We start from the raw sequence: 134,971 nt of genomic DNA, 5'->3' as shown, positions 1-134,971 counted from the left end.
TTGGTCGGGCCTCGAATCCCACTCCCAGACACCAATTGTTACCGATCGCGGTTAGATGTTGTAGACCGAGCGGTTGGTGACCGCGACCTAACAAACTTACCCGATTCCACCCGAACTTTGGCCGTATCGCACCACAGCTGCTCAATCAGGGAAAAGACAAAGGCGACGAATGCAAAGAGGAAAAAGGAATAAAACGAGAAGACGTACAGACGAGTAATGGGGTTTATTATTTACACACACAAGCAAAGAGGAGCAATCAAGTTTATTTACAACACATAAGACACAGGTGACACAGTGCAAATACTAGCTTATCTACAGGCTTAACTTATCCCAGGACAGAACAAACAAAAGACACTGACTCACGCGGGGAATTGCAGGAATCGCAGGATGTGGATGGCTGGAGGGAGAGGGAGGTCCAAGGGGGGTCCCGCAGCACAACTGGCGCGTTTAGCAGCCGCCGTTCAGGCCAGGCCCCACGCTGCTGTTTTGGCTGCTGTTTTGGCTGCCGTGTACGTCGCGTGCTTTGCCAGGCCTTGTCCCACTCGTCTGGTCCAAACCCTCAACTCTTTCTTCTTTCTCTCACTCCTCACCACCGCAACCACTGACCCTCCTCTGGCAACCGACTCAGACCAACTCACTGTGACCAACTCCCTGTGACCAACTCCCTGCGACCAACTCCAGGGCTTTCTGTCTTCTCCTCTCCTCTGTAAAAACGCATCTCTTTTTGACACGCCCCTGCCTTGGGTTATATAGCCCCCCGCCCCTCAACCTTTTCAAACCTCCCCGATCGCTCTTCCTCCGCCCTCTCTAGCCAAACCCCTGGCTCATGGTTGGTCGAGTGGGGCTGGCTCACTCCTCCCCTCTATGACGAGGTGGAGACACGCCTTTCTTCCCCGACTCGAGCCTCGTGGTCAATGGCGGTTATTGGAGGGGAGGTAATATGGGCAATCGAGGGCTCAGCAGTGACGAGAGGGGATGTAATATGGAAATGGAGGTTTTGGGGATGGGAAGGAAAGGGAGATTTTGGGGATGGGAAGGAAAGGGAGATTTTGGGGATGGGAAGGAAAGGGGATCTATTTCTTTCACTGGTGCAATGGAGTATTTCAATTAATGGAAGACACAGCCTTACACTAATACACATAATAAGGATATAACTGTCAAAAAAAGATATATCGTGTCCTGCATGTATGTTTTATGGACTAACTACGGGAACGCCCTTTTGACCTTTATACAACCACAAACGGAGGGAGGAGGGGTGATATTTTTCAACAACCTTTTACAACAACATTTTACCACAACAATAAAATAAAAAAACATTCTCATATCCACAACAATATATATATATATATATATATATATATATATATATATATATATATATATATATATACATGCATATATATATATATACATATATATATATATATATATATATATATTTATATATATATATATATATATATATATATATATATATATATATATATATATATATCTTATATATAATTATAAAATTGAAATCTTGCGTGTTTGTATGTAACATTCGATCGGTCCGGGGGCGTGGCTTACCCCTTTGAGAGAGTCGTAATATCCACCATTTTATTAACTCGCATAGCTTTGAGGCCTGTTTTGTCGGCCCGTGGTGTCTTGCTCTCTCTCTCAGTTTTATTTCAAATCAAATTCGATATATCATTTCATTTTTCACAGTCGCTAACATAGTTTTAGACTCGGTTGAAAAAAAACGGGAAGAAAATCCGATGAAAGTTTCCGTTTATAGAACGAAATGAATTCTGAAAGGCTTGTATCTTCAAGGCCATTGAGTCTGTTTCACGCCTTTATCTTCAATCTAAGTCGCCATCTGATTTCATTTTTATCGATGGTTTTAGACTCGGTAAAAGAAATAATTGAGAACATTCACGCACACACGGGAAATTGCAGAGATATATTTTAAAAATCGCGCCACGTTGATATATGAAAATACACCGCCTAAAATAACAGGCATACAGTATATATCTTCGTCATTTCATTTAACATTATTACCCGGAAGTAAAATATGTTTCAGGAAATTACCGAGAGATATTTCTTCGATTTTTAAAAATTATTTATATGCGCATACACTTTAAATAGGTTTATTTGAAATCTCTAATTTTCACAATGTAATTTATTTGTCATTTGATGATCGGCAAAACGAGAGCACAAACACAATACTATTTGCAGGAAGAATGTCGTATCAACCCTCCGACGGCGCTACGGACGCGGACAACGAATCACACCTCACGTCTATGGACGCGAATAGCAACATCTGCACGAATCAGTCATCAATGATTTTCATTGACGTGCCTGGAGGCACAGGGAAGACGTTTCTTATTAACCTGATTCTCTCTAAAGTGAGAGCGAGTGGAGAAGTTGCCCTTGCGGTGGCCTCATCTGGCATAGCTGCTACCCTCATGCCTGGTGGAAGAACAGCGCACTCAAGGTTCCAAATCCCTCTGACACTGAGGGAAGATGGCGTATGCAACATCGATAAAAATTCCACTATCGCAGACCTCTTTCGAAGTACAAAACTCATCGTGTGGGATGAGTGTCCTATGATCAGGAGAGAGAGTTTCGAGGCTGTGGATCGCACGTTGCGTGATGTATGTGACAAAGACGAGCCTTTTGGAGGGATCTTGACGATATGCTGTGGTGATTTCCGTCAACGTGATCGGAGATAAGGGCCGAAATCACGTGTCACAGGTAAGTGATTTAGAACGCTGGAGAGGTGAGCCTTATGGCTTGCTGGCCCAAATAATCTCCCTGATGATGTCCAGCGTTCGCTTTAGTTCTATTCTCATATCTATTCAAACTGACATTGACCCAACGGGTCATGGGTCGTCTAGGGGTAGCATCATCATCATCATTGGCTGAGGGGTAGCATCATTGGCTGAGGCATAGCATCATTGGCTGAGGGGTAGCATCATTGGCTGAGGGGTAGCATCATTGGCTGAGGGGTAGCATCATTGGCTGAGGGGTAGCATCATTGGCTGAGGGGTAGCATCATTGGCTGAGGGGTAGCATCATTGGCTGAGGGGTAGCATCATTGGCTGAGGTGTAGTATCATTGGGTGAGGGGTAGCATCATTGGCTGAGGGGTAGCATCATTGGCTGAGGGGTAGCATCATTGGCTGAGGGGTAGCATCATTGGCTGAGGGGTAGCATCATTGGCTGAGGGGTGGCATCATTGGCTGAGGGGTAGCATCATTGGCTGAGGGGTAGCATCATTGGCTGAGGGGTGGCATCATTGGCTGAGGGGTAGCATCATTGGCTGAGGGGTAGCATCATTGGCTGAGGGGTAGCATCATTGGCTGAGGGGTAGCATCATTGGCTGAGGGGTGGCATCATTGGCTGAGGGGCGACATCATTGGCTGAGGGGCGACATCATTGGCTGAGGAGTGGCATCATTGGCTGAGGGGCGACATCATTGGCTGAGGGGCGACATCATTGGCTGAGGGGTAGCATCATTGGCTGAGGGGCGACATCATTGGCTGAGGGGCGGCATCATTGGCTGAGGGGCGACATCATTGGCTGAGGGGCGACATCATTGGCTGAGGGGCGACATCATTGGCTGAGGGGCGACATCATTGGCTGAGGGGCGACATCATTGGCTGAGGGGCGACATCATTGGCTGAGGGGCGACATAATTGGCTGAGGGGCGACATAATTGGCTGAGGGGTGGCATCATTGGCTGAGGGGCGACATCATTGGCTGAGGGGCGGCATCATTGGCTGAGGGGCGACATCATTGGCTGAGGGGTGACATCATTGGCTGAGGAGCGACATCATTGGCTGAGGGGCGACATCATTGGCTGAGGGGCGGCATCATTGGCTGAGGGGCGACATCATTGGCTGAGGGGCGACATCATTGGCTGAGGGGCGACATCATTGGCTGAGGGGCGGCATCATTGGCTGAGGGGCGGCATCATTGGCTGAGGGGCGACATCATTGGCTGAGGGGCGGCATCATTGGCTGAGGGGCGACATCATTGGCTGAAGGGTGACATCATTGGCTGAGGGGCGACATCATTGGCTGAGGGGCGACATCATTGGCTGAGGGGTGACATCATTGGCTGAGGGGCGACATCATTGGCTGAGGGGCGGCATCATTGGCTGAGGGGCGACATCATTGGCTGAGGGGCGACATCATTGGCTGAGGGGCGACATCATTGGCTGAGGGGCGGCATCATTGGATGCGGGGTGGCATCATTGGATGCGGGGCGGCATCATTGGCTGAGGGGCGACATCATTGGCTGAGGGGCGACATCATTGGCTGAGGGGCGACATCATTGGCTGAGGGGCGACATCATTGGCTGAGGGGCGACATCATTGGCTGAGGGGCGGCATCATTGGCTGAGGGGCGACATCATTGGCTGAGGGGCGGCATCATTGGCTGAGGGGCGGCATCATTGGCTGAGGGGCGACATCATTGGCTGAGGGGCGACATCATTGGCTGAGGGGCGACATCATTGGCTGAGGGGCGACATCATTGGCTGAGGGGCGACATCATTAGCTGAGGGGCGACATCATTGGCTAAGGGTCGACATCATTGGCTGAGGGGTGACATCATTGGCTGAGGGGTGACATCATTGGCTGAGGGGTGACATCATTGGCTGAGGGGTGGCATCATTGGCTGAGGGGTGGCATCATTGGATGCGGGGTGGCATCATTGGATGCGGGGTGGCATCATTGGATGCGGGGCGGCATCATTGGCTGAGGGGCGACATCATTGGCTGAGGGGCGACATCATTGGCTGAGGGGCGACATCATTGGCTGAGGGGCGGCATCATTGGATGCGGGGTGGCATCATTGGATGCGGGGTGGCATCATTGGCTGAGGGGCGACATCATTGGCTGAGGGGCGACATCATTGGATGCGGGGTGGCATCATTGGATGCGGGGTGGCATCATTGGCTGAGGGGTAGCATCATTGGCTGAGGGGTAACATCATTGGCTGAGGGGCGGCATCATTGGATGCGGGGTGGCATCATTGGATGCGGGGTGGCATCATTGGATGCGGGGTGGCATCATTGGCTGAGGGGCGACATCATTGGCTGAGGGGTGGCATCATTGGATGCGGGGTGGCATCATTGGATGCGGGGTGGCATCATTGGCTGAGGGGTAGCATCATTGGCTGAGGGGTAACATCATTGGCGGAGGGGTAGCATCATTGGCTGAGGGGTCACATCATTGGCTGAGGGGTAGCATAATTGGCTGAGGGGTGGCATCATTGGCTGAGGTGTAGCATCATTGGCTGAGGGGTCACATCATTGGCTGAGGGGTAGCATAATTGGCTGAGGGGTCACATCATTGGCTGCGGGGTGGCATCATTGGCTGAGGGGTCTTCTCCTCACTGCTCATTACTAAAAACTGCTCTTCTATGTGAGGATTGATAAATAAAAGCAATTAGAACCAGTAAATTTAGTTTTATATGGCTTCTTTTTTTTTTTTTTTTTCTATACTGAATCGAGGCTCGTGAAAGAGCTGACAACCGCGAGGGAAAGACAGCACATGGGGACCACGAGGGAAAGACAAAGACAGCACAGGGGGACCACGAGGGAAAGACAAAGACAGCACAGGGGGACCACGAGGGAAAGACAAAGACAGTACAGTGGGACCACGAGGGAAAGACAAAGACAGCACATGGGGACCACGAGGGAAAGACAAAGACAGCACATGGGGACCACGAGGGAAAGACAAAGACAGCACATGGGGACCGCGAGGGAAAGACAAAGACAGTACAGGGGGACCGTGAGGGAAAGACAAAGACAGCACATGGGGACCACGAGGGAAAGACAAAGACAGTACAGTGGGACCACGAGGGAAAGACAAAGACAGCACATGGGGACCGCGAGGGAAAGACAAAGACAGCACAGGGGGACCGCGAGGGAAAGACAAAGACAGCACATGGGGACCACGAGGGAAAGACAAAGACAGCACATGGGGACCGCGAGGGAAAGACAAAGACAGTACAGGGGGACTGCGAGGGAAAGACAAAGACAGCACATGGGGACCACGAGGGAAAGACAAAGACAGTACAGTGGGACCACGAGGGAAAGACAAAGACAGCACATGGGGACCACGAGGGAAAGACAAAGACAGCACATGGGGACCACGAGGGAAAGACAAAGACAGCACATGGGGACCACGAGGGAAAGACAAAGACAGCACATGGGGACCGCGAGGGAAAGACAAAGACAGTACAGGGGGACCGCGAGGTTTTGCCTCTCTATTAGAAAGTGTGAGAAAATTATATATCTTCGCCATAGGTTGACCTTTGACCCCCACTGTAACCATGGTAACCCCTTAATTATATATAATAACATTGACCCAACGGGTCATGGGTCGTCTAGTATATATATATATATATATATATATATATATATATATATATATAATCGTTAGATTAAATAAGACGCGGACGTAGCTTCAGGACGTCGATCTTTAATTGTCGACAAGCTTTCGACCAACAAAGGTCTTCTTCTGAGTCAGCCCCAAGTTCAACGGAAGAAGTTCAAAGTTCAAGTTCAACCCTAACTTGTGACTTGGGGCTGACTCAGAAGAAGACCTTTGTTGGTCGAAAGCTTGTTGACAATTAAAGATTGACGTCCTGAAGCTACGTCCGCGTCTTATTTAATCTAACGATTATTTATTCAATACAAATGAGACGCTCTGCTCGTACTTTGGAGTTTCTACTATTTCTTACAGTTATATATATATATATATATATATATATATATATATATATATATATACGTATATATATATATATATATATATATATATATATATATATATATATATATATATATATTGCTACGGTTTTGAGATATGTACATATGACATCATTAAAGGCTAAAGGTTTGCCCCCCCATAGTTAGTCCACGAGCAACACGTAGGCCACCTTAGGGTATTAGTTATGTCATAGTATGTGTAAGTATAGGCCATTTCCACTAGTAATACCTCTATGGGCGTCCTCCCTGTGGGGGGTATAATAACTGCGTTGTGTAAAGACATTAGTTTAGGTCCTTTCATTTTTGCGCCACCCTTCAATTCCATCTATGGGCATAATTGATCCCGTGCCCCATTTGGCTAATCCCTCAATTTGTTACGCTTTGGCTGCCAGCAGCATTCGCTGCCCTTTGTTCGCTCGCTAGTCGAGTAACACGAGGTAGGCCTAAGAGGGAGGAGCGCGGGGTCGGGGTGGGGCGGCGTCAAGGAGCGCGTCAGAGGCGATGACGGTAAGGGCCACCAACCAACCAGGGCTCTAAGGACATGGCGCGATAGGGCATGGTAAGGCACGTCTGGCAAGTGTTAGTAGGTTCGTGGGGCGTGCCTATAAAAGCCAGTGCACAAAGCCCTTAAGGAGGACTGCCCGTGATAAGAGGACTTATGAGAGAGTACTTATGAGAGAGGACTCGTGCGAGAGGACTTACCAGGAGGACTGCCCGTGATAAGAGGACTTATGCAAGAGAGCACGAGAGAGAACTTCGTTGTACAAGAGGACTTGCTTGAACTTGCTTGGACGGTATTCGCCTATTACATATGCAGCCACGCGAGTGAACGCGGCAATAGCCACCAGTGTTAACTGCCAGAGCCCAGACTCTGCCGTTCGCCCCATATTATCCCGTGTGCGCCAACGACACACGGAGAGCTCCTGCCTGCTACGGGATCCATCTTTGAGGTATGAGCTGGGGACCGGAGAGAGCTGACCACCCGTGGACGTGCCCTCCATCCTGGGACGTGCTGACCTTCATCTGCAATCCCCGTGTGAGTGTCTGTGTGTCAGTCGGGCCCGTTTGTCTGGGGTATTAAGTTATGACTGTTCTTAAGGATTGCCCTGTGTCTCTTATTCTGCTCATCATTGTGAATAGTGTAAATAAACCTTGTTCTTTCTTCCAATTCGACCGCCTTCACGTTTTCTATCATTGGGTAAGTGTGGCACGAATGAGAACCACTTGGATCAGGGTCTAGTAATTGATAACGGCTCGGATCACGTGTTCGCTACCGCTCGGTGTATCCACCAACACATATGATTTGTGCGGGGCTTATCTCCTCGTTTCAGGGCAGCGCTAGTACTTAGGTAATAGCGAATCTGGTCCTACAACCCTATTTAGTGCTGTCCGGAAAGGACGTGATAGGTCCCGGGTCCCGTCGGCCAGTCAAAGACGAGGGGACTAATCCCCCCTTGGTAAGGGGAGAAAGCCGGTGCTGAGATCCGCAACAATTGGTGTCAGGAGTGGGATTGGACCCGAAGTGTGCTTAACGCACTCAATATTACGAGCGGCCGAAATTTAGTTAACAACCAAATTGTATTGGTGCCATGGATAGCCAAGACGGTCGAATGCCGGTGGGGGTAAATGAGGAGGTAGATAACGTAGAGTTAATAACCCAGGACCAAGAAGGACAGTTGGCAATGGAGGAGGACATTGATGAGGGGCAGGTAGCAGGGGAACAAAATGGCAGCGCCTCGCACGTGGCGGCGGGAGCCGAGCCCGCGGCGCCAGTGGACTGGGGCCTATTTGTGACCCACATGATGGCCTTTGTGGCCAAAACGGAGGATAGCCTGAACGTAATGAGTGGACAAATGGCTAATCAATCGAACAAAATGGACACCCCAATCACCATCAAACGTTTTGTCCGCCTCATCCTTCCCTTTCTCCGAGCTATTCTGAAATCTCTGACACACCTTCAACAGCTCTCCCTACCTCTTCCACCTCTTCCACATCTTACCCTACCCCTCCTCCCCCTTCCTCTTCATTAACGGTATGGACCTCAAACATCCGGGGCCTTCGTTCAAACTTAACTGATCTCTCCATACAGGTTGCTTCTGTCAAACCAGACGTGATCTGCTTAACAGAAACTTTCCTCCTTCATGATGTCTCTGATTCCTTAGTATCTCTCCCGGGTTACTCCCTCCTCCGGTATGATAGACCTGAGCCTCGTCCTGGAGGTGGGGTTGCTATCTTTATCAAAAACTCTCTTCCTCACTCGCTCTGCACTGCACTCTCTCCACCTCACCCCCAGGAATACCTCTGGCTACGGCTTCCCCTTCGCTCCCACCTCTTGTTCATATGTGTGTTGTACCGTCCACCAAACAGTGATGACTCAATCTACATCTCGCTGTCTGATAATATGGACCAACTTCTATCTACTCATCCCAACTCTCTCTTCCTCATATGTGGTGATTTCAATTGTCACCATGCCAGTTGGCTGGTGTGGGTACCTCTCTCACCAGCCATGGCTCCTCAGCAAAGGACTTCTGCGACTCACTGGGACTGACACAATCTGTCAATTTCCCGACCCGGATCTCAGTCAACGGAGCATCTTCTCTTCTGGACTTGGTTATGACTAACTTCCCTGAAAATGTCTGCTGCTCTTCTTCTGCTCCAATCAGATCATCTGATCATGTCCTTGTTAAAGTGGACATCTCTCTGACCATTCTCAGGGAGCCTGCTCAGCGTCGACGAGTCTGGCATTTTGCTCAGGCCAACTGGCACGGTCTTCAAGCAGCCATCAATCATCTGGACTGGTTTCCCATCTCTACCACCTCTGACATCAACTCATCCTGGGAATTCTTCCAAAGTAAATTGCTCTCTCTCATGCACAGATTTATCCCATCTCGTCTTCAGTTGTCATACCCTTCCTCCCGTCCATGGCACACGGAATCTTGTGGGGAGGCTGTTGCCCAGAAACAACTTGCCTTCGTCTCCTGGAAAGCAAATGCAACGGAAGGAAATCTCATTTCCTTTCACAAAGCCCGAAACAAGTGTGTGTCCACCCTCAGGAGAGCCAGGAAACAATATCTCTCCATTCTCAAGACCGAACGCTCTTATCTGTCTCCCTCTTCCAAATCCTGGTGGCGTCTGGTCAAATCTGTTTCTGGTGTTTGTTCCCCCTCCATCCCCTCCCTTACCTCAAACGGCTACACAGCTGACTCCGCACGTGAAAAAGCTGAATGCCTCAACTCTGTGTTTGCCTCTAAATCTTGTGTCCCAAACCCATCCCTCTCTGTACCCACCATACCCAGTCGTACCCAGCTGCTCCTGGACTCTGTGTCCTTTGCTCCTGACAAGGTGGAAAAGTTTCTGTCAACCCTCGACTCTGATTCTGCAACTGGACCTGACGGCATCAGCCCACGGGTCCTAAAATCATGTTCTTCCGCTCTTTCACTCCCTCTCTCTGTTCTCTTCACCCTCTCTTTTGCTCAAGGTCATCTTCCATCTGCTTGGAAATCCTCCAACATCACCGCTTTGCACAAAAAGGTGCAAAAACAGATCCTAGCAACTACAGACCAATCAGCCTTCTCCCAATTATCAGCAAAGTCATGGAATCCATCATTGCTTCGGATATGAAATCTTTCCTCTTCTCCAATGGCTTTATCTCTGATCATCAATTTGGTTTCAGACCAGGTCACTCTACTCTGGACATGCTACTTCTGCTGTCTCAACAATGGATGGAGGCCCTCAATGCCAAACAGGAAATTAGAGCTGTCTCCCTCGACATATCACGCGCCTTCGATACGGTCTGGCACCCCGCTCTGCTCACCAAACTCTCCTCCTTTGGTATCCATGGAAATCTCCACGCATGGCTGTCGGGCTTCCTCTCTAGTCGTCGTCAATGTGTGGCCCTGAATGGGTTTCTCTCATCTCCTCTTCCTGTTCAGGCTGGAGTTCCCCAAGGCAGTGTTCTGGGCCCTGTGCTTTTTCTGGTCTTCATCAATGATCTCTCTGACTCTCTTGAAAATCCTCTCTATCTCTTTGCTGATGACTCCACTCTCTGCCGCTCCATTCCTCATCCCTCAGATCGGCAGTCTGCAGCCTCCTCACTCTCTGCAGACCTGGACAAAATCACAGACTGGGCAAACAAGTGGAACATGTCTTTCAATCCTGACAAATCTCACACTCTTACGATGTCTCTCCGAAAAGACCGACTGGACAACCCTCGCATCTACTTTCTGAATAATCCTCTCCAAGAAGTTCTGTCACTCAAGCTTTTGCGTCTCACTATCTGCCATGATCTTTCCTGGGAAAACCACATTTCCAAGCTGGCCTCCAAAGCCAGTCGCCGACTGGGCATCCTCCGTCGTGCGAAGTCCTTCCTTGGCACACCTGAGCTCCTCACCACATACAAGGCTTTCATCCGCAGCTCAATGGAGTACTGCTCTCCCCTCTGGGCTGGTGCTCCTGCCTCACACCTAGCTCGTCTTCACGCTGTTGAAACCAAAGCGTTCAGAATCATTGGAATCTCCCGCGATGACGCTATCTCCGAGGGCCTTTCACTTAATCACCGCAGGGAGGTTGGTGGTCTTTCCATCTTCTACCGACTCCTCTCCGGCCTTGCTCCCCCAGTTCTCTCTGGGCTCTGCCCCCCAAATATTCTTGCAGGTCGCACAAGATCTGCCTGCAACACTCTTATGGTTAAACTGCCAAAATCAAGACTCTCTGCTCACCTTCACTCCTTCATTCCTCTTTTCTCCCGCCTCTGGAACAAACTCCCTCACTCTCTTCAATCCCAATCCTCCCTCCAGGTCTTTAAAACGGCTGTTCACCACCATCTCTTATCTTTCCCAATCCAAAACCTTGATCTTTTCTACCCCTACTAATTTCACTCCAAATCCACTTTTTTGAGGTGACTTTTGACTTCTTTCCTGGAAGTCCTTGGTGTCCTTGCGTTTTATACCTATCCTGCCTCCCCCCAGGCCCTCTCCCTCCAAAAACATCTCCCGATGTCCCTGCTCTCAAATGTTGTGTTTGTGTGCTTCCTCCCCTTCTCTCCCCATCTTGTCGACCGCTCCCCTTTTTATATACTTTGTTTGCTTGTTTGTTTGATAAATGTTAGCTCTTTCACGAGCCTCGACTCTGTAAAAAAAACAAAAAAAAAACAAAAAAAAAACCCTAAGTGACAAAACCACCCGGGAAATAAAGAAATTGGAAAACAAAATGTGGGGCCAATTAAAGGAAATGGGGGGCCAATTGAGGGAAATTGGGGACAAATCTGTCCGGGAAATAAAACAGATGGGGGATCAATTAGAAGAGGTAAAAAACGGGCTGGAAAGCAAAATGGACGCCCAAAAGAATGAATTGGAACAAATGAGGGTGGCATCTAAGAGTGAAATAGAAGAAATGGGGGAGGACATTAGGTGCGGGTTGAGCGAAGAGGTCGTATTGGTACGCGACGAGGTAAAGCAGTGTGAGGAGCGCGTGGAGAAGGAGTTGAGGAAGAGTACAGCTAGGCTCCATGGGGGTATTGAGGAATTGACTCGGGAAGTAGAGAAGGTGACGGTGGGACAGCGGAAGTTAAGGGAGCAACTGGGTAAGAACACAGACGTGATAGGGGAGCTGAAAGCAGCACAGAGGGAAATAAAGAAAGATTTAATAGCGACAAAGAAGGAATGTCAAATGGTACACGAGGGGCTGACAAAGAGGTTGGATGACGTGGTAGAGACGTTGGGGACAAGGGAACGAGAGGTTAGGACCCATATAGAGACGACCAGGGTGGCTCTAGAAGAAGAAATTGTAGGGGCGCACCGGGAAATAGAAGAGGTGAAACAAAAGTTAGAGGAGGTAGAAGAAGGGGTGAGTGAAATTAAAAAGAGACGGAGGAGACTAAAAATGAAATAAAGGAGGAGGTGATGGAGTATGTGCAAGGTCTGTGTTCACATCGTGATGATGTGCTTGCTAACCAAAGGAAGAGTTTGCAGGTGGCAGAGGAGAAGCGATGAGGAAGAAGCGCCGAGGTGAGTGGGCGATAATGTCGGAAATGTGTATGGTGTGAGGGGAGGTTCGACGAGCTTGGGAGTTGGCATAGACCCGGGCGTTCATGAGAGGCCGATGGTAAGGTGTGCGACTGTTCCGGAGTGCATGGAGAGAGAGTGTGCGCAGGGATGTCCGACCATGGGGAGTGCGAGAGGTGTTGGTGAGCCGGGGTGTGCGAGTATGGAATGGGTAGCGGGTTGCGACGAGCCGACCCAAGCATTGACACCGACCGGGGTAGTCTTTAGAGGGACGGGGGATGCACGCGAGCCCCCAGGGAGTAGTGTACTGTGGGGGCCCGAACGGTTCGGCCCCGCGTTAATTCCACAGGGAGCGATGCATGGGGTCCGGCCTTCAGGCAGCCAAAAGGTTCCAGTCGCGCCGTATGATGGCAAGAGTGATTTGAGGGCGTACCTGGCGCAATTCGACCATGTGTGTAGGGGTAACGGTTGGAACCCGGACAAAGGTGGGGTACACCTTGTGGGAGCACTTGCGCGGCGGCGGAGGTTCTGACGGCCTTACCACCGGGTGCTATCACCCTGCCAGACCCCCGTGCGGCCTTAATTAATCGGTTTGGTATTGAACAGCAGAGCGAGCTTGTTAAAGCTCAGCTCGCGGTGCGAAAAAGAAAGCCCCAGGAGACCATCGGGGAGCTAGCGTACGACATTCGCCGCGCAGTGGGGATCGCACACGCAGACATGGCCGCGACCTCCCAGGAAAGCCTGGCGCTGGACCATTTTATCCAGGCCTTCCCGGACCCCGAGCTTCGGCAACAGCTCGCCATGTGGCGCCCGCGGACCTTGAGCCAGGCGGCCGACGCTGCAGCCCGTTGGGAAGCAGCGAGGCCCCTGGCCCGGGGAAGCGAGCGCCACACAGTGGCTGTGCGACACGTAGGGCCCGTGGCTGGTGGCGGGCCCCTGAGAGGGTCCGTCCCGGAACGGGGCCCTGACCTGGAAAGCATGGTCCGAAGGCTGGTGGACCAGCGCCTGGCGGGATCTGGACCATGGCAGGTGGCTCCGGAGGTGGCACACGGTAGGCCACGGACAAATGCCCCAATTAAGACCTTCAGGGGGGGGGGGGGGGGGAATTTGGAATTCCGGAGGCAAGCACCTTACCAGGTGAGGTGCTTTAATTGTAGCCGGCTGGGTCACCGTGCGTGGCAGTGCCGAGCCCCGCGCTGGGACGGACCCCGGCAGCCGGGACCATCAACTCCGCCTCGTACGGGTCGGACTAGCCAACCCCAGACACTCCCCCGCCAGGGCCCGGGAAACTAATATGTGCCGAGCATGCAGGGCTGTGTTCGGTAGTAGGGGATGGTGAAGAGCCCTCATTGACGTGACAGGTCATCTATTGTGGCCAAATTGGTACAGGTAGCTTGACAATTCGGTGCAAAATTGACGGCGTGGGGGTAGACGCCGTAGTGGACACAGGAGCTAGCGCCACGATCATCAGCCCTGTGATCCTTAATTCGAGTGCAGACGGCTGGGATAAAATCGAGCGTCTGGAAAATCATAGTTTGCAGCTGGCTACCAGGGTAACGGCCCCCATCATAGGGTGTGGTTTTGTAACCCTCAAGTTGGGGTCGGTAAAGAGGGAGATAGAAGTTTGGGTGGCGGAAGTGTGCGAACCATGCCTAATCGGGTTGGATCTGTTGACTGCCAGCGGTTGTAAAATCGATTTGTGCCGGGGGACCCTGCAAATGGGAATAGATGAGCTGCCATTGGGTGGGGTGAGCATGGCCGAGAGGACGGAGCTGGAGGCTTCTGAGGCCGTGACCATTCCCCCCAAGGGCCGAGGCAATAGTGCTGGCCCGATGGCTAGCTTGCCCAACATGGCAGAAGTCCTGCGGCCTAGTCGAACCGGTGGCAGCGCAGTCCATTCCGGGTTTAGTCGTGGGCCACACCCTCGTAAAAACGGATGAGCCGGTGGTGGCCGTCTGAGTAATTAATATTAGTACGGAACCACGCACTATAGGACGGGGCACGAAGATAGCCGGCTGCACCCCAGTTAAAGAAGTCGCGGCAGTGAGGGGCGAGAACATCCAGCCGAGCCGGCCCCGGAGGGAGTCTTTAGGAAATACTAGGAATTGGCCGGATCCCATTGGCGAGATGGTAAATCGAAGTAGCGTAGATGGGTAGAGATTCCCTCTGAGAGAACTTCCTGGCTGGTGATAGTTCCAGAGAAATTTAAAAACACCATATTACAGCAGGTGCATGGTACCCACCCCGGCGGCCATTTGGGCAGGACAAAGACAACATCTCGGGTCCGCCGGAGGTTCTATTGGGTAAATATGGGGCACGATATACAGGACTGGTGTCGAAGATGCGACGCCTGTACTGCTAAAAAGGGACCAGCATGGAGGATGAGGGCCCCCCTTCAATTACACCAGGTGGGGGCCCCCCTTGAGCGGGTGGCTATGGATATTCTAGGACCACTACCCCGCACCCGCCAAGGTAACAAGTACATCCTCGTTGTAATGAACTATTTCACCAAGTGGCCGGAGGCCTATGCCCTCCCCAACCAAGAAGCCGGGGTGGTGGCACAGGCCTTCGTGGAAGGATTTGTATGTAGGCATGGGATTCCAGAGGAGCTGCACACCGACCAGGGTTGAAATTTGGAAAGTCAATTATTAAAAGATGTGTGCAGACTCCTGTCAGGAAAACAAGAACAACGCCCTTAAGACTTCAATCTGACGGGATGGTGGAAAGGTTCAATCGAACCCTGATCCAATAATTGGCATTATTCACCACCACCCGTCAGGACGACTGGGACGAACATCTCCCGTATTTGTTAATGGCCTACCGAACTAGCCAGCACGGGGCCACCGCATGCAGCCCAGCGTTGCTTATGTACAGGCCGGAGTTGCGGGCTCCCGCCGACCTGCTATGCGGTCCCGTGCCAGAGACCACTGATAGACCGCCGGGGGAGGGCTATGCACATCACCTGGAGGAAGGCATGGAGAGAGTCCATGCCTTCGCACGCCGCCAGCTTCAGCTGGCGGGTGCCAAAATGAAGCACAGGTACGACCACCGGAGCCAGGGGAGTCAGTACGCTCCGGGGATGAAGATTTAATAATAATAATAATGCATTTATTTTATATAGCGCTTTTCAGGAAGCCCAAAGACGCTTTGACAGAGTGCAAAACATAACGCATAGCAAAACATAAAGACAATTGCAAAAAAAGAAGAATCAATAGGGAAATATTCAAAGCACAAAGGAGGGAGAAGGAGAGGAGATAGTCAGGGGTTAGATGCTGTGGGTTAAATGTTGAATGCAGTGTTGAACAGGTGGGTCTTGAGTGATGTTTTGAATGTGGTGAGTGAGGAGGAGTCTCTGATGGTGTGAGGTAGCGAGTTCCAGAGGGTGGGAGCAGCGATGGAGAAGGCCCTGTCCCCCCAGGATCTAAATTTGGTCCGGATGGGGGGGGGTCAGGAGGTTGGTACCAGCAGAGCGGAGGTTGCGGGTGGGAGTGTGCCTGGAGAGGAGGTCAGCCAGGTAGGATGGGGCCAGGTTATGGAGGGCTTTGTAGGTCAAGAGGAGGATTTTGTACTGGATTCTCTGGGAGATGGGGAGCCAGTGAAGCTTGTAAAGGACGGGGTGATGTGGTCACGGGTCTGGGAATGGGTGAGTAGACGGGCAGCGGAGTTCTGAATGTATTGGAGTTTATTGGTGATTGTTGAGGGTGAACCATAAAGGAGGCTATTGCAGTAGTCCAGACGGGAAGTGATGAAGGCGTGGATGAGGGTTTCTGCAGCCACAGAGGAGAGGGATGGACGGAGACGGGCGATGTTTTTCAGGTGGAAGAAGGCTGTCTTTGTGATCTGTTTAGTGTATTTGTCGAAGGAGAGGGTTTGGTCAAAGATGATGCCAAGATTCCGGATGTGAGGGGAGGTGGACACTGGGAAACCGTCGATGTTGAGGGCAAAGTTATGGGTGGACTTGGTGAGCGTTTTTGGGCCAATGATGATTATTTCAGATTTATCACAGTTAAGTTTGAGGAAGTTGATTTGAAGCCAGGATTTTATTTCAGTGATGCAGTTTGTCAGGATAGAGTGGGTGGCGGTGGAGATGGACTTGGTGGAGATGAAAAGCTGGATGTCATCGGCGAAGCAGTGGAATTGGAGACCATGACGGCGGATTAAGTGACCGAGGGGGGACAGGTAAAGGATAAAGAGGAGGGGGCCAAGAACTGAACCTTGGGGGACACCTTGGGGGAGGGGAGCAGTGGGGGATTTGCAGTTATTGATGGAGATGAACTGACGTCTGTCAGAGAGGTATGATTTAATCCAAGAGAGGGCAGTGCCGGTAATGTTAAAGGTGGTTTCAAGTCGGGTGAGGAGGATGGTGTGATCGATGGTGTCAAAGGCAGCGCTGAGGTCGAGGAGGATGAGAATGTTGAGGTTGCCAGCATCAGAGGAGAGGAGAAGGTCGTTGGTGATTTTGAGGAGAGCAGTTTCAGTACTGTGGTTGGACCGGAATCCGGATTGGAATGTTTCATACAGGTTATTGGCAGAGAGGTGATGCTTGAGTTGAGTGGCTACAGCGCGTTCCATTTTGGTTCTTGGTTCTTCCAGGGATTTGGTTCTTCAATCCCCGGAGGCGGAAGGGCAGGTGTCCCAAACTCACCTCACCCTGGCAAGGCCCGGCGGTCGTCCTGGCGCAAATTTGTGACGTGGTCATTAAGATCAAAATGGGGGCCACGAGCCCGCCCTCGGATTGTCCACGCCGACCGCTTAAGACCCTACACCGGCGAGCAGGCGCCCTCGTGGATCGCCTCGGCTTTAGGGGCCTAGGCAGGACCCAGTCCCTCAAATGAAGGGGGCTCATAGTGCAGAGGACTGGGGGGTGATAGTGATGGGGAGTAGTTTCCGGTGTAGAGGGATGGTAGATCTTCCATCCCTCAAAGGGGGCACATGAGCTTTAGAATATTGGGATAGCAGTGTAAACTAGCCGAGGGCGGGCTAGGATATTGTTAGGAATTTAGAAATGACAGTAGGGACAAGATTTAAGTGGAGACATTGTACAGGTAGAGGGGACATAGAGAGATTAGATGGATGTTAATGACGAGGGAAGTGCTTAGTGTGAGGGAAGACGGGAAAGCACGAGTATTAGAGGGAAGTAGTTAGTTAGATGATGCTGTGTGTATGTAGTAGTGTATAAGTGGTGCATTGAGGACATATGGAATTGTGTTGGAGTGTATGGAAAGAGGAATGTGAGCACAAGAAGTGTGCAAGAGGACTTGGTGTGTGGAATGAGTGGTGTGGAATGCGTGGTGCGAAGGAGTGAATGGGGGAAGATGGAACCCTTCACGAATACCCGGGGAGGGTAGTTTAAAGTAAGGTAGAGGGTTTAGGTAAATTGTTGGATATTGACACCTGTGGTGCAGGCTAGGTAGTGGCAAGGAAGTGCTTGGATGGGTGCGTGAGTCTGTGGAATGGCTGGGCGTGTGGGCTTTGTTGGTGTGTGTGGTTATTGGGGCACTCCGCCACTGGTAGTCTATCGGCCAGGTGAGGTCGCAGGTAGGCTCTGGGAGCCAGTCAGTTAGAGTTCAGAGTAGTGTTCAGTGGGGCCCGAGGATCCTAGGGAAGGACCCGGGTAGCCCAATGCCAGAGAGGGCATCAGAGGGGTGAGAGAGCCAGGAGGGGCCTTCCCCGATTTAGGGTAGTCGCAAGGAGCATGGTAAGCTCGGGTGGCGACTTCAGTGGCGGAGGTGCGCAGGTCGGTAGACCTGCTAGTAGAGCCACATGACCCAGCCCCGAAATTGTGCGAAGGCACAGTATTAAAAAAAATGGGGAGTGAGACCCAAATTTGGAAGGCACCACAGGGTGGGTCAATGGGAATTGGTTTTTAGAACCACATAGTTTAAAGATGCCAATTGGCAGGGCAAGCCCCGGGTAGTGTAACTGAGTTAATGTTATTAGAGGATAGTTGGGATAAGAAATCGCTTCGCACCATCCACATCCACTCACCAAGGTGACAGAACTCCACACCAGGTTTTGTAAATGATTTGGAAGGTAAAGACGCATCTTGACGTGAGTGTGACATTGTGTTTATTCCATCTCTTCCTTCTTGGGAGGGATTGGGAAACGAATTTGGCTTAGAGGGGGATATGGGAGACAAAACGTAGCGACGAATTTGTAAAGGGAGTGTAAATACAGGGAAGGGCAAGGGTAGTATAGGCTGACATGGGGGGTTACGAACGGTTAGGGACGAGCTTTCTCTGCTCGCTCTCCCGCGCCCCTCATGTTGCATTGCCTCGTATTAATGTGTACCCCTGTGCCCTTTCCTCCGCTAACTCTGCTTTGTCTTCCTCCCCACCCATGGACCCTTTTTTTTTTAGGGGAGTGTGCAGGAACACTGAGCTGTGCTGCGGCACGTGGCTACACTTGTGCGGTACTCCTGCTACCTTTTGCTGCACCAATACACCTTATGGACCACACGTTCTGTGGCCTGGCATCTTTGCTGAGCAGACAATTGCTGCAAGCGTTACATTGCACCTGCGGACCACTGGTTCTAAGTGGCGTCAATGTCACGCAGACGGACCACCTAAGATTGGCGCTGCAAATAAAAACGGACACGGTTTGTGCATTTTATTCCGGTGTGTCAGGAAAGAAGATCTTCAAGTTTTTATTATGGCACACCGAAGACGAAGCAGGAAGACGCAAGATGCAGCAGCCCAGCAGCATCCAAGCAGCAAAAGCCAACATTTATTATGAAATGTGATTGTGCATTTTTTTTGGTGTATTGGTGCATTGCATTGTTGTTTTCTCCCCTCCAAATTTCTTTCCCACAAAAGAACAGGTCCTGGGTTATAGAAATGTAAATAATTAGTTTAGGCTTGTAAATAACATGCTCCCCACCGGCTTTATGTATAGTTTGAGAATTCTTTCCGCAATTCGGTTAGCCGTGGGTGTGAGTCTGTTAGTTAGTACACAACGCAGTAGGTGGGACATATCTAGAGTTGTAAAACTGTCGCATACAGGGTGTTAGATTAAATGTAGAGGGAAACCACATCTAAGTGTCACACAGAATTTAAAGAGTAGGCCTGAACCTTGCTCAAAACCGGTCGTTCTCACCTGTGTGGGTTCGACTCGGGGACGAGTCTGGCAAGGGAGGGGGGCAGTGCTGCGGTTTTGAGATTGGCACATTGAAGTCATTAAAGGTTAAAGGGTTGCCCCCCATAGTTAGTCACATGAGCAACATAAAGGCCAATTTGTAGTATAGTTATGTCTTAGTATGTGTAAGAATAGGCCATTTCCACTAGTAATAAATGCGTTGTGTAAAGACATGAGTTTAGGTCCTTTCATATTTGCACCACCCTTCAATTCCATCTATGGGCATAATTGATCCCGCGCCCCATTTGGCTAATCCCTCAATTTGTTACGCTTTGGCTACCCGCAGCAGTTTGTTACGCTTTGGCTGCCAGCAGCATTTGCTGCCCTTTGTTCGCTCGCTGGTCGAGTAACACGAGGTAGGCCAAAGAGGGAGGAGCGCGGGGTCGGGGTGGGGCGGCATCAAGGAGCGTGTCGGAGGCGATGACGGTAAGGGCCACCAACCAACCAGGGCTCTAAGGGCATGGCGCGATAGGGCGTGGTAAGGCGCATCTGGCAAGTGCTAGAAGGTTCGCGGGGCATGCCTATAAAAGCCAGTGCACAAAGCCCTTAAGGAGGACTGCCCATGATAAGTGGACTTATGCAAGAGAGCACGAGAGAGAACTTCGTTGTACAAGAGGACTTGGTTGAACTTGCTTGGACGGTATTCACCTATTACGTATGCAGCCATGCGAGTGAACGTGGCAATAGCTGCCAGTGTTAACCGCCAGAGCCCAGACCCTACCGTTCGCCCCATATTATCCCGTGTGCACCAACGACACGCGGAGAGCTCCTGCCTGCTACAGGATCCATCTTCGAGGTACGAGCTGGGGACCGGAGAGAGCTGACCACCCGTGTATGTGCCCTCCATCCCGGGATGTGCTGACCTTCATCTGCAATCCCCGTGTGAATGTCTGTGTTTGAGAGGGGCCCGTTTGTCTGGGGTATTAAGTTAAGACTGTTCTTAAGGATTGCCCTGTGTCTCTTCTTCTTCTCATCATTGTGAATAGTGTAAATAAACCTTGTTCTTTCTTCCAATTCGACCGCCTTCGTGTTTTCCATCATTGGGTAAGTGTGGCACGAATAAGAACCGCTTGGATCGGGGTCTAGTAATTGATAACGGCTCGGATCACGTGTTCGCTACTGCTCGGCGTATCCACCAACACACGTGATTCGTGCGGGGCTTATCTCCTCGTTTCAGGGCAGCGCTAGTACTTAGGTAATAGCGAATCTGGTCCTACAACCCCATTTAGCGCTGTCCGGAAAGGACGTGATAGGTCCCGGGTCCCGTCGGCCAGTCAAAGACAAGGGGACTAATCCCCCCTTTGTAAGGGGAGAAGGCCGGCGCTGAGATCCGCAACAATATATATATATATATATATATATATATATATATATATATATATATATACTGTATATATATATATATATATATATATATATATATATATACATATATATATATAAGCAACATCTGTATAATATACAGCAGACAGAGCATTTCATTTGTTCCTCTTTTCTCTTGCCTGTGGATCCAACTTCCACATACTCTTCCATCCCATTCTTCCCTCTAGGTCTTCAAGAGAGCTGTTCACCACCATCTCGAGTCATCCCCCATCCGTATCCATGATCTTTTCTCCCCTCATTATAACCAAACCCATTGCCACCCTTCCTTTCTCCGTTGTTGTTCACCTCCTTCTCCCTCTTTTTGTTTTTTGTTCCATTGCTGTTTCATCCCTCAATCGTTTTCCCTTATCCTGCTCTTTCAGGCCCTTCTCGCTGTGCTTGAGCTTGTATCAACCTTGTTCACCCCTTGTGGTCCTCTCCCTCACTCATTTTGTGCTCGAACATTATTTTTCCAAGTGTCTCCCTGTTGTGTCCCTTTAGCCTGTTTTTGGTGTGTTTTCCTGCTTTCACTGTGTTCCAGCTGTGCTGTTCTGTGTTCTGGATGTTCCTCGATTGTAAAAAGTCCCATAACAACTGCTTTGATGATGTTTAGGTCTGTAACACTTTCTGAGGCACCACCAGTTATACTTTGTAGAACCCCTAGAGGGTGCCAGTCAACCATCACATTGAAAGACAATTGATGTTTTTTTTTAAATTTATGACCATGCGCACTTGGGCTGGCATTATTGGACTAGCACTAGAGGTAGTACACTCGCCTCTAAGCTCTCTAGCCTGGGTTTGAGTCTTGACCCAGCTATAAAGCCGGTCTTTCACAGGTAGGATGATTCATCAATGTGTGTGGCGTCCCTTTGATCGATGTCAAACTGGGCGTCCCATCTTCTAGCATTAGTTGGTGGATGTTAAAGATCCCACCGTGTCCTTTGTGAAGAGTACGCTATAGTTATTCCTTTGTGAAGAGTACGCTATAGTTATTCCTTTGTGAAGAGTACGCTATAGCGCTATAGCAAGGTTGATATTGCTTAACCGGTTGTTAAGCAACATCGCAGAATAATAAGCAGGTTCAATTTGTTAGCACAAGCATAGAAGAGGCTGTGTTACATCATACCAGTGTAAATTCTGATGTAAGTTAACACCTGCATAGTGTTCAAGTCAATCACATTTGATTCTACATGCTCCTTTGAACTATCCTGTGTTTCAAGTGCATGTACTTGCTATATCAAGTACAGTCACATACACTACATGACCAAAAGTATGCGGACACACAAACATCGAACATCTCATTCCAAAATCATGGGTATTAATATGGAGTTGGTCCCCCCCCGCCCCCCTCCCCCACCCCCTTTGCTGCTATAACAGCCTCAACTCTTCTGGAAAGGCTTTCCACTAGATGTTGGAACATTGCTGCGGGAATTTCCTTCCATTCAGCCACAAGAGCATCAGTGAGGTTGGACACTGATGTTTGTCGATTAGGCCTGGCTCGCAGTCGGCGTTACAATTAATCGCAAAGGTGTTTGACGGGGTTGAGGTCAGGGCTCTGTGCAGGCCAGTCAAGTTCTACCACACCGATCTCGACACACCATTTCTGTATGGACCTCAATTTCTGCACGGGGACATTGTCATGCTGAAACAGGAAAGGGCCTTCCCCAAACTGTTGTCACAAAGTTGGAAGCACACAATCGTCTAGAATGTCATTGTGTGCTGTAGCATTAAGATTTCCCTTCACTGGAACTAAGGGGCCTAGCCCGAACCATGAAAAACAGCCCCAGACCATTATTCTTCCTCCACCAAACTTTACAGTTGGCACTATGCATTCAGGCAGGTAGCGTTCTCCTGGCATCGTCCAAACCCAGTTTTGTCCGTCGGACTGCTAGATGGTAGATGGTGAAGTGCGATTCATCACTCCAAAGAACGCGTTTCCACTATTCCAGAGTCCAATGGCGGCGAGCTTTACACCACTCCAGCCGACGCTTGGCATTGCGCAAGGTGATCTTAGGCTTGTGTGCGGATGCTCGACCATGGAAACCCATTTCATGAAGCTCCCGATGAACAGTTGTTGTGCTGACGTTGCTTCCAGAGGCAGTTTGGAACTCGGTAGTGAGTGTTTCAACCGAGGACAGACGATTTTTACATGCTACGCACTTCAGCACTCTGCAGGCCTGTTATGTAAGCTTGTGTGGCCTACCACTTCGCGGCTGAGCTGTTGTTGCTCCTAGACGTTTCCACTTCACAATAACAGCACTTACAGTTGACCAGGGCAACTCTAGCAGGGCAGAAATTTGATGCACTGACTTGTTGGAAAGGTGGCATCCTATGATAGTGCCACGTTGGAAGTCACTGAGCTCTTCAGTATGGCCCAATCTACTGCCAATGTTTGTCTATGGAGATTGCATGACTTTGTGCTTGATTATATATACCTGTCAGCAATGGGTGTGGCTGAAACAGCCGAATACACTAATTATAAGGGGTGTCCGCATACTTTTGGTCATGTAGTGTAAGTCCTCCAGTATCTTCCTCTGTTAGGATCACCAAACCCATTCTCAGAATTACGTGGACTGATACTTGGGTTTTGGCAGTCTTTATTCCCAGGCAAACACATGCTTCTCTGCATAGGAGGTCACTGTTCCTGCAAGAACAATCTCTTTTATGACAGGAAGATGTCTTGCAGTGACAAACCATAAACTCCACCAGACCTCGGGTTGATGGGTCCTTCGTCATCAATACAGGCTGCAGAAAGCCATCTGAGATGTTCCACCCATGTTCCTCGGGTGCAGGCAGATGATGCATGGCGTTCAGCGCTTTCTTCTAAACGATAGATTGAAAATTAGCTCGCTTTATATACTGGTGAAAGCTGTCAGATGTTGGAGGTAGCCCCTCGTTCTTCTGCCCCTTCTGACAGAATAACAAGTAACTGACTGGGTTGAGCATCACACAAATGGAGAACCATTGCAGTAGCCACTTTGTGTATGTGGATGTATCTTAGTTTGTCCTTAATAGTACAGCGGATAAGCTCTCATCTTTTAACAAATTGTGCATTTTTTGAGAAAGCATGAAATTTCTAGCATAGTTAGTATACTGAAACGCAAAAGAAACTTACCACCTTTGAAACCTTAAAATATCAACAATAACACTGCGTGTAGTAAATGTGTGAACTTATTTGTGGACAATAGTGTCCTCACTGTCAGACAAAATGGTCACGGATGGTCACTTGAACCTTCAATGGTCACTTCATAGCACAGCTGTTGAACAGCCGTTTTGACTGTCAGTGATTAGCCAAGGGGTACGGGATGATTTTAATGAGCTGCACGTGATGTCTTGATATTGGCTTTAAAAAGGCCAGTGCAAAATGGGCATTTCAATCAACATGCCACGATTGTCAAGGGATCAACGGCAGCGTGCCCTGGGCATGCTGCAAGGCGGACTGAGCTACCGTGAGGTGGCACGTCACCTTGGCTGTTCACACCAGACGATATCAGCCCTGGTGGACAGAGACACCCTCCACAACTCTGCAGATGACAGACCTCGATCAGGGAGGCCACGATTCACCACTGCAAGGCAGGACAGGCAGATGGTCCGAAGTCACCTGCGGGATCAATTCCGTCCAGCATCCCGCACTGCGGCAGAAACTCCGGGGCGTGCAAACCCACGGATCTCCAATGATACTGCACGAAGACGACTGCATGACTATGGTCTGACTGCCAGAAGACCATACAGAGGCCCCGTGATGACGGCCGCCCATCGCCGCAACCGACAGAGATGGTGCCAGCAGCATCAGCGGTGGACCTTGGCGCAATGGAACGAGGTCGCTTTCAGCGATGAGTGAAGGTTCTGTGTGGACAGTCCTGATGGGCGTGAGCGTGACTGGAGAAGAACTGGCGAGCGATATGCTGATTGTTGCGTGCGTCAGGCCAACAGGTGGGGTGGCCCAAGTGTGATGGTGTGGGCCGCCATATCAGGCCGGTACAGGACGCCACTGGTGGTTGTGGATGGGAATCTTAACGCCCAGCGGTATGTGGATAACATCCTGCGACCTCATCTGCTACCATTCCTGCTAGACCACCCAGAACTGAGAACCTTTCAGCATGACAACGCTCGTCCCCATGCTGCTCGCTTTACCACTGCATTTCTCCAAGGCGAGAACATCAACACCATGCAGTGGCCTGCGCTCTCCCCTGACCTGAATCCCATAGAGCACCTGTGGGATGAGCTTGGGAGACACGTAGTTGGCAGGGCCAGGACACGGGCAGAGCTGCTTCAGACATTGAGGACTGAGTGGGACAGAATCCAGCAGCAATCCATCCAAAGACTGGTAGGCAGTATACGCCGACGATGCACTGCCTGTATCCAAAACAATGGTGGCCACACACGCTATTGAAAGGGGACTGACATTGCACCCTGTGCTGTTCTGTACTGTAGAACAAACTGATGAGATGGTGTATCTTGGTCAAAAACTTGACATGTCATCAATAAAATGCCAATGTTTCAATTAGCAATTGTTGGTTTGTTTTATTTTGAACTGTTACAATTTTATTACATTTCAAACAAGTGGTAAGTTTCTTTTGCGTTTCAGTATATATACCATAAGGTTTATTTTCAGATGTGGAGGGAAGTCAGATTTGACCTCTGAGGACCATGAGAGGTCAAATACAAGATGGCCGCCAGTTCCCCAGGGGTAATGTTCAAACGCGCTTAATTTTGGAACCAAACAGTTCTAGCCTTTCTGTCACAAACTTGGTGTACTGCTCCTCACCAAGGATCTCGATCCTTCTCACAGTTTCAGCCACTTGGGTGTCCATGATGTCCCTTGTGTCAATGACCTGTGATTTTGGCTGTGTTCTAGAAATGGCTTCCCCATCTCTTCCAGCACTGTCTCAAGTGCCTTAACCTCCTTCAGGAATACTGCTTGCACTCCAGGTTGCTGGTCATGGTGATGGTGTCCAGTGTCACCAGCACCATCCTGTTGCTTTATGGCCTGTTCCTCAAACTCTGTAGTGATCCTGGCAATTTCTGGCCCTGCTACCATCCAGTATCTGAGTGCTCCTGGATTGCCAGTCAGTCCAATAGCCCCACCCGAACCTTTCACCATTGCATTGTTCTGCTCATGGGACTGGTTAAGTGCCATGGCAGAGAACTTGTTGCTGGTTTTGTGCACCACAAAATTTTCAGACTTGAATTCGGATGTGTACGGGAAGCCATCTGGAGTAGTGCGTTTGATCTAGGGCGAACATCCAGGGCATGATCTGCGTCAGGGATTCCACATACAGCTGGAAGTTACCTTCACGAAGTGACCTGATGTACCGCAGCAAGAGAAGCTCCAATGACAAGGTCTTAAGCCAGTGGTCAAAGTGGACACTGGCCTTTGCTCGCTGTATGCACCACTCCTCAAAAAGGCGGAGTATCTGGTTACATGGCATCAGTATCATCGGATGTGCAGTCTTCACTGTAAGCTTGTTGGAGGAGTGTATAAAGGCTTGCAGCTGTGACCTGGTGTGCATGGCGGGTCTTGGTGACATGGCTGGCATGTATGAAGGAATTTGCTGTTCCGGAACTTGCAATGTCAGCCTGTACCAGGGCGTTCGTCCAGCCACTGTCTTCCAGCCAGTCTCCCAGCAACTTCAACGTGGCCATCTCGATGTGTGATCCCAAATGAATGGGCATCCCCTATTTAGTTGGAAATGACACCTATAATGTTTTTCTGCACTATTTGGGTCCAAAATTAAGCGCGTTTGAACATTAGACCTGGTGGACTGGCGGCCATTTTGGATTTGACCTCTCACGGTCGGTCCCCAGAGGTCAAATCTGACTTCCCTCCACATCTGAAAATAAACCTTATGGTATGCACTAACTATGTTAGAAATTTCATGCTTTTCTCATAAAATGCACAATTGTTGTTATCCGCTGTACTATAACACCAGTGCAGAACCACCGCTCATCAGAAGCAAGACTGTCGAAGTGTGCAATATTCAGTACAGCCACATCTGTATCAGGGGAATTAATCACTATCCTTTTGCGATCATGTGCTGCATGATCTGCATAAAGCAGTATTTTGGTATCAGCTTCTTTGTGGTCTGATACTAGCGGTACCAAATCCTTACATCCCTCTTTGGTCAATAGAACCACCCGTCTACCACCCCTGAAGTCACCGCCAAGACCAATGTGCTGTCCTTCTGGCAGATTCTCTTGCGACATCTGGCACCAACATTCAGCCATAAATGCACAGAGATTGGTTTTGATCTTCGGATTTGCAATGTATTTTGGCCACTGCTTAGGAATTGGTGTTGCAGAACCCTTGATTTTCACCTCCAAGGCCATGAATGCTCCTCGTTTTGCTCACTCTCCAGCCTTAATTTACTTGGTAGTGTACTGGTCGAAGACTACATCAACATGTGTGCACCCATTCTTTCCTAAAGGGGCCATTGTAAAGTCGTAGTGTTTGGTGGCCAGGACATCGAAGGTTGACGTACCATCAGCCTTCAACATCTGCACCGAAGCCATGACACCAATCGCATGTGCTGCTGACATGCTCTGAGCCGATGGTAGGAGTTTAATCTCCACTTGTACCGATCTCAGAGAGAACACTTTTTGTCATTTTTCTGAGACTACCATCTGAATGTGCAAGAGTGTAAGGCACTGTTGGAAGTTTATAACTGAGGACCTCTTTTCAGGTTTATATTTTCAAATCACTGACAAAAGTATGTAAAATTGTAGTCACCTCACCTTTTGACCTCCAACGACCTCATACCATTTGCAATGTATTTTGGCCACTGCTTAGGATATTGGTGTTGCGGAACGCGGAATGTTTATGGACACATAGTCAACATTATATTTCTGTCATCAACTACCCTTGTGCATCAAAATGCAAATCCAACGCTACTGAAATCACCACAATCAGATGAAGAACATCAAAGATATAGGCCTAACCCAATTTTTTCAGAGTTAACTTGTCACATCCCTAGTAGGCCTTAGCTAACAAAATGGCTTCCAGATAAAAACTGATAACAAAATTTGACCTTACATATTATTATCTGGAGTTGTTCTAGATTTAGGAGGACTATTCTACCATTCCGTCAAGTTAAAATTTAGATGTACCTCATGTAGAACGAAGTCAGAATGTTCAGGTCTGTGCTCCTGGACTAATATGTTTCTCCATTGTCTACGAATGTCCTTGTAATTCATTTCTAATATCTAAATTTATGTGACATTTATTATCATAGTCTACAAGCAAAAGCCTGTGATAAAAAATACCATAGTATTAAAAAAGGAAGCCTTTTCGGGTGTGGCTGAGGCAGCAGTCTGTTGCCTATACACCGCCCGGTTGAATTTATTTTGTCTGATTGAAATTGTTTTATTTAATTTTCCCGTCGGTGTGGATTTATTTGAAGCAACTTGCACATCATAATTTTTCTTCATGAGGAGCGTTTCCATGCTTCAGGCAGAGAGCATTAGCCTATGTATATATATATATATATATATATATATATATATATATATATATATATATATATATATATATATATATATATATATATATATATATATATATCAACATCATGGGCAAAATCATGGGCATTAATATGGAGTTGGTCCCCCCCCCTCCTTTGCTGCTATAACAGCCTCCACTCTTCTGGGAAAGCTTTCCACTAGATGTTGGAACATTTCTGCGGACAACGCCAAGCGTCGCCTGGAGTGGTGTAAAGCTCGCCGCCATTGGACTCTGGAATAGTGGAAACACGTTCTCTTTTTTTGCATACAGGATCGAGGCTCGTGTAAGAGCTAACATTAATCACAAAAAAAAATAAAAACAGACACACAAAACATACAACAAAGGGAGTGGGAGACAAGATGGGTGGAGAGAGGGATGCAGACAAGTACAAGAGCAGAGAACAGGGACATCAGGAGATCTGGCCACTCTGCCATAAAGCCCAGATCGGTGAAGTGTTGCAGTTTTTTTTTTTTTTTTTTTTTTTTTTTTTTTGTATACAATATCGAGGCTCGTGAAAGAGCGAACATTAATCACATGAACACACAGAAAGACAAACCGACACATAAAACATATAACATAGGGAGCGGTAGACAAGATGGGGAGAGAGGGGGAAGGACACAAACACAACATTTGAGAGCAGGGACCGAGAGACATGGAGACATCGAGAGATCTGAGAGAGGGCGAGGGCTTTGGGGGGGGGGGGCGTGGGAAGGGGGCAGTGGGAGAGGTATAAAACATATGGACACTGCCAGGACTTCCAGGAAAGAAGTTGGAATTTCAAACAAGGTGGATCTGGGGTGAATTAGCGGGGGTAGAAAAGATCAAGGTTTTGGATGGGGGAAGATAAGAGATGGTGGTGAACAGCTGTTTTAAAGACCTGGAGGGAGGAGTGGGATTGAAGGGAGTGAGGGAGTTTGTTCCAGAGGCGGGAGAAAAGAGGAATGAAAGAGTGAAGGTGAGCGGAGAGCCGAGATTTCGGCAGTTTAACCATCAGAGGGTTGCTGGCAGATCTTGTGCGACCTGTAGGAATATTTGGGGGACAGAGCACAGAGAGAGCTGGGGGTGCAAGGCCGGAGAGGAGTCGGTAGAAGACAGAAAGACCACCTACCTGCCTGCGGTGAGTGAGTGAAAGGCCCTCAGAGATAGCTTCATCGCGGGAGATTCCAATAATTCTGAAAGCTTTGGTTTCAACAGCGTGAAGCCGAGCTAGGTGTGAGGCAGGAGCACCGGCCCATAGGGGAGAACAGTATTCCATTGAGCTGCGGATGAAAGCCTTGTATGTGGTGAGGAGCTCAGGTGTGCCGAGGAAGGACTTCGCACGACGGAGGATGCCCAGTCGGCGACTGGCTTTGGAGGCCAGCTTGGAAATGTGGTTTTCCCAAGAAAGATCATGGCAGATAGTGAGACCCAAAATCTTGAGCGACAGAACTTCTTGGAGAGGATTGTTGAGAAAGTAGATGGGAGGGTTGTCCAGTCGATCTTTTCGGAGAGACATAGTAAGAGTGTGAGATTTGTCAGGATTGAAAGACATGTTCCACTTGTTTGACCAGTCTGTGATTTTGTCCAGGTCTTCAGAGAGTGAGGAGGCAGCAGACTGCCGATCTGAGGGAAGAGGAATGGAGCGGCAGAGAGTGGAGTCATCAGCAAAGAGATAGAGAGGATTTTCGAGAGAGTCAGAGAGATCATTGATGAAGACCAGAAAAAGCACGGGGCCCAGAACACTGATGGTTGTCCTTCTGGAAGTTCTCCCATCTCCACACAGGATCTCAGGAGCTCAGCCAGAGTGACAATCGGGTTATTGGTCACCTCTATTACCCAGGCCCTTCTCCCCCGATTGCTCAGTTTGGCCGGGTGGCCAGCTCTTGGAAGAGTGCTGGTTGTTCCAAACTTCTTCCATTTAAGAATTATGGAGGCCACTGTGCTTTTGGGAACCTTCAATGCAGCAGAATTTTTTTGTAGGCTTCCCAAGATCTGTGCATCGACACAATCCTGTCTCTGAGCTCTGCAGGCAGTTCCTTCGACCTCATGGCTTGGGTTTTGCTCTGACATGCATTGTCAGCTGTGAGACCTTATATAGACAGGTGTGTGCCTTTCCAAATCATGTCCAATCAATTGAATTTACCACAGGTGGACTCCAATCAAGGTGTAGAAACATCTCAAAGATGATCAAGATAAATGGGAGGCACCTGAGCTAAATTTCAAGTGTCATAGCAAAGGGTCTGAATACTTATGTCAATGTGATATTTCAGTTTTTTCTTTTTAATAAATTTGCAAAACTTTCTAAAATCCTGTTTTCTCTTTGTCATTATGAGGTATCGAGTGTAGATTGATGAGGGAAAAAATGAATTTAAACGATTTCAGCACGAGGCAGCAACATAACAAAATGTTAAAAAAGTGAAGGGGTCTGAATACTTTCTGAATGCACTGTATGTCTGGTGACTGTGGGGGCTCTGGTGACTCTGGTCGTTCGTCTGTCTCGGCCAATCCAGCAACCTGGAGAGTTTTCATTCAGGATGGCTCGAATGACTAAGGCCCAATGAGGGGGAGCGTCATCCTGTTGAAAAATGATATCAGGTTGCAGGTCTTCAATCTGTGGGAAGGTGAATCCTTCCAAAATGTTCGTGTAAATTGTTGAGGTCACTGTTTCCTCTGCAAAGTAAAACGGACCCACCAAGTGATCATGGAGAAGGCCGCACCACACATTGACATTTGGACTGTCATTGTCATGTATGTGTTCAATGACCAGGTGGGGGGTTTTCAGAGCTCCAGATCATCACATTGTGTTGGTTGACCTTCCCCGATACATGAAAGCAAGCTTCGTCTGTGAACATGAACTTTTTCAGGTAATCTTCGTCATCCTCTATGTGACTGAGCATTTCCAAGGTAAATGTCTTGTGCTTGTCTCCATCATTTGGTTTGAGTTCCTACAGAATCTGCACCTTGTAGACATTCTTGGGTAAAATGCCAGGGGCATAGAAAAGGCCCCTTTATATAAGGGTATGTCCATGTGCCAAAGTATAGAAAAGAAGGGACATTCCATAGCTTATTGAAAATGTCGAACAATAGAAAAGAAGGGACATTCAAAAAATCTTTGTCTTTTTGTCTTGTCTTTGTTTGTCTTTGTTTTTTCTTTGTTTGTCTTTTTGTGTGATTAATGTTAGCTCTTTCACGAGCCTCGATCTTGTATACAAAAAAAAAAAAAAAAATCTCGTGTGCATGCTGTACTACCATTGTGTTCTTAGAAGGAACCAAGTAATGCTCTAGAAAAGTTCATATAAAGGGGCACCAATTTGATTCATACACCTGCATGAAGAAGTAAATGTATTTTATTTGTCAGATGTAGGGTACCCCTTTATATATAAATGGTATAAAGTGTGTATACATTGTCATGTGACTACCCTGTAGTGATCACCGCAGGGCGACACGGATGACCAAACGAGCTCTACTCCAAGGCGTTCAATCCAAAAATGACAGTATTCTTTACACGCAAGGGAAAGGAGAATGACGAACTTACCTGGACGGCTTCCACCCAAAGTCTTCGCACCTGGATAAATAAACTCAAACGACACAGGATTAAAATGTACAAATATACCGGCTTTATTAAATAAAATGCCGGTCACAAAGAAAGCACGATTTAAAAAAACTATGCTTCTTAAATGGGACGTCACCATTCAGACTCGAATACAACACAAGGGAAAAAATAACTGGAAAATAAATATGTGTTATTTATTGTGGGCACTTAGCTCTGAGCAGCTCTTGAACCTTGTCAGGAATCGTCCAGAACCCCCGCGTCCTTGGCGGGAAACCGCTCGTTGGTGCGAAGTCTGTGCGTGGGTACAGCCCTGGCGTGCAGCTCGCTCTTCCAGCCCCGAGCTCAAAACGAGCAGGCGCAATCATCTCACTCGCCCATCTTTTGTTCCCGTCGATCTCGCTCACCAGCACCAACGTGCCAAGGAAATGAAAATGCGGCCATGCCTTTGACCCGAACCCCGCACAAACAGAGCACTACGAAATGTTCTTGTGCTCATCAATGATTTCCCCTCACGCATGAGCGCTATGAACTCCGACCGCTCGCCGTGAACTCCGGAAGCAGAGAGCTTTTCGGCGACCATTCACCAACAAAGCCAGGACTCAAGAGAGTGAGGCGAAGCCAAGAGGGAGGAACAGCCAAGAGAAGACGAAGAAGAGCCGATGTCGGGACATGACAGTTCGTCGTCAAAGCCAGAAGATGTGAGGAAGTCAAGAGGACAAAATGTTGGGGAGACGACCGTTCACCACCAAACCCAGAAAACCAGAGCCAGCCACGAGAAGACGAAGAAGAGCTGATGCCGGGACACGACCGTTCGTCGTCCAAGCCAGAAGATGTGAGGAATCAAGAGATTTGATGTCAAGAGATTTGAAGATGTCAAGAGCGCCCCCCCCCCCCAAATTTTCCCCCCCAACAAGGATTTTCTCTGTATGTATTGTCTGTACGTCTAAAAGTCATGGAAAGATAATGGCCTGGCCATTTTCCATCAAATTTTGAAAAAGTGCTTGGGGTACCTAGAGTCTGGTCATGGGTACACCTTGTTGTAAAAACCAGAGTTACAACATTGTCTCCAGAAGTGTGAGTTTAATTCTGAATCGATCTCTAGCAATACCTGTAAGAAAACCAACAAGCAATATATCAATATTCCGCATTCATAGGAATCAGTACTGGATCCGCAAACTATAACAAGCAAGCCTGGAACAAAAACCAATACGCACCATCTAAGTATGGACAACATTACACACAGATAAATGTCTCAGGAATAATCGTAGCGCTGCCTGTCTGAGTTCTTATAACTGGCGCGCAGTGGACAGAAGCCGAATGACACCTGGGTTCAACTTCGATACAATTTCATTACACATCTACCCTGACTTAGCCGTCAATATTTTATCAATAATTTTGTTCGTGTGTCTTCTTGGGGAATTGGTTGTTACTCTTTCACGTTCAAAACCACTGCCAAAAAAGCTCAACCAGCTGGGCAGTGCCAGGAAAGGGCTGCAGGCATCACACCCCTGTCTCCACCGGGTAGTCCCTGTTAACTATATTTGACATTTCACGTTAAAAAATATTTATATATATATAACTATAACTATATTTCTTGTTGAAACTACTAATATTTTTTTTAAATAGAATTTTCAAATGGGGGAAATTTTTGTGACTCACCGTGTACAAAGATGTCGATGCTCATGAAAGAGTTTAAATAAAGGAGGAAGACAACGTGACTAAGAGGAAAAGGCTGATGCAACATGAGAGATTACTCGTGACTGCACCCATTCATTTATGCTTCTCCGAATCTGGACCAGCACCTGACCTTGTCTGCACACCTGGAGAAATCCTATGTATGAAAAGAACTGCAATTATCCTAACCTACTCAACCTTGCATCCAACAATTGGGTGTCCTACATCTGAAAACAACTAAATAATAAAGACGTGTTTTCTCGGTACAATTGTTTTCATTAGCAGAAGCCCTTTGGAAAACTTAGTGAAGGTGGCACATGATTACACTTGCATTTCCAGTTGTGAAACAGCTCTGGTGAACAGGTGAAAGATCTTTACTCCAGGGAGGGCACTGGTAGGCTCCAGGCCTTTTGCCTCACAGGGTGTGACACTTTGTTATGCTTAGGTTAGTTAACTTGAGATACCTGTAGGATCATTATGCTTGTTCTGATGCCTTGAGGAATATCTTTATCTGTTAAAACTGCCTCTGGTACTACAACTCTGAGGCTGCTATGCAATATAAGTCTGTGGGCCTTACTGGCCTTGCTCTAGATTGGCACTGGTAGTTTTAGATTTGTATTCCCAGCTGCAAAACAGTTGTGGTCAACACATTAGTAATATTGGCTACAACTGCTACCATAGGTGGCATTAAATTTATTATGACAATTATGGTTAACACTGAAACTGGTCCAAGTGTGTAACGGTTATAATGATTTGGTCCAGCTGTGTCGGGCCAAATAAAGAATAGGTGTATTTCCACCCTTAGTAAAAAAGGAAATGTGACAAATATGCCTATAAACAAGGAAAAGGTCACCGCTTTGAAAAGGTCACCGCTTTATTAGATCTGATAGAAGATTGCATTAGATAGCCACAACGAAAGGCGGCAGGTAAGATCATAAATCAGAGTAATCGAATATAGAGCAGCAAAACTGATGACTACACAAGTTGGAATTAGAAAGAAGAGGCTCATGAAGAAAGAAGAGGCTCATAGGAAGAGGAAAGAAGAGGCTCTTCTGATGACTATTTGCAAATCTCACTCAGTGGCCTAGTGGTTAGAGCGTCCGCTCCATGTCTGGACGGAGGTTGGTGGCTCGAACCTGAACCCGGCTGAGTTATACCAAAGACTATAAAAAGGCATCTGCTGCTTTCTTGCTTGACACTCAGCATTTGGAAGGATAGAGCATGGAAAAAATCCCATATTTAGTAACCCAAGCATAGAGGTGGCGATGGGCCTAATGGCCTCCCCTGCATTGAATGTCCCTGTAAGGCAATTCGTATTATTATTAGTCCTCTACCTGTCTGTCCGTCCGTCCGTCTCACAAGTGGTTTTTCAGACTTTTCCCAAACCTTTTGGCATGTTCAACTGAAACTTGGTACATGGCTTTATTATGATAAGTTACAGGAGAGGTTTGAGTTTCAGGGCGTTTTGTCAATTATTCACAAAGTTATGCCATTTTTGGACTTGGAAAATATCACATCCGTAGAGGACATGTATTGCAAAGCAACTCTCTCTCTTGTTATTATTATAATAACTGTGAAGCTGGAACGAGGCGACAATAAAATTGTGAGACTGCCAACCTGTCTGCAGTGGTGACGTAATAAGGCCTTCCCGTCAGCCCCCTGGTGAAAAACAAAGAATCTTTTCCAAACTGATGAATTTAATGAATAAAGGAAGTGAGTCACTGGGGCTCTCACCCATTGTACTATTTGTATCTGTCTTTTATGGAAAGGAAGTATAAAAAAACGACCTTGCATGAGAAACTTCACCCAAGTAAAATGATAAAAAATTGTTGCATATATTGAAAGGGAAACTTAACTTCAATTTCAAAGAGTGGGTTTGATTATACAGTCTGCATTCACTAAGTTTTAATTTTGCATCCTTACAGGAAAGTATGGATCGTTAAGCAGCAAATGTAAACCAAAGTAGTCCCAAAAGCCTGGCTTGCCGCCCACTTCCGCTCTTAAGTTCCTGTTTTCTCCCCTTTCTGGACATGCCTTCTGCACACGGTGCAATCCCACTCTCCCCTTCAGGATTCAGAGAAGCAGCGCAGCACAATCTAATGTCATCTCCCATTTACCCCCATTGACGTTATCTAACCCAAGCCTCTTACTTGCAGATTACTGTGTCCTCGTCTCTCTCTCTCTCTCTCTCTCTCTCTCTCTCTCTCTCTCTCTGTGTCTCTCTCCCTCTCTATCTCTCTCTCTCTCTCTTTCTCTCTCTCTCTCTCTCTCTCTCTCTCTCTCTCTCTCTTCCTCTCCCTCTCTCTGTCTCTCTCTGTCTCTCTCTGTCTCTCTCTGTCTCTCTCTGTCTCTCTGTCTCTCTCTGTGTCTCTCTCTCTGTGTGTCTCTCTCTGTGTCACTCTCTCTGTGTCTCTCTCTCTGTCTCTCTCTCTCTCTCTCTGTCTCTCTCTGTCTCTCTCTGTCTCTCTGTCTCTCTGTGTGTGTCTCTCTCTCTGTGTCTCTCTCTGTGTCTCTCTCTCTCTGTGTGTCTCTCTCTGTGTCTCTCTCTCTCTCTCTGTGTCTCTCTCTCTGTGTCTCTCTCTCTGTGTCTCTCTCTCTGAGTCTCTCTCTGTGTCTCTCTCTCTGTGTCTCTCTCTCTGTGTCTCTCTCTCTGTGTCTCTCTCTGTGTCTCTCTCTCTCTGTGTCTCTCTCTCTCTGTGTCTCTCTCTCTCTGTGTCTCTCTCTCTGTGTGTCTCTCTTTCTGTGTCTCTCATCTCTGTGTCTCTCTCTCTCTGTGTCTCTCTCTCTGTGTCTCTCTCTGTGTGTCTCTCTCTGTGTCTCTCTCTCTCTGTGTGTCTCTCTCTGTGTGTCTCTCTCTCTGTGTCTCCCTCTCTGTGTCTCTCTCTCTGTGTCTCTTTCTCTCTGTGTCTCTCTCTCTGTGTGTCTCTCTCTCTCTCTGTGTGTCTCTCTCTCTCTCTCTCCCCTCCACTCCCCCCTCCCCTCTCTCTCTCTTTCTCTCTCCCTCCCCCTCTCTCTCTTTCCATCCCCCTCTCTCTCTCCCCTACCCCTCTCTCTCTCTCTCTCTCTCTCCCCTCCACTCCCATCCCCCCTCTCTCTCTTTCTCTCTCCCTCCCCCCTCTCGTTCTCTCTCTGTCGCCCTCTCTTTCTCTCTCCCTCCCCCCTCTCTCTCTCTTTCCCTCCACCCCCTATCTCCCTCTCTCTCTCTTCCCCTCCTCTCTCTATCTATCCCCCCTCTCTCTTTCCATCCTCCCCTCTCTCTCACTTTTCCTCCCCCCCCTATCTCACTCTCTCTCTCTCTCCCCCTCCTCTCTCTATCTATCCCCCCCTCTCTCTTTCCATCCTCCCCTCTCTTTCTCTCTTTCCCTCCCCCCCCCCTATCTCCCTCTCTCTCTGTTTCTCCTCTCTCTATCTATCCCCCCTCCCTCTCTCTCTCCCTCCCCCCTCTCTCTCCCTCCCCCCTCTCTCTCCCTCCCCCTCTCTCTCCATCCCCCCTGTCTCTCCCCCTTCCTCCCTCCTCTCTCTCTCCCTCCCTCCCTCCTCTCTTTCCCCCTCTCTCTCTCTTTCTCTCTCCCTCCCCCCCTCTCTCTCTCCCTCCCCCCTCTCTCTCCCTCCCCCCTCTCTCTCCCCTCCTCTCTCTCCCTCCCCCCTCTCTCTCCCCCCCATCTCTCCCCCCCTCTCTCTCCCCCCTCTCTCCCCCCCTCTCTCTCCCCCCTCTCTCCCCCCTCTCTCTCCCCCCTCTCTCCCCCCCCTCTCTCCCCCTCTCTCTCTCCCCCTCTCTCCCCCCCTCTCTCTCCCCCCCTCTCTCTCCCCCCCTCTCTCCCCCCTCTCTCTCTCCCCCCCCTCTCTTTCTCCCCCCCCTCTCTCTCTCTCTCACCCCCTGCAGGCCGTTTGTGTCGGGCATGGCGTCATGGCGGCTGTGAGCATCTGCTCTGTGTTGTGGTGAGTCCGTTGTGATATTTCCTCCTCTCCTGCCCTCCCCTCCCTTGCCCCCTCCTCCCTCTCCTTTTCCATCCTGTGTGCTTTGGCATTTTGTTTTTATCCATTCTACACCTTTGTCTTCGAGAGAGAGAGGATTGAGGGCGGGCCCATTTTGGGTGCGGCCTACTGGCTTTGACAGCGCTTTGTAAGCCATTTTTGTGCTTATAATGCACGTTTATTATTTACTTTAGTTCGATTATTTCGGTTTGATAACTTCTTGTCCGGTTCGGACAAGTGGGGGGATGGGGGGGGGGGGGTAAATTCGCTGGTATGGCGAATACACGCTCTCGTTACGAGGCGTTCGAAAATTTAATGCGTAAGCATGCATTCGCATGTTTTCCGCCCGAAGGAGCTCCTACTGAGGACATTATCCTTGCCGTGGGATCCACCATAGGAGACGGTAATGTTTGAGCGGCATCACGAATGAACCAGAAATTTGTTGTCTTCGTGTCAGAAGAAAAGCTCGTTCATGACGTCGTCAGTACCGGTATAACCATAAAAGGGGGTCATTATATTACGGTATCCCCTATGGATACGCCAGCTACCAAGATAACAATATCCAACGTTCCACCGTTCATGCCAGGCGAGAAACTCCTATCCGTTCTGTCTCGTTACGGTAAAATTGTCTCCCGAATCTCAATGATTCCGCTCGGGTGTCGCAGCGATCGTGTCAAACATGTAATGAGCTTCAGGAGGCAAGTGGACATGATTCTCCCGGATCGCGGAGCCGACACAGGTTTAAATATATCCTTTAAAGTGCCGATGGACGATCGGGAATACCACATGTATGCGTCCTCAGCCTCCTTAACATGCTTTAATTGTGGAGAATTCGGATATGTTAAAAGGTTTTGTCCTAAGACCTCTTGTCCAAAGTGTGGTGAATCGGGACATAACGAAAGAGATTGTAAAAAGGCCAATCCCTCCACCGCGCCTTCTGACACCCTGACCGTGCTCTCTGACACCCGGACCGTATCTCCTGTCACCCCTACCGTACCTTCCGTCACCCGGACCGTATCTCCTGTAAACCCCTACTGTACCTTCTGACACCCCGACCGTACCTTCTGACACCCCGACCGTACCCTCTGACCCCCCGACCGTACCTTCTGACACCCGGACCGTACCTTCTGACACCCGGACCGTACCTTCTGACACCCGGACCGTACCTTCTGACACCCCGACCGTACCTTCTGACACCTCGACCGTACCTTCTGACACCCCGACCGTACCTTCTGACATCCCGACCGTACCTTCTGACACCCTGACCGTACCTTCTGACATCCCGACCGTACCTTCTGACACCCCGACCATACCTTCTGACACCCCGACTGAGTTGTCTGACACACCGGTGCTCTCCGATTCCAATGTGATGACACCCACCGATGTGACTGACACAACTAGCATTGCCCCCTTTCCTGAACCCATGAACGAAGAATCCATAGTGTATTCTAAAAAGCGAAGAGCACCAGTACTAAGCAATTTCGCTGGTGCTGCAAAGAAGGCGGTCATGGGCGGCACCATTTCCGGTGCACATGTGTTCGAGTGTCCCTCTGACATTACCTCACTAACTGAGTATATGAATACCGTTACCAACGATACCAGCCAGTCTCATTATGTAAATGAGCCGAAAAATAAAATTTGTACCTCTCACCTGGAAGTTTCCGAGTGCGAAACCTCCAGTGAAAGTATTACCATTTCCGAGCTGGGAAATGTTTTTCCGCTTGTTTCCCCTTTAAATACCGAGCAGACTAAGGATTCAATAAACGTTCCCACTTTACAAACGGGGCCGGTAAATCTGAGTTTGCTGGGATCTCAAACCCAAGCTCCGACCCCAGATACAAAAAATATCCACCAAAGTGTTAACGAGTGCTCTCGGGAACACGTTGGGAAACTTGTGAAGGTGCCTCCAGACAAGATTGCGGGGGCAGCAGGTAATACCCCAGAACCTGACGACATGTTATCTGACGTGTCTGAGTCCGAGGATGACATTGAGGCAACCGCGCTGTCACAATCGGTGACAGGTCATTCACAGGTACCCCCTCAACTCATTTTTACCTTCCTTAACGAAACGTATCGTCACCGCAACATTGTCATTAAAGACTATTTCCCTGACTTGGCTGCATTCATGTGCACCGCAAAGTCAATAATCAAAGCGCGTGAGGATTTTGACCTGACGAGATCTCAATTCCACAGATTAAGAAAGTTTGTTACTCGAGCAGGTGCGGAGTGTTCCCAAGCACAGGGCGATTTCATTAACACGGAATGAAAAACATTTCCCTTGCGCCCTTAAATATGAATGGTGGGGGTGCAAGTCACCTCCGTCAGGCCCAAGTTAAAAACTTGTTTGATCGTAAAAAGGCAAATGTTCTTTTACTGCAAGAGACCCACATCACACCTAACGTGGAACATGACTGGTGCCAAACTTTCAAAGGGCAATGCTATTTTAGCAATCTGTCAGCCTCATCTGCTGGGGTTGCGTTTTTTCTAAAGCCAGGTCTAGTCTTTGATTCTTGCTATTTTCATGAAGTCATAAAAGGCCGGCTTATTTCCCTTCAGCTTGCACATCAAAACTTCCGCTGCACCATTTTCAATGTGTACGCACCCAGTGAGAGCAGGGACCGAAAGGCCTTTTTCACCTCCATGATAAATCACCTGAAATCAGTTGATCTCGACCAATGTGTGTGCATTGGTGGTGACTTTAATTGCACCTTTGACCCTTCGAAAGACAGAAACTCTGCAGAACCCCACCCCGAGTCCCATGCGGACCTATCCCGTTTCTTTAAGACGGCCGGTCTACTTGATGTTTGGCGATTGCATCACCCCAACGTAGCCCAGTATACCTGGTGTCGATGTGCCAATGGTCGGGTGTCGTCAGCAAGACTCGACTGCTGGTACATTAATGTACCCTTTAGGAACGTCGCGGCCTCTTCAGGTTGTTTTCCGTCATTGTTTTCAGACCACCATATGGTAACCTTAGATCTTTCTTTTCCTCGACCCACATGCAGAAATAGTTACTGGAAGTTTAACGTTAAACTGTTAGAAGATAGTTTATTTACAGACTCCTTTCGTGATTTCTGGGCTGAAATGAGTACTAAAAAATCTTCTTTCTCCTCAATTAGTCTCTGGTGGGATAACCTAAAGGCCCAAATTCGAGTATTTTGCCAACAATTTAATTCACACTGTACCAATGTAAAACATATCACGATGGCTTGCTTGGAAGCAGATATCTTAAGGTTAGAGGGCAAGCTGGCCAATGAGAGCAACGCAGTGAACTATCGGTTGCTACTCGAGAAGAAGGCCCAATTAAGGGATTTGATCCATGAAAAAGCAGCGGGCACACTGGTCAGGCTAAGAATACAGAATATCAAGGTTTCAGATACCCCAACTAAGGCTTTCTTTCATCTAGAAACTGTAGATAAACCAACACGACTTATACCTTCGGTTTTGGACCCAGGGGGGAACATCCTAACAAATCCGAGTGATATAAGATTAAATGTGATCGATTTCTTTTCTGAACTTTTCAAGGCCAAAACAGTTTCTCATGAAATGATGAATGTTTTGACCTCTCATCTTCCTTCTGTGGCTGAGGCCCAACGTCTGGAACTGGATGCTCCAATTACCCTTCCAGAGTTAACCGGTGCACTTGCTGAGATGGAGTCGGGAAAGGCCCCTGGCATCGATGGCCTACCGGCCGAATTTCTTTCGGCATTCTGGGACATTTTGGGCCCAGAGCTGCTCAATGTTCTGGATGCGTCTCTTTTATCCAGAGAATTACCGTTCAGTTTTAGAAGAGCAGTACTCTGCCTGCTACCAAAGACTGGCGATCTCCGACACCTGTCAAACTGGCGTCCGATCTCTTTGTTGTGCACGGATTACAAACTGTTTTCCAAGGTCCTTGCGAACCGGTTGAAGACAGTTATTGGTGATCTGGTGTCATCTGATCAAAGTTGCAGCATCCCTGGCAGATCCATCTACGACAACATATTCCTAATCAGAGATTTGTTACCCGGTAAATGTGTCAAAGAGGATTTTGGATTGGTGTTTCTTGACCTTGCAAAGGCCTTTGATAGCATTGATCATGAGTTTTTGTGTCATGTGTTACAAGCTTGCGGGCTTGGCACTAATTTTAGAGCCTACATAGCTTTGTTATATGCAAACATCTCCAGCTTGATCAAAGTTAACAACGAATTTTGCCCACCCATAAAGGTTCAGAGAGGGGTAAGGCAAGGTTGTCCACTTTCAGGTCTATAATTATTTGCCCTCGCCTTGGAGCCACTCTTAATCGCCCTCAGAAAGGATATCCCTGGACTTGTCCTTTCTCCAGGACACCCATCTTTGACCCTGTCAGCTTATGCCGACGACCTTTGTGTCATTATAAAAAGAAAATGCGACAGTGACGCCATGGCAAAGTGTTTGTCGGACTTCAACCTTGCCTCATCATTAAGGTGTAATCGGGGGAAAAGCAAGGCTCTGTGGATCCCCTTTCCAAAAAATGACTTACCTATGCCACCGTTATTACCACCACCTCCCCTTCCTGCAGAGCTAGTGTGGGCAAACGATGGCATCAAGTATTTGGGCGTCTTCCTCGGTCCTCCTCAGTATGCCCAGAACAATTGGGACAGGATCATTGACCAGGTAGATGGGCGTTTGAGCCGATGGAAAAGAGCTCTACCCCACCTTTCCTATAAGGGTCGCGCGCTAGTTGTCAACAACCTCGTCACTACCCTTTTGTGGCACCGGTTCATCTGCCTGCAACCACCGGAGGTTTTGCTCCAAGCTATCCAGAGGAAACTGGTGGATTTTTTTTGGGGAGGCTACCACTGGCTTCGACCCAGCGCCATATGTTGTCCCTTGGCCGAGGGTGGTCATGGCCTAGTCGATGTGAAATGCCGCCTGTTGGCCTTCCGGCTCCGCTCTATCCAACGCTTGCTTTATGCAGAACACCTACCAGGAAAGCCCTTAGCCTGCTCCATTCTTCAACGAGCTGGGAGGCTCGGATACGGACAGGAACTTTTCCTGACCAACCTTCAACACGTCGATACATCTCTGCTCCCAGTCTTTTATCAGAGCCTCTTGAATGCCTGGCAGGGCGTTTCGATAAGTCGCCAAACAGACTCGTATGGCACTAACATGTATGCACACGAGCCTTTATTTTTCAATCCACTTTTCCCCGATATCCCGAGGAGTCGCGACTTCTGCCAGCATTTTATAGTGGCCAACATCCTGAAAGTGTGTCATCTCCGACACGACTCTGGACAGGGATGGAAGCCTGCGAACGAGCTGGCAGACCTAACAGGTGTTCGGTCCAGGAGGCAAATCGGGAACATACTAAGAGCGGTGATCCGAAGGGGCCACCAGCTAGGCCTACATTGGACGCAGGACGCAGAGGTTGAGCCCACAGTCCCAAAATTAGATGTCGCTTTTACCCCAAACGAGCTGCCCCCCATGAGCGCAGGGTCACCCCCCTTCCATGTTATGAGCAGCAAGAGTATTTATAGGTCTTGTGTGAAACTTCTTCTTGGGGACCCACCTCTAGCTGGGGTTACCCGGTGGAAAGGACTCTTGCCTCCTGGTCCCCCCTCTGAGCCTTTATGGGATACAATGTATGCTGGACTTATTTCTAAAAGAACAGGTGACCTTCAGTGGCGTTTGGCCCACTGGATTGTTCCTTCCAATGCTGTCATTCGTTTTTTTCCCCCCATTTCCGGCTGTTGCCCCTTTTGTCCGGTGAGGGAAGATTTGTTTCATGCTTTCATTAATTGTGAAAGACTTTCTCCTTTGTTTCATTGGTTAAATTTTATTTCCCATAGATTGCAGGTTACCTTTTCTTTGAAAGCTTACATCTTTGGCTTTCCTCCCAAAAAGGGAACCACATCTATTGTATTCGGGTTCCTAACCGCTACTGCTAAACTGGCCGTATACCTGTCGCGGAAGGCGAAGCTGGGCGGCAGACCCATGCAGGAATGCAGTATTATGGTGTTTTTTAGTTCGTTGGTGTCAGCAAGGCTCAAGCTTGAATTTGGCTGTGTCCAAACTGCAAACGACCTTGCAAATTTTGTTGCGACCTGGTGTGTTGGAGGGATTTGTGAGGTCCAAGATAACAAATTGTTAATTTCTGTATAATACAGTGCGGGTGTTTCTTATACACTGTTCCATGCTTCTCCTTGCCGGCGTTTCCCCCCCCCCCCCCTGGTCTTGACCTACTCTTTCTTTCTTAAGTCTCTCCTCAGGGTTGCAGATGCGATTGTAAATTTGTACATATATAATTATGCCTAGTTTAGAAATTATGCCTAGATTTTCTCCTCGTGTGTTTTTTTTGGTATTTGCACCTTTTCTGTCGCTTGGTTTGCAGTGCACCGATTGTTTTTTCCTTCCGGGATTGCTATGATTTTACTGATTTTCCTGGATGAATTGCTTTTGGTGGTACTCTTGTTTTATACTTTTATAATAAAAAGAGCTTAAAAGTCAAAGTCTCTCTCCCTCTCTCTCTCTCCCCTGCTGGACGTTGGTGAGTCATGCGTGGGTGTGGCAATCATGGTGGCTGTGTGCGTTGAGCTGTGAGTACTGTGCTGTGTTGGTGTCTTTCCTATCCCCCTTTCACTCCATTTGTGTCTTGTATGTGTTTGTGAAGTTTTCCCCGTGTTTCCCTTCCTTGTTGAGAAGAGAGAGAGAGAAAGAGAGCGCACATGGTAAGTGCTTCGCAGGTTCTTCTTGAAACCCTTGGTTTCCAGGCCTGCGTTTCATCTGCCATGTTCTTATAGCCTTGTCTGCCGCTCATCGGTGGTTTATCTTCCTCATTATACCTCTTGTTTGTCCTTATTTTCATTTTCCTCCACTTGCTGGTTATGTGTGGCAGGTTTCTTTTGTTTAACTCAAACTTCCCTTGTTTTGCTTTCAGCTATGGCAAACGAACGTTTGCACAATAGTGTGTACGAGTCACTCACTCGCAAGAACGGAGTGACGATTGCTCCACCTGATGGAGTCAGTGTTGATAATGTGGTGATGGCTCTAAGAGAGCTCGTTGGAATTGAGAATGTTCTCGCCGCTTCAAAAATGAACCAACGTATCGTGGTTTTCCTGTCGGAAGAGCAACACGTGGCTCAGGCGGTTGAAACCGGTCTATCCGTACCGCCGGACGTCTTTGCTCACGTTAATCCTTTGGACACGACGGCGGTTAAGTTAATCATGTCCAATATCCCGCCCTTCTTCTCAAGTGAGGAGATTGAGGCTGCTTTAAGCGTTTTTGGCACGGTTGTGTCACGAATCTCGATGATCCCGCTTCGTCTGCGCTCTGACGCTTCGGTTCGCCACATCATGTCGTTCCGACGTCATTGTTACATTATTCTAAAAGACAACGCTCAATCGCTCAACGCAGTGATGACGTTAAAAAACAAAAATCGCAATTACCAGATTTATATTGCGACGGAGACCATGACCTGTTTTATATGTGGTCAATCTGGACATGTAAACTGTAAAGAATGCTTGCCCCAAGATTACATCGAGTGGCGCATCTTGGCCGGTAGAGCCCATTGAGACCAACAGTGGTCCATCTAGAGTTGGGCACGCTGGTGACGCCTCAAACTCGAACAATCTGCCTGGACCGTCGGAGGTGGGGGTAAGTCAACCCCAGGCAGATAATGAAGGCTTTACTGTTGTTCCTTCAAAAAGAAAACATAAATTGAAACATCTAACCGACAATAGTCAAGATGTGACGACGAGCTGTGCAAAAAGGATGGCGCCGGCTGCGGAAGACAATGACTCGTGTTTAGAAACAGCAACATTTGCTGTTTTTAAAACTCAAAACCGTTTTGATGTTCTTGCTCCGGAGAATGATGACATTCCTGCTTGTGGGGCCGGTGAACACGAGCAGAAAATTGGTATTGTGCATCAGGAATCACACATGACCGCTCCCGTAGTCACAAGCCCCTGGATATTAACATCGAATCCACTATAATCCCCCTCCCTGCTGAGAGTGAAGTGTGTTCAATTTCTGAGTCACAAATAACTCCGGACCTGGTACATTCCGGCTCCGGCTAGTAGATGCATTCGTCAAGGTTGCCCTCTTTCCAGCCTCCTGTACTCTCTCGCGATTGAGCCTTTGCTCGTTCGGTTGCGTGCACGTCTTCTCGGTTTCCTTCACCAACCGACAGCGAACCCGTTTAAGGTGATTGCTTATGCAGACGATTTTTGTGCAATCGTTCACTCGGATGAGGACGTCTTGGCCTTGGTCCAAAGCATTCAAGAATTCAGTTTGGCAAGTTCCGCAAAAGTGGATTGGAAAAAGAGCAGAGCTCTCTACCTTGGTCCGCAAAATGGCGCCACTCCTCCGACTCTACCCGAGCAACTTGAATGGGCATGGGATGGAGTTATTTATCTCGGCGTCTTTCTTGGTACTGAAAACTTCATTTTGAAAAACTGGGAGTCTCTAATAAATAAAACTGAGAGGCGGCTGCTAAAATGGAAGGGCTTACTCTCAACTCTCCTATCGGGGCCGAACCGTCGTTATAAACAACCTCGCAGCATCAATGCTTTGGCATGTTTTTATGGCACTGCAGCCCCCGGATTTTATTCTGAAAAGACTACAATCTATTTTTATTGACTTCTTTTGGGGGGAAAGCACTGGCTCAAACCTGGTGTGTTAAACCTACTTGTTGCTGAAGGAGGACAGGGTCTGATTGCCATTACCAGTGAAGTGATGGCCTTTTTCCTCCTATCGCTTCGTCGACTACTGTACACTGACGTCTCGTGGAAGGCATTGGCTCACTGCCTGCTGCGGCAGGCAGGGAAACTCGGCTACGATCAGGAACTGTTCCTCATTGACACCAAGAAAGTGGATATTGCATCAGTCCCCCTGTTCTACAGGAGTGTGCTCGAGGCATTGCAGGCGGTTACCGTGCGCCGTGATAACCGTAACTACTCCCTTGAAATGTTTTTAAACGAGCCAATCTTTTTAAACCCCATTTTTGAAGGGGTCTGCAGTGATCGCACCTTTATGCAAAAGATTAATTGATGTTGGATGCACCAAGGTTAAGGATTTTAGAACCCCTCCTCCTCACGAGTGGAAGCCAGCTGCTGATGTTGCTGTGGCCACTGGAGTTAGGTCCATTCGAGTCATTGGGAGGATATTTTCTGTGATTCTATGCTTTTTCAAGGAAACCAAGCTAAAATGGGCTCTGCAGGTGGAAGCTGGCCCTCTCTCATCCCAACGCCCCTTTCCAGAGCTTTTGCTTCTTTTTCAAGGTTTCACCTCCTTTAAGTTGATGAGAAAATCCTCTGTTTATTGTATGTGTGTTAAAACCCTTGTTCACGATAGACCTGCAGAACCACAAACGCACTGGAGGAGAATGCTCCAGACTACTCGTTCCACTTCGATCAACTGGCTTGCTATGTACAAAGTACCCGTCGCCAAGCGCTCTGGAGACTTGCAGTGGCGACTGGCACATTACATTTTACCCTCCAATGTTTTATCTCACCGTATATGTTCCGATAACAGAATCGTGTCCCTTCTGCGGTGCCACAGAAACCATTTTCCACATTTTTTATCGATTGCTCTAGGTTGGCACCCCTTTTTACAGTGTTATCACGTGTTATCTGGGGGCTAGGCCTAACTTTTACTCATTGTGTTGTTATTTTCGGTTTTAGCATCTCCCACCAGTGTAAAGATGAATGCTTTTAGCCAAATATCTGTCCTCTGAAGCGAAGCTTGCTATATACCTGTCAAGGAAACACAAAATGTTTGTGATTCTGTTTTTGTTTCTGATGTTGTTCACCTTTTTAAAACCTTGGTCACGTCACGTGTACACGTTGAATTTAAATCCAGTGATTGTACACTGTTTTCGCAGCGGTGGTGTGTGAAGGCATCTTTATGTGAACTTGTTGATAGTATTCTTACATTGAAATTTACCTTTTTTGACTTTGCAGAGTCACCTGCCTGTATTTGTTTGATTTCCCTTGTACACGATTCCTAGCAATAAAGAGGAGCAAAATGTCAAAATGTATGTGTGTGTCTCTCTCTCTCTCTCTCTCTCTCTCACACACACACACACACACACACACACACACACACACACACACACACACACACACACACACACACACACACACACACACACACACACACACACACGTGATTGAGCGTTCAATTGCGGAAAGCAAATACTGCAGTGTTGGAACACAAAGCAACCCAGTTGGTAGACCCCAAGCCCATAAGTGGGAGAAAATGCAGGTCACGGATGTCCAAACTGTGTTTTACAGCCAATAAAACGAACACCCACTCTCCGAACCCCCTTCGTGGCAATTCTGGCTTCCCCAACGTCAATTATTTTACATTTTAACGAAGTTGCATTCAATTAGTGGCTCGTTTGTTTTTAGATAATAATGCAAGTGTTGGGTTGGCATTCCTATCTGAGCACATAGTGATCCTGGGATCTGGATCCAAATCCGAAATGCTCTGCTTTGTTTTGCTCATTTTGATAAACTCATTGCATGTACTAATGCGGGTGAGTGGCTCAGGCGTTGCATATAAGATCCATTGTGTAGATGTATCCCACCTGGGTTTTCAGCCCACCTCTGGTAAGGTCTTAATTTAATTTATGTAGCTCGTCCGTCCCACCCGTGGTTTTCCAGACTTTCCACCCTCTTTGCATTGTTCCCAACTAGTTGAGTGGTCGAGTGGTAATGTATTATGACATTCTTCCGAGCAACCGACTATTGTGATTTTGACAAACATTTTCCTGAATTGAAGAGTTGATTTTGGGAAATCGTCCAATCAACGTGTGCGATCGTGTCCCAGAACTCTGTGGGAGCGTTGGAAGTGTGGAAACCATCATTCATTCTCCTGTGAAATCCAATAAAGTACTTGGGGGAATCAAAAAACGATCCCTTTTTCGATAAAAATCTCACCATTTCAGTCAAACACGTGACTTTTATTCCAAGGGCATCAGGAAACTTCAGGACCGCTGAAAAAAATTTGTGACATTGGGAACTACTTTGCTCCTGGCACAATGATAGGACAAATGTGTGTAGCGGAATAGCTTGAAAATTGGATAACTTCATTTACTTAACTCCTATTTCACGCTAGGTAGGGCATGCATTCACGAAAATTCTACAAACGACAAAGAAGAAATAATCCAAGACACATGAAACATCTATTATAATCAGGTATATCTTATTCTTCTTTAACGGCCCTAATTTGCTCAATTTCTTTTGGGGTCACCCGGGGTGGAATGGTTGTGACGAATCTTTCATGAACTGAATGGCTCGGCCTTACGTTTGACTAGAGCTAATTTGAGCAGGAATTTGTGATTTGTAAATCTTGGGTTTGGTGATATCGCGACTACTCTTCACGAAAGACGGTATTCAACGTCCATTAGTTAATGCGGACAGATGAGATGCCCAATTTAATGCCCATCTGATCCAATATCGAGGGATGGCACACACATTGATGAGTCGCCCGACATGTGAAACACTGGGTCGTTAGCTCATAGTTGGACAGAGATTCGGACACATGTTAGATAGATCAGAGGTGAGTGGGCATATCTCAAGGACATCATAACAGTTCAAAATGAGGCATAATCGCATAAATAACGAGAACGCCACTCAGTAGAGTAGAGAGCATACCTCCGCCTTGTGAAAAATTTACGATTTGTATCCCAGAGTAGACCAGGAAATCACAATACAGAATCACATTTAATCAAAATCATCCATCCACAACCTTTTGAGATATCCCGCTATGTATCGTTTTTGGCCCAATCTCCCTCCCAATGGTGAAGAATCACTTAAACAATTAACCTAGCCGGATCCGGATCCGGATCTTCACCAAAATCGAATTAATTCTTCCTTGTCACACACTCACAACCTTCCCACAAAGCTTCGTCTAAATCCGTCCATAACTTTTTGAGATATCCTGCAATGTATCGTTTTTGGCCCCATCTCCCAATGTTGAAGAATCACTTTAAAATTTCGAGTAGCCGGATCCGAATCAGGATCTTCACCAAAATGTAATCATTTCGTCCTGGTCACATACGTTACCTCTCTGCCAAATTTCGTCCGAATCCGTCCACGACATTTTGAGATATTTTGTTCACAAACAAACAAACGGACAGACAGACAGGGGCTAAGACATAACCTCCATCCACCTTTGGTGGTGGAGGGAGCTAGAATGGTACTCGGTTGAGCGCATACCTCCGCCAGGCTGAACAGTTCACATTTTGTATCCCACTGATAGAGCGGACCTGCATCCGAACACGAACCAAAATCTATTCAGCTTGTCTTTGTCACAAAACCAACTCGTCCAGCAAGTTTCGTCCAAATCCGTCCACAAATTTTGAGATATAGTGCTATATATCGTGTTTAGTCCGATCTCTCAATGGTGAAAATCTCTTTTAAAATGATAGTATCTGGATCTGGATCTTCATCAAAATCAAATATATTCGTCCATGTCACATACCCAATGCCTCACCAAATTTCGTCCGAATCTGACCACAACTTTTTTGAGATACCCTGTTCGAAGAACAGACAGACAAACAGCGGTGAAAACATAACCTTCATCCACCTTCCGTGGCAGAGGTAAAATACATTTATAAACGGTATTTCCTTATTAATTTATGGATACCTATTATATAATTAAACAATTTTTTTTGGGGCTTGTATTGGACTATTGTCCTCATAGAACATGTTAAAAGACCATCATATGCTTGCTCCCTTATACATTCACACATACTACATATATATATATATATATATATATATATATATATATATATATATATATATATATATATATATATATATATATATATATACGTATATATATATATATATACGTATGTATATATATATATATATATATATATATATATATATATATATATATATATATATATATATATATATATATATATATATATATATACATACATATATATATATATACAGTCACGTGAAAAACACCCCATGTAAAGTTTTGACTTTTTCAACATATATCAACATACAGCTATTTGATCTTCATTTCAACAATATTGATAGATAAAGGTGATATAATATAACAAATATCATGAAACATTTACATTTTGTATTCCATTGTATAATTTAAATAAACATAAATGCAAATTTCGCATGTGGATAAAGTAAGTACACCCGACATTTATCACTACTTCAAATACCTAAAATTAGAATCAGGTGCACCAGCTCAGGTGCAAATGATTAGAACATCGTTAGAGAGGATCTTGGAGGAACCTGTCTTATTTTAACCTCAGACATTTAGTTTGGTTTGCTCTTTGTTGTTGAAGTGTGCGGCATCACCATGCCGAGATCAAAAGAGCTCTCTGAGGCCTTCAGAAAGAAGGTTATAGATGCCTGCGAGTCTGGGAAGGGATTTAACAAGATCTCCAAACAATTTGAAATCAATCATTCGACTGTCCGGAAGATCATCTACAAGTGGAGAAGATTCCAAACAACTGCCAATTTGTTCAGGCCAAGCCGCCCTAGCAAGTTCAGCCCGAGAGCAGACCGCAAGATGCTGAAAGTAGTCTCTAAGAACCCCAGAATGTCATCACGGGACCTACAGGTAGTTCTTGCCACTGCTGATGTCAAAGTGAGGTGCACGAAGCTGCACAAAGCTGCACAAATTTGCACATCTACATTGGAGGTGTGCCAGGAGGAAACCTTTGCTGTCCAGAAAGAACATCAGGGCAAGACTAAGGTTTGCCAATGAACACCTAGGCAAAGACCAGCACTTCTGGAACAATGTGCTCTGGACAGATGAGTCAAAGGTAGAGCTATTTGGACACAGTACCAGAAGACATGTTTGGCGAAAACCATAGACAGCATTTGACCACAAGAACCTGATACCAACTGTAAAGCATGGTGGTGGAAATATTATGGTTTGGGGCAGCTTTGCTGCATCAGGGCCTGGGCAGCTCACCATCATAGAATCCACTATGAATTCTTCATTGTACCAGAGGGTGCTTGAGCATAATGTGAGGCCATCTGTCAGAGAGTTGAAGCTCAACCGAAGGTGGACCTTGCAACATGACAATGACCCTAAACATACCAATAAATCCACCAAGGAATGGCTGAAAAGAAATAAATGGAGTGTTCAGAAATGGCCAAGTCAAAGCCCGGATCTAAATCCCATCGAGATGTTGTGGGGGGATTTGAAACGAGCTGTGCATGCAAGAAACCCCTCAAACATCGCACAGCTGAAAGAATTCTGCATGGAGGAGTGGGCAAAAATTTCTCCCAGTCGATGTCAGAGACTGGTAGACAGTTATAAGAAACGCCTACTTGAGGTTGTTTCTGCCAAAGGGGGCCATACCACCTATGAGAGCCAAGGGTGTACTTACTTTTTCCACATGCAAAATTTGCATTTATGTTTATTTAAATTATACAATGGACAACAAAATGTAAATGTTTCATGATATTTGTTATATTATATCACCTTTATCTATCAATATTGTTGAAATGAGGATCAAATAGCTGTATGTTGAAATATGTTGAAAAAGTCAAAACTTTACATGGGGTGTACTTACTTTTTCACGTGACTGTATATGTAAAGGGGTAGTGACTTGGTGTAGAAGAGAAATGGAGATGTGTGAATGGTGTGTATGTGTGTGTATGTGTGTGTGTGTGTGTGTGTGTGTGTGTGTGTGTGTGTGTGTGTGTGTTCTTGTGTGTGTTGCAGGAGTGGGTGTCGTTTTGCATGAATGTGTTTTTGTTTAAGTGGTGCGTGTTGTAAGGGTAGGTGGTCGGTTGGTTATTTGTGTTTTTTTTTTTTTTGGTGTATGAGTGAATGGATGAGGAGCTTTGGATTCTGGGAGTGGAGGCGGTTTTGTTGTTGTTGTCTGTGTTCTCACTGGTTGGGAGTGGGGGTACGTACACATCCAGGTGCAGCTGCTGCACATGGATATGTATGTGCCCCTGCTGGCCCACCTTAGCTGACCGTATCAAGGTTGAAGGGCCGAAATGGGATGATGCTGAGGACCTCAACTGAGGACCCGGTCAGTGAGGCACACTTGTGACCAGGTGTGTTTTGAAATTATATATATATATATAATTATATATATATATCCACTTGCAAAAGTACACGGCGTTGCCAGGCAACGCAGAGTCTCTTCATGACAGGAATATTAAGAGGTGGGGGGGGGGGGGGGGAAGAGAGGGGAGGGAAGGGAAGGAAGGGAAGGGGAGAGGGGGAGGGAAGGGAGGAGGCAGGAGATGATTGGAGGGAAGGGGAGAGGGGAGCGAGGGGAGGGAAGGGGAGAGGGGGGAGTGCGGAGGAGGGGAGGGAAGGGGAGAGGGGGGAGTGTGGAGAAGGGGAGAGGGGGAGTGAGGAGGGGAGAGGGGGGGAGCGAGAAGGAGGGGAAGGAAGGGTCGAGGGGAGCGAGGGAGAGGAGAGGGGCAGTGGAGGGAGAGGGATGGGAAATGGGGGGAGGGAGAGGGAAAAGTGGGAGGGAGGGGAAGGAAGGTGGAGGGGGGTAGGAGAGAGAGGGTTGGGAGAGGGGAGGGGAAGGGGAGGCAGAGGGAATGTGTAGAGGGTAGGGAGAGGGAAGGGGAAGGGGGATAGGGAGAAGGAAGGGTGGAGGAAGAGGGGCATGGGGGGAGAGGAGGGAGTAGGAAGGGGTGGGGGAGGGATACACGCACATACAATATATATTAGTGGTATAAGGCTCATGAGGGAGCTTGCACAAATATCATATGAAGGACAGATAGATTAGCAGACATCAGTGTACTTTTACATGATTTAAAAGGCATTAGTTGACAATGGACACACAGGAAATATGGCATTGGATCCTGGGTTCTGAGCATCATGAAAATGAACCAAGGGGATCACACAAGAACACTATAACAAGTCCACTTCACTTGATAACCTATTGTGAAAATTGTCAACTGTTGCCAAAATTTAATTAGCAACACAAGGACACTTGCGATGGCCAGGAATAATGAGAAAGAGGAACATGGAGTATACACATACAATAATGGTTAACTTGAATACAGTATTACATACATCGTTGCGGATAGTTCTAAAGCATCCGGGTTCATCCATCAGTGGGATGAGATCTGTGGACTGATTTGCTGCTGCTGTTGATGGGGTAACGATTTGGCTTTAAACCGTGAACTTCATCTGATTGGGTAGCGCCTAAACTCTGCCAGTATAGACGGCAGACAAAGATACACAATTGTGGATAAACTGTTGACACAATTACACAAGTTAGATGTCCGATGCGCATCTAACTTGTGTAACTGTCAACAGTTTATCCACAATTGTGTCAACACTTGCCCAGCCCACCAGAAATAAAGCAAAAGTTGCTCCGTAACTGATTTTTGTCCTGCAGGTTGTGATATAATGTGACAGGAGACGACATGAGTGTGACTGAAGTATCGCTTCGGTCGTTACATAAGAGGTAAAAAAAGGTACACAGATTTGAAGAGGCTAAGCTGATGAAAAATAGGATATTTACAGGTTACCCACCTGGAAAAACGAAAAAGGACAGTCCACAGTGGATGATGCTGTAAACACCAACACTGTCAGTCATTAAATCAAATAAAAGGTTTAAATTGTAGGAATCTGAGAATGATATTAACCATAAGGGAAGATAAAAAGAAGGAGGGGGAACTTTGAGGTCGAAACAGACCTTTTGAGGATGTAGACAGTGGAGAAGGCAGGAAGCGGAGGGAGGGAGCGGGCAGGCAGAGGGTAGGCCGACAGGGGAAGTTTGAAAGAGGAAGACAGGGTGGGGAATAATTACTGTCGACCGAGATGGAAGCAAACCAGAGGGACACAAACGCTTGTGTGGGTCCAGCTTGTCCAGAGATTGTGGGTCCAATTTGTTGGCTTTGATCTTAAGGTGAGAAAAGCGATTCTGGAGGAGAGAATATATCGATGGAAAGATGAGGGTACCAGAGATAATGGCTGAGATAGGGAAGAAACGGGAAGGAAAAATGCAGACGGAGTTACAAAGATTGAGGTAATTCAATGAAGCACTAACTGCGGTTTTATCAAATTTGAAGGTTGAATCGACGGGCAAACCTAGAATTGCTGAACTTGCCGAGGGCTTTCAGCAATATTTGTAGCTCCTGCAGTTGTAGGAAATGAACCCAGAACGGGCAATGAAGACGAGGCGAGACGGGTCGTGCCCTGTGCTCCTGCACGTGCACCTCCCTCTGTTGGTGCTCCCTTTATGGACCATGATGCTCATGACCTGCTCCCAGCCTGCCGCAGGACTTTCCTCGTGCCGCACGCTCGACCTCGACGAGTTGAGGCGCAAGCGGATCGAGGCGGTGCGAGGACAAATCCTGAGTAAACTGCGCCTCGACCAGGCTCCGAAGAACGTGGAGCAGGAGCAGCAACTCGAGCCGATATCTCACACGCTCGTAGAGCTTTATAACAAGACCAAAGAGCTGGAGGAGCAGCTCCTGAAGGAGAGAGAGCTGCCTCGGCAAGAGCGCGAACATGACGCCACCTGCCAATTATACACGTCGGAAGAAGAATCCTCTACTTCTTTGTATTACGCACAGCGGGTCTTCAAGGTGGATGTGAGTCCACTGTCCCATGGTGAGTGACCATTGCGAGGGTAATTAGGGAGAGAAGGGAACGACTTGTATTCGATATTTACCTGCCACGCATCCTATCCCGATGAGCATTTTTGCAAATCACTTTACTTGGTCCAGGCAGGACCACACACCTTGACGAGTGTAAAGTACTTACAAGTATCTTATGTGTATCACATTTTTGTGGCACGCAACATATTTACAACATATATTAAGGAAAGGAACAAACGTGTGTGTTTCAGCCTGCAGACATGTTTGCTTTCATAAGCCTGCAGCACAACTCTTCCTTAAAAACAAGAAACCATCCTCATTGTCTCAGCTCACTCTTTTCCTGTATTTTAAAAGTTTTTTTTTAGCACTCATGCCATCGTCATCATTGTCCCCTTATCCACATCCATTTTATAAGAGGCACTGAAAACGTATCTTTTGTGTTTTCAGGGCATTTCCTCTAAGCCGTTCATTGTATTTAAAAAGGCATTGGAATTCATCCATTTTGTGAATGAACTGGTGCTTTGAACAATTAATTTTTGATATTTCAATTAAAGCAATAGCTTACAAAACTAGAACGGCACTCGGTAAAGAGCATACAGAAAGTTCTGTGATTTACACCACTTCACTTTTTCACATTTATTTGTAATAGCCTGAATTAAAAATGGATTAAATTGAGATTTTTTTTGTCACTGATCGACACACAACACCCACAACTGTCAAAGTGGATTTTTTCAAATTGTTACAGAATAATTAAAAATAAAATATAGAAATATCTAATTTACATAAGTATTCAACCCCCTGAGTCAATACTTCATAGAAGCGTATTTGGCAGCGATTACAGCTTCAAGTCTTCTTGGGTTTGTCTGTATCAGCTTTGCACATCTGGATTTGGGGAGTTTATCCCATTATTTCTTGCAGATTTGCTCAAGCTCTGTCAAGTTGGATGGGGAGCGTCAGTGAACAGCAATATTCAAGTCTTTCCACAGATTCTCAATGGGATTCAAGTCTGGGCTTTGGCTGGGCCACTCGATGACTTTCACATTCTTGTTCTGAAGCCATTCCAGTGTTGATTTGGCTGTATGCTTGGGATCATTGTCCTACTGTAATGTATATCGGGCAATATTGTCCTATTGTAATGTATGTGATGTATATCGAGAGTGGTGGGCAATATCGCAAGTCCCAGTTCATGGGAAGAACTACACGGAAGCGGCAGGAAGGGTCATGATATTAACCCTGTGGGGTATATGGAGTACAGTAGATCTTGTGTCAGGTGTGTTCGTCGACGTGATAAGCATAGACTGATGTCTGTATTCCTCCAAATTTCTTTCAGTTTAGTGTTAACCAGCATAAGCGTCTGTTTAAAAAGGTAATCATACGTGTTTGTGGTAAAGCAGGTTTCTTAGCGTTGGTACTTTCAAAGGATTAGGAAGCAAATCCTTACGCTCTCCATAGTAACACGCATGGAACAGCCATTATTGAGTTGTTGTTTTTGGCTCATATGCAGCCTGTGGCTGCTTTTTGCATCATTTTTCTGGAAGTGCATTTGTGCCGCTGATGCAGTGCCCCAATTACCAGTGCACTGGTACTCAATTTGCCAACTTCACCAGCATGACAGGCTGAGTCAACCCCATGGTGTTAATACAACGATCGACCGGGATTGAAACTCAGGATCTTCGGATCCCAAGCCAGCACCCTAACCGTTAAGCCAACACCAGGCTCTAGCCATTAGTGAGTGGGAGATGGGAGAAAGAAACAAACACGAGGGAGGATAAAGGGTGGGATGTAACTACACCAAAATTAACCACTAATTAACCAATTTACCCCTAAGTCATTTTCATAACAATGCAGAGTGGTCCAGAAACCATGGCCACATTTTGAAGAACGATACCCGCAACAAACAACTAAGTTTATTATTGTTCTTTGGTGCAAAACAAAACATGCTTACTCGTTAAACAGTCTAATCAGTCTAATCTACATGAAACAGATCAGTTCAAATGTTCAAACTGCACTCTGACACGCACTTCTGCATGTTTCAGTCGTTAAGGCAGCAGTCTCATTACGGATGAATAGTTTCAAGTCTCTAAGGGTTGTAGGATTCCTCGCATACACTTTGTGTTTATAGATCTATAAACATACACTTCGCATACACTTCTAGATCTGACCACAAGATCCTGTTCTGAAAATCAATGTCCATATCCATTAACCCAAGCAATGTCTCACATTCCTCAACGCGCCTGTCAAAATCATCCTCGGATAGTTAGTGAATTAATCTGGGTATGTACGGTTTCGCATTAAGATATTTTAGTATTCTTCGAATCGATGATCGGCTTATGTTGGTGACGTTTGATAAATGACTAGTTGATAATGGTGTGTTACTGTCGAGTTGTTGTTGAATGACCGCTCTGCTGTCCTCAGTTCGAACAGTACGAGGCCTACCTGGTGACTGTTTTGGAAGAATGCTGCCGGTGTCATCAAAGTGCTTGTTTATTCTGTCGATGGTTCTTCTGTCAATTGCATCAGTGCCAAATTCTTTGACAAGTTGTCTGTGAACTTCAGCCGAATTTCCAGATACAGAATACAAGTGTACAGCGCGAATTTTCTGTCTCACGATATCCTCCGTCATATTAGGGTGTCTAATTCACAATGAACTGAACTAATGCAAAGACAAACGCGTGCAGCACAGTGAGCGAAGCTCACCCCGATCCATATCATGTGATGCACCTCACCATGTTGCGTATCACGTGATGCCTGTGCGTGTTGAAGCGGTCACATCTATTTACGAGTAATCATGTTTTGTTTTGCACCAAAGAACAATAACAAACTTGGTTGTTTGTTGCAGGTATCGTTCTTCAAAATGTGCCCAGGGTTTCTGGACCAACATATATATATATATATATATATATATATATATATATATATATATATATATATATATATATATATATATATATACACACACACATTGCTTTTCTATCCATTAACAAAAAAAAAAATAGCACGAAGAGGAGTGATGTTCAGTGGGTACAGGACAATTGGTTATATCAACTAGTCAATTTACGAAAATGTTCAAATATGGTCTCCCTGAACCAGCAGAACGTTGTTTGTGCATGTTGTTTGTGCATGTCAATCCTGACAAATCTCACACTCTTACTATGTCTCTCCGAAAAGACCGACTGGACAGCCCTCCCATCCACTTTCTGAATAATCCTCTACAAGAAGTTCTGTCACTTAAGCTTTTGGGTCTCACTATCTGCCATGATCTTTCCTGGGAAAACCACATTTCAAATCTGGCCTCCAAAGCCAGTCGCCGACTGGGCATCCTCCGTCGTGCGAAGTCCTTCCTTGGCACACCTGAGCTTCTCACCACATACAAGGCTTTCATCCGCAGCTCAATGGAATACTGTTCTCCCCTCTGGGCCGGTGCTCCTGCCTCACACCTAGCTCGGTTTCACACTGTTGAAACCAAAGCTTTCAGAATTATTGGAATCTCCCGCGATGAAGCTAACTCCGAGGGCCTTTCACTTACTCACCGCAGGCAGGTTGGTGGTCTTTCCGTCTTCTACCGACTCCTCTCCGGCCTTGCTCCCCCAGCTCTCTCTGGGCTCTGTCCCCCAAAAATTCCTACAGGTCGCACAAGATCTGCCTGCAACCCTCTTATGGTTAAACTGCCAAAATCAAGACTCTCTGCTCACGTTCACTCCTTCATTCCTCTTTTCTCCCGCCTCTGGAACAAACTCCCTCACTCTCTTAAATCCCACTCCTCCTTCCAGGTCTTTAAAACAGCTGTTCACCACCATCTCTTATCCTCCCCCATCCAAAACCTTGATCTTTTCTACCCCCACTAATTTCACCCCAGATCCACTTTTTTGCAATACCAACTTCTTTCCTGGAAGTCATTGCAGTGTCTATGTGTCTTATACTTCTCCCACGCCTCCTCCCCCCAAGCCCTCTCCCTCTCACAGATCTCCCGATGTCCCTGCTCTCAAATGTTGGTTGTGTGCTTCCCCTTCTCTCCCCATCTTGTCTACCGCTCCCCTTATTATATACTTTGTGTGTCTGTTTGATATTTTGTGTGATAAATGTTAGCTCTTTCACGAGCCTCGATCCTGTATACAAAAAAAAATAAAGAGTCTTGCTATCACTCTTGAACTGTACTTGCACATCAGCTTCCAACTTATCGATTGTTAAACTTATCCATTTTTCTTTCCTTCATTCATTAATCATACATAAGTCGATTTGGAGTACAAGACACAGCTAAGTCAACTATGGTAGTTAGCAAAATGAGCCAGAACAATGGAGGTGCTAATTCCTCCCTGACACGGCATTGCTGCCAACGGTACTTCAAGGGTCATGAATGTTAATGAGATGTTTTGTGCATATTATTTGAACTACTTTTTCGGATGACCTTTCTGATAAATTAGGAATGTAAATAGTTTCTCAACACATGTTTGTTATCATATAGAGGTACATTATTTCAAACAAGCTACAGAATCATTATCAGCACTGGCTCATAGCACATTACATTTTGTCACAGTTCACTACTCAATAATAAACATGAACACATGACACTTGCAGTTATTGTGATACAAGCACATTTTAATTCATGAAAGAGCTTAATCAGTGAATAATGTCTCAACAGGTTTAATCTAATCACAGATCACGGCAGTGCAACGCATAATCACTCAGCATATAATGAAAAACGGCAAATTCCTCGTCTTCCGTATCTTCTTCTTACAATTATTTGTATTTACACCACACCACACCCACACCTCGCCACACCCACACCCCTCCACAACTACACCACTCCACACCTACACCCCTCCACACCTACCCCACTCCACACCCACACCACTCCACACCCACACCTCTCCACACCCACACCACTCCACACCTACACCTCTCCACACCTACACCTCTCCACACCTACCCCACTACACACCCACACCACTCCACACCCACACCTCTCCACACCTACACCACTCCACACCCACACCTCTCACCACCTACACCACTCCACACCCACACCTCTCCACACCCACACCTCTCCACACCTACACCTCACCACACCGACACCACTGCACACCTACACCACTCCACACGCACACCTCTCCACACTCATGTCTCCACACCCACACCTCTCCACACCTTCACCACTCCACACCCACACCACTCCACACCTCACCGCACCCACACCACTCCACACACACACCACACTCACACCACTCCACACCCACACATCTGCACACCCACACCTCCACTACTCCACACCTACACCACTCCACACCTACCCCACTCCACACCCACACCACACCCACACCTCTCCACACCTACACCTCTCCACACCTACACCACTCCACACCCACACCTCACCACACCTACACCACTCCACATCTACACCTCTCCACACCCACACCACTCCACACCTACACCACTCCACACCTACACCATTCCACACCTACACCTCTCCACACCTACACCTCTCCACACCTACACCACTCCACACCCACACCTCTCCACATCTACACCACTCCACACCTACACCCCTCCACACCTACCCCACTCCACACCCACACCACACCCACACCTCTCCACACCTACACCTCTCCACACCTACACCACTCCACACCCACACCTCTCCACACCTACACCTCACCACACCTACACCACTCCACATCTACACCTCTCCACACCCACACCACTCCACACCTACACCACTCCACACCTACACCATTCCACACCTACACCATTCCACACCTACACCTCTCCACACCCACACCTCTCCACATCTACACCACTCCACACCCACACCTCTCCACACCTACACCTCTCCACACCTCTCCACACCTACACCTCACCACACCTACACCACTCCACACCCACACCTCTCCACATCTACACCACTCCACACCCACACCTCTCCACACCTACACCTCTCCACACCCACCCCTCTCCACACCTACACCTCTCCACACCTACATCACTCCACACAAACACCTCTAGACACCTACACCTCACCACCCCTACACCACTCCACATCTACACCTCTCCACACCCACACCACTCCACACCTACACCACTCCACACCTACACCTCTCCACACCTACACCACTCCACACCTACCCCACTCCACACCTACACCACTCCACACCTACACCTCTCACCACCTACACCACTCCACACCCACACCTCTCCACACCCACACCTCTCCACACCTACACCTCACCACACCGACACCACTGCACACCTACACCACTCCACACCTACACCACTCCACACGCACACCTCTCCACACTCACATGTCTCCACACCCACACCTCTCCACACCCACACCACTGCACACCTCACCACACCCACACCACTCCACACCCACACCACACTCACACCACTCCACACCCACACCTCTCCACACCCACACCTCTCCACACCTACACCACTCCACACCTACACCACTCCACACCTACCCCACTCCACACCCACACCTCTCCACACCCACACCTCTCCACACCTACACCACTCCACACCCACACCTCTCCACACCTACACCTCACCACACCTACACCACTCCACATCTACACCTCTCCACACCCACACCACTCCACACCTACATCACTCCACACCTACACCACTCCACACCTACACCTCTCCACACCTACACCTCTCCACACCTACACCACTCCACACCCACACCTCTCCACATCTACACCACTCCACACCTACACCTCTCCACACCTACACCTCTCCACACCCACACCTCTCCACACCCACACCTCTCCACACCCACACCACTCCACACCCACACCTCTCCACACCTACACCACTCCACACCTACACCACTCCACACCCACACCTCTCCACATCTACACCACTCCACACCTACACCTCTCCACACCCACACCTCTCCACACCCACACCTCTCCACACCCACACCACTCCACACCCACACCTCTCCACACCTACACCTCACCACACCTACACCACTCCACATCTACACCTCTCCACACCCACACCACTCCACACCTACACCACTCCACACCTACACCATTCCACACCTACACCATGCCACACCTACACCTCTCCACACCCACACCTCTCCACATCTACACCACTCCACACCCACACCTCTCCACACCTACACCTCTCCACACCTCTCCACACCTACAACTCACCACACCTACACCACTCCACACCCACACCTCTCCACATCTACACCACTCCACACCCACACCTCTCCACACCTACACCTCTCCACACCCACCCCTCTCCACACCTACACCTCTCCACACCTACACCACTCCACACAAACACCTCTAGACACCTACACCTCACCACACCTACACCACTCCACATCTACACCTCTCCACACCCACACCACTCCACACCTACACCACTCCACACCTACACCTCTCCACACCTACACCACTCCACACCTACCCCACTCCACACCCACACCACTCCACACCTACACCTCTCACCACCTACACCACTCCACACCCACACCTCTCCACACCCACACCTCTCCACACCTACACCTCACCACACCGACACCACCGCACACCTACACCACTCCACACCTACACCACTCCACACGCACACCTCTCCACACTCACATGTCTCCACACCCACACCTCTCCACACCCACACCACTGCACACCTCACCACACCCACACCACTCCACACCCACACCACACTCACACCACTCCACACCCACGCCTCTCCACACCCACACCTCTCCACACCTACACCACTCCACACCTACACCACTCCACACCTACACCACTCCACACCTACCCCACTCCACACCCACACCTCTCCACACCCACACCTCTCCACACCTACACCACTCCACACCCACACCTCTCCACACCTACACCTCACCACACCTACACCACTCCACATCTACACCTCTCCACACCCACACCACTCCACACCCACACCTCTCCACACCTACACCACTCCACACCTACACCACTCCACACCCACACCTCTCCACATCTACACCACTCCACACCTACACCTCTCCACACCTACACCTCTCCACACCCACACCTCTCCACACCCACACCTCTCCACACCCACACCACTCCACACCCACACCTCTCCACACCTACACCTCACCACACCACTCCACATCTACACCTCTCCACACCCACACCACTCCACACCTACAGCACTCCACACCTACACCATTCCACACCTACACCATGCCACACCTACACCTCTCCACACCCACACCTCTCCACATCTACACCACTCCACACCCACACCTCTCCACACCTACACCTCTCCACACCTCTCCACACCTACAACTCACCACACCTACACCACTCCACACCCACACCTCTCCACATCTACACCACTCCACACCCACACCTCTCCACACCTACACCTCTCCACACCCACCCCTCTCCACACCTACACCTCTCCACACCTACACCACTCCACACAAACACCTCTAGACACCTACACCTCACCACACCTACACCACTCCACATCTACACCTCTCCACACCCACACCACTCCACACCTACACCACTCCACACCTACACCTCTCCACACCTACACCACTCCACACCTACCCCACTCCACACCCACACCACTCCACACCTACACCTCTCACCACCTACACCACTCCACACCCACACCTCTCCACACCCACACCTCTCCACACCTACACCTCACCACACCGACACCACCGCACACCTACACCACTCCACACCTACACCACTCCACACGCACACCTCTCCACACTCACATGTCTCCACACCCACACCTCTCCACACCCACACCACTGCACACCTCACCACACCCACACCACTCCACACCCACACCACACTCACACCACTCCACACCCACGCCTCTCCACACCCACACCTCTCCACACCTACACCACTCCACACCTACACCACTCCACACCTACACCACTCCACAACTACCCCACTCCACACCCACACCTCTCCACACCCACACCTCTCCACACCTACACCACTCCACACCCACACCTCTCCACACCTACACCTCACCACACCTACACCACTCCACATCTACACCTCTCCACACCCACACCACTCCACACCTACATCACTCCACACCTACACCACTCCACACCTACACCTCTCCACACTTACACCTCTCCACACCTACACCACTCCACACCCACACCTCTCCACATCTACACCACTCCACACCTACACCTCTCCACACCTACACCTCTCCACACCCACACCTCTCCACACCCACACCTCTCCACACCCACACCACTCCACACCCACACCTCTCCACACCTACACCACTCCACATCTACACCTCTCCACACCCACACCACTCCACACCTACACCACTCCACACCTACACCTCTCCACACCTACACCACTCCACACCTACACCACTCCACACCTACACCTCTCCACACCTCTCCACACCTACAACTCACCACACCTCCACCACTCCACACCCACACCTCTCCACATCTACACCACTCCACACCGACACCACTCCACACCTACACCTCTCCACACCTACACCACTCCACACCTACACCACTCCACACCCACACCACTCCACACCCACACCTCTACACACCTACACCTCACCACACCGACACCACTCCACACCTCTCCCGTCCTAACAAGCAATCTCGCCTCTATATATTGTTGAGTACCCCTGTAATTGTTGATTACGTGTGAAAATCAAAGATTTTTCAAGTACATCGGTTGGTCACAAGTGTTATCACACGGTCAAATTTGTTTTGGGGGTTTTGCAAGTGTCATGCTATGCACGATATCTTTCTTGTTTAATTGTCCATTTGTGTACTTATTGATTTGCTTAAAATTTGTCTCCAACATGTAATTAAATTAGGTTACATTTATGTTCGGGTGACCTGGGAATATGACCTGGGAACGCATCCCCCATTACAACACTACGTCTATGGGAATATCTTGTCTGCTTAGTTGTTTTGCTTCAGGTCACACTTTCTAGGAACGTATGCGCATTAAGTGGTAACTTGCTGCAGTGTTTTAAATTAACAATTATACAATTTATTTTGAAAATATTATACTTTGCAATTTTTTTTCATTTGTGCAATTCAATGTCTTAAACCATAGATAAGTCGATTCTGAGTACAAATTGAGGCCTGGATTCCGGAGAAAAAGTATTGACTTGTACTGTGTGTATGCATACGGAAATGTGTATGTATGCTATACCCTCAAGAGTTGAGCTGGCAAGTTGTTGGCATAACTAGCCAGCTTGCCAGCTCAACTCTTGAGGGTAATACGCTCCATGCTGATGTAGACCAGTGAGTCAGAAATGCGTCCATGGATTGATTCCAAAGTGATGGGCTGGCATTGCTAAAAAAAAAGTTGGTTGGCTGAAAACCTGCAGGCTGAAACATCGCATTGGTACGAACCAACTCATTTAGTGTTAAATGACACCTACCCATTCCGAAATGGACTTGGAACAGCTGGGTGGCCCATTTATTGATGGTATTGACATGTGTCACATGCGCATTCTGTGGGAGACATGATTTGTATGTGGATTTCCAGGATCGCTCACATCACGTGAAGATAACTGTTGCACTACAGGTTGCATCCATCTTCCTGAATTGGTTTATTCCCTCAATAGCAATGCTCTACATACACATGGCTGAGAAATTACTGCACTGGGAATCCATAGTTTATTTCACTGTTTAAAATTTTAACTCAACTTTTTGTGAGGAGTTTATATTAACTGTGTAAAATGTGTGCAATCTTGCAATCACGAAACCTTAGATCACCCTTCCTGCTCCTGAAGCTTACAATGAAATTGCATGGTTATTGCTAATCTGTGGCGTGTCCATACACTCGCCGAATTACTCATATTCTGTTTACTTGTATTTGGTGTTAATCAAATTCTTAATAGTAACTTCATCGAATGTAACTTGCACACCTCTTTATCATGAACTTTCCCATTAATTCGTGGATCAGCAACGACAGAGCAATTTCCTTGCACCAAAATAAACTTTAAAAACGAAGCTTCAAACAAGTTGTAAAAATTAATTGCATTTTTCATCTGTCTTCCTTCTCAAGTTTTATAGTGCCGTTTATATGATGCAAATAAGGGATTTTACATTATCCCTTTGGGGCAAGACTAATAAATCATATAATCCTTTATTGCAGGCATATTTTAAAAAGTTGTACAATATTTAAATACAATTGCACCAATGCGCAACAGTTTATCTAACGGTATAAGCCCGACACCTAAAACTTCAGGTATTTCCACACTTTGACCGAATAAGTACTTAGCAGTGAGATGCTCGAAGGTTTGAACATTTTAATAAACATCCTCGTGCTTTATAAATTGTTCAACCCAAACAGGAAACTTTGATGAATGGGGAGGTGAGAGGAAGGGGGATGGTGGTTCTGTGTCCATACCTGAGCTCGCGTTATGTTTTTTTTTTTTTACAAGTAAATTAACTGGAGTTTGGTGCCCTTTGACTCATCGTCCCCACCAGATGTAAACCCGCAACTACTTGTATCATCAAATACTTTTACTGAATGTGATGTTTCGGCTCTATGATGTGTCCGCACACACTGCGTTGCCAGTATGCAGTCTGCACCTTGATGCTTCACCATGTGAGCCAAAAACAAAAAGTGCATTTTAAAATAGTTCTCAAATATTTTGTACTTATTTACATCGGAGTGTATCTTTATCAGGGTTACTAATATAGCGTACAATTTTATATTTTGTAATTTAGAAAGTAATGTTTAGCTCACCTGGAATGTAGTTCTGGGGAGCTTATGGGATGGCGCGTCATCCTTCCATCCGTCCGCCGGTCAGTCCGTAAACACTTGCGACTTCTCTGAAACTGCTGATGGGATTGTGACCAAACTTGGCTAAAATGATATTTGGTGTGTTGCAACTCAGGTTTGTTCATGACATTGAAAAAATTGGGGTGTAAGGGGGTCTACCGGGGTCAAAGTGGGCCAAGGTTTGACCCCCAAAATAGTTATTTGCTTTCTTCTCTGAAACTACACACACGATTTTGATGAAACTTGACCACAATCTTCATCACCGTGATGTAGCCAAGTTTGTTCACGGCATTAGATTATGATTACGTTAGTATGATTCTATAACTGCCCTGTCTCCTAGCAACCACTGAAATTGGCTTAAAATACTGTGATACTGTTTAAAATACCTTTAGTTGGTATAGTATACTGCTTTATTCTACCAGGTGAGCACCCAGGGGTATTGCCCCCATTTTCTATTACTTCGCAGACAGCTTGGGGCTGCTGGTTGCATCTTTACTGGGAGTGTGGCTGTGCCACTGATACAGTGCCCCCTGTTTCCAGTAAGCTGGTTCTCATTTTACTGACTTCAGAAGGATTACCACTTGGTGTTAATTCAACGGCATGACAGGGGCTCAAACTGAAGACACCAAGATCTTAAGCTAGCCACCTGAACCGTTAAGGTGTTAAGCCAACACCAGGCATTAGAGAGTAATAAAACTCACACAAAGACAAATTAATTCACGTTGGCCCATTTGGCTTTTCCATCTGAAGGAGGCATCCGAGTTTCAAATTCTATATACAGGCAAAAAAAACTTGGCCCAACAGGTAACTCGACAGGTATTGAGGGTATTTTTTTTTGCTGCACACACCCAGATGGCAGATCTTCAATCACAACAGCTCTTGGTCAATCAATAAAAAAGAAAAGTCAAAAAGTCAAAAAAAAAGAAGTCAAAAATCTCAGTCAAAAAGACAATTTCCCAACTTGAGCACAGCTTATAGTATACCATTTATAAGATGCAGATAAGGTGTTTTAGATTATCCCTGTTTACTATAGGCCTAAATCTGTGTCTTCATTGCATTCATAATGCACATCCGCAAATCCACCCAATCATCCCTAAAACCAGATGGACAGCTGGCTTTACTTACTCCACACTGCTTTTCCGGGACGGAGACAGCTGCTGAACATTTGATTGGTCACATGCTCACAAGCTTGTCAACCCATAAATAATAATGGGGGTGAATATGAAATATAATTCATCCATTAAGATTTGGTACAGGAATCCGTGAACTTAAATTACTTATTTACTTGAAATACAACCCTAATCATTTTATTGCAAAGAATTAGATAATAATGAATAATCTGACTGATGTGGTAATACTGTGGGAGGTATTCGAAAATCTGTCAAAATCTCCTCCAAGTTCCATCTGTAATGCATTCCAAAACGTCATCAATTTCAAATACAAAACAAATGCGCTCAGCCACAACCAAACCCATTCTATACGAACGTTCAGCAGCACCTGTGCGAAGAGCTGAATGGTTGAGTGGTTGAGTTTGAAAAGAAAAACAAACACCTGATACCAAAAACAACGAAAGATACGGGGATGGGACTGCACTTATAGCGGTTGGTTCGACATCTAATAGTAGATAACATGTCAGAGCTCCTTAAGTTATTGTTCCGAGGTTGGGGGGAGCCAATCTCTGTGTATGTTTGATTTTAAGAGTACATTGCCAAAATTGAGGGAGAGCTGTTTGAGCCTCTCAAACCTGACACCTGACCTGACCTGACAAAGTCACCTGACAGTACCTGACAAATACCTGTACCTGACACCTGTACCTGACCTAAGTACCTAAGTACCTGACAAATGTCTCCATAAGATTTGGTTCTACAAAAGTCACGAGAGAGAATAATTATACCAAATGCTTTCCGTTGCAGTTTCTCCAAACATTCCCTCTGGGCTTTACTTAAGCCACCGAAGCATGCAGGTGAAGCATATTCCAAGGTGGTTCTAATATTCTGTAAATAAACTGTTATTAAATCAGAGACAGGGATATTACAACGTTTCAGTTGCCGCAAAAAATAGTTTTCTGTTTAAGGTTTTACACATGGCCGGAAATTGAGTGTCCCATTTAAAGTTTTCTTGCACATGGATGCCTAACAGTTTAACACAATCCGTTTAATTAATAGCTGAGACTCCAATATGAAAACAAGGCACCTCCGCCATGTCTTCGAAAACATGTAATCATGGCTTGGCATTTATTACTATTAAGATTCAGATTTGTTTTTAGATTAACATTCTTGGAGACAGTCAAGTTGCTGCTGCAGAAGACTGGTGTGTTCAGTGTCACCATAAGTTTGACAAAAGGTCATGCCATCATCATACTTGTAGTGTGAAACTGCAGGATAACCAGAAACAGTCATTTATCATGGCTAAGAAAGCTACTGGACCAATTTTTGTGCCTTGAGGGACCTTAGCATTGGTTGTTTCAATTGTTGAAACCTCCCTATTGTACCGTAAAATCTGACTTCTATTGGATAAAAAAACTACAAATCCATGGGATAATACATGGTCTAACGCCAAGATTCATACATTTATCAGCAACAATCTGGTGGCTAACATGATCAAAGGTCTTAGAGAAGCCAGTAGCTACCAAAAACTGAAGAATTTTCAAATAAGAATAATGTTCCCTTAAAAAGGGTTGCATCATCCAGTATTTTAACTAAACAATGAGTTGCAGACAAACCCTTAAAATAACCAAACTGTTGAATGTCAATAGAATTCCTAATGTCCTCACATATCCAATTTACAACAAGATCCTCAAAAACTTTGGAAAATAAGTATGTGAGTGAAATGGGACGCAGATTATGAAAATTTGGTGGTTGAGCCTTAGGAACCGGTATAACAAAAGTGGATTTCCAAATATCAGGTAATACACCTTCACAGAGTGAACAATTGAATATTACAGTAAGAGGGAAACACAATTCATATGAAATTTCCCTTGATAATACCAGGTAGAATACAGTGCAGTCCGCCAGTCTTATTATTGGCGTGTGTCTGCCCTGTAGTGAACAACGCAGGGCGACAGATGACCAAACGAGCTTTAACTCTGAGGCATTCAATCCAATGGCGGACCTTCTTTATATGCGAGGGCAAGAAGTGGGGGAAGGGCTACAATCACTTACCTGCACGGGTCCACCGGACGTCTTCGAACCTGCGATAATTAACTCCAACCAACTTTTAAAATGTACAAAAATACCGGCTTTATTGAAGAAATGCCGGTAACAAAGAATGCACGATAAAAATAAGATTCCTAAATGGGACGTCCCCATACAGACCCGTATACACACAAAGAGAAAAATAAAGGTGGAAAATAAATGTGTGTGTGTTTCTCAACTAGGCACTTAGCTCTGAGCGTCTCCTGAACCCCCATCGAAAATCGTCCAGGCCCCGAGCGCGCAATCCGGGCGCGGCACAGGCCCTGCCGGGAAGTAGGCCTCGGCGTGCCCTCTTTCACTCAACCGCGCTCGTCCTCGTCGTCCGCCTCACCAGCACCCATGTCTCCCAGCGCAAGAGCGCTATGAACTGTGGCTGCACGGCACCAATGTTCCAACGTAAGAGCTTATCGGCGACCATTCACCTCTGGTCCACAAGCCGAGAGAAAGCCAAGAGCGCTCGTGAACTTCGACCGTTCGTTCTGAAATCCCGAAGCAGAGAGAGATATAAAATCATGACCATTCTTAATGAATGTCCCTCACTCAAGAGCGCACTGTATATGTGACCGTTCGCTCTTGAGGCCAGCCCGGAGAGAGCGATCGAACCAAAGAGAAAAAATGTCGGGAACACGAACGTTCGCCATCAAACCCAGAAAGTGAGAGAGAAACTGTCAGCCCTCCAACTCCTTTGTGCTCAAGGCTCTGACGTCATACGACGCGGCCCGTGCCTGCTCCATCCAGCAGCGCCGCCAGAGCACTCTATCGTACCCCAACCAATCGCTGCTCTTCGGGGTGTGGCCTCACGAGCTTGCCTGCTTTTGTGATCACCCGTCGGTGGTATTTCAATGTCCCGGTTCCAGTCGCTTTTATTTAGTATTATAAATGCGCGATTTCTTGCTATGTGTGTGTGCTGCATCTGTCATAAGGAACAGTGGAAAAATAACAGAGGCCACTACATACAGGGGATTCATTACCCATAATCCCTAACTAATTAACATAACCCCACCCCTCTCATGGGGACAATTATACATGCTTGCACGACATCTGGTCTAAACAAATTTCCTACTTATGATACATGGGGGTTCTTCTTCTTCATGACAGTTGGAGCACACTACCTATACAATTCTACCTGGCTCTAAGGTAATCATGGTCTACCCCCCACAAACATAACATTATTATTCAATTCCTTAAGTTTCTTTAAAACGTCCTGTGGAGACACTGAAGGTGGTGGAGCAGCCGAAGGTAGGTAGGCAGGTAACTGGTTAAGATCGAGTTGCGGAATGTCCTGAGCCACCGAGATGAACCATTGATTCACTTCATTGGCATCATCCTTCGGTGACATCCCCGACAAGGTAAAAACTTGTTTTGCTGGTATGTCCAGTAATATCTTTTTATTTGAAGATGCCACTGGTAAGGATTAAGACTTTTCAATTTGCCAACGCTGGAGTCATAGAAAAGTCGCTTAGCACGCTTTACTAATCTAATTATTTTATTGCATAGAAGTCGCCATAAAAATGATTTACTACTGGAAAAAGCTTTTTGTCTTTTTCAGATGAGTGATTTCAATTCTGGTGTAAACCACGGTTTATCTTCTGAGTGAATGGATGTGACTTTAGTTGGAATTTTTTTTAACGATGACCTTGTGCAATACCTCCTAAAATACGGAAGTTTTTTCTTGCACAGTTTCAGCAACTTCAACCTCGCTCCATTTGTGGTAAGTTATCCATTGACCAAGGTCTCGTTGATATGAGTCTTTGAGAGGACGCACAATGCGTGTTTGGAGAATGTTACGCTTCTTATCAGGTTGCAAAGGTTGTCACAGAACTGCGTTATGGTCACTCAGAGCAATAGGGTTGATACGTTGGGCTCATAATAATGGTGTTTTAAATTCGTTAAAATCTTGTCTAAGATATCTTGACCCCTGGTAGAGGTTTTAACAACTTGGACTAAGCCAGTTAATTGACAAATCAATTCAGTGTCCACCTTATTGAAATCACCACGAATCACAACTCCTGCACTAGGGTACTGAGTCTGCAACGTATCTAATGTGGATGATATATGTTCAATGAGCAGAGCATCGTGTGCTGAAGCTTGAGGATGATAAACAGCACATTCAATCAAACCAGTAACTGTCCGAGGTAACCGCTGAGGGCGAGCCCACACCCAAACTACTTCAAGTTCATCTGGCACAGAGATTTCATTCAAAGCTCTTACTTAAATTGTCTCCCCAATATATAGGGCTACACCTCCACCTCGTCTATTGCAGTGGGGGTTGCTAATACGAGCAAATTTGGAGATTGCAAACACACCAGAGTCTATTTCAGAGGGAAACCATGTTTTACTGATAGGAGCTATTTCAATTTGTGTTCAACATAACCTCGAGTTCATCAATGCGTTGAACCAGGGATCACGCATTTATCAAGATTGAAGATGGAGTGATGGTAAAGAATTGGACCGTTCCTGTAAAGTTCAAATTGGACTCGGTTAATTGAGAACTGCAGTTGCGCATTGACCAGATTCGATTTAACCACACCATGATCAAGTTGGGGACGTGGATGACGTGGCATTGATTGGCCTAACAAGACAATGATCCTACTTCTAACATGCTGATCAGCTCTGCAACCACGCTTGATTTTGACTTTAGTTAGTTTAAAATTTTTCAAGACCTTACACACCTAATTAGGAACATAAGGAACTGACTCACTGGGTGGTTTTAAATCAAAAAGTTCAGTTCTGGAATACCGCTGTTGCAAAATTTGCCGATCACCACGTTGGAACAATCCCGCCCAAGCAACCGCGCATACGCCGGAAGTGAGGACCATCGCTGTTGTTCCGCTCTTCCATGTGCTGGTGTACCAGTCACACAATTGACAGTTAGCACAGGCATGTTGGCACCAAGTTCCATGGGTGGAAGGACAATGATTGTTCCAAGGGGTATCCAAAAATGAAGTTTCTGAAGCCAAAGCCAAAGGGAGGTCAAAACATTCAGAACAAAACAAACATGGCTGCCTTTAAGGCACACATGCAAAAGCAGGAAGTGATGTCACGAAAATATAGCTAGAATGTGTTAAGAGAGCATGGTGCATGTGCTCGAGTAAGTTAGATTTACACCTACACTAGGGACACGTCAGATATAAGTTGTACATAATATGTGCACCGGGGAGGCAGTGAGCATCCATAATAACGCAGCATAGCGTGCCGACGTCGTGTAAAACCTCCTGTCTATTGGCTAGAGCCTGTCTATACGACTTGAGGTGCATGCAAACACGCAGATAAAAGCACTACATGTGCACCATTTGGAGAACTCCCCCACCGGCCGCTTCACGAAGGACCACGCTCTAGCAGGTGTAATGAGTTGCAGAGGGCCCTGGAAGAATCACTTGCAAAATAATAAAAACATTCTCTCATTCGGATCCAGATCTTCACCAAAATCAAATCAATTCGTCCTTGTCACACACCCAAGCTATCCACCAAATTTCATCTGAATCCATCCATAACTTTTTGAGATATCCTGCTGACAGACAGACAGACAGGGCTGAAAATATTCCTTGACACCTTCCTTGGTGGAGGTAATGAACCATGGTACAGTAGATAGGTCCAGCCAGGCAAGGAATGCCATGACAAGCTTGGACACGGAAGTTGTGTGCAACTGGTCTTTGAGGAGTGAGGAGCATGTCTGAAATTATGGAGACAAGATTCTGGTGAAAACGTTTATCTGGGTTTGCATTGTGTTAAGCTTGGAGGATTGGGGGCGGGGGGGGGGAGAGGGGGGAGCGGCGAGAGGGAGGGGGGCGAGGAGGAGGGGGAGGGAGATACATCAGTGTTCTGAGCTCAGTGATGACCAGATCAGTTACTTGGAGCATCCTTTGTTGAGGTGCATTGTATTTGCAAAGCTTGTGAGCTACTATATGAAGCCTTTCACCATGCAGTGAAGTGGGAATGATTCCCTGTGAACATCACATGAATCTAAACCAGGATGCCCTGCACAGAGATACAAAATAATAAGCTCAATCTTTCAGCACCATTTCATTCCACTGATCATATTGCATCATCTTCTCGTAGTGCGCTGTCCTCTGCTTTTCAATTGCCTAAGTTGCAAAGTTAGCTCTTACATGAGCCTCGACTTGGTATACAAAAAGAGTAGTTGCAACTACCTCCGCTGCTCACCTCACAGTCAGGTCTATCATGGACTGCTTAATTGAAAATTATTTTTCACTGCCTCTATCCACTACACCATCAAGTTGATCTTCACACACTTGATACATGATCTCAAAGCGCCTGTATATACTGTGACTACAGCATTTCAATAGTACTTGTTTAATGTAAAATTGGTGATGCAGCTGTGGTGGAGGGTAAACTGTTTGGCTCTTTCCTTGTGGTACAGTGAAAATGTCTTTAGGACTTTAACGTCCACCAACTAGTGCTGGCAGATGGAATTCCCGGTTTAACGCCCATCCGGTGGAGGGCACACACATTGTGGAATAATCCTAACCGTGAAACACCAGGACGACAGTTTATAGCTGGGGCGGGATTCGAACCGAGGCTAAACAACTCAGAGGTGAATGTGTATACCTCTCACCTCTTCCTGCCATTTTGGAGTTTCGCTTTCAGGGTGATGCATCAGTGTGTGCCTCACCTATCGGAATGATGATAAGCTGCAGGATCCTTCTACCAGCAGTGGTCATTGGTGAACATTAGAGATCTTACGGTATCTTTCACAAAGAGTAAGCGGGTCGTCAACTGCACCTTTAACAAATTACAAATTCCTGCCACTTTCCGCCGAATCAGGCGGTTCATGAAAGACTTGGGCCAAAAACGTTCCTCAGCAGATCCCACAATTTATAGGTGGGAATAATTATGACCATTACAAATAGCAGGATCAAAATAGCAGAAGCAGAACAATTTGCTCTCTATAATATATACACCAGGAGCACAAATTTTACACAATTAGACTTGGAAGATATGTCATTGAGTTTACTTTAATTATTAGGTCTGAAATTTTCAGACAAGCTGATGATTATCGACACTTTTCAAACCTTAAATTTCAGAAACTAGTGAGATACCCGTGCTATGCACGGGTGGGAGGCCTGAAGCAAACAGGCAATGCAGAAACGGTGAATGCTAAAGCATGAAACCAATAAATTCCACATTCCTGTAGCACCCTCAGTCGCATGTCAGACATGGACAGCAAGTTCGTGAAAGACTTCCATGACAGACGTACCCATTCGCAAACAAACGGGTACGTTCATGTATAGAAACATCGACCATGGGTCCGTGGCGAATCTGCATATGGCGATCCGCGAAGTTCACGTTTAGAAAGTAGAACCATCACGGCATGTCATCATTCACTTGAATTCAATACCTCTTTTTTCATTCCAAACAACATAACTCCAATCACAAAATAAACTTTTAACAACATTGTTAATGTTTCCTTCATTGTAAAAACTACCAGGTCAACAGTTAAAAGGATTTTGAGCCGATAGGTGTTACGGCCTCGGCAAGATCGATGGAGACAGCGATCTGTTGGCTTATACACCACCCAAATAGCTATATGGAATTCTCTCATGTATTAAACTCACGTTGAGATTTAACTCACGGCATTTGAACTTTGGCCAAGGTCATTATTTACTTTTAATGATGTTTATATACGAATCAAAAAGAAGATAATTGGTTTTGGGTCGTCCTTTCCGCTTATCTCGTGGGATTGTAAGTTGGAGAGATGACCGTGATGGCAGGGAGGGGGTTGGCATTCTCTCAAGCAGGGATTCAACCCATGTCCTTATAAAAGGACTCTGTCCGAGGTCACAAAGTCCGATCGGTGCAGCCGATCGGTACAGCCGTTTTTGCGGTACCCAGGACAATAACGTTATGCGGGAGTCCAAACCTGAAAATGCTGGAGGCCAAAGCTGAAATTGGAAAACAATATACCCTATTTTACTCCAGGAGATCCCAGGATTACCCACCCAAAATATCGTTGCGATCGGTTCAGCCGTTTTTGCGGTACCTTCGAACGGACGGACAGACAGACAGACGGACGGACATTTGGTGAATTATAGTAAGATTGTATAAGTTGTGAACATGAAAATTTAAAGCATCTTCTCAAACAGTGCCTGTCATTTCATGTGCACATCTCACCCAGAAGCGAAAACAGCTGCTAAAATCAAGTCAAGTTTCTTAGTGTTTGAGTTGAATCATCACAGTTAACCTATTTATTATCTACCTTTCAAAAATGCATAAAAAAGTCTTTACATTTTCCCATGATCGTTAAGTATTAGGACCAAAATAAGTCATGTGAAACTATGATGACATATCCCAATGTCCTTATTCTACGTGTGATTTAAGTACAAATTCCTCCATGAACCTGAGATCATTGTAAAATAAAGGGTGGATAAGTTTCAATGTTTTTGAGGCTTAATTATATTTAATCTTAACCTGAAATAAAACTAAAAGACATAAGTATTTGTGAATTTATGTTGGTTTCCTCCCTATTTTTCTCATTATGTATTTTTCAATTCGCTTCCCCTTCAGTTAGCCACTTCCGACCGCCCGCAGCTCTTCAGTGACACATGCGTTCTTACAGTAAGCCCACTAACGATTCAACTCCAAACATTCAGACTTTCTGCACATCTCAACTTTTTTTTATTCTTCTTTCTTCTTGTTTGTGGAATCGTCAATCTCAGCCTTCCTTTTAGGATTTCAAGCTGGTCGTTCAGTACCATCTCAAGTGATTGATCCTCCATTCATATTTGCGAAGTTTTCGAGCCCAATTTCCATACGATGATGCTATGCCAAAGTACGAGTATTGCACCATATGAAATTGTTTATTGTATGGAAATAAATAGAGTATAAATATCAATATATCTATGTGAATACATATCGTATAGTGCTGCTCCCGGTGTGAGGGATATTACAATTCATAACTAGAAAGCATCCCAAAATGCAAAGCCCATCAGCATCCGCTTTATACCAAAACTAAACTTTATATCGAAACTATATACAAAACTAGAACAATCCGACTGTGTCGCCATTATGCCTCCGCATATTCCCACAACGGGTAGATGTCATCACTCTGCATATGTATGGGTAGGGGATCACGTTTGTGAAGTTTGGTGTTGATCGGATATGGTTCGTTTTTCTATCCAAGATGGCTGCCAAACCACGTGACCTATAACATCATCATTTTCAAACTATATGCAACAGTGCTGTTAGATGATATTTTTTACAATTTCGCATCGATAGGGTGAGTGGTTTCAGAGATATAATTATTTAATATTTTCCTTCAATCCAAAATGGCTGCCAAACCATGTGACCTATGATGTCATAAATTTAATATTTCAATGCAAATGGGTCATAGATCATGTGCATGCAATTTCTCATTTTTAGGAGAGGAAATTCGATTAAAACATTTTTGCTGGTATACCACTTCACTTATGATGTCATCATTATCATGCTTTTGTTCCCCATTGGGAGTACTTGACAATGTGCCAAGTTTCACATTTTTCCATTCAGCGGTTTCCGAGAATTAAAAAAAAAATTATTTATGCATGGGTGTCACTCCTACACTGAAAGTTTTGTCTCAATCGGACATATGATTGCTGAGACAAACGAGGTCTAGCCCGGATGGACGGACGGACAACCCGAAAACATAATGCCTCTGGCGACTACTTCGGCGGAAGCATAATAACAGCTAAAAAAAAAAATCGATACATAATTTGATATGGCGACGTCGACCCATCTGCCTGCACCTACATTAAGTCTTTGCTTACTCCACGTTTGACCTAAAACCTCAAGATAATTTGACCTCAATATCTAATCTGCACATATGTATCATGGTACATGCACTTAGTTTGGTTCAAATCCCATAGCCAATGGTATCACATTAACAGGAGTTTTAATGTGACCTTTAACCCTTGACCTTTTCGTAACAAATGATCTATCATGGATGGATGCCCTGATGGAGGCTTATAATACTTGTACCAAGTTTGATTAAAAGCTCTTCAGCTGTTCTCAAGTGTCACATTTTTACCTGACATGACCTCTGACCTTTGACCTCTTGATGCCGAAATCTAATCAGTTCATCTTCACATCAAAATATGTACTTATACCAATTTCGGTGAAAATATCATCACTGGCTCACAAGTTAACGTGGTAACTGATGGGTGGGTGTACACGTGAAGGTTTTATAAGGGGTAAACAAAATTAATCACCCCCGGGGTTCAGAGTGGGGGGAGAACCCACAAAACTCTCTGTGTCGTATCGTGCCACCTTGTGGGAGCCCATATTAGAATTCATCATAAAATACTAAGTTATAGTAGTATAGACATCATCAAAGTGGGGGAATTAAACTGTCCTTAAGGACGGGTTCTTAGCTAGTTTATAGACAAATATAAATATGAAACATTGCTCTTCAGTGCCATTCTCCATGGAACCATTTCTCCTTCACGGGAAAATTAGCTGTAAATATACAGTATCTCTTATTACCTGCGTTTTCCACATTTATCTCTCTATCAACAGCAATTCTTTGCTGATGACTCTACTCTCCGCCGCTCCATTCCTCATCCCTCAGATCGGCAGTCTGCAGCCTCCTCACTCTCTGCAGACCTGAGATTCACAGACCTGAGATTCGCAAATATGAAAATCACAGACTGGTCAAACAAGTGGAACATGTCTTTCAATCCTGACAAATCTCACACTCTTACTATGTCTCTCCGAAAAGACCGACTGGACAACCCTCCCATCCACTTTCTCAACAATCCTCTCCAAGAAGTTCTGTCATTCAAGCTTTTGGGTCTCACTATCTGCCATGATCTTTCCTGGGAAAACCACATTTCCAAGCCGGCCTCCAAAGCCAGTCGCCGACTGGGCATCCTCCGTCGTGCGAAGTCCTTCCTTGGCACACCTGAGCTCCTCACCACATACAAGGCTTTCATCCGCAGCTCAATGGAATACTGCTCTCCCCTCTGGGCTGGTGCTCCTGTCTCACACCTAGCTCGTCTTCACGCTGTTGAAACCAAAGCATTCAGAATCATTGGAATCTCCTGCGATGAAGCTACCTCCAAGGGCCTTTCACTTAATCACCGCAGGCAGGTTGGTGGTCTTTCTGTTTTCTACCGACTCCTCTCCGGCCTTGCCCCCCCAGCTCTCTCTGTGCTCTGTCCCCCTAATATTCCTACAGGTCGCACAAGATCTGCCAGCAACCCTCTTATGGTTAAATTGCCAAAATCAAGGCTCTCTGCTCACCTTCACTCCTTCGTTCCTCTTTTCTCCCGCCTCTGAAACAAACTCCCCCCACTCCCTTCCATCCCACTCCACCCTCCAGGTCTTTAAAACAGCTGTTCACCACCATCTCTTATCTTCCCCCATCCAAAACCTTGATCTTTTCTGCCCCCGCTAATTCACCCCAGATACACTTTTTTGAAATTCCAACTTCGTTCCTGGAAGTCCTTGCAGTGTCCATGTGTTTTATACCTCTCCCACCCTCCCTTCCTTTGCCCCCCCCCCCCAAAGCCCTCTCCCTCCCACAGATCTCTCGATGTCCCTGCTCCCAAATGTTGTGTTTGTGTTCTTCCCCCTCTCTCCCCATCTTGTCTGCCGCTCCCCTTATTTTGTGTTTTATGTGTCGGTTTGACTTTTTGTGTGATTAATGTTCGCTCTTTCACGAGCCTCGATCTTGTATACAAAAAAAATAAAAAAATAGAGTTTGCCCTAAAATTAAAGTCCACAAGAATTTTTTTTTTTAATTGCAATCTTATGAATTACCTGCTTATTTCAAAGCAAGAAGACAATTGTTTTGAAAATATCATGAAATAAATAAGTAAAACAAAAACAGCTTTGCTTAAGTTTCATGAACGCCTGATAACATCACCTGGTCTGAGGTGAGAGGACATTTGCGGTCATGCATCTTCAGCTGGCGGGCTGTGGTCCTACGATAACGTCGGGACCGAGTCCCATTAAAATTGCAGCAGACAGGTAGTGCTCGATTCCTACGACAAGGTGTGATAATCAATCTATAATTCCACTAATCTCTGTGTGTATGTTTGTTTGTATGTTTGTATGTTTGTATGTTTGTCTGTGACCGCTGTTTCTCGACAACTACCGGTCCGATATACTTGAAACTTGCCAGGTATATTGCTGGGGACCCGAGGATGTGCCTTTTCAAGGTTTTAAATTAATCGCAGAAGTAGTTACCGAGCTATGTCCAAAAAACGATTCAACCAATCAGAGAGCAGCGAGCTATCACGTGTGCCGAACGTGGCGAACAGACTCTGCCTCGGATGGCACATTTGAGAGCGTATTCATTTATTTCCCGTCGGCAAACTATGTTGGCGCTATGTTGGCGTTAAACTATGTTTTAAAACTAATTAAAACTAATTTGCGATTCTTTCGCTTTGCGATGCGATTTGCGATTGCGTTAAACTCGCTCGGGCGTTAAACTATGTTTTAAAACTAATTAAAACTAATTTGCGATTCATTCGCTTTCCTGCGCATTTGTGCACGCGATGGCGATTTCTTTACCAAACTCCGCAAGCGCCAAGCCGTTAGCTTTGGACCAAACCATTTCATGTAAATAGAGGGGGGGGGGGGGGGGGGGGGATTGTCACCGTACTCGCAAGCCGTTCGCTTTGGACCAAACCATTTCATGTAAATAGAGGGGGGGGGGGGGGATTGTCACCGTACTCGCAAGCCGTTCGCTTTGGACCAAACCATTTCATGTAAATAGAGGGGGGGGGGGGGGATTGTCACCGTACTCGCAAGCCGTTCGCTTTGGACCAAACCATTGCATGTAAATAGAGGGGGGGGATTGTCACCGTACTCGCAAGCCGTTCGCTTTGGACCAAACCATTGCATGTAAATAGAGGGGGGGGGATATACTTTTAGATATATATATAGTACGGGCATGCCCTAGTACACATAATGCTGCAATCATCTCGCAGGCGGAAATCATACGGTCACTTTCGTTAACATTTTAGACATTCTCATGGATGCCATTTGCTCATGGATGCCATTTGCTCATGGATGCCATTTGCTCATGGATGCCATTTGGCATTTTATTTGGAAACATGTCATCACTACCTTAGAGTTATAATAAATCAAAATCAAAAGGATTAATCATTGGGAAATCCATATCATTTCATACAGGTGGCTAGTAATTATTGTGTTACCTTTTCACATCGGACTGGGTGATGATCATCGGTCTTCACTCTATATTTTTGCAAAGCAAGCAAGGTATTCACAAAGATTGAAACATACATTACTTTCAGAAAGTATTCACACCCCTTGACTTTTTCACATTTTGTGGTGTTACAGTCTGAATTTAAAATGGATTAAATTGAGAGTTTTGGCACTGATCTACACATAATACCCCATAATGTCAAAGTGAGTTTAAAAAAACACAAATTAATGAAAGATGAAAATCTGAAATGTCTTGGGTCAATAAGTATTCAACTCCTTTGCTATGACACTCCAAATTAAGCTCAGGTGCATCAAATTTCCTTTGATAGTCCTTGAGACGTCTCTACAACTTGATTGGAGTTCACCTGTTACCAATTTAATGGATTGGACATGATTTAGAAAGAAACACACCTTTCTAGATGAGGTCCTACAGTTGACAATGCATGTCAGAGCAGAAACTCCACCATGAAGTCCAAGGAATATGGAGCTACTCAGACACTTCCTAGAGCTGGACGTTCGACCAAACTGAGCAACCGGGCAAGAAGGACCTGTGTCAGGGAGATGACCAAGAACCCAATGACCACTCTGACAGAACTACAGAGTTCCTTCGCTGAAATGGGAGAACCTGTCAGAAGGACAAAAGTCTGCAACACTTCACAAATCGAGGCTTTATGGGAGAGTGGCCAGAGGGAAGCCACTCCTGAGAATAAGGCACATGACAGCACACCTGGAGTTTTCAAAAAGGCAAATGAAAGACTCAGAGGATGAGGCAAAATATTCTGTGGTTTGATGAAATTGGAAATTGAACTCTTTGCAAAGAATGCAAAGAGCTATGTCTGGGGAAAACCGAGCACAGCTCATCACCCATCTAACATCATCCCTACCGTGAAGCATGGTGGCGGCAGCATCATGCTATGGGGATGCTTTTCAGCGGCAGGGACTGTGAGACTTGTAAGGATAGAGGGAACAATGAATGGAGCCAAATACAGGCAAATCCTTGAGGAGAATCTGCTTCAGATTGCAAAATACCTTAAATTGTGGCGAATCTTTATGTTCCAATCAGACAATGACCCCAAGCATACAGCCAAAACAACACTGGAATTGCTTCATAACACGGACGTGAAAGTCCTTGAGTGAAAGGCCAGACTTGAAACCCATCGATAGATAATCTTTGGAAATACTTCAAGATTGCTGTTCAACGACATTCCCTATTCCAACTTGACAGATCTTGAGCAAATCTGCAAGGAAGAATGTGAGAAACCCCCCAAATATAGATGTGCAAAACTCATACAGAAATAAGATGACTCAAAGCTGTAATCGCTGCCAAAGGCGCTTCTATGAAGACTTGACTCAGGGGGATGAATACTTATGTAAATGAGATATTTCTGCATTTCATTTTCAATAAATTTGTAAACATTTCTAAAAAAAACATGTTTTCACTTTGTCTTTATGGGGTATTTTGTGTAGATCGGTGACAAAAAAATTGAATTTTATCCATTTTAAAATCAGGCTGTAACACAACAAAATGTGAAAAAGTCAAGGGACGTGAATACTTTCTGAAGGCGCTGTATATTTAAAGTACAATTTGAGAGAGATAGATCTCATTCTGAAAATGTTAGTAGTATAGATCGTTCTCATAGTAATGAGGGAGAGGGTAGTACTGAAGCGCGGTGCTACGCGCGCTTGCTTGCACAACAAGAAGGAAGCGGACAACGCGGTGAGTTTAAGAGTCTTTATTAAAAGAGCTCACTGTAGCACTGGCCCGCTCCGGGCTGCGCGTCCGGTGTATATCCTGAGGCCACGCCTACCCCTCGGGCGTGGCCGCCGCCCACTTGGTGCGCGGAATGATGTCACCACGCCAGTGGGCTTTCGTGTCCACCACACGCGCCCCCCCCAGAATTCCCGCGCACCTGGAGGGCCAGTTTGCGGGGCAAACGGATGACCCGGCCGAAGTGCCCTATGGCGACCGGCGGCGTCCGGGGTGCAGGGATGCCCCCGGCTGTACCCGGGATAGGTGCCGGACCGGGGGGCGGCGTGCCGGCGGTGCTGGGCGGTGCCGGGGGTCCGCCTGCCGGGGGGCGGCCCCGACGCGGGGGCCGAGCCACCGACGGTGGGTGGTCCACGTCGAGGTGGGCCAGCTTGAGTCGATCCACCGAGACGCGGTCGGGAGTACCGCCAATGTCCAAGGTGAAGTATTTCACCCCGGTCTCCAGCACGCGGAAAGGCCCGTCGTACGGGGGCCGCAGTGGTGTCCGGTGGGCGTCGTGCCGGACGAAGACATACTCCGTGGTGCGAAGCTCCGGGGCGGCGTGTGTGTGTGTGTGCCCGTGGTGCGGCGTCGGCACCGGGGCGAACCTCCGGGCAGTCTCCTGCAGCGCGGAGCGCTCCTGCGCCGCGGACCAAGGTGCCGTGGGGTCGGGGAGGAACTCGCCCGGCACCCGCAGCGGTTGTCCAAAGACCAACTCTGCCGCGGATGCGCGCAGGTCCTCCTTGGGCGCCGTCCGGAGGCCCAGCAGGACCCAGGGGAGCCTGTCGACCCAGCCGCCGTCGCGGAGGGTGGCCCGGAGCGCGGCCTTCAACGAGCGGTGGAACCGCTCGCACAGGCCGTTGGCCTGGGGGTGGTAGGCCGTGGTTCGGTGCAGCTGGACCCCGAGCCCCCACGCGACCACGGCCCAGAGCTCCGAGGTGAACTGGGGGCCACGGTCGGACGAGATGTCCGAGGGGGCGCCGAACCGGGCGACCCAGGTGGCGATGAACGCCTGCGCGACGTCTGCCGCTGTCGTCGCCGCCAAAGGCACGGCCTCCGGCCACAGGGTGGTGCGGTCCACCATGGTAAGGACATGGGTGAAACCCCGCGAGGGGGGCAGAGGTCCCACCAGGTCCACGTGCACGTGGTCGAACCTACGTGCCGGCACAGTAAACTGGGCCAATGGGGCCTGGGTATGCCGGTGTACCTTCGCGCGCTGGCACGCGAGGCACGTCCTGGTCCAGCCGCGGACGGCCTTCCGGAGGCCATGCCAGACAAACTTGTCGGCGACCAACCTCTGGGAGGCCTTCGTGCCCGGGTGGGACAGGCCGTGGATGGGTCAAAAACCTGGCGCTGCCAGCCTGCGGGCACGATGGGGCGAGGCCGACTGAGGGAGACGTCGCAATCGAGGGCCGTGCCCGCGCCGTCGAAGGGCACCTCGGTGATGCGGAGGCCCGTGATGGTGGTCCGCAGGGCCTGGACCCCGGGGTCGGCGGCCTGGTCCGCCGCCATCCGGGCATAGTCGATGCCAAGGTGGACTGCGTGGGCGACGGCCCGGGAAAGGCAATCGGCCACCGGGTTGTCCTTTCCCGTGACGTGCCGGATGTCCGTCGTGTACTCGGACACGGTCGCGAGGTGACACTGTTGCCGGGCCGACCATGGCTCGGCGACCTTGCCCATCGCGAAAACCAGCGGCTTGTGGTCGACGAAAGCCGTGAACGCACGGCCCTCGAGCAGATGGCGGAAGTGTCGGACCGCCAGGTGGAGCCTGAGCAGCTCGCGGTCGAAGGTGCTATAGCGGCGTTCGGGCGGGCGAAGCTGCCGGCTGATGAACGCCAGCGGTTGCCAGGCACCACGCACCCATTGCTCATACACCGCGCCCACCGCGTAGTCCGAGACGTTGGAGGTGAGGGCGATCGGTGCATCGGGCACCGGGTGCGCGAGCCTGGTGGCGTTGGCCAAGGTGAGCTTCGCGCCCGAGAACGCCGCGTCCATCTGCTCGGTCCAGGTAACGTCACCTTTGCCAGGCTTCCCTCGAAGGGCCTCGTGTAAGGGACGCAGGAGCTGGGCGATGCGGGGCAGGAACCGATGGTAAAAGTTTACCATGCCCAGGAACTCCTGGAGCCCCTTGATCATGCGGGGGCGCGGAAACCCCTATACCACCTCCACCTTGGCCGGTAGGGGGATGGCCCCGTGCCTGGTGACGCGGTGCCCCAAAAAGTCGATGCCGGTGACGCCGAACCGGCACTTGGTGGGGTTCACGATGAGGCCATGTTGGCCCAGGCGTTCGAAGAGCGTGCGGAGGTGATGAAGGTGCTCTTCGCGGGACGCGCTGGTGACGAGGATGTTGTCCAGGTAGACGTACAAAAAATCCAAGCCGCGCAAGACGCTGTCCATTAGGCGCTGGAACGCCTGAGCCACATTTTTCAAACCGAAGGGCATCCGAAGAAATTCAAAAAGCCCGAATGGCGTGATGACAGTCGTCTTCGGGATGTCCTCCGGCCTGACAGGGACCTGATGGTAGCCGCGTACGAGGTCCACCTTTGAAAAGAAGGACATCCCCGCCAACCGGGCGGAGAAGTCCTGGATGTGGGGGACGGGGTAGCGGTCGGGGGTGGTGGCGTCGTTGAGGCGCCGGTAGTCCCCGCACTGTCGCCATCCCCCACCGGGCTTGGGCACGATGTGGAGCAGGGACGCCCACGAGCTCTCGGAGCGCCGCACGAATGCGAGCCGCTCCAGCGTAGCGAACTCCGCTTTAGCTACGGCGAGCTTCATCGGCTTGAGGCAGCGTGCCCGGGCGTAGACCGGTGGCCCGGCGGTGGGGATGTGGTGTTCCACCCCGTGTTTGACGGCCCCCGCCAAGAAAGTGGGCCGCGTGAGGGCCGGGAAACCCGCGAGGAGGCGGGCGAATTCGTCCGCTGCTGGAAGCGTACAGATGAACCTGGCCGGAACTGAACCGCTCAGCAAGCCGCTAGGCGAGCCGCTCGATGAGCCGCTCTGTGAGCTGCTCAACGAACCGGGCAGCGCGCACGCGAGCGAGCTGAACGTCTCAGCCTGGACAAGCCTTCTGCGCTTTACATCCACCAGTAATCCATTTGCACATAAGAAGACCGTGCCGAGTAGTGCCATAGGCACGTCGGCCGTAACGAACGACCAATGGAAAACCTGCCCTCCGAACCGCAGAGAGAGACAGCGTTTTCCGTACGTGCGTATAGACATACCATTGGCCGCAAGCAGCGCGGGACCTCGGCCCGCGGTTTGCTTGTCAGATGTACCGGCAGGAACGACACTCACCTGCGCTCCCGTGTCGCACAGGTAACGGTGCCCGGACAAGGTGTCCGTTATGTACAGGAGGCTGTTTGAATTGCCGACGCTCAAAGCCGCCACCGAGCGTCGGCTCGCCCATTTCCCGACCTGCCGAATGAGCACGGCGGGTGACACTGCCGAGCCTCGTGGCCGAACTTGGCGTGGAAGAAACACCAGGTGGGCGGCTGCGGCGGCGGAGGCCGCAGTTTTCTTCGCGGTGGCGGCCGTGGTGGGTGGGGCGTGGCGGCGGACACGAAATGCGCATCAGCCTCGAGATCCACGAGGTGTGGTGCATCAGCATCATCATCAGCCCCGATAGCCGCGACGGCCGTGCCAAAACTCGCCTGGGTGTCCAAAGCCGCGAAAAACCTGTCGGCCTCTGCAGCGAGAGCCCGGGGTTCCGTCGTCGCAGAACCGGCCAACGCGAGGCGGACTCGTGCTGGCAGCTGGCGTCGAAACAACGCCCGGAATAGAGCGTCCGGGGTTTCGTCGCCCAACAACGACAGCATATGGTCCATGCGGACCGACGGTCGCGTGTCACCGAGCTCGGGGAGGTCCAGGAGGCGGTCGGCCCGAGCGTCCACCGTGAGCCCGAACGTGGCGAGGAGGAGACGCTTGATCGCCTCATACCTGCCGTCGGCCGGTGGGTTCCTCAGGACCGACACGACGCGGCCAGCCGTGCCGGGCCCGAGGGAAGCGACCACGTGGCAGTACCTGGTCTCGTCCACCGTCATGCCTCGAAGTCGGAACTGGGCTTCTGCCTGTAGGAACCAGACTTCGGCTTGCGTCTCCCAGAACTCGGGGAGTTTCATTTGGACCGCGTTGTTTGCCATTGCGATGGTGTATTCGGGTGGTCAGCGACGGCTGACCAGAACGTCGGAGGGTCACCAAATGAAGCGCGGTGCTACGCGCGCTTGCTTGCACAACAAGAAGGAAGCGGACAACGCGGTGAGTTTAAGAGTCTTTATTAAAAGAGCTCACTGTAGCACTGGCCCGCTCCGGGCTGCGCGCCCGGTGTATATCCTGAGGCCACGCCTACCCCTCGGGCGTGGCCACTGCCCACTTGGTGCGCGTAATGATGTCACCACGCCAGTGGGCTTTCGTGTCCGCCACAGTACCTTATTTTGAGAACTGTTGAATGCTCCTCATGCGTAGGTAGGGGTATGTCATCATGATCATAGCTTTACGGCCGTTTCCATGCTTACATGTGTAAGCCGTGAATTCACCGAATGGCAGCTTCGCCAAAGGCATATTTGAGGCATGTTTTTTTTGGACAGATGCCCTTCCTGATGCCACCACAGAATCATCTGCAGAGCTATCCTTTGTCTAAAGAGACATACCCTGCAAGGCAGCACAGGGATTTGCAACCAGAGTTTCCTTCTCATAGGTGGACTACCTTTTTTTATGCCTCCACCCCAGAAGGTGGCCGGAAGCATTATGTTTTTGGGTTGTCCGTCCGACTGTCCGTACGGGCTAAACCTAGTTTTTCTCAGCAAACACATGTCTAATTGAGACGAAACTTTCAGGGTAAGAGTGACACCCACGCAGAATATTTTTACGATCATTGTGATGTCAAAGGTCACGTGGTATGGCAGCCATCTTGGAATAAACGAAAATAATTAAAAATGATTTCTCAGAAACCGCTGAATGGAATTTTTTTTAAACTTGGCACATTGTCATGTACTCCCAATGGGGAACCAAAGCTTGATAATGATGACATCATAGGTGAAGTGGTATACCAGCCAAAATGTTTTAATCGAATTCCTTATCCTAAAAAGCTGAAATTGCATGCACATGATCTATGACCCATTTGTATTGAAATATGAAATTTATGACATCATAGGTCACATGGTGTGGCAGCCAAATTGGATTTAACCTAGAACCTTAAAAAAACATCTCCCAAGCCACCAAATCAATTGACTTGAAACCTTATGTGTGCCATTGACTAGGCATGGCGATTAAAAGATGATTACCAAAACATCATTGGTCACATTTTGTGGCAGCCATATTGGATTGAAGGAAAATAGTAAAAATTATATCTCTGAAACCGCTTACCCTGTCGATGCGGAATTTTACAAATAACATCTAACACCATTGTTGCATATAGTTTGAAAATGATGATGTCGTAGGTCACGTGGTTTGACAGCCATCTTGGATAGAAAAATGAACCTTATCCGATGAACACGAAACGTCACAAACGTGATCCCCTACCCATACACAGGGCCGGCGCTACCATAAGGCCAACTAGGCAGCCGCCTAGGGCGCAGACATCAGAGGGGCGCATTACTGAACCTTAAAGGGTCACAGTTTTATACAAATTCTTGTTTTAAGACCGGACACAGTATACCGAGTGCCCTTTAGTTCAAAATGATTTGTGTGACAAAATATTTTCTTTTGTATTTGCGAAAGATAATCAAAGATTGATGATTTAAAATTTTGATTTTGCATATCTAAAACTTATTGCTCAAACCAAAAACTGTTTTGTTTATCTGTAATTTCCATTCACACACTCATAAAGGGACCACTTTCTTTATTTTGCATTGCAAACCACATGTAGTGTCATATTTTTTTAAAGTGAAAGCCCATTTGCCCCAAAGCGTGGGATAACAGGGCCACTGCCATATTAATGGATATTGCGCCTTTAATATTGGTGCTGTTGGCATCTTACGGTACTTATTCTTGCAAGTTAAAATAAATTTAGCAGTTTCAAGTTTTCTGCTTTTTATTTTTTCTGCAAGACATCTGTTTTTAATAATCGAAGTTGGCAATTTTTTTTTGGGGGGGGGGGGGGGGGGAGGGGTGGAAGTAGCTGGCCTTGCCTTGGGTGCAAAATAGTCTGGCGCCGGCCCTGCCCATACATATGCAGAGTGTACATTTTTTAAGGTCATATGTCACGTGGTATGGCAGCCATATTAGCTTGAAAGTCGATATTAAAAAAAAATCCCTTCTCTGAAACTGCTTTACCGATCGATGTGAAACCTGTCATGGCTGGTGAAAATGTGATACTTGAAAACAGCTGAAGGGACCTAAATCAAACTTGTTTATTTTTATGACAGTGAACGAGGGCATCTACCCATTGTGGGACTTTGCGGAGGCATATTGGTGACAGTCGCATTGCTCTAGTTTATTTTTATTTTTTATGTTGAAGGGTCCAGGCACGGACAATATAGCCCTCATCGAGGCCAGGCCTTAAATAAAAGAGAAGAAAAGTGTATGATGTGTATGTATGAAAAAGTGTATGATGTGTATGTATGAAAAAGTGTATGATGTGTATGAAAGTGTATGAAGAGTGTATGTTTGTGGGAAAGAGAGATTAAAGCTAGCCCGGTAGTACCTTATTTTGAAGGAGACAGAAAGTAAGACCAGCAATCCCGACACGGAGATTGTAAGAATGTTCTGGGCACCACTTTAACGCTCCTAAGTCCGAACAGTAGTACTACCCTGGGTGGTTGCTGTCTACAACCTACTACCTAAAAAGGGTAAAGAGCTCCACCTACCCTGGTTGGATTGGTGTGTATCACAGCAGGTCCTCACAATGGAGGGCCATGCCCACTACACCTCTAGGGTACCAACCTACTCTGAGATCCTCCAGACATTTAGCCAGTGCCCTCAAGAGCACTGTTACCATGGTGCACCACAAGGAGGTAGTCTGAAAGTCTTGGCAAGGGTAGAGGCCATGTACCGGAAGGAAGGGCTTACTCGCTCGGCCTTCTTTCACTCAGAGCTATCTGGTGGCCGTCGCTTAAAGCAACGAGTGGTAAACCACATCGCACCCTACTACAGCACTCGACACGTCCACTTGCCCTGTGAAACAAAGAAAAACACAAGCACCACAAGCACAATGATTGGAGCCAACTGTGCATGAACTTTTTTTCTTGCTCCTTTGCCACATGTACTTTGTTATTTTCCATTTTACACATGCCTCGTCCAAAGCAGTAGTGTCAATGTTAAGGTATCTTTCCTTTTGTGTGTCATTTTGATTGTTGTTATCATGCATATGTGGTGTTGAAGTCTTGTATTAGGGTAGCACCTTTTTTTTTTCTTTTTTTTTTGTATACTGAATCGAGGCTCGTGAAAGAGCTAACATTTACTTCACAAACAAATCAACCAGACAAACAAAATATATAAAAAGAGGGAGCGGAAGACAAGATGGGGAGAGAAGGGGAAGCACACAAACACAACATTTGAGAGCAGGGAGATGTGTGGAAGGGAGAGGGCTTGGGGGGAGGAGGCGTGGGAAGGGGGGGGGGGGGAGCTTTTTTGTTTGTGTGTGAGCTTTTTGTGTGTGTGTTTGTTTGTGTGTTTGTGTGTAGGGGTTTTTGTTTGTGTGTTTTGTGTGTTTGTGGGGGGGGGGGGGGGGAGGGAGCTTTGTACAAGCTTTTTCTGATAAGAAAGGATTTACAAAGCATTTTATTTTCTAATACAACGATCTAAAGCTCATGGAGGAGCTTGTTGATAAATCACAAGCAGGGCAAGGACATTCGGAGACATCAGTATACTTTTACCAAATTCAAAGGGCATTAGTATTCACGGCTGACTGCGTTATAACGACAGAGCATTTTAAGACGCAACTTCTGCTGATGAGAAGGAAAGAATATCATCGACGATTCGTGCTATGTTGTTAATTTATACAGGGAGACTGAGATACAGGAGGCCTTTGACCTGCCATGCTTGTACCATACCTACACCCTATACCACCCTAATGTATCCATGCACCTTTACAATAATTTGCTACTCACACACTGGAGAATCACTGAGATTGATGCGCATTTAACCCTGTTGACTAGAGAATGGTGACTCAAATTGTTGGAAGAACATGGCAAGCTGTGCAGTCTTGCAGGGCCAAGCACCATCTCTGCATTTCCTTAAGCACCCTTTTATCTTCAGTTCAACAGAAATGTAAATGGCAAACATCCTTTTCCTGCCGAAGTTCCTGCACCTTCCTGTTGGTGATAACTTTGAACCTCGCATTGCCCCGATATTTTTATTCCTTCCCACTCCCAACACCCCTCACTCAAGTTTGCTCACCCAATCATTATCTAGAATACTTGCATGATGGCCTATCTTTTTGCCCATCTTGTGTCCATGTACCAATTTAGTTGCAAAAAAAAACAAAAACAAATCAAATTCCAGGATAGGTTAACCACATACTTTCTTTCCTTACCTGTTGACTATTTCCTTCCCTTTCCCTAGACCGTCCATTGGTGTTCACATTCGATTTAGATGATCTTGCCTCACAAAACATCACCATCTCCTCAGCAGAGTTCCGTATCCTTCGACTTCAAAACAACCATACAAAACTGCAGGAACAAAGGATCGATCTCTATCAGGTTCGGCCACAATTCAATGAGATGCTTATTTGAATCAGGCTAATCTGCTCTTCTCATGTATACAGCACCTGTCTGTGTGTAGCTCCCTTTCCCCCATTTAGACCATGGGATGGGATTGAAATACAGGGTGAGTCAAAAGTAGCGCCCGATTTCTGTTTATATAAATATATATATTTCTGTCAGTGGTTTTTGACATTTGTACAAAATTTGTACAAATTGTAAAAATTTGTACAAAATTTGTACAAATTGTACAAATTTGTACAAAATTTGTTCAAATGTCAAACAAACAATCAACTGACAGAAATATATATATTTATATAAACAGAAATCAGGTGCTACTTTTGACTCACCCTGTATATGTCTAGTTTTTCCTTTTTGTGGGGCCTCCTCTCAAACCACACGAAAAGTGGTTACTAAGGGTATTTGAGGGTGCGGAATCCAAATATGAATCTTACCAATCCTAAAAATTGCACATTTTAATGATATAAGCATTTATAATGTATTATATTGTTTTTTTTCAGCTTAATTTCTTCATTGTGTATATAAAACCATATAAAAATGCAGTTATTTGGGGGAATAAAAGGAGATTAATAAAAAAATGAATGCTGCCAATCCCTACACTAGGCATGGCCATATATTCATCAACTTTGAGACAACAATACTGCATCTAAACATGTCTCCCTGTCCCTGCAAAAAATAAAACTACAATATTGGGTAATAACAAATTCCTGCAATGACAGATAACTTTTGGGGCCTTTGGCTGTATTATTAACTTTATCATAACAAGGGTTCACCGAAGAGCATACTCTTTTGTGTTGCAAAGGCAAATAGTCATAGTAACATCACTGTTCATAGACTACAAAATGGACTTCATGATTTTACTAATATGCACTTCAAATCATTAAACAGCTGCTCACAGAGGCCAAGGCCCAAATGTAATTTCTGATTTGCGATAAATAGATAAATACGTACAAAGAAAGTCAGTGCAGCCTGATTTCACAAAAAATTAAAAAAAACTTCTCAAATACATGTATGTCTATAATGTACATGTACATGACTGCATGTGAATGTGTTGGAATACATTACTCGTTGCTCCATTTTACTCACATGAATATTAGACTCATGGTCATCATACATGTCATTATGATTGCCTACTCCAAATCAGTCAAGCAGATCTTCATCTACAACTTCATGTTCCTCTTCAGGCACTTGTTGGTTGCTACATTCTAGACATTTGCACATTCTACACATTCTAGTCTAGACATTTACCCTTTCTGCATTTACAATTTGTTGCTGCAATCAGATTGTCTGGAGCTGGTGGCAAAGTGCCCCACGTGATAACCAGCTTTCCGTTGTCCGTGTCCCATGCATGCTGGTATGGTTTGGTACATTCATAAACTGCCGGAGTGCTCTCCTGTGAAGTGCTTGATAGTTTGCTCTGTCGATGTGCTGCTCAAGTGAGTCTTGATTTGGTGGAAGTGAGCTCTCAAACCTACACTCCATCCTGAACGTGTTGTACCTTAGGACATTGACATCATCCACTCCTTTCTTTCCCGTGTACAGAGTGCAAACAAATTGTTTGAGTTCTTTATTCAACTGCTGTGGGCACACATCAAATGACTGGTCTAAATTCTTAAATGTGTTCTGACACTTCTCATCAGACAGCATCAACTTGAGTGCCTTTGTTTTCCCTTTGCCATAAAATGCACCGACAGAATCGCAACCGGTGAAGCTTCAGATGCATCATCAGCAAAATGATTGTGTACCGCCGTGACATCAATTGTCTGGGCTATATTCCCTCTTCCGTCATGAAACAGAACTCTGCTGTTTATCAATCCTGCAAGGCCTACTGCTAGAATGAAGACCTCTGTATTTGGACTTCCAATGATGACTGAACTTGGTGCTTCAGAGGTTGATGCTTGATGCTGCGCTGCACAGTGGAGAAGTATTCTAGTGTCAGCTTCCTCATGATCTGTCTTGAGCTCCGGCTCTTCTCCAACTTCCAGCTTACCAGATACACTGCAAAAGGCACGGCCCTGTGATCCGTGTGCCGAGAATATTATCAAGTATACGTGTTTATCAAGTGGGAAACTATCAGATTTTCCTGTTTTTAATCACATTATCATGAAGTTTGATGAGTAATTTATTAAAATTTACACCTAATTTCATTATTACCTCTGCCACCAAAGGTGGATGGAGGTTATGTTTTCAGCCCTGTCTGTCCGTTTGTTTGTTTGTGAACAAAAAAATGTCAAAAGGTTGTGGACGGATTTGGACGAAATTTGGCAGATATGTAGCGTATGCCACAAGGACGAAATGTTTATATTTTGGTGAAGATCCGGATTCGGATCCGGCTAAGAGAATTTTTTAAGTGATTCTTCACCATTGGGAGATTGGGCCAAAAACGATGAATAGCAGGATAAAAAGGTTGTGGACAGATTTGGAGGAAACTTGGTGGACCGGTTGGGTGTCTGACGAGGACGATTCGATTTTGGTGAAGATCTGAATATGGATTTGGATATGAGAATTATTTATTTTTTTAAGTGAATCTTCAGCATTGAGAGATCGGGCCAAAAACGATATAGAGCAGGATATCTCAAAAAGTTATGGACGGATTTGGACGAAAGTTGTTAGACAGGTTGGGTGTTTGACAAGGAAGAATCTTCAATCTTGATGAAGATCCAGATCCGGATCCAGCTAGTATAATTTTTTAATTGATTCTTCACCATTGAGTGATATGGCCAACCAGGCGGAGGTATGCTCTCTACTGAGTGCCGTTCTATTGGGATAAGAAATCAGGACTAAACAAGCTATTTTTGAACTTTTGGTCTAATTTTGTACAGGGGTCAATATAAATTGCAGTTATGATGCATGGGCCTTACACAGTAATGCCCATGTCTTGCAGGGGTGCGCGAAAGGCTTATCTAAGGTTTATTTAACATTTATCTAACATTTAAGTAGGTTTATCTAACATTTATCAAACTTAAACTAGCTCCCTCAAAAAGTTAGGGCAAATGTGTGATGACAACAGAGTACATCTAGATCTCGAAATCTACACTGGCTATAACAGTTAGTTAACTGTTACATTGTAATTTTGCACACTATCATGTTCATCACAAAGAAGTTAACATAAATCATAACATCTGAATATGCTACTCGTATTGACATCCACCTTCACTTTCTTCATGCTTTTCTTTTCTTTTTTCGGCTCTGATAATTTTTCCAAGATGACTAATGCTGACGAGTGATTGCACCCACGATGATATCCAGCTTCAGGAGGCAGAGTTGAACTAGTGGTCGGGTCGTGAGCAGGAACGATGTCCATAGCAGGCCCATCACCTAGTCCCAGGTCAATACCAAACTTCTCCGCGGCCTGGATTGCAATAACAGCTTCAGCGGTCCCTTTCAGCGAACACAACACTCCATGAATTTTATCCAACTTTTCTCTTGGAAATGCGTTAGTTTTCCTGTCTCTTCTGGCAAAACATTCATACAACACAAGGGTTGCTTATTTGATTCCAAGTCCTCTGAACTCGACGACGTCGAGCTCATCGCCATGATGGATGCGATGTTGACCGCGTGAATAACATCGACCGAGCCGAATACACGCGGCGAATGGCGGACTTTCCAGTCCTATTCATAGTAGTAACTTCGGACATGTTTTTAAAAAACATTCTGAAATCAGGAGCAAAAAAAGGGAGTGGCAACATAACAGATTAGTTTTACAATATTATTTAAAATGTTTACATGTGAAAAAATGGTGGTTTGGAGTGAGGCCCTACGAAAATGAACAATTTTAGCGGTCATCCCATAGTCTCATTTGAGGTTGAAACATAGTCAACAGTGGTGCTTGAATGCAGGCTTGTACACTTCCCATTGAAGGTTGTTGTATTTGTAAATGTATGGTGATACTATATCTCTCACTCTCTCTGTGTGTGTCTGTGAATTGTGTATTTATTTCCTTTTTGTCTTTGTCCACTTACATCTGTCTCAGGTCTTTGGGTCCCCAGATAAAGATGTCCAAGAACCAAAATTTCTGGCAAGCAAGCTTGTGCAGACAAGTGGAGAACATGAAGAATGGTTATCATTTAAAGTCACGAGTATCTTGCACCAATGGCAGGTTCATCCTGGTAAGACCATGTTTTGAGGATCAAAATATTGTGCTCATGTCACTCAATTTTTTTTCCCATCTATACTTGATTTAAAAAGCATCGTTTTTTATGTCAAATGTTTCCACAGTAAGCAAATTGGAGCTTGAGATTTCGTCGCATTGCCCGTGCAATAAGGATGCACCTGAGTTGCACGTAAAATTTTCAGGTGAGTATGAAATGAAAAGAGGAGGTTGAAGTGTTGGTGTGCAAGATAACTTGGTCTATTGGTGCATGTCGACAGTATGTTTTAATTGTCTTGATTTGGTCTTGAGCACTGGCAACCAGATGTATGTAACTGTTATTAGTCCCCTACCGGTGTACACCGGAGGGGACTATAGGTTTGCACTCCGTCCCTCCGTCTGTCCGTCTGTCAGTCCATCAGTCCATCAGTCTGTCCGTCCGTCAGTCCATCAGTCTGTCAGTCTGTCCGTCCGTCAGTCTGTCAGTCCGTCAGTCTGTCAATCTGTCAGTCTGTCAGTCCGTCACACAAAGAACAGTTTTCCGGACTTTTTTTTCTAAACTCTTAATGCTAATGATTCCAAACTTGGCACATGGTCTCCGCATGATAAGTTACAGATCAAGTTCGAACTTCACGACGTTTCGATCATTTTTGACAAAGTTATGGCACTTTGAACTTTGGTAATTCTGATGATCGTTAACTCAGTGCCATTTTAAGTTTTAATTTCCTTTAAAAACGATTTTCTCTGCAATAATGGGACCGATTGAGATCAAATTTTCACCATAGGGGGGACTCGGTCTGTCGAATATTTTAATGGTAATTATGACGTCACATGTCACGTGGTTCGGCCGCCATATTGTTTTCCGTGAAAACACGAAAACCCCTTTTTCTCTGCAACGGCTGAACAGATCGAGGCCAAACTTTGCAGGCAGAATCGCATACCCATGGCGAACAAAAAGGTCAGCGAGCATGACGTCATGCATCACATGGTTTCAGAGTTATGACGTTTATAAGCATGAACCTTTAAAACCTAGCCCCTCCCTCATTTTTGATCCAATCGAGGGGAAACTTCACAGATCTGTTCAGCATGTCAGTCTACTAAAATGTCATTTTGGAATTTGCGATAGGGCACGTGGTTTGGCAGATATCGTTAATTAAACGAAAATTTTTTTTTTTTAAATGGATATCTCTTGAATCGCTGGTACCTCAGACCGTGAGTTGGTAATTATATAATTCACACAGTGCAATACGTGCAGGCTGCTCCACGGAGCGACCTTGCGGGCTTAACAACGAGGCGAGGCGTGACACACATGTGTCTCAGCATACCTCAGATCAAGTTTGAAAACCAGCATCAACCGTGCATAAATTTGCATATTCGACCATTTTTGACAAAGTTATGGCACTTTGAACTTTGGTAGGGGACATGTATTGCAGCGCAATACTCAGAATGCTTGTTGTAATTGTAGTGCTATGCCAGCAGAGGGCAGTTCAATGTGGGGGGAATTGAACTGCTTACTTGTTCTGTGAGGTTCCTAATGTAAAGGATGACATGGTGTCTTTACCAATATGAGCTTGCACCATGATAAGCAGAAAGCAGGATGTTGGGTATATGAACAAAATACAGTCGTGGCCAAAAATATTGGCACCCTTGCACTTTTTTCAAATAACTCAGAATTTTCTCGAAAAATAAGTTGAAATTGACAAAAGTATTTGGTCTCCACAATTCTTTATTTCCCTGTTAATATTACAGAACCTTTGTTTTTGATTCAGAAATTAATATATCCTTTCAAATCAGAAAATAAAAAGAAATGGCATTGAGAAAATGATTGACACCCTCGACTTAATATTTGGGAGCACACCTTTGGACAAAATAACTGGTCAAGCGCTCCTATAGTCATGAATGAGCTTCCTGCACCTCTGTACTGGCAGTTTATCCCACTCTTTTTGTGCAAACTGCTCCAGTTCTCCCAGATTTGAAGGGTGCCTTCTCCCAACTGCTGTTTCCAGATCTCCCCACAGGTGTTCAATGGGATTTAGATCTGGACTCATTGCTGGCCACTTCAGAACAGTCCAGCGTTTTGTCTTGAACCATTCCTGGGTGCTTTTTGAAGTGTATTTGGGGTCTTTGTCCTGCTGCAAGACCCATGACCTTCGATGGAGAACCATCTTCCTGACACCGAGTTGAACATTGTGCTCCAAAATGCCTTGGTAATCTCCTGATTTAATGATGCCATGCACACATTCAAGGCACCCAGTGCCAGAGGCAGCACAGCAACTCCAAAACATCACTGAACCTTCTCCATGTTTGACTGTAGGGAAGGTGTTCTTTTCTTTGAAAGCTTCATTTTTGTTTTCTGTAAACATAGAGATGATGTGCTTCAACAAACAACTCTAATTTGGTTTCATCTGTCCACAGGACATTCTCCCAGAAGGATTTTGGCCTGTTCAGGTGTGTTTTGAAAACTCCAGTTGGGCTTTCGTATGTCTCTCTCAGCAGCGGGGTCCTCCTGGGTCTCCTAACATATAACCCCTTTCATTGAGTTGGCGATGGATGGTGCGAGTTGAAACTGTCGCACCTTGTATCTGAAGGTTAGTTTGAATCTGTTTGACAGTTGATCGAGGTGCTTTCTCCACCATTCGAACAATCCTTTGCTGCGATCTTCGATCAAGTTTTCTCTTGCGGACATGTCCAGGGAGGTTGGCTACAGTACCACGGGCCTTAAACCTCCTGATAACATTGCGTACGGTGGACACAGGAACATCAAGGTCTCTGGAGATGGACTGGTAGCCTTGAGATTGTCCATGCTTGGCTACAATCTTGTGTCTGACCTCCTCAGACAATTCTCTGATGTTCTTTCTTTTCTCTATGCTCATTGCGGTACACACAGTGACACAAAACAGCAGAATGACTCCTTTACTCTATTCAAACTGGTTGAATGAGTGATTTTTATATTTCAGGCACTTGCAACTCACCACAGGTGAGTTCAATTCCAAAGTAAAGGAGAATCACCTGCTTGAAATGTAATTGTTTCTAACAACTTATAAAATGTGCCAATAATATTGTTCAGGCCATTTTATGATTTATGTGTGGAATAAGCTAATATTTAGTAAGTTTTTCCACTGAAAACCAAAGAAATAGATACATGGATACCAAATTATTTTTTAATTTCAACAATTTTCTGGAAGAAATGATGCATTTTTTGAAAAAAGTGGAAGGGTGCCAATATTTTCAGCCACAACAGTAGGGTAGCAGGATAGCCTACAGATATGCACACTCACCTTTGAGCTGCCTAGCCTGGGTTTTAATCTAGGTCCAACTGTAAACTGTCATCTTTGGCGTTTCACATGCTGGGCGAGGCATAGATATGTGCACCATCTCTCGAATGGGCATCAAACTGGTTTCCCCATCTGTTAGCAATAGTTGGTGATGTTCAAATACCTTTCTGTGTCCTTCGTGAAGAGGAGGTGAGTTCCTGCACTCTTAGTCAAATAGGATTTCTAAATGCATTTAGTGGTGTTACAATACTAATATCATGAGATAAAATCAAATTATGAAAGTAAGAAAGAAGAGACCATTGCGATTATGGATTTTTATTTTCACATTGTCTTTGCACAACAGATGGTCATACTTCAGAGGAAGATGATCGGGGAGATCAAGGCCCAATGCTCGCATTTGGAAGAGCCCAGAGCCAGAACCTTCTTCCACACCTTTTCATCATGGGGCAATCAGGAAAACAAACTGAGGAGAGTAGACGACGTAAAAAGCGTGACCTGGGTGAAGAATATTGTTTCAGGCATGTGGAGTGACAATATTTTGCATTTCAAGCTAAGTTTTCAATTGAGTCTGCAGGGCAGATTCGTGATAAATTCAGTGTTCGAGGGTCAACTAACGGATTTACATGTGTGTGTAGGGGAAGTAGGGGAAGGAGGAATACATGCGTATGGGAAGGAGAACAGCAGGTCCTGAAACATACAAAACCATATATGATGCAAAGAGAACATATTAGAGGCCTGTTGCTTTTCTCTCTTTCCAGCTCGAAGGAGAGGAATTGTTGTCTACGAAAACTATATATCGATTTTCACAAAGACCTTGGCTGGTCGTGGATACATTCGCCACGTGGCTACTATGCCAATCTGTGTGCAGGACCATGCCCCTACATGTGGAGTTCAGACTCTCAATACAGCCAGGCAAGACACAGAGGATCGGTGCTGTGAGGTGGCATGCAGTCGTATTGAACACACAGTTACTTTGTGATGCGATCCATTTGTGTGATTGAAAAAGTTTTGCTGAAGGTGAATTGTTGTGCAAATGAGTACAATCATCTATATAAGCTGCATCGGAGCATGTGAAAAGATAATAGGAGCTATGTGGGTGATCAATAATTCATGGTCAGATGCAGTTAGGCTGGCAGGATAGCCTCGAGGTTCCTCACACTCACCTTTAAGCTGTCTAGCCTGGGCTCAAATGTTGATCCAGTTAGGCTGGCAGGATAGCCTCGGGGTTCCTCACACTCATCTTTAAGCTGTCTAGCCTGGGTTCAAATGTTGATCCAGTTAGGCTGGCAGGATAGCCTCGAGGTTCCTCACACTCACCTTTAAGCTGTCTAGCCTGGGTTCAAATGTTGATCCAGTTAGGCTGGCAGGATAGCCTCGGGGTTCCTCACACTCACCTTTAAGCTGTCTAGCCTGGGTTCAAATGTTGATCCAGCTATAAACTGTCATCCTGGTGTTTCACAGGCAGGCAGATTCATCAACGTGTGCCCCCCCCTCAGAGGGACGTTAAGCCGGAAAACGCCATCTGTCCAACCTCAACTTTCAAACTTGCCTCCCTCCTCTAAAACCCAATGGCACCTTGTTAAGTCTGTCTCTGGTGTATGCTCTCCTTCCATGCATTCCCAAGTGCCTCAATTCTGTTTGCTACCAAATATTGTTTCCCCCAATCTCTCATACTTCCCTGTCGTACCTAACTGCTCATGGACTCTGTGTATTTTGCATCTGAGAAGGTGGAGATGGTCTTTCAACCATCGACTCTGACTCTGCAACTGGACCGGATAGAATCAGCTCACGTGTCCTAAAATCCTGCTCTGCTGCTCTTTCACATCCTCTCTCTACCCTTTTCACTCTATCGTTTGCCAAGGTCATCTTCCTTCTGCTTGGAAATCAGCCAACGTCACTGAACATAACATAAAAAGTGCAAAAAGGCCAACTCCACACATGGCTTACTGACTTCCTCTACTCTCATAGTCAATGTGTGGCTCTCAATGGAATTCTCTAATTTCCTCTCCCTGTCAAGGCAGTGTTCTGGGCCCAGTCCTATTCCTGATCTTAATCAATGACCTCTCTGACACTGCAAAATCCCCTTTATCTATTTGCTGAAGACTCCACCCTGTGCCATTACATCCCTCATCCTTCAGCCAGGTAGGCTGCAGCCTCTTCCCTCTCTTCAGACCTTGATAAAATCACGAGCTGGTCTAACATTTGGAATATGACTTTCAATCCTGACAAATCTCACAATGACACTATCTCTCTCTCTCAAAGGACTGCCTGGCAACATTTTCCCATCTACTTTGAACTTCCTCAAGAGGATTGTTAAGTCATTCAAACTCTTGGGTCTCACTCTCAGCGTGATCTTTCTTAGGTAAATCTCATTTCAAAATTGGCCTCCAATGCCAGCCACCAACTTGGCATCCTCCGTCGTACAAGGTCCATCCTTGGCACACCTGAACTCCAATCCATCTACACGGCCTTTATCTGCAGCTTCATGGAGTACTGCTCTCTCCTCTGGGCTGGCTCCCCTGCCTCACATCTTGCTCAGCTTGACTCCGTGGAAACCAAGGCCTTCAATATTATTGGAATTTCCCGAAAAGCTGAGTCTGTAGTTCTCTGTCTTCTACTGCCCTCTTTTGGTCTTGCACCCTCTGATCTTTCCGTGTATTGTCCGCTCAGGTTTCTGCGGAGTACACAAGGTCAACAACCCCATTCTGGTGAAATACTTCTCAATCTAGGATCAATGCTCACCTCCACTCATTTGTTCCTCTTTTCCCACCTATGGAACCAACTTCCACAGACTCTTCCATCCCATTCGTCCCTTCAGGTCTTCAAGACAGCTGTTCACCACTGTCTCATATTAAATATCCCCCATCCAAGACCATGATATTTTATATCCTCGTCAATCCCCTCCGCCCCCCCAACAACTTTTTTTCAGCTTTCCTTCCCAAGGGTGTCCTTCTGTATACGCTTGTCCACCCCATGCATCCTCTCCTGGTCCTCATTCCTTACCACACCCATTGTTTGTCCAAGTCTCCCTTCCCTCTATCTTGGCCTTCAACTCTGCTGTTGATGTTTCCTCCCTCTCTCAACTGTTCCTTTTGGCCTGATCCGTTCAGTGTACTAATATGAATTACGTAAATATATAATTAATACCCTCCATGAGCCTCGACTATGTATGCAAAAATAAATAAAATAAATAAATTGGCAATCCATCTATTAAATATCCCACGGTGTCCTTAGCAAAGAGTAGGTGAGCTATCATCAGCAACATGAAGAAATTAGCTTCCTCACTTGTATGATGAGCATGAATGGAGTACTACAACTGTGAGTCTAAAGATACGAGTGTTATAACTATTGTAGTTTATTTCCAGTTGACAATTTTCTGCTCCTCGAATAATGAACCACCTTTTTCATAGTATAACTATTCTCAGTTAAGACGTTTATCGGAACCGTTTCATGCTAATCACAGCCATTGGATGACTTTTCTGGAAAGTTGCTGAGCAGTTGGGCAGGTGAAAAGATGCGTCCTGTGTTTCTTGGCAGGTTTTGGCCGAGTATGCAATGAAAAACCCCAGTGCTTCAGCTTCTCCATGTTGCGTCCCTCTCCACCTGCAACCACTGACCATTCTCTACTACAAAGGACGAGTTGCACGTGTGGAGGTGCTGCCTTCTATGATTGTACACTCATGCAAATGTCGCTGAGACATGCGTAAAGTTTCCCCAAAGCAGTGGCAAAGTGGGTTGTCCTAAACTAAACGATGTGAGGTTGCGTGAGCTTTTGTTCATTGCTGAATTAAGGGAAAGAGAGGATGTTTAAAGAGTATTCTGGAGCAGGTGGGATTTATAGGGTAGGAATGCGGAGAAAATGAGGGTGGAGCCAGCTGGGATTTCCTAGAGGAGAATGAAGAATATTCTCCGACATGGATGGTTCAAATTTGACCTGTAATACAAGTAGAATTACTGCATATATGTTGATTTTTTTGGGCTCGTATTTGAACCATCCATGTAATTTAGCACACAAAAGAAGGGTGTACGCTGATGATATCGAGAAAGAAGACCAAGAGTGCAATCCGAACAAGCAGTGCACCACGATCTCATGTCACCCAATCATCGCTCCTCACAATCTTCTCCACCCAGGTTGTGAGATTCAAACCTAGGCGAGGCAACTCACAAATCCCCTCAACTCCACCTGACACACCATCTTAGTTGTTACACCTTTCTGCCGACACAGACCGCCATTCGCCTTCGTGAAGCCTAAAGAAGAACTAAGTATTATCGCTTGTGAAGGCCGGTGTTTGTTTTTTTCCCTCCGATGAGGAGTTAACCCCCAAAACACATGCTTCTCCTTTCTTCCCACAGTGGATAGCATACTTCGATCAATGTTCTGTTGGTTCCATGCACTGTTCATGAAGTCTATTTTTTCATTCCTCTTAAGCGCAATCATTTTGCTTTTTCTGTCAGTTCATCTCCTTGCTGAATTTGTTCAACTCTGGCTCCACTCTCAATTCATTGTTTATTTTACCTTCTGTCATCTTGCTCTTCCATGAACCTTGACCTTGCGAAAAATTATTTAAAAAAAAAAATAGATGCGCAATAGGGACATATACTGTATCTAACCAGACTGAACAATGTCTAACCTAACTAAAGGATCAATATATATATATGTGTGTGTGTGTGTGTGTGTGTGTGTGTGTGTGTGTGTGTGTGTGTGTATTAAAGGGTGTATTCTTGCAACCGATCGTGGCCTCTTAACTCCGGAAGATGCTTTGCATCTCATGGAAAATGACTCGGGCGCATTGATTAAAATGATATACAATGAGTCACGAGGGAAACATCACCCTTGATGCTTGAGAAGAGAGGCCAGAAAACAGTGCAGGAATTATGAGATATTTTCAGAGAGAAAGGATTCAGACTCAGCAACCAGTGATGCGGTGGGACGTCAGTGAGGTATGGAAAGCAGAGAGTTGGCGCAGGATAACATATACAATAAAAAAGTGGACTATTACCATCAATAAGCTCCTTGGAGAGAGCTATAATATAGATTTAATATGCTTAAAGCGACAATCAGTTTTGAACGACTGTTCATTGCATTCATAAAAAAATATTACCACACATATTCACTTAATGCAAGTAGATGAAAAGTTAATTCATAACAACAGACAAAGCTTTAAAAACGTATTACTATTATTCCTACATATATTAGTAAGACAAATTACGGTTTAGAAAGGACATTTGCTCCTAAAATGGTCAGAGTCATGAAGACGGTCACAATTGCTATTATCTCCTCGAAATGTGCAAACGTGGTGCTTAGACAAAACGGTATTTTGTCTCCAGTTAAGCCTTCATCAACGGGACAAGCGTTACGCCTAGGTCCCCCGTCGGTGAAGTGATGTGAGTTGACAAAGTGGAAGACGCAAGGCGGCCATCTTGGATTTTGACGTGGCGACCCAATTTTCAATATTGTTCTTCCTTATGCCTAGATGAATGAATGAAAACCCATTCATTCATTCATTCATATTCATTCTTATGCCTAGATACACCCACACACCATATTAGAAGTTAGTAGTTCGTTTATTTTTCAAGATATTCCGCTCACAAGGTTCAGACATACATGGCGGCGGCCATCTTGGATTTTGACGTGGGTTGCACCCACACACCAGATTAGAATTCGGTCCTTCGCTTACGCACGCACGGACGGACGCACGCACGCACGGACGGACGCATGCACGGATAGACGGACGCACACACGGATGGAGGGGAAAACCATAGTCCACCTTTCGCTCCGCGGTGTGACGGGGGACAAAAATCCAGCAGGGAAAGACAGACTCCAATGTTCTCAGCACAGTCCACCATCTTAAATTTGTATACCCGAGGAAACCTAGTAGCAGAAACCAAACGAGATTGTCCACAATGAACCCCGGATCTAAAAATCATATAGGAGGGATCTGATTGAACTATTAATTTTATGTGGATTTAATGTCCTGAAAATAGAAAGTACTTTGCTCTGCAGAAGGGATGTTTATGGCCAAATGAGATTATGAAAGCTCAAGAACAAACAAACATGGAAAGGCATTTGCTTTACTTCTCATATTATAAGCTTTATAAAATAGCACAGACATAGACAAAAGGAAAAAGAAGAATGAAATAAAAGGAGGAACTTTATTGGTTCACGAGTTATCAATTGACCACTATATTCGTCATGTGTGTGTGTCTGTCTGTCCGCAGCATAACTACCCGATGATATCATCCGATCTTGATGAAACTTGGGTGGGAGGTTGATATCATGATCTAGTTGTGTCCTGCCTAGAGTGGGCGTATTGTGCCACGCCCCAAAAAGATGTCTTTTTAGGAGGTAATCGAGTTCAAGCTACATCTTCTCCGAGGGGTTTGGTGGAATCTGACAGGGGTTTCGGTATTTGGTTAGGCCAATGTCGCGTGTCTAGCCCCACAGAGCTGGCTGGATCTTTCATTTTATTTTTTATTTTTTCATTTCATTTTTCACCGAATTTTCGGTATTGTGTAGCTAACTAACCTCATAACTGATTATACATTATTTTCTATCTCATTTAAAGGTCAGTAACCTTCGTTTTGACATTTCCAGGCCTGGCTTGTCCGTGCCTGGTGCTCTTCGGGAATTCTTACTGAGATCTTACAGTCCGTCCTTTGTCATTGAATACCGCTGGCTCGTGAACCATCTCGTCGTCTCCTGACTTGTTTGTTGTCCCCCGTCGCACCGCAGAGCGAAAGGGGGACTATGGTTTTCCCCTCCGTCCGTGTGTGCGTCCGTCCGTGCATGCGTGTGTCCGCCCGTCCGTGCATGCGGGCGTGCGTGCATGCGTACGTACGTGCGTAAGCGAAGGACCAAATTCTAATTTGGTGTGTGGGTGCAACCCACGTCAAAATCCAAGATGGCCGCCGCCATGTATCTCTGAACCTTGTGAGCGGAATATCTTGAAAAACAAGCATTTTGAGTATTGCGCTGAAATACATGTCCCCTACCAAAGTTCAAAGTGCCATAACTTTGTCAAAAATGATGGAATATGCAAATTTATGCACAGTTGATGCTGGTTCTCAAACTTGATCTGAGGTATGCTGAGACACATGTGTGTCATGCCTCACCTCATTGATAAGCCCGCAAGGTCGCTCCGTGGAGCAGCCTGCACGTATTGCACTGTGTGAATTATATAATTACCAACGCACGGTCTGAGGTACTAGCGATTCAAGAGATATCCATTTTTTTAGATACTTTCGTTTAATTAACGATATCTGCTAAACCACGTGCCCTATCGCAAATTCCAAAAGGACATTTTAGTAGACTGACATGCTGAACAGATCTGTGAAGTTTCCCCTCGATTGGATCAAAAATGAGGGAGGAGCTCGGTTTTAAAGGTTCATGCTTAAAAACGTCATAACTCTGAAACCATGTGATGCATGACGTCATGCTCGCTGACTTTTTTGTTCGTCATGCGTATGCGATTCTGTCTGCAAAGTTTGGCCTCGATCTGTTCAGCCGTTGCAGAGAAAAAGGGGTTTTCGTGTTTTCATGAAGAACAATATGGCGGCCGAACCACGTGGCCTGTGACGTCATAATTACCATTAAAATATTCTACAGACCGAGTCCCCCCTACGGTGAAAATTTGATCTCATTATTTTGATTATTGCAGAGAAAAATGGTTTTTATAGGAAATGAAAACTTAAAATGGCACTGAGTTAAGGATCATCAGAATTATCAGAATTCCCAAAGTTCAACGTGCCATAACTTTGTCAAAAATGATCGAAACGTCGTGAAGGTCGAATCTGATCTGTAACTTATCATGAGGAAACCATGTGCCAAGTTTGAAATCATTAGCATTAAGCGTTTAGAAAAAAGGTACGGAAAACTGTTTTTTGCGTGACGGACTGACGGACTGACGGACTGACGGACTGACTGACGGACTGACAGACGGAGGGATGGCGTGCAAACCTATAGTCCCCTACGGTGTACACCGGTAGGGGACTAATAAACGAACTACTAACTTATAATCTGGTGTGTGGGTGTATCTACGCATAAGGGAGAACGCTATTGAAAATAGGGTCGCCACGTCAAAATCCAAGATGGCCGCCTTGCGTCTTCCACTTTGTCAACTCACATCACTTCACCGACGGGGGACCTAGGCGTAACGCTTGTTACTAAAGTTTTGGAAGAAGAGGAAGATATATTTTGTAGATAAGAATCTGAAAGATACATTTTATTTGGCCTGGCCAATACCTTATAGCTGATTTGGCCAATGGCTTCACGCTGAAAGCCCTTCTATGAGAAATCTGTGCAAAGAAATGTTTATCTATCAAAACTTTAATTTCCACAGCAGTTTCTTTACTGTACAATGATTTTAATTTAATATTTCTTAAAAGAAAAGTTATTACATTTCCTTTGAAACGGAACAACCATTGTCATTTCATTTTTCTATTTCTATGTCAGGCAAAACATCAGACACCCTTCATAATTAAACAAAGTTAAAAACGTGATCATCAACTTGGCCAATAACTTAAGCTTGAGCAATTACTCAATAAGCCAGGCCAATAACCTGCAAACAAAAACATCAATATCCTGCATAGCAGGACTAATAACCCGATAAGCGAGTCCAATGACTTGTAGACAAAAGGTTACAAATCCAGTGAGGTGACCAACCCAATAAGCCAGGCCAATAACTTATACAAGTAGGCCGGTAACTTTGCTAGCACATCTTTCCATGTTGCTCTAAATGAGAGATTCAAATTTTGGACTTGGATTTCTGTTAACATTGTCAGCTCCCAAAGGGATAGGAGAGGCTATTTTAATCTGCTTGTGTGTGCGTGTGTGAGTCCGTACATAGATCAACTTTAATATATCGCACCATGGTGGCCTACTTTAAAATAGCATCCTGGTGTGTGAAAGGGGTCTCTCAGACATACGTTATACTCCAGCGAGGCTCTGCATTGTTAAATGATCTGTGTTGTTAATCATTTTACAAAGACCACAGAGTTTATTTTAAATCATTTTTGCTTTTATATTGTTCCTATATTTAGTGCACAATAAAGCAGAAGAAAGTGTTACCAATCCTTTGTATGGATTACTGTGAATGGGGTTTACATGCTCATCAAACAGGTCTATCGTTTCGTCAAAGCTTTTTGTCCTTTCTGGTAAAAGCCATTTTGAAACAAGAGAGCAGCACAGTTTATGTTTTGTATACCACTGATAGGCAGGATCTGGATCCGGACCTGAACCAACATACAATATGCTTGTTCTTGTCACTTACCCTACGAAGGCTGGAAAGGGTGGAAATGCGAATGGTTCGGTGGATGTGCGGAGTATCGTTGAGAGAGAGGAAGACAAATGATGAATTGCGAAAGATGATGGGAATAGAGCCTGTGATTGATGCTGTGAAGAGGAACAGGTTGAGATGGTTTGGTCATGTGTTGAGGAAGGATGAAAGTGACTGGTTGAGAAGAGTGATGGAAATGAATGAAGAAGGAACTAGAGGACGGGGAAGACCGAGAAAGACTTGGCTAAAGATGGTGGAAGAAGAAATGCGGGCAAGGGGGTAAACAAGGGGAGATGCAGAAAATAGGGCAAAATGGAGACGATTGTCATGGGGACCGCAAGGCTAACCCCCGCTCTAGCAGGGAAAATGGCTTTAAAATGCATGTTGTTGTTGTTGTTGTTGTCACTTACTCAACTCGTCCACAAAGTTTTATCATAATCCATCGACAACGTTTTGAAATGTCGTCTTTGGCTCTGTCTCTCAAATGTGAAGAATCACTTGAAAAAAAAAAAAAATCCTTACCGGATGCGGATCGTCATCAAAATTGAACCAATTCGTTCTTGTCATACACCCAACATGTCTACCAATTTTCATCCAAATCCGGCCATAACTTTCAGATACCGTGCTATATATAGTTTTTGGCCTTACCTCTCAACAAAGAAAAATCACTTTTAAAATTATAGTATCCAGTGTCCACATACGAATCTTCAACAAAATCTTATCAATTCTCCTTGTCACACACCCAACATGTTCACCAAATCTCATTAGAATCTGTCCACAACCTTTTGATATATACTGCTTACAGACAGACAACCCAGGGTAAAAACATAACCTCTGTCCACTTTCGGTGGCGGACGTAATAAATTAAAGCTTTGGTAAAGATAATAAAAAACCGGAGTAATGGAGGGTAAGGAGAGGGGAGGCTGGGGTGTGTTTGAGAGATGGTAAGACACGAAACTGGCAGTTCCATGTGCAAGTTTTAATTTGGTTGATTGCCAGGATGGGCAGGTTGGCTAAGACGTGGCAGTCCCATACTAAGTTTGGCTATTGGTGGCTTCATTCGTAGCAGTGGCACTTCAAGATCTTCCCTCTCACCCGCTCTCCATACCATTAGGTCTCTGTTCCGTGAAGGATTGTTTTTTTTTTAAACCCTCAAGGTAAAGTATATCGCCACCTGCAATAAGTGTATCGCCACCTGCAATAGCATATCCCGGCACATCGAGACAGAAGTCTCCCTCGCTCCCCAACTCTATCCTAGGTGGACCAGGAACTCGGCAAGGATGGAAACTGAGATTTAATTGGAGGGGTTGGGTGTTATGATCATAAAAAGGAGGGGAATGGGAAGACAATTTGGCACTGGCTTACAGGACAAGCTTGCAGCTTAGTGATTTATGGGTGGCCTTACACATATCAATACAAACTCCCATTCCACTAATGTGGGGTCAACAGCATAGAACACATTGGCAGGTCTTCATTACACTTATAAACCACCGGGAGACCTCCACTTTTACATACCTGCTACATTTGTACAGATAATACACATATTATATTGCATGGCATGTCTGGTCTTTGTTTCAGCTGTGAACGACTTTTTTTGACGAGCTGATTATTTCCTGCTCTATCCCATAACGCATAAACTCTTAAAGGTACTACTAGCTATACTCTCAAGGTCTCTTTCAGGTTTCTTTTACTTTGTACTTTATCTTATCTATAATTGCATCCCATCAAACACATGTACATCATATTCTTGCATGAACACCCGGGTGTTTTATTATTCCAATTCCTTTCAATATCAACCCACGCCTGAGGAGAGGGTATTGCATTTGAGTCCGTTTGTCTGTCTGTTTGTTTGTTTGCTTGCCAATTTTTTTTTTTTTGCAAGTATGTTGATCACTCCGGTTTGTGTGTGTGTTTGTGTTTGTCTGTCCGCTCTCTTATACTTGCCTACAGGTCACAATTTTAAACCGATCTTCACGAAACTTCACCAAATGGTAGGGTTCGTGGTCGACAAAATCCTACATATTTTGGGGTCAAAAAGTCAAAAGGTCAACCACATTTTTTCAAATTTCTAAAATCCTCAATTTACATCCGATTGACTTGAAATTTGAATAAGATATACATATCGACGAACTGAATTCAACCACCAACTATTTTTGAGATCAGCTTAGGCCAAAAGGTCAACATAGGCCAAAGGTCAACCACTTTTTTCGAATTTCTAAAATCCTCAATTTTCATCCGATTGACTTGAAATTTGAATAGGATTTACATATCAGCTTACCGAATTCAACCACCAACTATTTTTGAGATCAGCGTTGGCCAAAAGGTCAACGTAGGCCAAAGGTCAACCACCTTTTTCAGATTTCTAAAATCCTCAATTTTAATCCGATTGACTTGAAATTTGAATAGGATTATCTTGGAAAAATCGAAAAACCTTGCACCTCTATATCTCCGAAAGCGCTGAATAGAAAAAATGGAGACATGGCTCATTGTAAAGAACTCTCCTTGAGGAATAAAATATGTTAATGATGACGTCATAAATCGACAAGTACCAAACTTTATCCTATCAAGATGAAATTTCTTGAGCGCCATGTCGGCATAAACTGGTGGAGAAAAATAATAATGATGACGACTTCGGTCACGTGGTTCGGCCGCCATATTTGTTTTAACACAAAAGCCTTAAAAAAACACTGAAAATACATCCTGGCGAGGGTTTGCAATCTCTTGATTGGTCTTTTTCTTGTTTTAACTGTATTGTGAATCTCGATTCATGTGCCGGTAAAAATTCATGAACACAAAGCCATTAGCGGGAGGACAGGAGTTGTTCTTGTTGAATGTAAGCTACTTTTTAATGATCCCAATTGAAATTTTTATAATACTGAGAATTTCACACATCTCTTCACCTTATTTTCACAATGTATTTTATGTGCTGTGCATTCATGGGGGGATTCTGATTGTGGAGGTTCAGGACCTATTATGACAGGGTGCTAAATAGCACAAGGGGAAGAGATCTCAACAGGGCGTCACTAGAAACCACTATAACTAAAAGGGGGAAATGTGCAATTGTTAAAAATAAATGTTAAATATGCAAGCATTGTGACAAAGTTAAACACATTAACTTTAGGCCAAAACTCAAAGCACATGGTAATTGGTAAATATCGTCTAAACAAATCACATCCAACTTGATAGCTAATTTATTTTGCCTTGCCAAGTCACAAACACATGATTTCTAGCAGTGAGTTCAAAATTCATGATCTTACTGGCATAACTGCTACATTTGTACGGATTAGTTGCCCTTTGTATCTGAAGAAGGCCGCCATTCATATGAATTATGCAAATCGCCTGGTCAATTAGTTTATAGTGCAGAAGCTGCTGCTGAGCCAGCAACTACACTCTGTCATAGCAAGTGGTAGAACCTGGTGTCAAGGACCCTCCAGGAAAACCACAGCACTTTCTACCTTATGTCGAAGCATGAATTTGTAATTTGTTCATGGTGCCAGTGTTAACTCGCCTACTCTTTGCGAAGGGCACAGTATGATCGTTAATGTCCACCAGCTAATGCTAGCAGACTGGACACCCAGTTTAACGTCCATCCGAGGGATAGGGCACGCAATGATGCCTCGCCTGCAAAACACTAGGGTGATAGTTTATAGCTGGGTCGAGATTCAAACTTAGGCTGGACAGCTTAGAGGCGAGTGTGCGTATCTCTAGGTGTTACGTGGTCCTCCCGGTGACTACCTGGTCTCGGTGACCCCCGGACCATGAGAGGAACTCCGCCAGAAAGATTTATTATGTATGCGCTTTCGTAACGCAATCAATATGAATTCCAACCAAGAAAAAACCCCACACCAAGGATCCGGAATAATCAAGGATATATTCCCCGAGCAATCAACCATCAACAATCAGCAATCAATAGTACAAAGATGTAAACTGATCTACATTAACTCTAAGATGGCCATCTTATACATTCCTCACGTGAGCCCCACTCCCGACTCCCTCCGTGGTCAATGTCTCTCACAATGTCTCCGTACTCCTGTAGTTCGATCTCCGCACGTGGGCGGTTGAACGGACCCTTCCTGACGTGCTTTCACCGGGCACGTCCCGTACCGGGAACAACGGCTGCAGCGCGCACCTCCTGGCCAAGCAAAGCGGGTAATGTAAAGCAGGCAAAGCAACACGCGGCTTGCCCAGCACGCGCGGCCCCAGGTGCGACCCGTACGCGGCCTTGTAGACGGCGAGGCGAACTGTGCCAGCTGCTTGGTTTCGTGCACGAACCCACAGTGACTTGACGTGTCAAAGGGTAGTTACACGTCCCGGTAACTCCTCTCGCCAGACGGGCTTTGAAACGCCGATTCTCTTACGTTGCTCAATCGACCCCCCTCGCGTCCGAGCTCGGCGAGGAAGAAGGAGAATCGCCGCGTCTCCAGGACCTCGTGTTTTTTCTTCTTCCGTTTTCGGTCTCCTTTTCCTCAGAAGGGCTCCTGACCCTTTAATCACAACAACCTTTAATCGACTACACATTGATAAGCAAAGCCCTGAATAGTAATTCACATACATTCACATAAATATGTAACACTCCCCCCCCTTCAAGAAAGAAAGTTTGAACCCAGCGAAAACTTTCTTTGCCGGCCAACTTGGATACACAAACCAGATAACTCCCACCCCCACATTATCAGTTCCCCCCGGGCACAGTTATCACTTAAAAATAAAGCAACAAAATTTCACAAAAACCCCCCAAATTAATTCACTCTGGACAAAGCGTCCGCCACGACATTGTCCCGGCCCCGTACATGTTCAATTTCCAAGTTGAACCCCTGCAAAGCCAAACTCCATCTCATCAACCTCTGATTTTTGTTTTTCATTCTTTGAATGAAGGTTAAGGGGTTGTGATCCGTAAAGACCTTTATGGGAAAGGACGTGATTCCTAAATACACCTCATAATGTTGAAGCCCTAGCAGGAGAGCCAGGTTCTCTTTCTCCACGGTGGCATAATTTGCCTGATGTTTATTGAACTTTTTGGAGCCGTAGCACACGGGGTGGTCCACCCCATCCTCATCTTCCTGTAACAAGACTGCTCCAGCCCCCACATCGCTTGCATCTACGGCCAACTTGAAAGGTGCTTGAAAGTCCGGAGCGGTTAGGACCGGAGAGCTCATTAGTATCGCTTTGACGTGGGCAAAGGCCGCCTGACATTTGCCATCCCAAACGAATGGGGTCTCCTTTCTCAACAAACTCGTTAAAGGGGCTACCACATCCGAAAAATTCTTACAGAACCGCCGGTACCACCCCGCCATACCTAAGAATCTCATCAGCTCTTTCTTCCCCTTTGGGACTTGGAAGCGATCGATAGCTTCCACCTTGGCGGTCACTGGTTGTACCTGACCCTGCCCTACTACATGGCCGAGGAACACTACCTGTGCTCTTACAAACTCACTCTTGGCTAAGTTGATGGTCAGCCCTGCCTCGGACATCGTCTGAAAAAATGCATGGATTTGCTTAATGTGGTCTTCCATGGTCATGGTGTGGATGATTACATCATCCAGATATGCCTCCACCCCCTCCAGGTCTGCAATGAGCCTATTAATCAGTCGTTGAAATGTAGCTGGCCCATTCTTCAATTCAAAGGGGAGGACCTTGTACTGATATAACCCATTCGGAGTGACCAAAGCTGAGATTTCTTTGGCTCTATCGGTAAGAGGAATCTGCCAATACCCTTTCAGCAAGTCAAATTTGGTAACAAATTTAGCTGGGCCTATTCGATCAATACAGTCGTCAATCCTCGGGAGGGGATAGGAGTCGGTCTTGGTCACTGCATTCACCCGTTTTAAATCTGTACAACACCGAAAGCTGCCATCGGGTTTCGGAACCAACACACATGGGGAGCTCCATTCACTGTTGCTTGGTTCGATGATGTCATTGTCCAACATATATTGCATCTCCTTCCGAAGATACTCCATCTTCACCGGGTTCATCCGATAGGGGTGTTGTTTCACCGGAGTGGCCTCCCCCACCTCGATATCATGATATACTAAGTCCGTACGACCAGGTACATCTGTGAACAAATGTTTAAATTCGAAAATTAGGCTGGACAGTTGTCCTTGCTGTTCCCTCGTTAAATGACCTAACTTCTCATCCAAATGACTCAACACTTCGGTGTTCGTCAATTTGGGGCAGGCCTGGTCATCCAAGTTATCAAACTTCACACCGGCGTCTCCGTCCATTTTCACCGGTACGACAGGTGAGACAGGAACTATGTCTTCCACCGGTTCCCTCTCATGATATTTCTTCAGTCGGTTGACATGACACAACTGTCGCTTTTTCCATCGGTCGGGAGTGGTCACCACGTAGTCTGTCTCATTCACCCTCTCCTCCACTGCATAAGGACCGAAATATCTAGCCTGGAGGGGCTGACCTGGAACGGGAAGCAATACTAGCACCCGGTCCTGAGGACTGAAATTCCTTATCTGCGAGGTCTTGTCATGTCTCTCCTTCATTTTCCCCTGGGCCATTCTCCAGTTCCGTCGTGCCACGTCACAAGCCTTTGCCAATCGGTGTTTCACTGTGGACACATACTCCACCATCGGTGTCCGGGACTCCTGTAGTAACCACTGTTCTTTCACCAATTTCAACGGTCCTCGCACTGCGTGTCCAAACACAAGTTCAAACAGACTGAATCCCAAGGAATCCTGCACAGACTCCCTCGCAGTAAACAACAATAGGGGTATCCCTTCATCCCAATCCTTGGCACATTCAAAACAATACATTCGGATCATATTCTTTAAAGTCTGGTGAAACCTTTCCAGGGCCCCTTGGCTCTCGGGATGGTATGTGCTGGATCTTACTTGTTCCACCCCCAACAGGTGTACCACATGCTGGAAAAGCGTGGACATGAAATTGGAACCCTGATCAGATTGGATGACCTTAGGTAGACCAACCAAAGTGAAAAATTTAATCAAGGCCTTTGCAATAACTGCCGCCGTGATTTTCCTCAGAGGCACTGCCTCTGGGAACCTGGTGGATGCGCACATGATGGTCAGTAAGTATTGATGTCCAGCTTTGGTTTTGGGTAAAGGGCCCACAAAGTCCACAATGACTCGGCTGAATGGCTCTTCAAAAGCTGGAATTGGCTTTAACGGGGCGGATGGGATTTTTTGATTCGGCTTTCCCACCAGCTGACAAGAATGGCAGGACTTGCAGAACTCCGCCACATCCCGTCGCAATCCCGGCCAGAAAAAATGTACCAATATCCTGTCACAGGTCTTGTTCACTCCCAGGTGCCCGGCCCAAGGGGTCTCATGTGCCAAACTCAATATCTCCTTCCGGTACAGCGGTGGCACCACAATCTGATAGTGAACTTTCCACTCATCGTCTGCGGGCACCTCTGGTGGCCTCCATTTCCTCATTAGGGTTTCCCCCTTCATGAAATACCCCACAGGTATCTTCGTAGCCTCTTCTTCCGTAACGGCTTTCTCAATTAAACTCTGGATCTCCGAGTCTTCGTGTTGCTCTTCCACCAGTCTCCTTCGGACCAGCGCGGTTTGCTCCACTTCGTTCCCCGCGGTCTCCGACGGACACTCCACGTCCCCTTTCGTTCCAGACGCTACCATTTCTCGAAATTCCTGGGAATCCCTCCCCTGGTTATTTCCCTTTTCCGAGTTGTCTTCCCGTACCTCTAAGGGTTCCAACTCCCCCTCTCTTTCTTCCTCCTTCTCTTCCGCGTGCTTTCTACCCATAGCCCGAGTCACTGCACAGGATGGAAAGATACCCGGAATCTCCATCTCTAACCGAGTGGTGTTATTTTCCTTAATGGGCTTTTCCACCAACATTGGATTACCAGAAACTCGCCCCCCGGCCAAATCATTCCCGATAATAAAAGAGATTCCCTCCACAGGAAGGGTGGCTTGTAAGCCTACGGTGACCGGCCCTGATACCAACTCAGAACTCAACTGGATGACATGAAGCGGAGCGTTAACATAGCCCCCGACCCCCTGTAAAAGCACACTAACCCCAGTTGCCGTCTTCTCCGACAATGGCAAAATGCCCTCCAGCATCAACGATTGGTGGGCTCCTGTGTCCCTCAATACCCTAACTGGCTTCTGGTTACTCGGGTCGCCATCCAGCGACACGAACCCCTCTGAAATGAAAGGTTTGTAGCCCTCCTGAACAAGGTTCCCCCGGGACGCCGTACCTTTGACAGGGGAATCTTCCCCAAGCTCTGCTCTCCAAGAATGATTTCTCACACTTGCCAGTGCATTCGGAGTCGCATTAGATTGATTCCGTTCCGGGTTCTCCCTTTTCCGGAGGTAACATTGGGACATCAAGTGTCCAGTTTTATGGCAAAAAGCACAAGTAGGCCCGGAGGAGAACCTCGGGGTCGGCCTTGAGCCCCCCGAAAAATAAGTTTGTCTTGGGCCCGTAGCCCTCTGATTTCTAACAGTTGGGGTATCAGAGTTGTCCCCATAATCATCTCGAGGCCGCCGCCATGTGAGGTCGTTCTCCGCACCGGGTGTTCCATAACTCCCCTGCTGAAGTCTAGGCGAGGAGTTAGGTTTGTGGACCCCTATCCGGTGTGTTAAGGCATAATCATCTGCCATGGTGGCTGCGTCCCACAACTTTGGTACTTTCTTTTCCTGCAGGTACACTTTGATGTCCTCGTGGACACACTGTTGAAATTCCTCCACCAGGATCAAGTCACGCAATGTTTCGAAGTCTTTCCCGACTCCTTTTGACTCACACCACCGATCAAACATGTTTTCTTTCACTCTGGCAAACTCCACATGGGTCTCACTCTCCCTCTTCCTGGCATTCCTGAATTTTTGCCGGTAAGCTTCCGGAACCAACTCATAGGCTTTGAGGATGTGCTTCTTCAATACCTCATAATCTGCACATTGGTCCATTGGTAGCGCCGAATAAATCTCTTGAGCTTTTCCCACCAGCACACTTTGTACTAGTATGGTCCAGGCCTCCTCCGGCCAGTTTAACTGTCGAGCCACTTTCTCAAAGTGTGGAAAAAATTTAGCGACTTCCTTTTCACTGAAGGGTGGAACCAGCCTCACATGTCTGCCCACATCCCAGGTGTTCTGGCTAGGTGTCGACCCCGTCAGCAAGGGTGGTCCCTCTCCCCGTTCTCTCATTAACTCCAGCTCCTTGAATTTAATTTATTGCTGAAGCTCCATGTCACGTTCCTTTAATTCCCTTTCCGCTTTTCTCTCCTCTGCTTCGAGGTCCCTTGCAGCTCTCCTCTCCTCTGCTTTTCTTCCTTCTAACCTTTCCTGGAGTTCTCGTTCCACTCTCCTTTCCTCTGCTTGTTTCTCTTCTCTCCTCTCTTCTGCTTTCCTTTCTTCTTCTGCTCTTTCCTTTTCTGCTTTCCTTTCTTCTTCTGCTAACCTTTCCTGGAGTTCTCGTTCCACTCTCCTTTCCTCTGCTTGTTTCTCTTCTCTCCTCTCTTCTGCTTTCCTTTCCTCTTCTTTTAACCTTTCCTGGAGTTCTCGTTCCACTCTCCTTTCCTCTGCTTGTTTCTCTTCTCTCCTCTCTTCTGCTTTCCTTTCTTCTTCTGCTCTTTCCTTTTCTGCTTTCCTTTCTTCTTCTTTGATCCGTTCCTGGCTCCGTAATTGCAACTCCAGTTTCCGGAGCTCAACGTCTTCTGGTTCTTCGGGTAGCCACTGCCAGGCTAACTCGTCCCATGTTCCTAATCCCACCATAGACTGTATCACCGTGGTCTGCAACTCTGCCTTCCTCAAATTAGTTCGGACCTCCAAGTTAAAATGTTTGGCCAATTTCAAGAGGTCCGACTTTAGTAACGCTCGGAACTGTGCCTCACTCGGGGTTACCGCAAAGTTCTGTGTCACAAACGCCATGGTGCCTATCGTTACCACCTGTTAACCTTCACCCAAGACTTTACCCCAATTTCCCCAAAAATTTACCAATTAATACTTAATTAATAAATTTTAATTAATAAAAATATTATTTTATACAATTTTAGATCCCGGACGTAGACCCAATTGCGAATCCGCAAATCGTAATTTGGACGAGCCCCCAATTCTGTTACGTGGTCCTCCCGGTGACTACCTGGTCTCGGTGACCCCCGGACCGTGAGAGGAACTCCGCCAGAAAGATTTATTATGTATGCGCTTTCGTAACGCAATCAATATGAATTCCAACCAAGAAAAAACCCCACACCAAGGATCCGGAATAATCAAGGATATATTCCCCGAGCAATCAACCATCACCAATCAGCAATCAATAGTACAAAGATGTAAACTGATCTACATTAACTCTAAGATGGCCATCTTATACATTCCTCACGTGAGCCCCACTCCCGACTCCCTCCGTGGTCAAGGTCTCTCACAATGTCTCCGTACTCCTGTAGTTCGATCTCCGCACGTGGGCGGTTGAACGGACCCTTCCTGACGTGCTTTCACCGGGCACGTCCCGTACCGGGAACAACGGCTGCAGCGCGCACCTCCTGGCCAAGCAAAGCGGGTAATGTAAAGCAGGCAAAGCAACACGCGGCTTGCCCAGCGCGCGCGGCCCCAGGTGCGACCCGTACGCGGCCTTGTAGACGGCGAGGCGAACTGTGCCAGCTGCTTGGTTTCGTGCACGAACCCACAGTGACTTGACGTGTCAAAGGGTAGTTACACGTCCCGGTAACTCCTCTCGCCAGACGGGCTTTGAAACGCCGATTCTCTTACGTTGCTCAATCGACCCCCCTCGCGTCCGAGCTCGGCGAGGAAGAAGAAGAATCGTCACGTCTCCAGGACCTCGTGTTTTTTCTTCTTCCGTTTTCGGTCTCCTTTTCCTCAGAAGGGCTCCTGACCCTTTAATCACAACAACCTTTAATCGACTACATATTGATAAGCAAAGCCCTGAATAGTAATTCACATACATTCACATAAATATGTAACACTAGGCTAGCCCGATATAAAGGGGGTGGAACTACCCCTTACTTAAAGTCAAAGCACAGCATGAATGTAATGGTGTTTTAAAGAAAAACATTTGCAGATCAAGATAGAAAGCAGAAGTTTTAGTATGAATAGAAACCGAACGTTAGAAAATAAGAAAAACAAGTCAGGAGACGACGATGGTTCACGAGCGAGCGGTATTCAATGACAAAGGTCAAAACCGACATTGAAAATATATAAACAGAAATGTATTATCAATTTATGACTTGATTTATGAATTTATGATTTATGACTTGGCCTATGTAAGGCGTGCTAGTTAGCGACACAATACCGAAAATTCGGTTCGATTCTGACAACTTTGAAAATTGTTGGGTCTTCGGGGACCCAAAAGACCCAAAAGACCCAAAACACACCGAAGACCCAAAACACCCCGAAGACCCAAAACACACCAAAGACCCAAAACACCCCGAAGATCCAAAACACCCCGAAGACCCAAAACACCCCGAAGACCCAAAACACCCCGAAGATCCAAAACACACCGAAGACCCAAAACACACCGAAGACCCAAAACACCCCGAAGGCCCAAAACACCCCGAAGACCCAAAACACCCCAAAGATCCAAAACACCCCGAAGACCCAAAACACCCCGAAGACCCAAAACACCCCAAAGATCCAAAACACACCGAAGACCCAAAACACACCGAAGACCCAAAACACCCCGAAGACCCAAAACACCCCAAAGACACAAAACACCCCAAAGACACAAAACACCCCGAAGACACAAAACATCCCGAAGACCCAAAATACCCCAAAGAACCTAAACACCCCAAAGAACCTAAACACACCGAAGACATAAAACACCCCGAAGACCCAAAACACCACGAAAACCCAAAACACCCCGAAGACCCAAAACACGCTGAAGACCAAAAATACCCAGAAGACCCAAAAGACCCCAAAACACCCTGAAGACCCAAAACACCCCGAAGACCCCAAAGACCCTTAAATACACTTTAGACCCAAAAGACCCTGAAATACCCCAAATAACCAAAACACCCCAAAGACTCTTAAAGACCCAGAGGAAACAAAAGACCCTTAAGACACAAAAGCCTCTGAAGACACCGGAGACCCAAAAGATCCTGAAGACCCAAAACACCTCAAAGACCCAAAATACCCTTAAAGGCCCAGAGGATCCAAAAGACCCTGAAGACCCAAAACACCATGAAGACCCAAAAGACTCCGAAATGGTCAAAGATGCCTACCTATCTGAAACGACGTGTGGTGAGGCGCGCGGAGCCCGCCGAGTCACGCTAGTTATAAGAATACGGCAATAATATTGATGTGTCAGAAAGATCCGTTACAATAGACCGTCTGAGCCGGATGGTCCAAGACCTCCGCAGATTTCAAAACTATATTTTAAAGGCGTTATGTCACCAGAGGCATCATGTTTTCGGGTTGTCCGTCCAGCTGTCTGTCTGTGATAGGTTTTCGTTACCGCAATTACTTAAGAACGCCTGAAGGGATCCAAGTCAAACTTGGTACAAGTGTGTATAATGATGCAAAGATGAGCAGATTTTATTATGGGAATAAGAGGTCAAAGGTCAGAGGTTCCGTTGGGTAAATATTCTGTTACTGCGATAACTTGTGAACCAGTGATGGAATTTTGACCAAACTTGGTGTAAGCATACATTATGATGCAAGATGAACTGAATAGATTTCAGCGGCCATGGTCAGAGGTCATGTCAGGTAAAAATGTGATACTTGTGAACAGCTGAAGGGATTTAAATAAAACTTGGTACAAATATGTATGATGATGTAATTATTTGGGTGGAGGCAAATCGGGTGACGCAATGAGTGCCATTCTATATTTTAAAAATGTTTTTGTGCCCACAAGTCCTCCACTTGGCTTCGCCTGTTTACAAGAGGTTTTACATGGTACAACCCAACTCTATTCTGCTCTATAATGGATGCTCATTGCCTCCTCAGTGCACGTTTTACAATAGGACTCATCTCGAGACAAATATCTAATACAGGAGTAATACTACCCTACGCGAACACAAAAAACCAAAAGGTATTCTTAAGATAATCTAACCGTGGGTCCACCCTTCCACATAACAACAATACAAAACCTAACCCTAACCATAACAACCCCCACCCTAACCCTAACCGAGTTGTTAGATTTGCCTCATCATCTCGTTACTACAATATTATTATGATTTTAACCTCTTCAAAGGTGCACCTCAGGGATATATTGAGTTCACAACAGATTTCTTTATTTTGAACAATAAATGTTTAAAAAAAAAATTTCTAGAAGGAATTTATTAAAACCTGTTGAGTCATTGCATTCAAATTCAAACTTAATGGCCAAATGTGAGCTCTAGGTATAGAGTCATAGAAATAGAGACTAATTTTAATATACCTTTTTGCCCAATACCATGTTGTGCGTTGCACTCCACACCCTGTGCAAAAGTGATAACTCTTTATTTTTGTAAGGGGTGCTAGTTCAGCCTTCTGGGAAATGAATTATCAATGTCTAGTGAATGTTTCTGTTCGTGATAATAGTGTGGCATGAAGTGTTCTTAAAATTAGCTCCCGTAGGAATTTCGTGTTAAAATTGATTTTTTTGCTTTTCTGTATTGAATTGGGATCAAACTATAGGGAAATGATGGGGTTCAAATTTTCCTGGCCCTGAGTCCCCTTACGGAGGGCCCTATGACCCCCCCCCCTCCACCCTCCCGGACTAGCTCAGCTTAAAATGAACCTACTTTCATAACCTTGGAGTCGTTTTAGGGGTTTTTGATGATGCTGAATCTATTTTTGACACTTTCAAACTGACATATGCAATCATTGACCTCCGGTCATGGGCAAGGTCGGGGGGGGGGGGCGGGGGGGGGAGTTCCATCAATGGACCCCGCCCTGTAATAACCCTGCGCTTATCTTGGGTAAATAAGAAATCAACGTGTCCGACATTATAAGTTGTTTTGGGGGGATTTTTTTTTAATGAAGATGAGTCAATAAATGACATCCTGTGTATCATCAAGGGACCCGACTTAAACTGAACTGTCTGATGAGATGATCTAGCGATTTTTGCACAAGACTATATATGAAATAAAAACTGAAAATACCAATCACAATATACACTTTTATTATTGGATTTGTTTCACAATGCAATTGTGAAAAGTTGTTTCACAACATGCTTTATGAGAATTGTTGTAAAAATTGGCAATGTACCTTCGGTTTGTCCTTTTTTGATAAACTCAGAATGTTTTAATAACACAAGTACATAGTAATATTAAAAATAAAAATCCAAACCAAGAACGTAATTATTTATCATCCTCATCCTTATCCACACCAATCATCATCACATTAAACTCTTTGCTGATTTATTCATCATCCTCATTGTGGGTATCATCCTTAATTACGTTTCCACAATCACTGCCATATCACTTACAGAGAGAAGTACAGGGAAGTCTGTTCTTGAAGCAGCTGCACCTACCTTTACACCCTGATTTACATGCACATTTTGTCAGTTCAATCACAGCCCCAGGGGCGGGCAGGGCGAGACACCTCACTGGAACATAAACACCTTCCTTAACATTCCAACCATTTTCTTCAATGGGAGGAAGAGCCGGACAGTTGGTGGTGTATAACTTATCACGCATGGCAATGCAATTTGCACGTGTGATATGTGGGAGTAAAGCAGCACGAGTAGGAGGTAACATCTCTCCCTCCAAGTTCTTGGAACCAAACATTTCCCATCTTAGAGCTGATAGGGTTGTGGGACCTGCCGAGCAGTACACGCGGCAGGCGAACTGCTCCAAACCCTTGACCTGTGGTGGCAATTCGCCATTGACCAGGACACTCGGTATAGGATCTTCACCAAACACCCTGATGCAGTTGATTGCTGGGTCATCTTCTTCAAGCTTCATGGAGGCACCAACCCAGGTCTTCTTGGAAATACCCACAAATTTCCCACCCCAGTCAGCACCGGTGAAATTGTGGAGTCCAATGAGTCCTTGGCATTTGTGACGTCCGATTACTTGCACTCGCTCTACCACATCAATTTCTTTGTATTTTGTGCCCTTCCCGGTCAAGAACTTGAGGCGAGTTGGAGCTCCAAGTCGACCATGAGAAACCAGATCAAGAAGAAGCGTGAGAACGTCAGTGTCTGGAGTCCAACCACATATCTCCCATGAAGCGTTCTCGAATACAGATGACAGGACTTGGTGAGGAATAAGCGTATCGGCCTCTTCGTGTGAATGCTCTTCTTCAAAGTCATAGCCCTTTATCTTGTTTCTGTACACAACAACCAGCTTTGAAGGCCCTGTTATCGGCAAAGTTTTCAAGCAAACCCTGGGTGAACATGGTTGTCAGTATACTTTTGGTCTTTGAGGAAGATGGAATCTCTTTGAGAGACATGGTGAGCTTCATTTCTGGGTGAATTTCAAATTCAGTGGACATTGCTGCTCTCTTCTGGCGTGCCTTGTTCTTCAAAAATACTTATCTCGCACCCTAGAATGAAAGGCGAGGGGCAGGTCAATGGAGAGGTGTCTGGACAATCTGCTGAAACCCATCTTCCTTTTCTTTGGTTGATGCTTCACCTGACGATCAGTTCGAGTATTTTGGATGAGGAACTGGCAAGCGACGTCAAAAATTTTATCTACTTCTTCATTGCGAATTCCAGAAACTTTGAGAACATGACGGCCAAAGAGGAGATGAGTGAGGAAGAACTGGAGTAGCGGAGGAGTCTCAAAGTCTTAAAAAGCTACCGTTGAATGACCAGTTTCGGTACTCCATCATCTCCTCTCATAGAATGTTTCCCATGCTCTTCAAGTGGTCAATTGTGTCGTCATTATCCAGCATCGCAGACCGAAGTTCCATAGCAATGCTAACTGCTGTTGGGAGGACGAGATTGTCAGGATCATTTTTGCGTTGTGATTTGACGAACTGGACATTAGGAAGCCGTTCAGATATCAGTTTTTTCAGATGCATGTGGTAATTTCCTGTCTCATTAACCTCTACCTGGTACCTCTTCAAAATTGACAAGTATGCATCATTCACTTCAGCCATGTTTAGGGTAACTGTTACGGATTCGTCACTTCCGTTGTGGTGGTTTGCATCCACTGTAAATATTTCTGATTCCACGTACTATTATTGTGTTCAAAAGGTTTATTGTTCATGAACTGTTTTCAAAAGGTAAAAAAGTTAATGTTAAAAGAAACAGGAAACCGGATCGGGAGCCGGACAACGAAGAGGAAGAAGAGCAGAGCAAGTGGAGTCGGACAAGAAGCATAGCTGCTTCTTGGTCTGGAGCGAACGTTGGCGAGCAAGAGACACTAGCGAACTTTCAGGTTTCCGGGAAAGGGATTCCTACGACAGAGTTGTCATCGCTGTGACCGATCCACCTGCGTGTCAGGTTTTGCTATCGATTCAGGAGAGAATCATCGCTGTGCTGTTGCGCCATGAGACCGGGCCGTCGGCCATTTTGACTCGCGCAGGACTTGTGCTTCGCTCGCGGTTTCGTCTCTTTTCGACCATATTCACCGCATTCAGACGTCGATCTGGGGCGTGTGTGTGGCGTGGCTTTTTGATGGTTAATTCGTCCATACCCGAGGGTGTGATCTCTCAGTCGCCTGTAGGGCGCCTTTGGATTTCCCAGTCGCCTTGAGGGCGCCTTTGTACAGCTTCGGCGGTGTGACTACTTGCCATCCGCACGGGGTTCTGGTCTCGATTGGACCTCATTCTGGCGATCACTGGAGCGAATCAACTTCGTCTTGGAGCCGGGAATAAGAGACATTGGGGAATGTTCTTGTTACACTCACTTGGAGCACAGTGAGTTATATATTACAAAACTGATGGTGCCATCATAGGACATATTGATTGTACTTTTGAATACTATTGTTGTTGTACTGTTATTCTTGTGTGATCTTAATACAATATTTGTTTGTGAGTAACAATTGGGGTGGCTTCTCCGTTGATCTTTGACACACAGAATAACACATTTTTCTGCCGTGACTCCTCTCGGGGCTCGGAGGTACACCGTGACCAGGGGGTCGGGTAGGAGCACGTAACAGTAACATCATCGTCAGAGAGGGTGTTTTGAATGGAGAGGAGCAGCTGTTCATCACATACAGAGCGAATGAGCTGGACATTACTGTAATCGAATGGAGCGAAGGTGCGCTTTGCATAACTCAAGCATTTCCTATAATAGTACTTTTCAAGAGCAGAGGCATCCCCAGCGCTCTCTAACTCAGATACACAAGTTCTTACACGGTCATCTTGAGTCTTGCGTTTTATTTCCAGGAAGTTTTCACCCATGTTGTCCGACAAAATGCGGTGAAGAGGTTCTGAAGCATCATTAGGACAAAAGGTGCAGGACGAGAACAAACACACCTGTGCCTTTGATGTGGTTTTCGTCCTTTTAGGGTGGGAAGAATCAGTTGCACTGGAAGGTCACCCAGGCCCTCGAGACGAACCCTGCTGGGAAATCAGGCTGGGTTCGTTTACCTCTGAGCCTTTCAATCATGTTCTTGTTGACGATGGGTTTCCGACATTCAGTATGACCACACACAGATTTGCATTCCGCTTCACTCAAGCTACCTAAGCGGTCACCAAGTTGTTTCATATCAAGCCGACCCAAAGATAATCGTTCATTACAGCAAACAATTAAATCTTCAATCATATTTGGGTTATTCACCAGTCTCTTGCTTGGCACCCTCATTGCAGATGATGCACACACTGCTCGACATGTTGATTAGAATGTCTCACCTGAAACAGAAAAAAACAGCATTCGCAAGTTTCAAAAGTTCCTCAAAATAAAACAACATTCCTAAAATTGGTTCATTAATCAGTGGAGATACATATGAGTTCAATCCTGGATGGGGGGGGGGGGTGAGGGGTGGGCTCCCAGAAGACAGGGGGGCTCCAGAATGAGATCTCGGGACAGGAAAATTTGAACCCCATCATTTTTCAACATCTAGACTCCAAATCAAACTGAAAATGCAAAAAAATCAATTTTAACACACAAATCCTACGGGATTACACTTTGTTCCACACTGTAATGAGACTTTTGACGTGATAATGAGAATGAGCCTGTTTCTGTTCGTGATCAAGTTCATGACAATCAGACTCTCTTAATAAGCATGAACAAAGGGCGGTATGCTTAAAGTATTGTAATATGTCAGGGCCTTAACCGACCAATCATGCTGGGCAGTCTTGCCCCAGTATGCAACCTAGCAATCTGATTGGTTGGTTTTAAATAAACGGTGTGAAGGGTCAAGTGGCCTGTGAGTCGTCCAAGCACTAACCAACCGTTTCTATACACTGGTCTTCCCACAAATAAGACAGAAAAGGCGGATGGATCAGGAACTGCTAACAATTTTCAACAATAATTACAAAAAATGCATGCACGCACACACACAGACACCCACACAATCTCAACTCCGCACAAACATGAAACGTTTTATAAAGTGTAGGATTGCCAAAATAAAAGTGCAGCGGGAAAGAAAAAGAAAAAGCAAAAGAGAACGTCCAACCACAAGAAAATAGCACCTCCTAGCTTATTGGCTTAGTGTCTCTCAGCGACCTCTCGGGCAGCTGAACCGACATTCCTCAACCTTGCACATCACATGTGCTGCCCCCTCTGCAAATCAGATGGCTCCAGGACTAGACCACAATGAGAGTGAGTGTAGTCGAGGCGAGGCATGCCAATGGGATGTTGGGGCAAAGCTCTTTGAGCCATCTGCTCTCCTTCCTTGCTGGTTCAATCTCTCTGGTCCTCTGATCAGTTTATTGCTGCGAGCCAAAGCCCACATGGCAGACTGAAGAAATGCCACCCATAGATATCATGCCGTGGGCTCTGAGGGATACACATTTTAAGGAATACCATCTTATTATATAATGGAGCAAACGTATATGGTTAGTTATGTCGTTATGTATTGTCACGTGACTCTCCCTTGGTTAATACCAGGGAATCACGGATAGCAAATCGAGCGTTATTTGAGGCGTCGTTCAAATGCGGACTCACTATACAAGTGCGGGAGGAAGAAAGAAGAAGAAGAAGAAGCTGGAAGCCTTGACCTGACGCGATCTCCGAGCAGTCTTCAACCCTGCGAAAGTAACTCAAACGAAAACGGCTTTTATGCACAAAAATAAACAGGTTTATTTCACGGAACCTGAGAACAAGGAAAACGCAACGATGAAACTAGAACCTAGTTTGGGATCCCACACACCAGACTCACACACAGACGAAGGGATAATTTAAATGAAAAGAAACGTGTGTGTCTGTGTGTGTGGGCTTAGCTCAACCACTCGGGGTCTTGTCAGGAATGGCGTCGGCCCTGTGTGCGCAGTCCGGACGTGGCTCCATGCACGCCAAAACGCCTTGGTGCCAATAAGGCCTCGACTCACCCTTGTTCACTCGCGGCACGTCCGCACCCCCTCCAGGCAGGTCGCGTGAGTGAGCGAACGATCTGCAGCTTCCTCTGTTCCGACCACAGGTCACGTCCCACACACCATCTCTCGCCAATGTCCGGAACCAAGAGGAGAGAGTCGATGGCGGAGGAAGGTGTGAGGGGCAAGTGGGAGAGAAGGCAAGAGGGCAAGTCCAGGGCAAGAGGAAAGGTCCAGAACAAAAGAAAGTGGGGAGAGAGACCAAGTCAAGCAGAAGGTCCAAGCGCAAGAGAGAAAATGTCGGTCTCCTCATACTTTTAATGTCAGCTCGTGACGTCACCGGCACTTCTCCTCCAATCAGCGCGTCGCTTCTTGCTCGCCTCTCACGTCGTCCGTGGTATTTGCCAATCAGTCCTCTGCTTCCTTCTCGGCCTTCCTTCTACCAATCCGAGGAAAGCTTCTTGCCCTGCCCCTGGCCAATCACGAGTCCTTCCTTACTCCGTCCTTCCCATTGGTCAACACCTGGCCTAATAGCGAGTCCTTTCTTACTCTGGCCTTTCATTGGTCAACTCCCGCCCATTGGTGTGATCTCCCCATCAACCCCTCGACCAATCCATCGCGAGGTGGGCGTGGCCTCAGCCGGCCTGAACAATGTTTTATCGCCACGTTGGCGCAATGCGTGACGCTTCCTGCCTGCACTTCCAGTGAGTTTTATTGTGGGGGGGGGGGGGGGGGGGGGGGGGGATTTAATTAGTATGTGTGTGCTAATGTGCCTGTCTAGTGTCTATTGGTATAATGCCATACGGGACAAAGGATAGATCACAAGATCTCACGAACAGGGGAATTAACACAATCCCTACTCTAGTTAACACGAGGCCATCCTTGTATGACCACAACTATACAAACTTAATCCGACATCCGGCTAAACAGGTCCTCCACTTATGTACATCAAAACGGTTCTTCTTCTTCACATCAGTCGGAGCATGATACCTACACAGATCTACCTGATCTATATATCACTCGACCCCAAAATTCATAACAATATGTTTGTTTATATATGACGAAAACGTCTTCTTCTTCTTCAACAAAAATTACACCCTCTTAATTAATCCTCTAAATTACGTTTAGACTGCTGAGACCCCTCAGACCTTTGACCATACTTTAATTCCCCCAAGACTTCTGCCGGGTCCCCCCTCCCCCTCCCCCCTCCCCTCTATCGCCTCCCCCCTCCACCCCTTCGCCCCTCCCCCCCATTCCCCCCCTCGCCTCCCCCCATTCCCCCCTCACCTCCCTCCTCCCCTCCCCCCTCTCCCCCCCTCCCCACCTCCTCCCATCCCTCACCCTCCCCATCCCTCCCCTCTTCTCCCCTCTCCCCCTCCCCCTCCCACTCTTCTCTCCTCCCCCCCGTTCCCCTCCCCTCCCCCCCGTTCCCTCCCCTCCCACCCCCCCCCCCCCCCCCCCCCGCCCGGCAATGCCGGGGTACTTCTGCTAGTAGTACATAATTAATAGATGCAATTCAATTGTATGTAATTAATAGGCATACTCACATTCCAATGAAACTTAATTCGTAGATGTAGTACTCATATTTCATTCGTACATAATAGACACAGGGCCATAGGGTGGATATCTATTTTTTTTTTTGATTTCATGACCTGAACCTAGGGATTTGGCAAGAAGGGTGTGGGATGAAGCCTTATGACCTCCAAAACATCTTGTTTTTTTTCACAAGCGATATCGTGGTACGTTACCGAGAACCGCTGCCCCAAAACACCAGTATACACCAATTGTATGTTACATTTGAAATACCCATTTACACAGTAAAAAAACAACACAAACTATATGATGTCATGTTCACATTGGTCTTGGCAGCAATATTTATTAATTCAGACCCCCAAAAGTAGTAAAAATGTTGTTTTTAACGACTTGGTAAAATAACATGCTGTTGATGCATTTATCAGAAAGTCATGTTTTTGGACCTTAAAACCTGCATAATTTTACATTTTTGTACAATATTTGTGATTGGTGTTGCTACTACGATCCATGGTGGTTTACCAATGCTATTTTGAAACTGTTAATAGGTCCAATAAGTGTGTAAGGGGTGATATTTTAACCCATCAAAGACAATTACGTGGCGTACAAGTGAACCAGTGCGCATTGACGTCATGATAAACTCGAGATGGGCTAGAGAAGCTCCACCGTCTCAATGTATGAACTCCAGAAGCGAAATGTTGGTTTGGTGTCACTTGCTTCTAAGAATTTGTCAAAAGAGGTTTTGAAGTCTTTGAACTTGTCACTGTTGAGAATGACATGGTAGTTTGGATGTGGGAAAGCTTCAGCTAAGTTTGACAAAAAGTTCCTTCACTCTACCCCGCTTCATGTTCTGGAATAGATTCAAAATATGCATCCAGGAGCATCTGCTGCATCGCGTCTGACATCAGCTTATGGGCTCGAACTGCCCTGTTGTAATGCTTGCCGCTGAACACTGCATTCACAGACCCCACTGCAACAATCTCTGACTCAACCAGGATGTCTTGGAGACCACCATCTCGAAATCTCTTTCCAATACAGCCAAGAAAGGACATTGCAGTGTGGAATGCCCCAAGTCGAATTACCAGTCTCTTCATGAACTGTGCATTCTTCCATCTAATGAGCTGTGCCTTGCAATACATGGCTTGGTCAACGACAATGACGACTGCTTCCAACTGTAAACTTGTCGGCGATCTGAACACTTCTCTGCAGTATTGTTAGTACCGTATTCATTTCAGTCGGAGTGGCATCAATGACAGGGAGATACCCTATCACGCTCTTTGGTGGAACTTCAACACAAGACAGTAGTTGGTTGAATCCTGTCCAAGATGGCAGAGTCCCGTCAATGTTGTACTTGGTGATGTGGTATGCTAGGTCTATCGTCTTAGGGTGCTGGAGTAATGGGAAGTACGTTGCTCGATCCAATGGAACGCTGGTTGCGAATGGAGCGGGGTCCTTCGTTTTTCCCTCCATAAATATGTGGCAAGGTTCACTGCAGGTGGCTGCATCGATCTCTTCCCCGCGTCCTCTTAACTGTAGTGACTGGTGCTGGTTGTACTACTTCATGGGATTGACTTGGTCGCTGTATTATAATCCCATTGGTATTGTGCGTTGTTCCACGCCCAGGGCAATGTCTCCTCCCTGAAGTCATTATTGTCCCATACGAGTGTGACATGCTTGCCCGCCTGAATGATTGATGGAAGAGCATCCTCTCCACGATGTAGTTCTTGGTTAGCCAGTGCAGTGTCATGATTTAAGCCGACAGAGTTTGAGACGCAGTAACCAAACCCGTTCAGTAGGCTGATTAATTGGGCTGAACCTGAGAGATGACGTACTGTCATTGCAAGTGACAAATGTTTGGGCATCTGTTTCCTTCCCTTTGATTGGAGGTATATGATGTCCTGTGCAATTGTGAGAATTCTTCTATGTATTGTAGATTCTATCTTTACAAACTCATCAGAATCAGGTTCGTCTGACACTCCCACCATCCATGCAACAAGTGAATCCTCTTGGATTGCGCTGAGGTTCGGGCATGGAATTTCGAGCCTCGATCATGGTTCGAGCCTCGATCTTGTATACAAAAATAATAATAATAATAATAAGAACCTTGGGCCGAATCTCACGCTTCACCAGTGCGCGTGCGCGAATTTACGTCACATCGGCAGCGAGAAGGGGTTCCCCAACACGAACCAATCAGGAACTGCCACGTCACACTTATATGATCTCAGAATTCCTGTGACAGGAATTCGCGTTACACTGGCTGGAAGTCATTCGCTAGAGGCGCTTCCTCAGCGCTAATAAAGTTATAGAGACAGGCAGGTACAATTGCTTCTGCGGCATTTGTTGTCAGGTGCTCAGAGGTTGGGGGCCATGGCATATTTGGCTTGATCTCATCTATTGCATTTCTCAATTGTAGCGCAGTGAAGTAGTGTTCTCTAAGGTTATTCTCAGTATACCCAGGTTGCTTTGGTGGGGTTGGTTCAGAGTCGGATGTTTGTTCTGTCTCTGTTGTGTCATCACCTGAACCATGCATGGTTTCTTGCAACACTTTCTTTTCTTCAACCAGCACTTCAGTGGAGATGTCATTAACATACACAAGGTGTCCTTGGCAGCGCATATACGGAGTTAGAAAGCATAGTTGTGGAAATGTTTTCATCAGTCTTGTCTTGAGAAAGCCACTTTTGTAGTTTGATTCTATTCCGTGTGTTGCTTTGATTTGTTTCATGAACATGTCATTAAGTCGTTTCAGTCTGTAGATTTCCTTGTTGTCTATTATAAGATCCTTGACTGTTGCACAAAATAATGTGTATGCTTCTGAGTAGTTGGAGTCTCCTTGTTGCTCTGCATTAGGTGTTGTCGCTAGCTTGCCTAAATACCAGGTATACTCCTTGTAGCAGCGACCATGGTATTTTACCTCTATCGCAACACAATCGCGGTCTTGAATTTGAAGCAGCAGGTTTGTATTGTTGTTGTCTTTAGCAGCTTGCTGCAGTCTTGGTGCCTCAATTGTTGAGCACCTTGTTAGAGGCTCTTTTCTTCGGCCCCTTTTGCCTGTATTGATTGTTCTCTCTTTCTGACAAAGGATGCATATATTAGGCAACACATATTGGGATCTGGCTGAACATTTGGGCTTGCCTAAGCTGGAGCGTAGAGCACGTTTCTTGACTGGTTGTGGGCCTTTATGCACCTTGTCAATGTTGACGTTGATGTCATTGCATGTTGAAGCTGCAATAAATACACATAAAAGAAAACAATTAAAATTATGTGAGTTTAAAATGTCTAGACCTCAAGTCATGGTTAGCCCGACTAGATTCCCTCCCCCCCCCCCCCCCCCCCTTCCTCAGACTTCCTTTTAAAAATGTATTTGTTTCACCTCGGCCCTACCTCCTTGCATAAATATTGGACAGTTCCTTCAATTCAAAATCGTTCGACTACACACAAAATCATTTTACATATACCTCACAAAAAAAAAAAATCAAACTAAGTTTTGAAGCATTGTCATGATTTATTATTGAAGTTATTCAACCTACCAGTATTGGCTGCATTTTCTTCTCTCTTTTTCATGCTGCTTTGCACCCTGCTCACTCGTTGTTTATTCGGTAAATCGTGAATAACACACTTGATGAAACGCTGCATCATGCGGTATAGCTATAGCAGGTATTGTTACCATACTGTTGCCACGTTCGCCGAATTCGTCAGCGTGGTTCTTCACGAAATTTCTCGCAATTTCAGCTTGATCACCTTCTAAATTCTGCCACGTAAGAACAAATTGCAAATATCGCGGCCATGTTATATCACTAAAAGGTAATAAACTTGATCTTTTGGCCGGAGAAATGCACATATAACAGCGTTTCTCGCTACCACCCTCGTCACCGTCGCTGCTACTGGAGGCCGCCATTTTGTTTACTCGCAGCCGGAAGCCCCAGACATCGTTCGTAAGCGCGAATAAGCGCGATCCTCATTGGTCAATACATCGAAATGCGTTCGAGGCTAAACGGAGATTTTGGAAATAAAATTATACATTTCAACAATATATTACAGACTAACGTACCAGAATCTGACTTGTGAAAAGTCATGAACAGCATTTCTTAATTTTTTCTATATTATCATGCCAATTTGATGCCCACCCCGATTTTCAGGTCACGAAATGAAATGAAAAATTGGAACACCTGGCAGTCTATAAGTAATAGACATACTCACATTACATTAGTATGTAATTAATGAAAATACTCAGTTCCAATCATACGTAATTAATAGATGTACTGTACTCACGTTCCAATGGTACATAATTAATAGACATACTCATGTTCCGATAGTATGGAATTAATAGACATACTCGTGTACCATTATTTCCATGTGCTATTATCATTATTTGGCCAAGGCAGAGCGAAGCGAGGTCGATGCCGGTTATTCCTGCGACGTGAAACACCCTGCAGCCCATGCCTGCAGAAAATGGATTTTTTTGGAACATCGGCCACATTTTCCATCGAATCATTATGTAAGTTTGTTCAAAAAATTATCCATGGGTGGGCGCTCTGATGTTGGAAGGGTCATGTCAATCACTCATGCAGTTGTGGAGAAAGTGATTTTAAAAGCGTATAGAGGTGAAAAAGTGAGGAGAGAAGAAAAACCAAAGTGAGGGCCTCAGCCAATGTTCTACAACATGGCCAGGGAGTTGGCCCTAGTGGTATTTTATTACATTGCATTCAATAAATTCTCCAACTTTACCATTCCCCAAGGATCATTGAATTGGGTAGAGATTGACAGCGCACACGAAAATCAGATGCCTGAAACACGTTTTATTACCTTTTAAAGGGTTTATTTGTAAAGAAAAGTGCAGGGAAGATGGTAGACAAGACGCTATTATAAACGGGATGAACCAAGTGAGTCAAAAGACACAAATAGGTAGATGTGAACATGCAAACTTATGTACAATGATGGCCGAGGCCCACTATTATGATGTGTCCCCATCTATTTTTGACGTGTTTCCATAAAGCTGAAAACCTATCACACTCCTAACACCAAAATGTCTTGTCCAAGTTGTCTATTAACACAGGGTAATGATGATCCAAATGTGAATAAACAATGGCAGAATATACTACTATCTAAGGCAGAGCCACTCCCACACAACTGATTACATTTGCTTAAAGACATCTGGAGGTGTAATGAATGAACAAGTACAAAAAGTTTTAATTAAAACAAAAGCCGCGTCGATGTTACACAATGCCTAGATGCAGCTGTGCCTATAACGTCGATGTTATAGGCACAGGACATTCCTATTGATTCGATTACTTGGTGTTATTTTTGTGCAAAGTGAAAATATATCTCGGCAATTTCCCGTGTGTGGCGACACGTGAACGAAGCTATGCTCCTCTCTCCACATTATTGTGACGACGTATAAATTAAATATTTCATCGTGACGATTGTCATCAAATGGACGAATTTTTAATATATCTCGGCATTTTCCCGTCTGTTATTTCGGGC

The 134,971-nt window shown here is 46.3% G+C and overlaps 1 protein-coding gene across 2 annotated transcripts; it reads left to right on the top strand.

The window, feature by feature from the left end:
- The first annotated feature begins 54,649 nt into the window (after positions 1–54,649).
- Positions 54,650–108,469, top strand: LOC137436833 (transforming growth factor beta-2 proprotein). 2 transcript variants are annotated; one of them, XR_013625055.1, is made up of 8 exons: positions 54,690–55,497; positions 91,877–92,013; positions 96,008–96,143; positions 96,253–96,330; positions 99,743–99,917; positions 100,158–100,311; positions 102,937–103,550; positions 107,548–108,469. XR_013625055.1 is itself a non-coding variant. In XM_068130987.2 (7 exons), exons 1-7 carry the CDS (start codon positions 55,035–55,037, stop codon positions 103,093–103,095), a joined length of 1,302 nt encoding a protein of 433 aa, XP_067987088.2. In that variant the 5' UTR covers positions 54,650–55,034; the 3' UTR covers positions 103,096–104,726. The 2 variants fall into 2 exon arrangements, 1 of the variants encoding a protein (XP_067987088.2); XM_068130987.2 differs by lacking the exon at positions 107,548–108,469 and having other exon boundaries at positions 54,650–55,497; positions 102,937–104,726.
- Positions 108,470–134,971: the final 26,502 nt, after the last annotated feature.

The sequence above is a fragment of the Myxine glutinosa genome, chromosome 11 (assembly GCF_964187855.1).
Source record: "Myxine glutinosa chromosome 11, kmMyxGlut1.1, whole genome shotgun sequence".
In the NCBI taxonomy this organism is placed as follows: Eukaryota; Metazoa; Chordata; class Myxini; order Myxiniformes; family Myxinidae; genus Myxine; species Myxine glutinosa.
The sequence above is the reverse complement of the archived record's forward strand: the minus strand, read 5'-3'. Positions and strand labels throughout refer to the sequence as shown.

Bases quoted from the DNA above. Each gene is read 5' to 3' on its own strand.
- LOC137436833 (XM_068130987.2), top strand. From the start codon at position 55,035: ATGAACCCAGAACGGGCAATGAAGACGAGGCGAGACGGGTCGTGCCCT. The intron at 92,014-96,007 runs GTTCGGCCACAA...CATCTGTCTCAG, and splicing joins AAAGGATCGATCTCTATCAG to GTCTTTGGGTCCCCAGATAA. The intron at 100,312-102,936 runs GCAAGACACAGA...GTTTCTTGGCAG, and splicing joins CAGACTCTCAATACAGCCAG to GTTTTGGCCGAGTATGCAAT.